The sequence below is a fragment of the Tiliqua scincoides genome, chromosome 7, assembly GCF_035046505.1.
Source record: "Tiliqua scincoides isolate rTilSci1 chromosome 7, rTilSci1.hap2, whole genome shotgun sequence".
Classification (NCBI taxonomy): Eukaryota; Metazoa; Chordata; class Lepidosauria; order Squamata; family Scincidae; genus Tiliqua; species Tiliqua scincoides.
Window position 1 is genome coordinate 48,157,001 of NC_089827.1, and position 121,896 is coordinate 48,278,896.

General features: G+C 42.6%; 2 protein-coding genes across 2 annotated transcripts; one reads left to right on the forward strand and one right to left on the reverse strand.

The window, feature by feature from the left end:
• The first annotated feature begins 35,616 nt into the window (after positions 1 to 35,616).
• TRIM24 (tripartite motif containing 24) lies at positions 35,617 to 97,309 on the forward strand. Its single transcript, XM_066633255.1, has 19 exons — positions 35,617 to 36,086; positions 58,172 to 58,290; positions 63,790 to 63,937; positions 73,604 to 73,736; positions 74,897 to 75,013; positions 76,973 to 77,087; positions 77,937 to 78,083; positions 81,972 to 82,089; positions 83,251 to 83,522; positions 83,902 to 84,072; positions 84,348 to 84,527; positions 86,710 to 86,845; positions 87,280 to 87,352; positions 88,597 to 88,765; positions 89,149 to 89,441; positions 90,929 to 91,064; positions 92,550 to 92,624; positions 94,212 to 94,361; positions 96,584 to 97,309. Exons 1-19 carry the CDS (start codon positions 35,708 to 35,710, stop codon positions 96,785 to 96,787), a joined length of 3,135 nt encoding a protein of 1,044 aa, XP_066489352.1. The 5' UTR covers positions 35,617 to 35,707; the 3' UTR covers positions 96,788 to 97,309.
• Positions 97,310 to 99,752: 2,443 nt separating this feature from the next.
• On the reverse strand, positions 99,753 to 120,152 carry SVOPL (SVOP like). Its single transcript, XM_066634454.1, has 13 exons — positions 120,066 to 120,152; positions 118,507 to 118,605; positions 116,213 to 116,284; positions 115,889 to 116,013; positions 114,911 to 114,974; positions 113,529 to 113,654; positions 112,051 to 112,179; positions 109,321 to 109,394; positions 106,839 to 107,059; positions 105,787 to 105,898; positions 103,416 to 103,497; positions 101,294 to 101,383; positions 99,753 to 99,950 (listed from the first exon to the last, which is right to left on the reverse strand). Exons 1-13 carry the CDS (start codon positions 120,078 to 120,080, stop codon positions 99,753 to 99,755), a joined length of 1,407 nt encoding a protein of 468 aa, XP_066490551.1. The 5' UTR covers positions 120,081 to 120,152.
• Positions 120,153 to 121,896: the final 1,744 nt, after the last annotated feature.

Sequence of the window (121,896 nt, forward strand, 5' to 3'; positions counted from 1 at the left end):
GTGGGGGCTTTTGTATTGGAATTGCGGAAGATATTACCGAGGAGATAGGGTGTGGTGTCCACAGTGCCCCTTGCTCTGAGTAAATGCAGGATTAAGGTGGTAGCTGGAGGTGTGCTGCACAGCTGCAACCACTAGAGCATAAGGAGATCCTCAGGTATATAGGGAGCACCTGAGGCAGAAAGGGTTGGGTGGGTTTTGAAGGAGTGCAGGTTGGAGAGGAGACTGACCGACATGTTTATGGAATTGGGAATCAGACTGGATTGTGACTGGACTTTGGCTTTGGACTTTGATTTGGATACCCTGATGGATTGGACTGACCTACCTGGAACCTGACTTTGGACAGTAACTTGGCTTATTGGCAACTCTGATTGATTGGACTGGTTTACAAGGCCCAGTGGATTGGGATTTGGCAAAACAGCTTTAGTACAGTACTTTGTCCCCATTATGGGTTTGATCCCAGTCATGGCCCCTCCCCATGTACTATCTTTCATTGAGGAAAAAAAAAACTTCCAGTGTCTTTCAAGTGGGTATACAAGAACATTTCTTGTTATAAGGAAAGGGATTTTTCTCTAATAGTTGCTCCACTAGATGTGGTGGTGATGTGGCAGTGAGAAGGAGATTTGCCTTCCAGCCCACCTGGCGTGCCTGTCCCACCTCCAATGTCACTGACAGTTCATTTGGGAATATAATGTTCCAGTAGAGCCCACGCACTTCTAACCAAACATGCTTATGCTCAGATTGTGTGGGCAATTCCCAGATTTTATCTGCAAACTGACCACATGACAATGCTCTGCCTGTGTGGATGTATGCATGTAGGCCTCATGCAAATGTTATATCCTTTTATGAATTGCTAGGGCATCAGAGCTATGCCAGGTGGGTGGGTGGGGGTGCAAGGTGTGCCTTTGATCTTCATCATGGGTCAGGAAGCACTTGGGGAAAGTATAGTATAGTCCAACCCAGAACTTTGACACAGCCAAGCTGAAGTCATTTTAGAAAGTGTCTGTATGCTTTTCTGAGACTAATTACAAAATGTTTCACAAGATAAGACAATAGTATGGTTGGTTGGCAACCTTCAGTCTCGAAAGACTATGGTATAAGCCTACAGCACCCGGTATTCCCAGGCAGTCTCCCATCCAACTACTAACCAGGCCTGACCCTGCTTAGCTTCCGAGATCAGACAAGATTGGGCATGTACAGGGTAACAGTTGCTGTTAAGACAATAGTATAATTATGGAAGAATGTCCATGGGTCCCTCCACTGCAGTATACTATTGTTGAGCTGCTACCTTGTCTTTATTCTCTACTCCAAAAATGTTTTTAAATGTACATTATTCATAGAACCTGATCTTTCTTGGCAATATCAGAATGCATTACCCAACCAGTTTTGCGTAAATTGATTACTCATCTGGCACTGATTCTGTTATTTGATTATCATGGAACATACTGAAATATTCACTCATCCCGTGTAATGTGCCAGGGGACATCTGTGTTATTTGAAGACATGCAGATGGCACAGTCATGTTGAGTTAGTCATCTAGTATGTACCACTTGAATTAATACAGAGTTTCTCAGACTGCGGGTTGGGAGGCACTTGGTGGGTCATGACCCAATTTCTGGTGTGTCCCGCAGAGCCTCTGGTGAAAACATGGGTGATGAAAAGATCAGATAACTGCCTCAAGCTCTGAGGCTATTCAAAAATCAGACAGCTGCTCACTGCCCTGCAAAGAGCTGAGCTCCTGTAGTTTGCAAGATAGCTGCTAATTGCCCTGCACAGCTGAGCTCCTGCAAATTGAAAGCTTGTGCAAATATGGAAGATAAATGTTTGAGCATCTTTTTTTCTGGTGTGTTTTTTTCCATGTCCATCAATGACAGGTAGTGGGGCAGGTGAAGGCTGAGTCACATAACTAAGCCCCTCAAGCCTTGAGGCTATTCATTAGTTACCCCATTATGAGAAATGGATGGGGGGGGGGGTTTGCAAAAAAAATAAAATAAAATATTACTTTTAAATAAATAAAAATATTATTTCTTTCTAGATCACCTTTTTTACAGTCTTGTAAAGCTAGGTGGTTTCTGATAGAGTGTCATTTTAAAGAGTGGGTCTAGGTGCTAACAAGTTTGAGAACCACTGGACTACAGTATCCATTTCAACCTTGCCATTTCTGTCAGTATTGCATTTTGTGGTCAAGGCCCAGTGGGCGCTCTAGAAGCTGTTGAATTTACAGCTATAAAAAGCGGCTTCCTGTTGTCTTTCAGCTTTCAGGTCACAGCCTCTAGGGAACACAAAATGCCACCACAGTTCAGCTGATATACCTAATAAGTTACTGCAAAAAGCTATAGAAATGTGAAATTCTAGAAGTTGTGATGAGATATTATGAATGAATAAACCCATGGCGCAAAGACAGAGATGCAACTCCTAAGGAAGTTACTATGTTCTTTCTGACATGCACCTATGTATAATTGCGTAGCTAGGTTAACTCAGAGAAAAAAACAGATAACACAGTTGAAATGTCAACTTACATCAGAAAGTCAACACAGCAATTGTGTAACTGTCAGGCCAAACTATGTGTTACCTGGGAGTCTGCTGTGTGTTTTGTTTTGACAGTGAAGGGCAGCATTGAAAGCTGTGATTGCAGAAAGAATGGGGGGGCATCTTTTGCATTCTGCTTAACCCTTTCCCATCCTGCCCTTTTCCCACTCAAAACCACCCCTCAGTTGATTTTCCCCCTACAAGGGAAAAGACATGAGGTTAAACAGTATGGGCAAGGAAATGTTGAGCAAACAAATGACTGTCTACTGTTTAGCATCCCTTTCCCTGTCATTCTTCAGCTGACACTGGCAGCCTTCTACAACTGCCAATGGACAATGGTCCATTCATTCATTCAATTTTTATCCCATCTTTCTCCCCAAAGGGAATACATGCATTGTTAGTACACATCTAGGAGTATTCAGGGTTATATATATTCTACTATACATAAACACTAAGTGTACAGTCACATTTGAATATCTTGCTTGGTTACGGCCAATCGCAACCACCTAATCATCAAGACAGTCTGGTAGTGCAATCCAAATGTGCTCTTCGGCTGGTGTAAGTCCCTTGCGCCAGTCCACGAGTGTCGCAAAAGTGCAGTAAAGCAGAAGGATGCATGCTGGCCTGCTCCTGCCAGATCCAGACCAGTGCTAAGTAAGTTTGCAACAGCCTGGGGAGATCAGCCCAAGGGTTTGGGAAGAGTGGGGAGGGCAGAATGGGGGTGTTTCAGGGTTGGGGAAAGTGGGCAGTGGGTGGGCCAATGGGAGGAAGGGACCCAGGAGGGGGGTGGGACCGGCCTTCAGTACTTAGGCTAGATCCTAACCACCCTCCGAGTGACCTGGTGTTACATCAGTTTGCTCAGATTTGTGCCAGCAATTTCACTGGTGCAGATCCAAGTAGCCCCATTGAGGTGGCTGGGGGATTACTCAGGCTAAGGGGACATAAATCCCCTTACTCCAAGTTGTGCTCCCTCCCACCTTCACACCTGGGCTGGATACAGTGCAGGCCGGCCAGCCTACCTATTCTAGCGCAGGTTTGGATCGGGCTGTGGATTGTGTTATCATCATCATCATCATCATCATCATCATCATCGTCATCATATTTTTCTAATGTAATTTAGTGTATAGTTGAATGAATCTGTTCAACTAGAAAATACTCTCTAAGAGTCAGGATTCAGCATCTCCATGCAGTTCTCCTATCTGAAGTGAAATGCGTCAGTTTGCCTTCTAGTGCAGTAAATATTACACTTACTACCCTGCAGATTACAAGATTGGTAATCTAGTTTCAGAGACTGTGAAATACATGCCTCTCTTAAGAACTGAGTAAGGTCACAGAATTGTGGTTTGTGGCCTGTGTGCACAAGAGAGACAATGGCAGGAAGTAAAGGTGCCATGGCTGAGTACCAGGAAATTCTCTCCAGTATACCTATCTTACAACGTGATTGGTTTCAGAACCTTATTCTTTCCTTCCTGTGTTCAAAGTTGCAACTGCTAATCCATCTCAGGGTTTGGTGTTAGCTTCCAGGAATTAACTGAGTGCTGAAATGTAAGGTATCATCCAGCACCAAGGCTCAAGCATGAACCCAGGAGGGGGGTGGGACGGGCCTTCAGTACTTAGGCTAGCTCTTAACCACCCTCCGAGCTGCCTGGTATTACATCAGGCTGCTCAGATTTGTGCCAGCAATTCACTGGTGCAGATCCAAGCAATTTCACTGGTGCAGATCCAAGCAGATCCGAGTAGCCCCATTGAAGTGGGGAAGGGAACGCTTTACTCAAGACTAAGGTCCCGGCCTGGGTTTGCAAGCACATTACTGTGGGGAAACGATGTACGTTTGCTGTCCAGGTGTTGTATGATCTTGTGAGATTTGTCAGAGCCAATGAGAAATAGCGTTAGTACAGAACAAGCAACTTCTCTCACAGAGCGAGAGCGAGAGCAAGAGTGAGAGAGAGATTACGAAACTCTCAGACTTGCCATTTCAGAGACTGTGAAATACATTCCTTCCTTTATGACACCACTATCAAGAATTACAAGCCTCATAGTTCTTTACTTCCTGCTGCCATTTCCTGTACTATGGCAGAAGGAACCAACAGAGTGTGGGAGCAAACAGGCAGCAGGAGGGAAGGACAAGTACCATAATAACCAGGAATATTGAAATTCCAGAGACAGTGAGAGACAGTCACTGATGGGATCAACTGGCCTCAGAACATATGTGATTCAGGGTACAAACCTAACCAAATTTTCAGCACCGAATTAAGGGCTGCTCCTCTCCATGGTGAAGGAAAAAACATTCCCTTTCATTGAGGAGGCCTCTGTGACTGCCACCCAACTGCAGGATGCAGCACATGTCCCATGGAAACAACTGTGCCAGTGCAGGAAGTTAGTTAGGATTTGGGACTCAATGAGTTAGCCTCTGATCTCTTTAGAGCAGTGGTTCTCAAAACTCTTTCGCACTGGGACCCACTTTTTAGAATGACTATCTGTCGGGACACACCAGAAGTGATATCATTATCCTGGCAGTTATGTCATGGCCGGAAGTGACATCATCAAGCAAGAAAGTTTTTATCACCCCCATATGACAAAATCAAACTAACAGCACAATCCTAACTTGCACTGGAACAGGCAGGCTGGCGGGCCTGGGCTGTATCCGGTGCAGATTTTGTGCTGGCTAAGGTTCAGCCCAAGGCAAGGGGAAAAAAATTCCCCTTACCCCAGAGAGAGTTGCTGCAGCCCCAAAGGGGCTACTTGACTCTGTGCCACCTGAATAGAAGGCGCAAATCCGAAAGACCCGAGGCAGGGCCAGGATCCAGCCCAGGCTGCTCAGGGATGGGGCAAGGATCCAGTATAAGTACCGGATCCTGGCCCCACCTTCTACTCCCTACCCACTCATGGGCCAACCCACCACCTGCCCTCTCTTGCCCTGAAATGCCTCCCCCCCACCCTTGCCATGCCCTCCCCAGAGAGGCTGAGCGTGACCAGCAAGAACTTTTCGGTCTCAGTCAGCGCGGAGGCTAGATCTGGCCTCCGCAGCCCGCATTCATCTCTGCACTGGCCCACCTGACTCACACAGAGGCACAAAAGTGCTTTAAAGCATGTTTGCCACACTCCTAGGCCAGTACAAGGGACTTGCGCCAGCCAGGCATGGGGTTTGGATTGCACCCTAAATTAATTAAGTTAGTAAATTAAAAGTTTCCAATTAAGTGTAAACATTTATTTAAAATCAAGAAGAACCCTTCTAATCCTCCCAAGCAGTGGCTAAACCTTTTTTTAAAAAAATGCCCCAAACATCCCAGAGGCTGCAATCCTATCCACTGGTGTCGCTAGGGGGGTGCGGGCCGCACCAGGTGACACCAATTTATTGTAAAAATAATGAAAGGTTACAATGGTCGAAATACTAGTGCTGCAGAAATATATCTATAGGATTTATGCTACCATTTAATATTTATTCGGGTATAAAGCAAGCTTCACAAAGAGTGGGTTCTCCTCTCTTTTGCCCATTTGAGTCTTTCTTTACTGCTAAAGAGACGTGATTGAATTAGCTGTATTAATGAGAATTCGCGGGTTGCACATATCATTCCATTAATCTAACTGGCATGTGAAATCAAACACAGGCTGGGCAAATAATGGGGCCTACTCTTCCTTTGCTGCATAATCAGTTCTCAGAGGATCTGCCTCCCAGTAAGGGAGAGAATGGATGGCTGAGAATGCAGAGGGGAATGAAAGAGTTTAAAGTGTCCTACATAAAGGGCTGAAGGGGGCATTCTTTGAAAATGAATGCAGGCTTCCACAAAAGATGAGACAAGAGGGGGTGCAGGGAGAGCTTAGGACTTCATGCAGAGATGTGTCATGCATACAGAGAAGGTTGCTAAGGTAATGCACAAGGCCACCTTCCAAAGGCGACCCAATGGTAGGTAATGGAATAGAGGCAGGCAGGCACAAAAGCATTTTGATGAGGGACATGGAATGTATTAAAGCCAAGAACTGACAGAGCAGAGGTGTGAAGATGTCTACTGAAATAGGGCAGTCTGGGGAAGACAATGACATCAACTTACTATTCTAAAAAAAATTATTGCTGCTGCTTTTTAAAAATGTGGATTTTATTCAGTAATTTGAAACCATCACACCCAAAACCACAAATCAAGCATCAACACACACACACACACACACACACCAATGTCTGCCCACTCCAAACTCCTCCCCACCCCCACACAAAGCTCTCCAATTATACAGTGCCCTCCTGCCCCAGACCATAGCACTCTAGGAAGGGCCTACAGATCTGATTAGACTGCTCTAGGTTATCATTTCTAAAACATAGGAGAAGGTTTGCCATTGAAAGGATCAAAAGCAAATCATCTGAAAATAATGAACAGATTTCACGCAACATGGAAAGCGACTAACAAAATCAAACCCCATTACAGTTAGACCCTGGTAGAGACAAATCTTTTGTGCAGATTAGAGAGATCATTAGCATAAAGGGGACAAAAGGCTTTGAGGTAGTAATAGATATAATAAAAAAAATGTCCAGTAGGTTTATTTGCAGGAGGCTTGGATAAATGAGATTTTGTTAATATACCAAAATAGAATTATTTTGCCCAAGTGAAGACAAAAACTGTCCCATTTTGTTTCATTTCTCCAGGGAATCCTTTAAAAAATGTATTTTTTAAAAAATCCTGATGTCTATAGAAACATTCATGTTGAAATGAGACATATGGAGACACTTGGAGACACATGAAGCTGCCACCATTCTGTGCCTCTTTGCCTCTGTTTCTTGTAATAGCTAGTTTGACAGCATCTGTGCCATGACATCCTATTGTCCATTGACCCACCCTGACAGCATCACTGGCTGCCATCATTAGGGAAGGGACAATCATTAGGGAAGGGACATCACATTAAGCATTAGGTTAAACTAGAAGAGGGAAGAGATGCAGAGCAGTGGCCACACAAGGGCCGCAATCCTATCCACACTTACCTGGGAGTAAGCCCCATTGACTTTAATGGGACTGAGTAGACATGTATAGAATTGGGCTGTATGAGTTCAGTTGCAACTTTGAACTCCACCCTCCTATGTTCAACTTCTTTGGGGAGGGGATGATCAGATTCCTGCTTGCTTTTAGAGAGATGGGGGGGCAGATGAATGCAGCTTGCACTCATGGTGGGTTGGAGGGAGGCAGTGGCAGCAGACTCAGGGTGAAGGGCATCCTGAATCCCCCACCCCCTTGCTCTCTACCATCCACCGCTGATGTGAACTGCATCAGCCCATGTTATGGCTGGGCCAGCCCTGAGCACGAGCACGCACCAGTCTTGACAACAGTTAGAGTGCATCATCATCGTGCTGCAACTTACAGTAGCTAGCACTTACATACATGTGCATGCACGCATACATGCGCACACATGTTCAGACCTTGCAGCTGGAAGCATGCATTTGTGGGCAGGGCAGGCAGCACTCTCTGGAGCCATAAACTCATTGATCTCTGTGGCAAGTGGGTGCTCACTCACTACATGGCAGCACCATTGAAGATGGTGGGGGAGGAAGAGACAAGCTATTGCACTGGGAAGCAGCAGAAGAGAGGCAGAAAGGTGGGGGAGATGGAGTGGAGAAGCTTCTGACAGGTAAGCAGGTTTGGGGAATAGCACCTCTGCAGAAGAGGCCAAATGGTGGTTCCACCTCCCTACATGTGCCACGGGCACGGACTGCCTCATCTAGCATCATGGTATGCTGAGCCCTGTTCCCCTCCCTTCCACTGTCTGACAATATCTCTGGTCTACTAGGCAGGTATCTACTCTTTGCACCACTGTAAGCTTGTGTCAGTCTCTGGCAGCCGGCTGCCTCTCCACTTATGATGGAAAGCATGAATCAATTAGCATGATGAATGAGTCAATGCACTAGTCGTAAATCACAAACATGGATTGTCAATTGAATTCCAGTTCATCAGAGCTGAGCCTTTGCAAGAAGCGATGGTGCAGATGGCGGGGCAATTCAGGCACTGAATATCCAGTCCAGCTAACACGCTTAGCATGAGGTTTCCAAAGTGTTCTTCAGCCACAAGAAACCTAAATACCATTCAAATATCACCTTTATTGGACTACAATAACCTGCTTTTTTTAAATAAATCAATGAAAAGCAAGCCACTTAATTTATAGCAACATTAGCTGAGTAATGAAAAACACATTTTTTAAGTTAAACAGGTTGTTTTGGTTGATTAGAATGGATTTTCTCATCTAAATAACAATGTAATGAGGCAGGCTTCTGTGTGCTTTCTGACACATATGGGGAACTCTTGCTCTTGCAGGGTACACTACTCAGTTCCACGGAGATATACATCCCCAAAGAATACGTGCACAGGATTTGCTGCCTTCAACGGGAAATAAATATCCTATCCGATTTTCCAGTGCCAGTGCTGCTGGGCCAATGGAGCATGCACTGCATCTTGTGGTGGGGCAGTAGTCACAGAGGACTCCTTAAGGTATGGGAACATTTGTTCCCTTACCATGGGGCTGCATTGTGGCTGCACTGGTGCTGGAAAATTTGATAGGATTGGGTCCTAAGGCTGTAATCCTATCCACACTTTCCTGGGAGTAAGCTCCACTGACTATAATGGGACTGATTTCTGAGTGGACATGCATAGGATTGGGCTCTAAGGCTGAAATTACATATTACAAGGAAAACAAGGAGTTTCTTATGCTGTGTTCATCTTGCAACTGTAATAGGGGGGAGGCAGGGGACCGTTTTCTGAGGATGGTCAGAATATATGGAAAGGATTGAGCATCCTTCTTTCCATTTGACAGTTCTACCCTACAAATACCCTGGCCCCTGAACGGCCTTGGAACAATATGAATTTGGAAACACATTTGCCAACATAATGTGTGCTTCTATCTAAAGGCAAACCTTGCTGACTGGAGAGCTTCATATGTACATTGGTGGACCTGCCACTGTAAGACTTTGCTAAATGGAGTGAAAATATATTACCATTTAGGGGGCCATCCTGTAATATAACTTGAACAGCATTCTTGTTGCAATGCAGTTCAAGATGCTTCCATTCCAGCAGCACAAACCTATACCGTTTACTCAGAAGTAAGTCCCACTTTGATTGATAGGGCTTCCTCTTAGGTATATATAGGATTGTCATTTTGTCTGGAATTGTCCTCCTTCATTTATTCACTTCATGGAGACACCAAACTGAATCCTAGTTTCATATCTTCTTCACAATATTTCAAACAAACATGGATTTGCTGGATTTGGATATTATAGCAAATCCCCATTTGTTCTCAATGCAGATTGGAAGTTTAAAATGCCCTTGTCTTGCACTCAAAGGGCAGGAAAACACATGAGCCTCAGGCTCATGAACTACATGTGGAACCATGATTCAACCAGGGTTCTATATCATATCTGAACACAGCCTCTGTGTGTCTCCCCTCTTGGTTCAAAGCCACTTCTTTTTTTCCTTCACACACATATCATATCATATCATATCATATCACCCACCAGGTGGGTGCATCACCTTCTGCAAACTCTACTGCTTCCCCCATTTCCAACATCCCAGAGGGCTCTTGGTATCAGGAAACCATCTCTTAACAATTAACACCTATTTTAGAGACATCCACTACCATTAAGGAACACTCTGTGGCCAAATCTCATACCTTAAGTAGGCATTGCTTTAAGGCAAACCCATAACAATACCATGGATATGAAAGTGGAGCATGTTTAACAAAAGGTAAGCAAAATATTTAGACCCAGGACTCTAAACCTGCAAAGGTAATAATGGACTTTAAAAGGGGGGGGGGAAGCTAGTACTTATAGAAGACATTTCATGTGACTGTTGGAGAGAAAGAGAAAAAAAAAACATTCAATTTGGTCAGCTTCCACAAGGGAAAAAAAAATTGGCAACCTGTCCATGTCCACAAAACTGCATTGGCTTTATTTTTTATTAGTCAATATGAAAACACCACAAAAGACTGCAGCTTTGTAATCTCAAAGATACATGAGGGACCATCTGCCATTATGACAGAATCATAAATCATTACACTGAAACCCTGACACATTTTCTCTGCAGCGAAAACATTTTGAAGATGAAACAATGGCCAAATCGCTAAGATGAGAGTATTATCTTTAGACAGAAGAGGCTCTCCAAATTTTATTCACCTGCTTCAAATGGCTCTATTTATATGATTTATATTTATATGATGCTAGAAGCCAATTAAAAACAGCATTTTTCATGGATGATCTAGTTTATGGCATAAAAACTGTGATATGGTCAGTTCAGCTATCAATACTGATCCTCAAGAGCAGTATCAGTGCACTTAGGATTCTTTTCAGTAGGGCTAGGATTAGCAGAAGGTCACATCTCCAGAGAACTAATACATTCACTGCATTTCACTTCAGCTCATTTTCTTCATTGGCCCAACATAATATTCACATATGGATCCCTGTCCTCGGATTGTGTGCACAAGAGTGATAGTTGGGAGGTATAACATAGTGCATCAGGCAAGGTGAGGGGAGAGCATATGCTTCAAGAAACCGCTGCAGCTGCGGCTCTGTACTCTGGCTTCTGTAGGAAGAGAGAAGCTGGAAGGACAATAGGATTGATAGAAATTGATTATCCATGTTTCCTTGCTAAGGGAATACTATTACAAAGTCTCTGAGGGAGAGAGGCTTAGGGCACAATCCTAACTGTGCCTTGGGCCAATGCAAGTCCCTTGCATCGGCCTGGGAGGCTTGCAAACATACCGTAAGGCACGTTTGCACTTCCTTATGAGGAAACCGCGTTGGCGCAAGGAGATGCACTGAATCCAGCCTCCGTGGTGGCTTCCCCGCTGAGTCTTGTGTCGGCCCAGCCGGGCTGACACAAGAGCTAAAAGTAGGCATGGGGGAGGAGGTGGGAGGGAGGTGTTCCTGGGTGGGGGGGGGTGGCCCTGGGGGCAGGTGGACAGAGAGAGGGAGGCAGAGCTGGGATCGGGCAGTTATGCCTGATCCCAACCCCCGTTCCCAGGGAGAACAGGTGGCTTCAAGCCGCTCCGCTCTCCTCGGACTTGCGCCACCTCCAGAGGTGGCACAAGTCTGAGGAGACTCATTGGGGCCAGCAGCCTTTACCCAGAGGTAAGGGGGAAAGTCTCCTCTTGCCTCTGGCTAAGCTGCTTCTGGCCACAATCCTGTGCTGGATACAGCACAAGCCTCCTGGCTTGCTTGTTCCAGCGCAGGATAGGATTGCACCCTTAGTCTCACAACTTACAATATCTCTGAGGGAGAATAACCTAGTCTTTAACATTACAAACTTTTTTTAAATTAACCTTTATTATAATAAAAGAAAAAGAAAGAAAAAAGGAAAACAGAAGAAAATGAAAAGAAAAGCAAACAACATTAACAAAGATAAAAAGTACAGATAAAGAAAACCGCTAAAAGTGTAGCATGAGCAAAGTTGAATATTCTAATTACTTACAGTTTTATATCTTAATTATCTAAATTTACCCCCTTATATATGTTTTATCTCCTTTTCAAATTGTTATTCTGGAATAATATTCTCTATCCCTTGAAATATAATCTTCAAATCCACAACTCCTTTACTAAACGTTACGATCTTTCAACACTTCCAGCAACATGGTGTCCTTCCAGATAAATGTGAGGTTTCCAAAAGAACGGTAGACCATCACTTGAAGGTGTTGAAGCTCCTCTTTCAGTTGTTAACCGCAAGCCATTGCAAACTGTTTCATAAGCAAACCCAAGCAGTGGTTTGAGAAAGAGGTGGAGAAATTGCTTCCTGTAACCTGCTACAGTTATGGTATTGTGTTAGAGTTTCAATCTGTTATTAGGTTTCTCCAGATGCCAACCACTGAATTCCAGAAACAATGTAGATGCCTACTGCTAATGAGTTAATGTAGCTAAGTGTGGGACAGATGTTCTTTGCATAAGGGTAAATACACCTGTTCAGAGATGGAGGTTATTTTGACTGACTTCTAGTCTTGACTTCACGGTGCTATGCTCATTCTTCATTTTGAGGAACTGAAACACTTCAGAAATGAAATGAGGAATTAAGGGAACCCTTTAGTTTCAGTTCCTCAGTTGGAGCACTTCCTCATCACAAAGACCCGGCCTAGCACCATAAAACCAAGATAATCACATTCCTGTTGTTCCCCAGATTTCTACCATAGTGGCAAAACTATATCTACCATACAGATTGTGTGTACGCTGCCTTCAGGAGTCCGGCATTGCATCAGTCATCCCTCTTCTCTAACTGGCTCATAGTCTGAAGGCACGTCTCATGCGAAAGGGATCCTGAAACCCCCTTTTTGTTGCTTGGTAATGTTGCCTGCTACCGTTAAGGTAGGCTCGATCAGGCCTCATAGTGATTCAGTTGCCCAGTGTGGTGCAGAGCCAATGACAAGCCCTGAGATGGAAAGCAAAAGCACAAGTTTATTGAGACCTTGTACGACTCCCCGGAGATAAAGTCACAAATCAGACAGGAGCCCCAACATCCGGGGCAGCAGACATTTATACTGTTTACGCAAAGCACCACTACACTCAAAAGCACAAAGTACCACCCCTTTACCTAGAGCAGCACTCTACACTCAGTACTTTTCTATCAGGCTGTCTGCATGAGTAGGTTCACGTAGGAGGCACGTGAACCTTCCTCCCAGCTGACTTATCAGTCAACAATTTTGTAACTTTTGAGTGGAATGTGTGGACATTGCAAGAAGTACCCTGTTGTTTTACTCTTTATCTTGCTTTTGAAGCCATGTGTGACTCACTTACCCGCAAGAGGAATTTAATTTTATTCCTTCTATTGAGGTCTAGCAACTCTTTGCGGCCTAATATAACACTCACAACAACCCTGTGAGGTAGAGATAGCTCCCAATCCTATCCAATTTTCCAGTGCTGGTGCAGTTGTGTCAGTGGGATGTGTGCTGCATCTTGTGGTGGAGGGACAGTCACTGGGGCCTCCTTAAGGTATGGGAACATGTGTTTCCTTACCAGGCTGCATTGTGACTACACCAAAGCTGGAAAGTTGGATAAGATTGGACCCACAGACAGTGTGAATGGCCCAAGGTCACCCAGGAACAGTAACATTACTGTGGCCATAGAACACTGGATTTGTCAGTGCTTGGTCCCCATCAAACACTGACACAGCAGGATTGCTTAAAAAAAATTTACTATAAACTTTAGAACAGTAAGTATTAATGTAGTCTCTACAGGAAGTTTGCTCCTCAGTGGGACTTTCCAGATGGTCTTCAGGGAATGTTTCTCATATACCTCAGCCCTTCCCAACCAACTGCTCAGCGGCTTTTCCTGGGAGCCACTGTCTTTCTCCTCCACATTCTTTTCCAACTGCCTCTTTTAACTGCTCTTTCCCATCATTCCAACTGCTGTTTGTAACGGAAATGTGCAAGATCCCTCGAGGAGATAGGGCATTATGTGGTGTCAACAGTGGCCCCTTGTTCTGACAGGTCTGGGAAGCATGGGGTTAAAACCTAGGCTTTTAGCAGTGGGTGTAAGGCACAGCTGCACCACTAGAGGCAACAAGGTCTTCAAGGATAAAAGCAGCACCTGGAGAAGCTGTGGGTATAGAAGGAAGGAACTTGGAGAGTCTAAGGCTAATTGCACTTTCCTGGGAACAAGTCCCACTGAATACACTAGGACTTATTTCTGAGCAGACCTGGTTAGGATTGTGCCTTGAGAGAGCAAGAGGAAGGAGCTTGGAGGAAAGTAGACTAATGGACTGGCTAACAGACTGACTAATGGACTGAACAGAGACTGCTGGAGACTAGTGTGTGGGTGCTATGCCTGAGAGCTGCTGAGGACCAAGGTGTTGCTACAGTGGCTGGAGAAGCTGCTAGTGGGAGAGGGAAGGAAGGAGGACCACTGCAGGTTGAGCAGGTGAGCCACTGGTGGTGGGGCAGTGCCCAGCAGTACTTTCTGCAGAATTAGGGCTATTTTGAGTGAAGAGGGGAACTAATTAGCTTAAAGTGGGCATAAGTTCTCTAGACTAAGTTTGGAAAGGGAATTTGGCAAAATACCATTCCAACTGCTTTTCCCCCAAGTGCCATTCCATCAAGTTCTCCTTTCCTAGAATGTCTCCTTTCATCCTTTTCTTGCTGTCACATATTGGTATGTGACATCAGTGCTGTCCCCCACCATCCCCTGGTGTCATAGTGGACAATGCAGAACAAACCCCATCTCTCTACTCCAGTGGTTCTCAGACTTCTAGCACTGGGGCTCACTTTTTAGAATCTGTCAGGACCCACCGGAAGTGATGTCATGACCAGAAGTGACATCAAAAAGGAACATTTTTAACAAACCTAGGCTGTAATCCTACCCATACTTACCCAGGAGTAAGTCCCATTGACTATCATTGTTAAAAGCATATACATAGTAGTGTGTTCAAAGTACAGGTCTGTAACATTTCCCCAAATGCAGTCACATACCATGTTGGCATCAAACCTAATATATTAAAAATAAAATATTGAAATGAATGAGGACCCACCTGAAATTGGCTCGTGACCCATGTAGTGGGTCCCAATCCACAGTTTGAGAAACACTGCTCTACTCCAAAATACACTCTCTTAACAGCACATAATGCTGCAACCAACTGAGGCCGCAATCCTAGCCACACTTACCTGAAAGTAAGCCCCACTGACTATAATATGACTTACTTCTAAGTAGTCATGCATAACATTGGAATCTGAGCCGGTTAAGTCAATGAGAGCTGCCTGTTCAGTGCTCTCAGTGCTGCCTTGAGCTCCATGAAGAAAGAAAAGGTAGACAACGAATGTAATAAGATGCCCGTTTTACACATAGTTGCATCATCCATTGTGTCTGTTGGTGCAGCTAAAACACCACCATAAAACTGGGCAATTTTCCCACCTGCAGCCTCACACCTGGAAAATAAACCATTATCTTTTTGTTAGTCTTGTCTATGTGAGGTGCATTCGCACTGGTACCTGATAATATTCTCTGTCTGCTTAGTTCAGAAGGTTCCTCAAAACAAACAAACATTTTGATGCCTTAGGATTTTATCTCATCCTGCTTCAAAGAGAACAAAATGTTAAAGTTTTTCTGTATCAAAGAGGTTCACTCCTCTTTCTGTGTAACCGAATGTGTGGGGAATGGAGTCTTCTGTGTACTCTGTAGCAATTTTTTCTGTACAAGTTGTTCCAGGTTCAGAAAAGGGTTAGGAAAAGTGTGTGTGCGGTGTTTTTTTCCCCCCCTTACTGCTCCTGGGCTTCAAGAGAGACTGATCAACTCCTGGGATATGCTATTGTGCTGTGTGTGGTCAAATGAGCTTGTTAAAAAGATCTTGAAGAAAAGAGGGTGATTGCGTAACTAAGGCTACAATCCTATACACACTTTCCTGGGAGTAAGCCTCATTGAACACAATGGGACTTATTTCTGAGTTGACACCCATAGGTTTGTGTGTTTACCCCTTGGTTTCCAGAATACAGTATATAGTAATAATAATGTAGAACTACTGTAATGCACTCTGCATGGCGCTACCCTCAAAAATGGTTCAGAAGCTGCAGCAATCACAGGATGCAGCTGCCAGGTTGGTTGCTGGGGCTCAGGGCACTGAGCCTGCCATGCCATTGCTCTGGTGGCTATACCGACTGCCCATTCCATTCCAAGTTCAATTCAAGGTGTCGGTGATCACTGATGACCTTTTAAAACCATATACAGCATAGGACCAAGATACTTCAAGGACTGCTTTCCCCCATATAATATAGATTATCCCCTATGATAATCAGATAGGGCCCCGCTTAGGGTACCGCTGCCATCTGAAGCCAAGGGATGGCAGCAAGTTGCAGGGCCTTTTCTGTTGTGGCACCCCATCTCTGGAAACAACTACCAGACATCTGAGGACAACCCCTCTTTATAAAGTTTCCTGCAGAGTTTAAAAACTTTATTTTGCTTGGCATTCAAGGAAGAAGGAAGAACCTCCTCTTTCCAAACCTCCTTTGTATCTCCTTTGGCTGCTTTTAAATAATGCTTTTATCTTGCTGTTTTTTAATTCCGCTCCAGTATTCTTAATTATTTTAGGGCACAATCCTAACCCCTTATGTCAGTGCTTTCCAGTGACATAAGAAAGCACTGAGGTACTGGGTACTGCGGTAAGGGAACAAACATTCCCTTACTGTGAGGAGGCCTCCATGAGTGACACCCAACTGCAGGATGCAGCACACGTCCCATTGGCACAGCTATGCCAGTGCTGGAAAGCACTGACATAAGGGGTTAAGATTGCGCCCTTAATGGTTTTATTCATGTTTTTGTCTGTTGTTATATTATGTTGTACACTGCGTTAAGCATTGAAAAAGCGATATATGAATCTTTCAAATAAATAAATAGTTCTGCTGATGGCTGTGATAATGTTGTCAGTAGTGCCTAAAGACTGGGAAGTTTGTTGCCCACTGAACCTTGATTATGTATTCAGGCTTTATAAAGGTAATGGTTACAGGTTTCCAAAGCAAGTATACATATGTCTGTTGATAGGTCTACTCAACCTCCATTTCTTGAGTTCTTATTCTATTCTTAGAGATTCATCTTGATCCTTCTGTTCCCATGTAACAGATCAATAAATACCACTGACTCTACCATATGTCACCACCAGCCTACTGATAGGCATTCCAGACTCTTCATTGCATCCTGCCTTTGGTTAGGATCCTGACCCAACATTCTTTGCATGTAGAATGAATATAAATGGGGGTGCGCTGATAAAAAGAGAACCTGTCTCAATCTCAACTACATTTCAGTTATAACTTTTATATGGAACATGGTACACAGCATTAAAAAAACCCTTTTTAAAGGGAACATTTCTGTGACTGAATGACAACTTTGGCTTCTGTACAGCTACTCCAATCTACACAACTACATCTCTAGCATCACTATATTGATAATGAAGTAGCAGCCCAATCTTATGTGTGTCTACTCAGAGCTTCTATTATAGTCAATGGGACTTACTCCCTGGGCAGTGCAGATAGGATTGCAGTCCTAATGTCTCTTCTTTCATTAAAATGAACATTAAAATGAGTTCCAATATACCCTCATTTCTAAGATTCTAGCTATCGTCCTTTCCTACACATTCTTTGGCAAGAGTGGCAGCTGACAAAGTGCTACTATTTTTCATCCAAATAATTGAACACTGACAAGAAGCAACTTGGCCCACTTGAGAAATGGTTAGACAATCAATAGGACCTGGAGTCACTTAAGCAGCTTAAGATCCATAAGGGGTTTAGAGTGCTTAAGACTTCAAAGCTCCTTAGAGCCACTTAGCTTACAAGTAGTTGGTTGCTAGAATGTCAAACATAGTTTGGGCATGAAGGATAACGTAGCCTGCAAACCAGCCAATGTAATCTTTTCAAAAACAATTAACAATCTATTCAGAACTAAGGTCCACTGTGTTCAATGAGATGTACTTCCAGGAAAGTGTGTATAGGATTGACCCTCTAAACATAGAAAACTCTGTCTCACCTAATCTTCATAAACACAACCCAAAAAATTAGAGAGGAGAAAATTGACTGAAAATTGACAATATAAAATTTTTTATATTGAATCAAGGAAATGGTTGGCTATTGTCAAGTCCTAACTTTAATTGTTTGTATCAGCAGTTCCCAGACTGTGGGTTGGGAACCACCAGTAGGTTGCAGTCCAGTTTTTGGTGGGTCATGACTAATGAGGCAGATTAGACTATGTGTTAAACAAGCTGCTGCTTGGGGGGTGGGGGAGAACTGCTGCCCAATCACCATTATAGCCTCACTGCTTGGCATTTATAAAATAGGCAGCAGCAGCCTTTATGACTAGTAGAACAGTCCTGATCTGATGAATGTGGAGCTCAGTAAAACATCCCAGATGGAAGTACTCTCTCCCCACCCCCAATATTAAAAAGGATAAAAACAGAGACTTGAGCAGCTGGTAAAGTGAAACACTCTTTTTTTTTTTTTTTTACTTGTAAAGTTAGTTGGATCCTGATAGAATGTAATTTTAGAAAGTGGGTCCTGTGCTAAACGTTTGGCAACCACAGGTTTATTCCATTTATTTGGAGAGTTCAGCACTATTCATGCAACATAGGCATAAGTCTAAGCCTAGTAGGGGTACGAAACTCTGGTCCTTGGGCCAGATCTAGGGTTTGGACTAACCCTTCTGCCCCGTGAGTGGAGCTTACTGTTCTGCTGCGTCATTGCATGACTTTCACTTTGGTCAGACACATTCTAGGCAGTCGCGTCTGCCCAGATGTCCTATTGTACAGACTTCTGGGATGCTGGGCAACAGATGTAACTTCCCAGAGTGTCCCTGACCCCCAATCTTAGTGAAGGTCATGTGGTGACACAGTGGAATGGTAAGTTCTGGTCTGAACACGGACCCGTTTTTTGTAATGCAGCGGTTGCTAGTTTGGCAACTGCTGGTCTAAGGAGACTCATAGGCAGAGGTGGGAGAAAATGATAACAAAATAAAAACACATAACACTGCTTTCTGCACTTCTCATTTTTGTAAAAATAAATAATCTGCAAAAAAAAATGCTTTTATTTGTTCTTTATTTATTGGTTTTTGCATGGGTAATGACTGTGGGTGCATCAACCAGCACTATACCACCTACATCACCAACCTAGTACACTTTCAAAGTAATTATATTTCACAATTGTAATGTGAATTTTGAGGGGGTGGGAACCAAGCCCGGGGGGGGGGGAAGCGGGAAAACTCCACTTTCTGCACTTCTAACTTTGGAAAACACCAAAATCTGTGAAAAAATAAAACCGTTTTCTCCCACCTTTACTCACAGGCCCTCAGGGGGCCTACCTGGAGGTAGGCACCCAAAGTTCCCTTATCTCAAGGAGACCTCCTGTTGGCCCACCTATAATAGCAAGCAACACATGCCTCCATCCTGCAACTGCAACGTGTCAACTGGTGGGGGATAGGATTGGGCAGTTAGTCTTTAAGGTGCAACAAGATTCTCTGTCGCTTTAGTTACAACATCTTAGCATGGCTGCCCCTCTGGAATGCAGTAATAACAGTCAAAATTGGCACAAGTTCTGCATCAGCAAAAGTATATCATGACTATTTCAAGTTAAAAATTAACATTCTTTTATCTTTATTTGTTCTGGTAACTGTTTCTTTATGTAACTTATGGCCTTGTACTAATCTTCTATTGGAATTAAAAGAATTTCCATCCTGCCTTCAGTATCTAAATCATAACTCCATGTCTTGTTCAAATAAAGAAAATCTTTGAAATGGAGAGTTGTACATTTTTGTGGTTTGGTTGGTAAAGCATTGGGGTTTTGGTTAATTTGAGATATAAGCGATCTATTCTTCTTAGGTGTCCGACCTTCAAACCAATGTTAGTTTTATATCTGTCTAATGCGTGTTATCTCTACCAAACATAGTTGTCTCAGGGCCCAATACTATCCAATTTTCCAGCACTGGTGCAGCCACAATGCAGCCCCAAGGTAAAGGAACAGATGTTCCCATACCTTAAGATGGGCTCTGTGATTGCTGGCCCACCACAAGATGCAGTGCATGCCCCATTGGTACAGCTGCACCAGTACTGAAAAATTGGATAGGATTGGGCCCTCAGTAGTGGTATGCATGATTTTGGCTGCATCCTCCGGGGCCTACCAGCACGTACCACAAGGTATATTGTATCAGATGTTAACAGTCTTAGGGAGATGCTACAGGTAGTCATACTATGCCTCAGGTCTGCCCCCAGATCCTGCCCCTGTGAACTGTTGTGACACCTGGCAAAATTTTACTGCAGTTTCCTGTATGCAATTAGACTAAACTTGCTGCCTATATACAGTAATGTGATATATATTCTTGATTGCCTCAGCCTCCTCTCTGGTTATCAGAGCTCTCTGTGTTTATGCCATCAATAAATCTCTCTCAGAGTGTTCTTTGGAGCAATTGGGTTTTTGTTTCTTTATTAAAATTTCTTCCATATTTTGCTGATAGAATATGAAGATAAACCAGGAGATAATATTCTTCTCCTATTTGAATAACTGACAGCCCAATCCTGAGCTGCCGGTGCACGGGGCCACAGTAGTGCCGAAAATGGCTGCCACCACATCTTGCCCACTCTGGGCAGCTGCCAGCAGCTCTTCAGGAGCAGAGGACTTTCATCTCCTTCCCCCAGGTAAAGCAAGTAGCCCCACAATGGGGCTACTCAATTCTATGGCAACCCAAAGGTCGGTGTAGAATTAAGAGCCTCCATGTTGGACAGCTGGCCCGACACCGAGGCTCTGGATCCATTGGAGTGATGATTCACTGGTCCCGCCTCCCTCCCGTTCACTCCTTGCATCGGAACGCCTTCTACGCACCCTCTCCCTGTCCTCTCTCTGCCTTTCCCCTCCCTGGAATGCCTCCTCCCCACCTCTCCCCATGCCTCCACCTACCTCTCTGCTGCTCAGCGGTCCATGTGACTGCCGAGTGGCAGAGCTCCAGCACTCGCCCAGTGCCCACCAGTGCTGGACTAGCATCTGTGGAGCACTGGTGCTAGGGCCCATAAACGTGCCTTGCAGCACATTTGCGACAGTGAGCACGTGTGGTGAGCTGGTGCACCGAGCTCAGGATTCGGCTCTGAGCCCTTATTTCTGACTTGTGAATCTCTATACAGCTGTGCTGGATCCAAGCTAGAGATTTGGTGTTTACCCCCTAGTTTTCAGTTCCTCACTTGGAAGTCTGTGCAATTCAGCCCAGCCATATCTCAATAAGCATATGGTGGCCTTATGTAGCAGAAAATAGAAAAACAAAAATAATGAATACAGATACACCGGCTCCAATCAGCTAGAATTAGTTGTGATTGTTGCACTGAAATCAATGGAATATTTGTTTATTTTCAATGTTTTCTTGAAAAGCATTGAAAAAGTAGTAGAAAATGAAGAAATCAAAGTGTTCTGGGATTTTAGAATACAAACTGACAAGCATCTGCCATGCAATACACCAGACATAATCATCACTGACAAGAAGGATAAGAAAATCTGGTCCCTGCAATACCTGGCGACAGTAGAAGAGAAGATAAAGAACTGGAGAAAATCACCAAGTAAAAGACCTGCAAATAGAAATTGAAAAACTGTGGCACAAGGAAGCAAGAGTAATACTAATTGTCATAGGGGCCATGGGCGCTTCCCAAAATACCTGGAAAAATACTTGAACACCATCACAATGAGCACAAGCACCATCAGTCAATTCCTTACTAGGAACGGCATTCATACTACTACGATATTTGTAACTCAGCATAAAAACAAAAAATAGCTGCCTATCCTAGGTCCTTGAGAAGGGCTTGAGAGGTGGATATAGACAAAATCCAGTCGAAAACATCATGACTGTGCAAAAATAAATATTAGTAATAATAATACATTTGTTGTGGATGGCTACCAAAAGATAGCAAGGCCTCCACAGTAGACCTGAAGAGGACCAACTGACATTTAGCTCCTCATCTTCTTTCTTGGCAGTACTTAATCTGGTCATTATTTAACCTTTATGTAAAATCTGGCATTTGCTTATTTTCCTCTTTTGTCTTAGAAACATCAAAGACCAGTTCAACATGGGGGGGGACGACCCTTAGGATTTCAAACACTAAAATAAATAAATGAATGATATGGATCTCCTGGTGAGAAATCACCTCATTGACAATCATTGTTTAATTCTGCCTTTGAATGAAAAAATGAGATGTAATGAAATTGGTTATGCATGTTCACTCATAATGTCATGGAGTCAAACAACTGTGGGTTTTCTTGGTGAAAAGAGGAGCATGGTTCTGTTCACCAAATCAGCATCTAAATATGATATGGGGTGTTACTTCTAAAAGGAGTGTCCAAAAGGAGAACAGTTGATAACACAGGCCTACAAAATTGAGGGTCAGAAAAGTTTTTCCCAAACTTTATGGTGGCTGATTCAAAAAAACGGCATCCGTTTTGCCCTATCACGTCTAGTTTTGGAGATGCAGCATAGCCTCATCAGTGAATGGTTCAAGCAGCTTCCTCATGAGGAAGCTGCTTGAACCATTCACTGATGAGGCTATGCCGTGTCTCCATAATTAGACGTGATAGGCCAAAACAGATGCCATTTTTGGAATCGGCACCCTAAATATATCCAGTATTAGTATAACGTTTAAGGAAGCAAAATGTGTGTTGGCCTGTGTAATTCCTGAGAAGGATGTTGAAACTAGACAAGGCTTAAACTTTAACTGCAGAGTTGTAGGAAGTTGTAGAAGTGTCCAGAGGAGATAAGTGGACACAAGGCTGTTGAGATAAGGGGAACATCCTGACCGCAGAAGGAATGTCATAATCAGGCTGTTTGTTCCAGAAGAGAGTCAGCCCTACCTCTCTTGGAGACCACTTCTCTCTGTTCACCTGACCAATGGTGGTCCTGGCAGTTAAGGGCCACCCCTCCCATTTGCCACCCCCTGATCAGGAAGTAATTGCAGTGACATCATCATCACCGCAATTACTTCTGCGCCACTGCCTCCTCCTTCCCCCTTTGAAAAAAGGGGGCAAGGAAGGAGGGGGCCCAGGTTCCTGGGTTCCAATGCTAAGTGGCATGAAAAGCTCCATCGGAGTTCATAGCGGTATGTGCCTCCTCCAAAATCTGGCTCCATGGCCGTTCTGAGGGCCGCCGTCTTCTCCTCCCCTTTCTTTAAAGGGAGTGCAGCCACTCTAGGTGCAGTTGCCTGCTGATCTAAGGGCCACCCTCCTCCCTTTTAAAGAAAGGAGAGGAGAAGAGAGCAGCCCTCAGAATGGCACGGAACTATGTCAACAGGGGCTGTGAGAGCACGGTTCTAGATCATTCCAGAAACCAGTGGTGGGGGGAGCAGGTTGCAGCACCATCCCCCAAGCCTACCCCAAACCTGGTACCTGGGACATTTGCCCCAATCGCCCCCTGGGTATACCACTGCACCTGACTACTCTTTCTCCATCCCAGATGAGACAAGGGCCAATGGCAAAGAGCAGAGGTGTCACTAGGGCTTGTATCATTCAGTGTGATAGATCATTGCATCACCCCCATGTTGGACCTCCAGACCATACAGAATAAATTACAATATGCACAGCCTAAATTCAGTAGCATCACTAGGGTTGATGTCACCCCTACTTTATTTATTTACAGGTCACTCAACAAATCAGTAACCAACAAAAAACCAGTGGCCAGCTTGATGACACTCACTCAACTGAATAAGATTTCTAGTGTGAGCCATGGAAATGAGACTTACTAACACCTTATTGGTTCCCTGCTGTGTCATCATAACGCCTCATTGTCTCTCAGAGCAATCAGTCTCATTGGTCAGTTTTGAGTTAAGGAAATCCTTTTTGTTACATAATGTAGTCACCATTTCCTTTTCTGGTTATTTAGCTTAACTTCAGATAGAATACAGATATTTCAGTGTAGTTTATTTCATTAGAGTCTGCATTAAATTACACATCAAATGATATATAACATTATTGTAGTATTAAAAAAAACAAACTAAGATTTTCCACAGTTTTGGCCAGTAGTTATGTCACACACACACCCCAAGGGTGTCATTGAGTGTGGTCCACAGACCCCAAGTGATGCCACTTGCAAAGGCGGAATGGGAGGTCCTGGATGCATTCCCCTGCATACTAGAGGATCATTCTGGACCTGCTCATGCAGGAACATCGGCGGGAGAGGTGGAACAGGGGCAAGGGAGGGCAAAACGATGGGGTGGGGTGGGGAAGGGTGGAATGGGGTGGTGACAGGGAGGGGGAAGGGCAGATTAGCTCCAGGAAGTGGATGAGCTTGGTGGCAGTGGCAGCCAAATCCTAGCCCTCTTCCCAGACCTGATCCCATAGCACAGGTCCACACAGACCTGCACCAGTGATTTTCTCTTACACAGGTCCAAGTAAACTCCTCCATACTGTAGAGCAGTGATTTCCAACCTTTTTCATCTCATGGCACATGAGCAAGGCAATAAAATTGTCAAGGCATACCATCAGATTTTTGACAATTGACAAGGCACATCATGCTGCAGGTGGGGAGCTCACTTCCCCCATTGGCACTACTAATTAATGACCTTCTCCCAAATTCCTGTGGCACATCTGTGGACCACTTGTGGCACACCAGTGTGCCATGGCACAGTGGTTGAAAATGGCTGCTGTAGAGACTTACTAACACCTTATTGGAGCAGTTCTCAAACTTTTAGCACTGGAACCCACTTTTTAGAATGACAATCTGTCCAGGGCCCATCATAAAGCAAATTAAAATAAATAATTATAAATAATTAGAGCAAAACAAATAATTAAATAAGGGGAAGCCAGCCCTGTTCCACCAAGTGAATTTTCTCTGTAGCCTAACACCCCTCCCCCAAAAAGAATCAGTAAGATTTTCACCCCTACCCAGTACCCAGTTCAATTTAAGTTCTTATATTTTAAGCATATCACTATCATAACCCACATGGCTTTACAAGTCTGAGAGCCCAATCCTATGCCTGTCTACTTAGAAGTAAGTCCCATTATAGTCAGTGGGGTTTACTCTTGGTAAATATGGATAGGGTTGCAGTGTGGATAGGATTGCAGCCTAAAACAGAAAAAAATTCACCTTACCCTGTCAAGCCTCTGTTTCATTCTTTTGGGGGGGGGGGGGCTGCCTTCTGGAGCATTTGCTGAGCTGCAGTTGCATCAAACCAGGACCAATCTGGTGGCCTCACATTTCCCTTTGCCTGACCTGCCCAGGACATTTGCTTACTCATGAGTAAACATGACCATATGGCTTATTCACTTTTCATAGAGCTCAATACATTCACTAGCTTGGAGGCAGGGACTTCCTTCTTGGGTGTTTTTTTGGGGCTACATTCATTGGATCAGGACCATTCCAGTGTTGTTGGATTCCTCTCAGCCTGCCCTTTCAGAAGGACTATGGCAGGTTTGCCTACTCACGAGTAAACACACAATACAGCTCGGTTTCAGTTTCCATTGGGCTCCATGCATTTTTTGTTTTCCGGGTTTTTGCCAATAACTTTTGACAGAAACGAGATGTTTTGCTCTGGTTTTTTGCAGTGCATTCTGCTGGAAATTCCACATCCAACGGTATATAACACGATTGGGTTACTCCTAACCACCGCAATTTTAGCGTGTCACCCCCCTAGTATGCGTCACCTCTCCTTGCATGTCACCCAGTGCAGCCCACACCACCCGCACCCCCTTAGTGACGCCACTGCCCTCCAAATAACTATCCTAAAAGACTTAAAACTTAGAGCAGAAAGAGAGAAGAGGGAGTGATGAAGAGAGAAAGAAGAGGTGTGATTGATTACTATGAGGGAAGGAGGTGAAAGGGAGAGTGGATAGAGATCATTTCAAGCAGAGACACGCTGGTGTGTAATGGTTATTGGGTGGCTTACTGGGGAAGTCAAGTGGTATCTTAGAAGAAATGGATCTAGAGCAGGGCTCTCCAGACCCTGTACTACAGGCCAGATTCAGTGCCCTGCCTTTTCCCTCCCCCACTGAACAGTAAGCTGATCTCCCCAAACTGAGCTCCAGCCTGCCGCTTCCAGGTTCTGTTGCCCAAGCAGCCACTGTACCTGGATTTCTGGGCAGGCACAGCAGGCTGGAGCTCAGTTTGGGGGAGATCAGTGGCTGGGAAGGACAGCTCCCCAGCAGAATGGTAAGCTCCATTCATGCCAAGGATGCCTTTTCCATTGTACAGAGATCTTCAAACTGGTGTTCTAGAGCAGGGGTCTCCAAACTTTTTGGCCAGAGGGCCACATCAAATATCTGGTGCAGTGTTCAGGGCAAGAAAAAAGTTCAAATATAAAATTTAAATAAATAAATTAAAGATGGAACTTAGATGAGTGAATAACTGAATGACTGGGCTCATTCATTCAACCTCTCTGGCCCTCAGAGCACACTCCAAAAGCAACCAGAGCATAGCTCTGTTTGTGTTCGGTAGAGTGGCCCAGAGGCTTTCAGGGGACAAGACGCTGGCTGTGGGCCGGATAGAGGCTCACTGCGGGCCACATTTGGCCCCCAAGCCAGGGTTTGGAGACCTTTGTTCAAGAGCAAGCAAAAGGAAGAGAGAAAGAAGGGTGCAAGGCAAAGAAATGGAGTTTGTGGCCAACGCGCAGGAACACATCAATGATTTGATGTATGCAGCAAGTTGGAGAGTGGACATGAACAGGATGAAGGCTGTGTATTAAAGGACTTTGCTGTTCACCCATCATAAGCCAGCTTGCTCTCTACCACAAGGACTCTTACTGATGTCCTAACATGCCTCTGAATGAATGGAAGTCACATAAAGACATAGGCAGTTTGATCAACACAGACAAAATTTGGATGCCCAAAAGCCTTGCCAGGTTGGTTATGGGACCCCTGTTCTAGAGGAGCTGGTGGCTGATTCTCCAGTTTCTGGTTTATATATATAGAAAAGTGGAAGAAAGAGGAAAGCACTAACGGTATTAATATACTGTTATATAATAACAACAGTATTAATATATGGCCTTTCAACAAAAAAGTTCACAAAGTAGTTTACAGATAAAATCAAGTAATTAAGTAATATTTAATAATAATTAATTAAATCTCTGAGTAAATGACCAGGAGTATGAGAGCGAGAGAGAGCGAGAGCGAGAGAGAGAGAGAGAGAGAGAGAGAGAGAGAGAAGAATTATCTCCGCTTAATTTCAGCCTTATAATTACCTTGGCCTTACAGCAAAGTGCTTCAGGAGCAGATCAGCTCAGTTCCAAGGAGAAAGAGGGAGAAATGGAGATGGGAAGGAAGAGGTAGGTTAAAGGAGATTCCATAGCTGGACAACTAGGGCTGGAATCCTATGAACACTTTTCCTGGAAGTAAATCCCATTGAACACAATGGGACTTGCTTTTGAGTGGACATGCGTTTTGTCCTGTCTTGGCGCTTTGAGGGAAAGAATGAACCTGGGAGAACCAGAGAGAAGAGAGCAGGAAGAAGAGAAGGATGGGGGTGGCAGGTGATTCCATAGCTAGGCAGCTAGGCTTAGTGCTACAGGGAAGAGGAAAAGGGAGTGGGGAGAACTGGGAAAGATGGAGTAAGAGATAAAGAAGGGAGGCAGGATGGGATGCAGAAACCAAGATTACTTTCCTGGCTCACAAGAAACACTGTCTTTGACCCAGATAGTGAGGTGCTGTAATGTGGCATGAAAGTGATGAGACAGAATTCCAGTTGTGGCTCTAGTGATTTCAGCTCTGAGGCAGCTCAGAGTGCTTTCAGCCTAAGACATCGGTTCCCAAAGTGTTTGTTGCATCACTGGGGCATTGCAAGGTGCTCAGCGGGGCATCATGGGACAGTGGCAGTGGCCTGGCAGTGAGACTGCTGCACAAGCCTCTAAACAGCAGCAGAAGCTTCAGTGCGGTGGGCGAGTTGCAGCATGCAAAAACCGTGTAATGGGAAAAACTCTCCCACCTGCCCTGACCCTCTTACCGCTATTTTAAGACTCATGTTTGGCCTCCAGACCTGGAAGTAAGTGGTGGTGACATCATTGCACAACGTGTTTTGTGTCATCACCACTTCCTTCTGCATTCTAAGGATGCTCAAGCAGTGGCAAGTTTGGGAACTCTGGCCTAAGCCATTTCTACCCAACAGGGACCAAATGTGTACTCCTGTGGGCTGGGCAGAAATGGGTTAACACAGACACAAGGCAGATGGAAGCTCAGGAGGGATTCAGAAGCAATCCAAGGATTCAGGAGAGATTTTGGCAGGGAAAGGTAGGGATTTATAGGACAACAAAGACTGAAAAGGCAAATTCTGGTAGGTCAAGGCATTTCTGCTGTAGGATAAGCATAATCTTTAGGCACCATAAGGAGCTTGTTTCTGTTTCTTTTGTCCACTAAAGGGGGAATTGCAACAAGTTTGCAACTAGTTTTTTCAGTTTGTAACTATTTCTTCAGGGTAGACCTGTTCAATTTCCTTGAGGTAACTGGATTCCATCTGAGTTTGTTCCTTGAACTGTTTGTTCCAGCACTAGAGATTTGAGTCAAGGGTCTGGGAGAGGGCTGAGGTCTATGGCATCACAAAAGGAGTTTGATTTCACCACCACTTTCTGCTAACAGGGAAACTAGGATGTTGAAGTGGTGTGTGTTCCATAGAAGATTCTGGAGAATTTGGGCCCATTATTCCTTTATTGGCCTTAACAGCCTTGTTATCTTCTATTGACAGGATGTTCCCAGGGTGATGCCATACCCTGCACATTTGAATAATACGGTCATGGAAGGTAGCCGCATACAAGTTGATCCTGTCCAGGGCAGGTTTTGAGCCAACAATCATGAATTTTTCTATGAACCTCAGATAAGTCCCTCTGATAAGACCCGGGGGGGGGGGGTAAACTTACGGGGATGTCTGACTATAGTTTTGTCTGATTTTACCCAAGACCAGATCCTGAAAAATAACCTACCACTAATTGTTACCTAAGAACTGTAGTCTCTAATTTATTAAAAACATAGTAAAAGATCATAAGATACATTTTTATTCTTTTTAAATTCTGGTCTTCACCACCTTTTTGTAAACACTTTTCAGAGTAAGTGCACTGTAAACAACATACCAGTAAAACAGTGGTTCCTGAGGCAAGGTGACCTTTGACCCTAGACTGTAAAGCCACTGGATAGCCCAGTAATACTATAGCATACACACAGTGGTAAAGAGTTGCTTGTTTTAAAAGCAATAAGGTTAGTCTGACTGATTTTGGGGCCTCAAAGGCTGTGTTGTACACTTTGGAATGTAGCTTAGATAACAGTATCAGGCTGGTGATGTACGCCTTGGTAGAAGCTAAACACGCCTGTGTCCACCAGGAAAGCTCTGTAACTATATTCTTATGCTTTTAGAGCAAAAGCACATATATGCAATATAGGGACCAAGTAACCTGTAACCCACATATAAGGGGATATAATAATCATATAATGTTCATACAAGAAGGCCATAGGAAACCAAAATACTTGATTTTAGAAAACTTTTAAAACCTCTTAATAAAAGAAGCCTCAGTTTTGCAGACAGTCTTACAGTGTAACTGTTATGGAATGCAGAAGAGATAAGGTAGGGCGCTTGAACAAGGCCACCCTAATGAAGGATGAGTAGGGGCCTGAAGTTCTGCCAAGCTGAAGTCTTCACACCTGCTCTTTTAATGATGTTAGTAAGAAGACATGTCGTTTAATTTTAATTGGACTGATTTATGTGAGTGTGATCCAACACTGGATATAGCACACCCTGCTGGTTGTTAAAAACTTTTGGGAATTGTGTAATTTTGGCTAAGTTTTAAGGTGAAACCCCACCTGTATGTAAATCAGAGACAAACAATGGTTTTGCCCACTTGTTACCCACCTATTTCCGATCTTGTATCTTATCTGTATCCTATTAGGAGTTAGCCCCATTTCTGATGTCAAATATCAGCCAATGGGAAGTCTAGATTTTCCAAAAAAGAGCCGAGAATTGTATAAGAGTCCTGGACACTATCAAATCGGGTCAATGCTTTGTGACATGAGTCCCATGGACCAATTGTATGCAATTCAAATAAAAACTTGTGAACCTTCACTCCTGAGTACTGAGTCTTTCTGAGTTGCTTCCTTCAGCCTTGCAACAGTTCCCAACCTGGTATTTATGTACTCCCAGGGACACTCAACAGGACCTTTAGGGGTACTTGAAAAAGAAAGGAATAATGGCAAAAAAGGCAGGTCATGCTCCAGAATGCCTTGCAAGGACCAACAAGGTAGGAAGGGAGGTAGCTAGTTGGCTGTGAAAGCCCCACCAATAGCTAGTTTTTGGTCATCAATTCGTGTATGAACCAGTGATTTTCAAACAGATGAAAAGAGAAGATATGTGATGAATACATGAAGTCTGGGTTTTCATAGAGAGGAGATGAGGGCTTGTATTATTACAAACTTTTTGCTAATATGAAGGGTACAATTTATGGAAATGGGCTGCCAAGGGATATGCAAGTGAAAAGGGTTGGGAACCACTGCAGGAGAACCATAAATCAAATCCACCTTTAAGGTATCTGGTGTGTTAAGCCAGAAGCTCTACATATAAAATATAACACATAACTGAGAGTGTGCAATTCAGTTCACAGCAGAGAGATGCAGCTGCCTATATTTGCAACCCTTTTTACTCAGAAGTAGACCCACTGCTTTCCATGGGAGTTATTCTTAAATAATGGTGCACTGAATTGTAACCTGGGATTTTGTTTCAAATGGAAAGGAGGATCCCATCCTGGTGTTGAAAAAAAAGACTTCTGCCAAATGCATTTGCAAAAAGGAACCAGGTTGCAGCAGCATTTGCAAAATGGAACAGAGGAGAATAAAAGGTTAACTTTGGCTGGAGTTTCCCAGGAAAGTTACTATAGAAACAAATGATCTCTGCATTGCTTCTAATGAGCTTGCTTTAGTAAGAAACTTTTCAGAGTTGAAAGGCTCTGCCCTCTGATTGACCAGGAGATAAGGCTAAGTGATAAGTTGAGCATGATTAATTGGCAAAAAGTTTAAATACTATAGGCCAGTATCTAAGGTAGGTTGATGATGGCACTGGATGTACTCTGGAACTGACTGCCACTTTGGGAGAAATTAGCATGCTGGCTTCCATTCAGGCTTGCTCATAATATTAAAGGGGAGAAACCTTGAAGAAAACAAGTAAAAAATAGTACTTTGAACCCAGCACACAGTTTTCACTTTGGCCAACATTAAAACATGGAATCCCACCAATTTGGGTGGTGATAGCCATTTGCAACATACTACAATGCACTCTACTTGAGACTGCCCTTGAAGATGGTTTGAAAGTCACCTTGAGTCCCCTTTTTTGTGGGAGAAAAATATTATAAAGAAAGAAAGAAAGTGTTGACTTCTGCAGAACGTGGCAGCCAGGGTGCTTATGGGCAGGATATTGCTGGTGTTCTGTGTTTAACGCCCAAGGTCCCATCACCATGAGAAGTTTGTTTGGTGAGGACATGGGTCAGGGCTTTCTCAGTGGCTCCTGGCTATGAAATTCTCTCGCCTAAGAAGCTCAGTTGATTCCAATACCGTCCATCTTTGGGTGGACAGTGAAGATGTTTCTGTTATGTTTTGTCTTTTATTTGATTCTGTGTTGGTCATTTGTTTTATCACTTTAAGCTGTTTTGTTGTTTCATTTCTTTTGTTGATCATGTAATTGTTGTTACTGTATATTATTCTTAAATTTTGTTGTGATCATTTCATATTGTTGGTTTTATTTTATAAGCTGCCTTAATGGTCCCTTGAATGGGACCAAAAGGCAAAACAAATTTTTTAAATAAAATAAATAGGACATGTTTAATGATAACTCAAATCTTACTCAGAAGATCCACTATGTTCAATGTGGCTTATTCTCACATAAGTGAGTCTAGAGTTGCACTCAGTCATTTGTACGAGTCTTAAGCCGCAATCCTAACCAACTTGCCAGCACTGACATAAGGGCAATGCAACTCTGAGGTAAGGGAACTGAATATTGCCTTACCTTGAGGCCTCTGTGACTACCCCCCAACTGCAGGATGCAGCACATGCCCCACTGGCATAGCTATGCCAGTGCTGGAAAGTTGGTTAGGATTGCGCCCTCAGGCTGCAATCCAATAGTTACCTGAGATTAAGCTCCATTGAACTCAAAGGAACTTACTTCTGAATAGACATGAATGGGATTGGGGTTTTAATACACTTCCACTTAACTTGGGTGGAAACTGGTCTTTCCCTAGCAATGATTGAATGGAATTAATTCTAAAACCTACAACACAATGGTAGGTAGCTCATTAAATTCAATGGGATGTACTGCAGTTGTTAAGCAAAAGCAACTCCATCTTCAATCCTCTGCCATATTGGGTTATGTAAGGCTGTTGTGTAAAGTCAACTGATTGCATAACTGAGGGCACAATCCTAACCCCTTATGTCAGTGCTTTCCAGCACTGGCATAGCAGTGCCAATGGGACGTGTGCTGCATCCTGCAGTTGGGTGTCACTCACGGAGGCCTCCTCAAAGTAAGGTAATGTTTGTTCCCTTACCTCAGAGCTGCACTGCCCTTATGTTGAGGCAAGGCCGAGGCCACAGTAGCTACAGAAACAAGAGTCATGGACTAAAAGAGAACCATGAGAGCCATGGGCTGCTAGGCTGCTTGACTTAGCAAAAGCCAAAAGGGCCTTGCAAAAGGGGCCTCGGATTGTGTTTATGAGAACCCGTGGACATTATATATCTGGACTTTGATAAGGTGTTCGACATGGTCCCTCACCAAAGGCTACTGAAAAAACTCCACAGTCAGGGAATTAGAGGGCAGGTACTCTCCTGGATTGAGACCTGGTTGAAGACCAGGAAACAGAGAGTGGGTGTCAATGGGCAATTTTCACAATGGAGAGAGGTGAAAAGCGGTGTGCCCCAAGGATCTGTGCTCTTCAACCTCTTCATAAATGACCTGGAGACAGGGGTGAACAGTGAGGTGGCTAAGTTTGCAGACGACACCAAACTTTTCCGAGTGGTGAAGACCAGAAGTGATTGTGAGGAGCTCCAGAAGGATCTCTTCAAACTGGCAGAATGGGCAGCAAAATGGCAGATGCGCTTCAATGTCAGTAAGTGTAAAGTCATGCACATTGGGGCAAAAAATCAAAACTTCACAAATAGGCTGATAGGTTTTGAGCTGTCTGTGACAGATCAGGAGAGAGATCTTGGGGTGGTGGTGGACAGGTCGATGAAAGTGTCAACCCAATGTGCGGCAGCAGTGAAGGACAATTCTATCATTAGGAAAGGTATTGAGAACAAAATGGCTAATATTATAATGCCGTTGTACAAATCTATGGTAAGGCCACACCTGGAGTATTGTGTCCAGTTCTGGTCACCGCATCTCAAAAAAGACATAGTGGAAATGGAAAAGGTGCAAAAGAGAGTGACTAAGATGATTACTGGGCTGGGGCACCTTCCTTATGAGGAAAGGCTACAGCGTTTGGGCCTCTTCAGTCTAGAAAAGAGACGCCTGAGGGGGGACATGATTGAGACATACAAAATTATGCATGGGAAGGATAAAGTGGATAGAGAGATGCTGTTTACACTCTCACATGACACCAGAACCAGTTGACATCCACTAAAATTGAGTGTTGGGAGAGTTAGGACAGACAAAAGAAAATATTTCTTTACTCAGCATGTGGTTGGTCTGTGGAACTCCTTGCCACAGGATTTGTGGTGATGGCATCTGGCCTGGATGCCTTTAAAAGGGGATTGGACAAGTTTCTGGAGGAAAAATCCATTATGGGTTACAAGCCATGATGTGTATGTGCAACCTGCTGATTTTAGAAATGGGCTATGTCAGAATGCCAGATGCAAGGGAGGGTACCAGGATGCAGGTCTCTTGTTATCTGGTGTGTTCCCTGGGGCATTTGGAGGGTCGCTGTGAGATACAGGAAGCTGGACTAGATGGGCCTATGGCCTGATCCAGTGGGGCTGTTCTTATGTTCTTATGCTTAGTGTTGAATGTTGTAACAGATAAGGGTACCAGGCCACACCTGGTACAGGGGTGCTGGGGTGAGCACTAAGATGGTATGGTGCGGGGGATGGTGCGGGGGTGAGCACTTCGATGGTATGGAATGTGCTTCCTTGATTTATCTTATGACTTCACTGCTCTGTAATGGCAACATGTTGTGTAATCCACCTATATACAGAAATTCAGAAACTTCATAACTTTCCATGCCTTGAGGGCAAAACCACACCTATGGGGCAAATTGTAACCAATCAAATGGACATAGCTCAAAGCAATATGCCCCTCAGGTATAAAGGAGCACACCTGGACATAAGGGCTTAGGGTTGCGCCCTTAGTTGGATAAAACCAGTCAGAACTGGTCTGAGGAAACAACAGGTCAGTATGAGCCAAGTGCAAGAGACATGTCCTAAATGGTTACATTTGTAATTTTTATTATTCTTTATTTTTCATTCTGCCCTTTCTCCAAGGAGCTCAGGGAAGAGTATGTGGTTCCTCCCCTCCTTTTGTCCTCACAACAAAAATATGAGATAAGTTCAAGAGATAATGATTGGCCCAAGGTAACCCAGAAGCAACCCAGACTGCTTCTGCCTGAAAAGCTATATATAAGCCCCTTGACTTGTGTAATTGACTTGTTCTCTTTATTTTGGAATAAAATTTGGTTATACTTCATTGATACTCCACCTGGCGCCTGTTCATTGGCCAAGCACACCAGGCTTGCTGCACAATAGGTGTTTAGCATAACTTGACTAACACCAGGGACAGGGTGACCAGATTCAATGGAGAACAGAGTGCCTGTACCTTTAACGTTGTATAGCAGTGGGAATTTGGGCAGGTGCAGCTCTTTAAACCCTTCCATGTTTGGGCACCTGCCCAAATTCCCACTGCTATACAACGTTAAAGGTACAGGCACTCTGTCCTCCATTGGATCTGGCCACCTTGACCAGAGAGCAATAACTGTAGATTGAGAAACCAAACCTATTTATGTCTACTCAGAAATAAGTCCCATTATAGTAAATAGGACTTACTCCCAGGAAAGTGTGCACACCTTCCTAAGAGTAAGCCCAATGGAACATAATGGGGCTTACATCTGAGTTGACCTGCCTAGGATTGGGCTGTAAACATGGTGCTGCTTTCAGCAAACAGGGCTGCAATCCTATCCACACTTTCCTGGGAGTAAGCCCCATTGACTGTAATGGCACTGACTTCTAAGTAGACATGCATAGGCTTGAGCTGTGAGGCTGCAATCCTATCCACACTTTCCTGGGAGTAAGCCCCATTGACTATAATGGGACTTACTTCTGAGTAGACATGCATAGGATTGAGCTCTAATCACCAGCACTGAAGCTCCTGGGAGGTTCTACAAGGGGAAGTCCTACTCCTATTAAAGAAAAGGGGCGGGGCAACTGGAGGGCGTGGCCCAAATGGGCCAAACAGGAGGAGGATGGAAGCCATGGGCGGGGCCACTCCGGTGCGTCACAGACGCGAGCCATACCGGTAGTGGGCGTGGCCGCGCTCGCTTGCGAAGGGTTCGGAAGTCGGGAGATCCGTGCCTGGTTGCTAGGCAACCGAGTACAGAGGCCACAAAGAGCAGGGCGAGGGGGCGGAGCTTCGCCTGGACGATGACGGCGGAGGGGCGGGGCTGTCGGTGGAGAGCGCGGGGGGCGGGGCCCTGGCAGCCGTTGGTCGCGCGGCGGTGTGAGTGAGCGAGTGCGCGCGCACAGGCGAGCACGAGCGCCCTCGGTCAAGAAGCTGGCGGCCGCCCTCGCAGCGGGGAGGGGCGCTCGGTGCTAAACAATGGCCGAGTCCCCCGTGGCTGCGGCGGTGGCGGGGCCCTGCCTAGCTGGCCCCGCGGCCATGGGGGGCGAGAACGAAGCGGAGAGCCGGCAGGGCCCCGCGGACGGGGAGGCGCCGCTGCTCAACCTGTTGGACACTTGCGGGGTGTGTGGGCAGCACATCCAGAGCCGGCGGCCCAAGCTGCTGCCCTGCCTGCACTCGCTGTGCCTGCGCTGCCTGCCGCCGCCGCACCGCTACCTCATGCTGCCGCCGCCCGCCGCCCCCTCGCCGGGCGGCCCCAAAGACCCCCCGCTGCCGCCGCCGCCGCCCCTGCTCCAGCCCTCCCCGGCCCCGTCCTCGCCCGTCTCCGCGCCGCCCTCGCCGCTGCACTGCAACCCGGGTAAGCCGGCGCCGCCCTCCGCCCAGAGCCCGAGCTGGTCTACTCGGAAGCTGCTCCCGTGACGGTCAATGGGGCTTGCTCCCGGGAAGGGTGGATAGGGTTGCAGCCCGAGCCCAATCCTGTGCATGACTAGTCAGAAGTAACTCCCATTAGAGTCAATGGCGCTTACTCACGTAAGTGTTGATAGGACTGCAGCCTCACAACCCGATCCTGTGCATGTCTACTCAGAAGTAACTCCCATTGTTGGCCATGAGGTTTACTCCCAGGAAAGGATGGGTAGGATAGCAGCCTAAGAGCCTGATCCTTTGCATGCCTACTCAGAAGTAAGTCCCATTATAGTCAGTGGGGCTTACTGCCAGGGAAGGGAGGATATGGTTACACCCTAATACCCCAATCCTGTGCATGGCTACTCAGATGTAACTCCCATTGTTGTCAATGGTGCTTACTCCTAGGAAACTGTGGATAGGATTGCAGCCCGAATCCTGCTTCCTACAGACAGAGAGTCTGCTGGCTGCAGCTCTCTTTGTCATGGAAGCACTTTCCCTGCATCTCCTATCATCAGGGCAGTGGAGGTTGGTGGGGAGGGGGGAGGACCTTGCTCTTCCCCCCTCCACTTTCAGGCATGCATTCTGGGGCTGAGCCCCTTGTCTCAAGTCACTCCATCATATCTTGGTTGAAATACACAGGCTTTGTGAACATAGGAACCTGTTCCCGAAAAGGGGGCAGGAGAGGCAGCAACTTAAGCTGCAGTCCTATCAACACAATGGGGAGTAAGCCCCATTGACCATAATGGGATTTGCTTCTGAGTAGGCATGCTTAGGATTGGGCTCTTGGGCTGCAACCCTATCCATATTTACCTGAGAGTAAGCCCTATTGACTATAATGGAACCACTTCTAAGTAGACATGCATAGGATTGCGCTATTACAGAGACCTGGATTTGAGATACAGCAGCAGGGAAGAGAGCTGAAGGTGAACAACATACAAGAGAACCGGGATGTACTAAATCAGCTACAGTTTGCTTGCCTCAAGTCTTGAGGGTATTTGAGGTCTTAGAGTATGATGATGATGGTGGTCCAGGCTGGAGGCCTTGCAGCACTGAAGTGTGTGCATGCTGCTTTTCACAGGAAACTTGTAGGACTTTAAATATAGGGTACTAGGTTCCATTTGAAAACCCCACCTTTATGAAGGGAAACTGTGATTGACTGAAACTTCCCTGTGCATCCTGTGTTGGTATAACTGAGACAGCAAGTCCTGCTAAAAGTTGAACTCTAAGTAATACTAAATTCTCTCCCACCAAAGATATGGAACTACTAGGATTATACATCTATGCTCTGCTGTAGTGGTGGGGTGTGTGTGTGGAGGAAAAGCCTCATCTGTTTAAATTTACTCATTTTCAGAAAGGATCCTGTGACTGGGACTTTCCTTGATGTGGGTTGGAGGGGCTCTTTAGTTGCTTTTAGAATGGTTTATTTTAGATGGCCAAGAGTAGAATGTCACTTTGGAATAAGTTCAGGTGCAGGTGTTTTGTGTTGCCTTTTGGTTGTGTATTTTGGTTGTGAATACTTCTAATGGAAATGAGAGATAGAAGTGTGTGAAGATTTGTTTTTTTAGAAAACAGAAGCTTTGAATGGTGGTCTTTTCTGTTTCTAGTGACAGGGAAGAGCTCGTAGTCTTTGAAAGTCTTGCATATAGCCAGGCAGCTTTTTCTACACCACACAACTTCAAAGAATAATGATAATGATGTTAAACCTCTTTATTTTCAAAATTGCATGTAGGATTCTACCACCTACACATTTTTGTTATTCTTTGGAGAAGCTAAAGTCATTCAACTTTTCATTTGCTTGTGACATTACAACCTCTTGTTGTGGGAGCAACTTTTTTCCATTATTCCATTTGCTAGTCTGCAAGGGCATCAGCAACACTTAATCTTCGATAGCTTTCTAACTATGAAACACAAGATTATCCTGGACTCTGTACCATCCTTTTAAAACTCACTGTGGTTTGGTGTTTTTTTTTTTTTTTTTGCTCAAGTGGAGAGAAGTTTGGCTGCACTGAATCATAATGTGATTTAGGACCAAATCTTATCCAGTTTTCCAGCACTGGTGGAGCCATGCCAACAAGGCATGTGCTGCATCCTGCAGTAGGGGGCTGTCATGGAGGCTTCTTCCAGGTAAGTGAATGTTTGTTTCCTTTCCTCAAGGCTGCTTTGCTGCTACACCAGCACTGGAAAGTTTGATAGGATTGGGCTCTTAATGCGCTGCAATACCTAGCTATAGGTTTTTCAGATAACTCATTCTTGTAACCTTTCACTCTTCTACAAACACTTTGACCCACCGCTGTTACAGTAGGGTCCCCCTATCCTGTTACAGCAGGGTCCCCCTATCTGTGGGGGCTCCATTCAAGGGGGCCCTGCAGATATGGAAACCACAGATACAAGGAATGCTATTCACATTCTGTAGCAGCCCCCTCCCCCTGCCCATTAGTTTTTGTATATTAGCTCTGGAAGCTCATCCTTGAATCTAGCAAAATTCTTACTAAACTGAAGAGCAGTCTGCAGGCTACCAGGTTTAATGCTACAGACAGGAGACTAACTGAAAGTTAACAGGAAGTGCTTCCTGTTAACATTCAGTCTGGCTCGTCCTAACATGCAGGCAGGGTGCCTGCATGTCACTCTTCAGTTTAGCAAGAGTTTTGCTTGGTTTAAGGAAGAAACACCAGTGCTCATACAGAAAAACTAAGGTAATGTAATGGGTGCAGGGGACCCCCAGATCCGTGGATATGGGGGCCCACCTATGCTATTGCATCAGTGTACATGAAACTTAATAAATTTCAGTAAGCTAAAACTGGCTCCCAGGTTGCTTACAGTTGAAATTAGATCAGTGGTCTCCAAGCCACAGGACCACTGTGTCCGAAAAATGCCTTCCTGGCGTGGCGCTTACCATTCCGTACCACAGCGGCTTAACTTTCCAGCTGATCACCCCATAAGCCTATGCTAGGCAGCTGCTTCCACTGCCCTTCACACCACCAGGCTATGCAACCAGATTTCTGGGCAGATGCAGCTACCTGGCATGAGTTTCCGATATGAACAGCTGGAAAGATAGTGGCTGCAGCGTGGAATGGTAAGTGCCACATGGGGAAGGCATTTTTCGGACACCAGATCCTGCTGGTGGTCCAGGGTTTGGCTCCTGCTGAATTAGATGATGGAGAGGTGTGTTTTACTGTCAAAAGAACATGTACGCAAATTCAGTTAGATCTGTATTTTTCAGTTGGAGGATTTTAGAGTGAAACTAGGTTGATGGTAAAATCAGTGTACATTTTTAGATAATGCAAGCCTGTGCTTGGAACTTTATAGCAGTGGGTATGAAAGGTTTGCATTATAATTGCTCTAGCTCAGGGTTGTCAAACTTGTTTCATACTGAGGGCCAAATAGCATTCATGATACCTACTAAGGGCCAGAAGTGATGTCATTAGGCAGGAACTGATGTCATTAAACAGGTCATCATAAAAAATAAGCACTTTTTTCTTACTTAGGAACTCATTAGCTGCAAACAACAGAAGAGAAAATACACAAATCTTGATCATATTTCAAGATATGAGAGACAAATTTTCATGTGGGCTGCCTTTCAGCAGTAACATCCCAGCACTGCTCAGCAGATCCTGAGGACTGGATAAAATGCTTCCATGGGCCACATCCAGCCTCGGGGCCTTAAGTTTGACACCCCTGCTCTAGCTTGTTTTGTTTTAAAGACTTGTCTCTAGTCTTTCTCCTGTTAAAACTCAAGGCGGCTGACAGAAATTAAAAACGTACTACAATGTAAACATAAAAAAGAAAAAACAGCAATAAAACAATCATTCAAGCATGGGGGGGAAGGAAGCAAGAGAACTTCAGGGGACAGGTAGACTTGGAGTGAAGTGGCCCTTTACTTTGCCTGCAAGCTATTATGGGCTTTCAAGGCCATAACCAGCATCCTTGAATCACACCCAGAAACAAATTACTAGTGCTATTATAGATTACATAATTAGAAATGTTGTAACATAATGGAGCTGCAAATTGGGGTTTCACCAGTTTGAATCTCACATGTGCCATAAACCCACTAGGTGTCCTTTAGACAAGCCACATTCTCTCTATCTGCCCACCTGCAATATGGGGATAGTAATGCTAACCTTAAAGGGATGTAATCCTTATGGCAACAAGATAATTGTTAATAAGATAATAGACTGTTAGCTTCAGTTTATTTCTGTTTACCTTTTAATACTTGACACATGTATAACAAATCAATATGTGGTGTTCTTGGCCTGATTTAGCTGCTGTCACAGAGATAGAAAAGTACAGGTCTAGCCTATTTATACACGGATTTTTTATACATGGATTTGACCCAACACGAATGTCCCCCTGCAAATGAGAGAGAATGTGCTGATCCCTGGAGAAGGGGGAAAAATGCATCCCTTTAAAATCAGCCATAAAAACTGAACAGTCCTTTAACAACAGCTTCCTTAATGAGGGGGGGGGGGCAGCAGGCTAACAGTCCATCAATCCTTCTCTCCCCCACCAAGTGAAAGAAAGGGATCATTTTGCATTGGTGAAGGGAGTGAAGTGCTGATGGATTGTCTTCTTAATGACTCTTACCTTAGAGTCAAAAGGTCAGCAAGGCTGTTTTTCAATCACTGGAGCAAAGAAACTTTGTTTTTTAAATTGATTTACTATAGTACTTTTAATCCACCTGTGAGTGCTTGGAACCCATGGGAATAATTAGTCTCAACCTATATAGTCAGTTGTCTTAAAATCTGTATAACTTTATAATATTATAACTTTATAATATAAATATCCATATAATGGATATCCATTTATATCCAGTATTGATCCATTAATATTCAATATTAGTTTTGTTTTCAAGGTTCTGACCTTCTCTCAGACTCTTTAAATCACTTCACCCTTTGTTTTGCTCCACTAAGTGGGTCAGTCCACATTGACACTGTCAGTATGTACTACCTTGAATAAAGACATGTATAATTCCCCAAGCAGTAGAGCTTGTTCTATTTCCTTTGGACTGACAATATTCACACAGCTGTTGTCAGCTTGCATGTTCATCACTTGTATGTGTGAATGAGCCATCACGTGTCACACATGCCTCTTTATAACATGGGCCACCTGTCCAAAGTAGTTTACCTTTAATTGAGCACTATCAGATTAAAAATAACAAGTCATAAGTACAATAATAACATCCAAATGACTTGAAAACAAGTGGCCTTGAAACACAGCACAGCAGCAACCACTTAACCAAACTCAGTTGGACCATTTTCAATCTGTGACACCCTCTCCTTCAAGAGTTGGGATGGGGGAGCAATCTCAAACTGTTCTAGAAGGCTGTTTCACTTTCTTGAGGCAATTGCAGTAAAAACTCTGCTCCCTGCTGCAAATTGTTCTTACTTCCCAAAGCAGGTCCTGATTTGCGCAGCTAAATAATAATACTAAAGGGTCCCATAAATGGAGAGGCAGTACCTGAGGTATCCATTCATATCACAATTACAATTTTTCAGTTGGACTTGAAGTTAGATCTGAAATTAGGCACTTGGATCTTTTGAAATAAAGTAAGCATATGCATGTGTGAACTGGTCCTTAAAACATGGCTACATCTGTAGACTTACCTGAACTGTGCAAGAAATCCTTACTTGCTGAGTAGTAGGAATTGGGACTCCTGTAGACAGGGCAACTTGGGCTGTGTTATGCAAAATAAATACATTGCAATGCGCAAGTAACCAAGATAGTTGTTTACTGATCAGTTTGTTATCTCAGGAGGGTAATATTAGCTTGAATTCCATCCAGCTTCTTGCATTCACACTAAGAGAACATGGGAGCAGGAATAGTAGAAACGCTCAAAGAGTTGTGATCCAGGGCACTATTCATGGAAAGCATATTGGGATTGTGAACAAAGTGATGGTGGGCAAGATACAATGAATGGAAATACCAGTGGGGAGTAGGAGGGTGTCTTTTTAAAAATCTAGATCCTCCTCTTTGAGGCCAGGCTAGATGGAAAGACATATAAACAAAATGACCAGAAAGCTCAAGTTTGTATATCTTTCATCAGTGTGTTGGAAATCTTGACTAAAAAGAAACAAGCCTCTGTGAGCCCTGCAGATGCTTTGCATATCTCCTGTAAGTGGGGAGAGTCCAGCAAAGAGCCTTCCTGGCCAGCCAGGCAGATGGGATTATCAAAGGTAGCAATCAGAAGAGCCTGGAAGCTTTTAAGAAGCATCTTGCAGGACCATCCCCCCTCATACCTTTCTTTTGTATATGTTTAATATGCCAATCTCCTCAACCATTCAGTCTTGATTGCTCTGTCCTGTGCTTTGATTGACTTTTTGTTAATAGGCTTCTAGGCTAGGCATTCTTGCTGCCAGAGCAGCTGTGCCTGTCTTGGCTACTTTCTCTTTGCCTATCAGCTTGTACCTGCCCTGATCTATCAGAATCCACCTTTTTTTATCCTCAGGAGCCGTATAATTTCCCTAGCTTTCTGAATCCAAATGCCTCTCCAATATCCAGTTTAAGCTTCTGCCTTCCCTTTTGCTGCAATTAAGGCATTAATTGCTCACAAATGTGCGTGCAAGCAGCGTGTTTCCAACCAGAAGTACCTCTTTTCTTTCAAATTTGTGTGAGACGTGATCCTGGTCACAACCAGGGCATGTTGCAAGAAGTTTCATTGAAATTTTATTCCACAGTTTCCCAGTTAAGGGGTGGGGGAAACAGTAATTTGACAATGGAATTGGTCCAAAGTCAAAAAAGTTACACACACAAATTCAAAATTATGGGATGCACTGCTCAAAACAATAAAGGGAACACTTAAACAACACATCCGAGATCTGAATGAACGAAATATGCCTATTAAATACTTTGTTCCTGACATAGTTGAATGTGCTGACAACAAAATCACACAACAATCATCAATGGAAATCACATTTATCAACCCATGGAGGTCTGGGTTTGGTGTCATACTCAAAATTGAAGTGGAAAAACACACTACAGGCTGATCCAACTTTGATGTAATGTCCATAAAGCAAGTCAAAATGAGGCTCAGTAGTGTGTGTGGCCTCCACGTGCCTGTATGACCTCCCTACAATGCCTGGGCATGCTCCTGATGAGGTGGCGGATAGTCTCCTGAGGGATCGCCTCCCAGACCTGGACTAAAGCATCCGCCAACTCCTGGACAGTCTGTGGTTCAACGTGGTGCTGGTGGATAGAGCGAGACATGATGTTCCAGATGTGCTCAGTTGGATTCAGGTCTGGGGAACGGGCGGGCCAGTCCATAGCATTAATGCCTTCATCTTGCAGGAACTGCTGACACACTCCAGCCACAATGAGGTCCAGCATTGTCCTGCATTAGAAGGAACCAGGGCCAACCGCGCCAGCATATGGTCTCACAAGGGGTCTGAGGATCTCATCTCGGTACCTAATGGCAGTCAGGCTACCTCTGGCGAGCACATGGAGGGCTGTGCGGCCCCCCAAAGAAATGCTACCCCACACCATTACTGACCCACTGCCAAACCAGTCATGCTGGAGGATGTTGCAGGCAGCAGAACGTTCTCCCTGCCGTCTCCAGACTCTGTCACGTCTGTCACATGTGCTCAGTGTGAACCTGCTTTCGTCTGTGAAGAGCACAGGGCGCCAGTGGCGAGGTTGCCAATCTTGGTGTTCTCTGGCAAATGCCAAACGTCCTGCACGATGTCGGGCTGTCAGCACAACCCCCACCTGTAGACGTCGGGCCCTCATACCACCCTCATGGAGTCTGTTTCTGACCGTTTGAGCAGACGCATGCACATTTGTGGCCTGCTGGAGGTCATTTTGCAGGGCTCTGGCAGTGCTCCTCCTGTTCCTCCTGGCACGAAGGCGGAGTTAGCGGTCCTGATGCTGGGTTGTTGCCCTCCTGTGGCCTCCTCCACGTCTCCTGCTGTACTGGCCTGTCTCCTGGTAGCGCCTCCATGCTCTGGACACTACACTGGCAAACCTTCTTGCCATAGCTCGCATTGATGTGCCATCCTGGATGAGCTGCACTACCTGAGCCACTTGTGTGGGTTGCAGACTCCGCCTCATGCTGCCACTAGAGTGACAGCACCGCCAGCATTCAAAGGTCACCCAAACATCAGCCAGAAAGCATAGGGACTGCGCTGTGGTCACCACCTGCAGAACCACTCCTTTATTGGGGCTGTCTTGTTACTTGCCTATGATTTCCACCTGTTGTCTACTCCATTTGTGCAACAGCATGTGAACTTGATTGTCAATCGGTGTGGCTTCCTAAGTGGACAGTTTGATTTCACAGAAGCGTGATTGACTTGTAGTGACATTGTGTTGTTTAAGTGTTCCCTTTATTGTTTTGAGCAGTATATTTTCACCAAACTAAAACTGGAAAATAGTGGTTTTCTTAAGAGTAGTACTGCAAGTTTTCTGAACACACTATCTGCACAACTTTGTGAAGGAGGTTTTGCTGCTGTTCAAGCTCCAAGTGCCAGTGATGTGTAGTTCAGATTGAGGAATCTCAAAGTTCCCTAATACAGTTGCAGCAGGTGGTGGAGACCACCTCTTGCTACTCTACTACATTTGGGGTTTATTGAATAGAAAGCTATGCTGCTGAGCCAAAGAGCTCAGTACATCTTGCAGTACATCTTGCATATAGAACAACTAAAGCGTAAAAAAAAACATTCCTTGGATCAAGAAATGTGACCTATTGTAGCTGGTGCTTCTTCCTCTTGTCAATGAAGGCTTGGATTCCACTTCCATATTTTAGGCACTGACAGTTAATTGGACATGAAGATTTCAGAGCTCCTTCAGAAGCCTTTCTTTGAAAGAATGCTACAAAGTGGCGCTGAAGTGTTTGGAGGAAAATATGTTATATGCTGCAGAATGACTTTTCAGTATTCCTGTCTCTGCTTAATTTTGTTAAATGTACAAAGGAAAATGGCAGTTGCTGGAGAAAATGACTGGTAGGCAATTCTGCATGTGAACTTGCAATGGCATGGAATACATACACTGATGGTGAAAAAAGCTTAGAAGATTATTAGGAAAGTTGTCAATAAGTCTATTTTCTATGCATGCATTTTTACACTGCAAAACCTCTCTGAGCACAACTTTTGAACATCTTGAAAAATCATATTGATGGTCTTCATGTACTGATGCTAGTAGAAAGCTAATTTTGCTTTTGAATTACAGGTCCAGCCTATTTCTACACGGATTTTTTATACACAGATTTGACTCAACAGGAATGGCCACTGCAAATGAGAAGGAATGTGCTGATCCCTGGAGAAGGGGAAAATGCATCCCTTTTAAAAAATGAACAGTCCTTTAACAATAGCCTCCTTAATGAGAGGCTGGCTGACAATCCATCAATCCTTCTCTCTCCAGCGGATCCCTCCCTTCCCCAAGCACATGAAAGAAAGATGATCATTTTGCATTGGTGAAGGGAGGGGCTGAGTGAAGTGCTGATGGATTGTCTTCCTAATGACTCTTATCTAAGAGTCAAAAGGTCAGCAAGGCTGTTTTGCAATCACTGGAGCAAAGAAACTTTGTTTTTCAAATTGATTTGCTATAGTGCATTTTTTTAATCTATGTGAGTGCTTGGAATGGAACCCACAAGAATAATTAGTCTCAACCTGTAGTTCTTCAGACATGTATTCCATTGACAATCACTTTTCTTGCCCTTCTCCACCCCTCCCCATGATATACATTGATGCGAAGCATCATCTTTGTGTTTCTGTCATTCTGCTCAATCTTTCCCTTCCCTGATGTCTTGCCAGACAGGCAGCCCAATCCTATTTTGCACTGGAACTGGCAGTCCTATTTTGTACTGGCAGGCTGTCTGTCTGCTACAACCTGGGAATCTACTTCTGGGTAACACAGCAGCAGCCCAAATGAGGATACTCAGATCTGCGCCACCTAAAGAGGTGGGGAGAGGACAGCTAAAGAGGAGGGGTGTTAGGATCCAGCTTAAGTGCCAGATCTTGGCTCTTCATTCCCCTGCCCTGGAACCCCTCCCCCTCCCCTCCCCAGACTCTCACACTGGTGGCCCGCCAGCAGTGCGAACTGACCATCCACTGGCACTGCTGGGACTGCATTCAGCCTCTGAAGGCCAGCACAAGTCCCTTGAGCCAGCCTCCCAATTCACCTGGTGGTGCAGGCGCTTTTGCAACACCAAGGGGCCAGTGCATGGGACATGTGCCATCCTAGGGTACACTTTGAATTGTATCCTTAGTAAGTGTAAAACTGGAAAAACTATTTGATCAGCTGAACTTTAAAGCATACAATTCTGCTGCATAGCTTTTAAAGGTTGCCCTTTTCCTTCTCCCCTTACCTGATCACCAAGTACCCACTTCTGTCCTCGCCTTTAAGTTTAGTTTCATATCCATCTAGCAACACATAAGACATCTGTTTCAGTGGTATGGCAAATTATGCAGAAGTGTATTAATTGGACAGCAAGATAGCATGCTCATGAAAACAGTGGGTTAAGTACTTTGAACATTTTAGAAATATTTTTATGTAGTGGCAGCAAAGAACCATGGTAGTTCAAGTCTGAGAAATCATTTATATAAAATTTTTAGGTAGCCTTTTGGAGGTTGTAATATTTTTTTGAGGAACTGGTACCTAACGTAATAAAGGAAAAAGGACTACTGCTTCTTGTGGTTAGGTTATTCCAGTGTTTGGAATATTTCTGTGGTCTTGTTTGTAGCAAAATAACAGCCTTTAACCTACTTTCTTAGCTGATCTTTATGGAGGAGGTAGTAGTAACTTAAGTTTGGAGCAAATTTTTAAAACAAGAGTCAAAGCTCTTACACACCTAACAAGCATATGGTGATCTGAGATTATCATCTAGATCTGTGCTTCTCAAACTGTGGGTCGGGACCCACTAGGTGGGTCGCGAGACCATTTCAGGTGGGCCCCCATTCATTTCAATATTTCATTTTTAATATATTAGACTCGATGCTACCATGATATGTGACTGCATGTGGGGAAATGTTATAGACCTGTACTTTTAACAAACTACTATGTATATTCTTTTAACGATAGTAAGGGAAACTTACTCCTGTGTAAGTGTGGGTAGGATTGCAGCCTAGGATAGTTTAAAATTTTCCTGCTTGATGATGTCACCTCCGGTCATGACATAACTTTCCGTGGGTCCTGACAGATTCTCATTCTGTCCTGGTGCTGAATATGTGAGAACCACTGATCTAGATTATCATAAAGTGGGTGTCAGTCAAATGCCCTGTCTTTTCCTGCTAATGTAAACAAGCCTAAGGTGATGACAAATTGATTGGCAACACTGCACTTAAAACTTTAAACTTTGACGCCCTTGTCTGTTTAATGAAAACTAAAGTAGCATGTTCAGGACTCTGTGTACCTATGTTTAAAACATTTCAATTATGTGCTCAGGAAGTGACCCAGCATGAAAAAGCATTGCATAAATTATTTTGTATAAATCTTACATAATTCTATTTTTATGAACTTGGGAAGGGGCTATTCAGAATCCTTCACAAGATATTGGAAATCTTAGATCACAAACCAGAAGTGAGTCGAGATCATTCTATTTTCATTTTCAGTGCCTCGGAGAGCCTTGCGGAGGTGTCCATGAGGTTCCCCACACTCTCAGGATGCTATTGCTTCATTGTGTGAGCAAAGAACAGCCCCTTGCCCTGCCCCCCCACAGCAGCGCACAACATTAACTTCCCCCTTCCCCCTCAAGAACTTACCTTGGGAATGTTACTCCTTAGGAGTTTGAGAACCCCTGTCTTATAGGATAGCTAATGTGTAGTTTAAATTTGCTTCCCTGTAGTTTTGACCCATTGGTTCTTATCCTACCTTTGGGAATAGAAGAGAATGAGTCTTTCCCACCTTCTGTGTGATAACCTTTAAGATATCTCTGAAGATTGTATCTCCCATTTGTATATTTAACTTTGACAAGAGAAGACCAAGTTCATTTAACCATTTCTCATAGGACTTTCTTTCCAGATCCCTCACCATCTTTGTTGCTCTCTTCTGAACCTATTCCAGCTTATCAATGTTTTGGTTCCCAAAATGGGATGCAGTGTCTCAGTTGAGGTCTGGGTAATACAGAATGGAGCAGAACTATTACGGCTCAGGAAGCAAATTCCAAGTACAGGCCTTTGAATATTTACTTAATGCATTGGGACTTACTCCCAAATAAGTGAGCATAGGATTGTAGCCCAAGACACTTGGACCCTTTTCACACATGCTGTTGCCAAACCTGGTCTCCCCCATCCTGTATTTGTGACTCTGACGTTTTTGAACCTGTGTTGAATTTCATCTGGTTGATATGGTGAAGGATCAAGCCTGTCAAAATAGTTTGAATTTTGATTTAGTTTTCCAAGGTGTAAGCTCTGTCCCTCCTCTTAAAAAAATCTTTGTGTAGATTTGATAAGCATCTACCCCAGTCATCTAGGACCCAAAGCACAGAACATCATGGCACCCTGCTTGATACCTGTCTCCAGGTTGTTGTGGAGCCATCTATTAGTATTCACTGGGAATGGTTGTCCAACCAGCTTTGAATAGTACAATCTAACCCACCTTTTAGCATTTTATCAACAAAAGTATTGTGGAAGACTTATCAAATACTATGAGATTTAGGAATATTGTGTTCATGGTGTACCTGTGCTTTATCAGACTACTCAGTGTGTCCATGATGGAGAAGAGCATAACTTACTTGTTGGCTCATGGAAAATCATTCCATTATTAGTCTCTAGTTCTTGGCACCTCTTGTTCTCTAGGTGTTCTCAAAGATTGCAGACGGTGGCTCCATGATGACATCTGCAAGCTCCTTTAATACCCTTAGGGCAGTGGTTTTCAAACTCTCCAGGAGAGTTTGAGCCACTGTAAGTTCTTGCAGGGGTGGGGGGGAGGCAGTGGGGGTGTTTGGAAGGCAGTGGTGTGATCCCCAGGATCGTGCTGCTCAGGGGGCTGCAGGAGCTTGGGAGCACTTACCCAAGCCTCCTGCAGTTTCCCCAGGGTGCAGGGAGCCCGGTGCGTACCTTTGTTAGAGCTCCCTGCAGTAGTGAATGTAAAAGCAGAGCGCTCGCACTCTTGAGCACGATCACTCCACTTTCACTGCTGCGGGGAGCCCTAACAAAGGTTTGCACCCGGCTCCCTGCACCCTGGGGAGGCTGCAGGAGGCTTGGGTAAGTGCTCCCAAGCCCCTGCAGCCCCCTGAGCCTCCTCCCTGCCTCCAGGCTACCCCCGCCCCTTAAAGGGGCAGAGGCCAGGGCTCACAGGCTGGAGCGCCATGACGCCCCAGTTTGAAAAGCCCTGCCTTTGGGTGTAGTTCATCTGGTCTTGGAAAATTGCCTTTAAAGTAACTAGATGTTCCCTTACTTTCTTCCTATTTATCTTGACCTAATGTTATGATACCTTTCCTTCTTTGTTGGTGCAACTTTTGCTTAGTTCGGCATCTTTATAGAAGAAAAGGTGGGCACTAAATAAAAATTGGACAGCCTTGCCCTGTCTCTTTGTATGTTGCCTCATCATCATTTTCTGCAACAGGCCTACCTCTTGTTTCAGATGTAGCTTTTAAAAAAATAACCCACCCGTTTTTGGTATCTTGATACCATCCTTGCAGGTGTGGGCTGTATGTATGGACAGTTCCTTCCACTACTTTTGCATGTTTTCCTTGCCTCTCAACTTTTCCACTGCTCTTTGTGTAGCTACACTGGTTTCCTTGGGTTTCCTTGGGTATTTCCCAACTTTTGTTCTCATAGCAACTGTTTGCATTTTGTGCCTTCAGTACTGTGGACCCTCAGTATCTGTGGGGATCTATTCCAGGACACCCTGTGGAAACAGAATTCAGCACATAATGAAATCTGCGGGGGATGCGGGCAAACTGGAAGTGCCTTCCTCTAGTGTCTAGGAGGCCTGCCAAAGTATGGGAATATTCAAATCTGCAGATACTGAACCCATGGATAAGGAGGGCCCACTGTATCTCACTTTTAAAAATATCACCACCTTGGATTTTTTCTTCGTTTAGATGGTCTTCCTAAGGGATACAACATAATTTTCTTCTGAGCCCATTAAAATCAGATTTCTTAATACCCAGAATATATACCCTACTCTTAGCTTTCCTTTCCATCAGTTTTGCTCATTCCAAAATGATGTAACTTTTGGTCAAAGTGTCTGCCATTTTCACTTCCTCAGCTAATTCTTCCCTACTGATAAGGATTAAGTCCGGATAGTCAACCCCCCTTTTTCCTTCTGCAAGATAGTTGTAAGTATTTTATTGAAGTGTGCCTCTTCCTTTGTCAATTTTTAAAAATATTTTCAATGGCCCAGGAGAATGGCATGGCCCCACAAACAAAAACCTATTGAGAAGTCCAGCACACTCACCAGGAAGTTGGTCTTACCTGTGAGGGAGATATTCTAGCTTCATTTATTGATTTGATTCTATGTGTCATTCAGGCAAGCATCTCCAAGAATCTTGCTTTACTATGTAATTTTACTAGATAGTTTAAAACATATTGGCACAATAAAGGTAATAAAATTTAGGGCGCAATCCTAACTCCTTATGTCAGTGCTTTCCAGCACTGCCATAGAGGCGCCAATGGAACATGTGCTGCATCCTGCAGTTGGGTGTCACTCACGGAAGCCTCCTCAAAGTAAGGGAATGTTTATTCTCTTACCTCAGAGGTACATTGCCCGTATGTCAGTGGAAAGCCCTGGAAAGCACTGACATAAGGGGTTAGGATTGCGCCCTTAGTAATATAGAAATAAAACTTAGAAGATATGCAGGCTTAAACAGGTTTATATTTTTGTTACAAAGAAAATAATGGATTTGTTGCTCTATTACAGGGGTACCCAAATCCAGGCCTGGGGGCCACTTGCGGCCCTCGGAGGCTCCCAATCAGGCCCTCGGGGAGCCCCAGTCTCCAATGAGCCTCTGGCCCTCCAGAGACTTTCTGGAGCCCGCACTGGCCCAATGCCACTGATCTCAGTATGAGGACAACTGTTCGACCTCTCATCTGAGCTGTGGGATGAGGGCTTCCTCTACTTCTTGCTGTTTCATGTCTATGATGCAACAGTGGAAAGGCTGGCTTTGCTTTGTGCAAGGCTTTATATAAGCCTTGAGCTATTCCAAGACCTTCATTCATTCCTATAAGTTCCCTCTCTAATATATTCATTTATGTAAATTTATTCAAATTTTAAATTTTAAATTAATTCTTTCCTGGCCCCTGACACAGTGTCAGAGAGATGATGTGGCCCTCCTGCCAAAATGTTTGGTCACCCCTGCTCTATTACATTCCTATATCCAGCATCAACACTACTGTTAAATGCCTGGCTATTCAGATTGAGTGTATCTTGTTTCTCTAACTAGCGATTGCCCCTTTCTCAAAATGTCCTCTTGGACAAAAACAGCCTCCACTTCCCCAGTGGTACTGTTTGAAGGGAATATAACCTGTTAATGCTTTGTAAGGTATATGAAAACTCAAAATTATCTTTTAAATCTTTACCCTTGAATTTCTTTGTTAAGCAAATAGCACTGTACATGACAAATATCTTGATTGTTTACAATTTGCATTTTTGAAAGTCATAGCTTCTGTGCTTTTTATCTGTTCTCAAATGTAGGTGTGCATATAGTGTGTCATGTTGGCAACCTTCAGTCTCGAAAGACTATGGTATTGCACTCTGAAAGGTGGTTCTGGAATAGCGTCTAGTGTGGCTGAAAAGGCTGATTCGGGAGTGACAGTCCCTTCTACACCGGGAGCAAGTGCAGTCTGTCCCTGGTCTGTCTCCCTGGCTATGGGCCTTCCTTCTTTGCCTCAGTCTGTTGGCCAAGTGTGTACAGGTCTCATTATTCCCTGCTGAGAACTCATGTGGATGACAAAAAATTCATTTAAAAAGCAAAGTCCCTTCCCTCTGGTGATTTAAAAACAACCTTGCTGACCTTTGTGATGTTAATACAGAGTAATTAAGCAGACAATCCTTCAATCAGTCTCTCTCCAGGCACTTAGAAAGGCAATCTGAGTGAGCCCCTCCCTTCACCTAGAGCAAAGAGTATCTTTCTTTCACATGTTCAGGGGGAAGGAAGGGGTTTCTTTGAGTGAGTGCTTGTTGAGAGAGAATGATTGATGGATTGTCAACTGGCTGCCCTCTCTCACATTAATGAGGCTATGGTTAAAGGATTGTTTTCCTTTAATTTAAAGGGCCCTTCAAATTGTCTTGTGGATAATTAGGTTATAACTGTAATCACTTGCGTGACTGTCTCTACAAAAGTAAAAAGCAGTTTTTTAAACTGTGATTTTAAAGGGATGCATGTTTCCCCTTCTCCAGGGATCAGCTCATTCCTTATTTGCATTGTCCATTGGTGTTGAGTCAAATTTGTGTGTAAAAAATCCATATATAACAAGGTTGGACCTGTGTTTCTGTACTTAATGAATAACTAATATGTAAGCTTCTGCCTATTTAGAAGCTAAGGCTTCTAAATTTGGCTTTTGGAAAAAATTAAAGGAATGAATAGAATATTGTAAAGCTAGGCTGCAGAGTAGGACAGAAGGCAAAAAGGAGGCAGTGAGCAGAAGCAAGGAGATCATCTGAAGCAGACAAACCAGAGGAAACCATAGGAAACCAGAGGTGCTTGAAGGAGCTATGACAGTACAGGTTGAGACTAATTATTCCCGCAGGTTCCGTCCCAAGCATTCACTTGGATGGTAAAAAACAGGATGATACCAAATCCATTTAAAAAACAGTTTCTTTGCTCTGGTGATTTAAAAACAGCCTTGATGACCTTTGTGATGTAAGATAATTAAGAAGACAATCCATCAATCAGTTGTCCTTCAAGAGCTTACAAAGGCGCTTCACTCAGCCCCTCCCTTCACCAATGCAAAATGATCACCTTTCTTTCACTGCTTAGGGGGAAGGGAGGCGTCTGCTGGAGAGAGAAGGATTGATGGATTGTCATCCAGCTGCCCTCTCTCTCATTAAGGAGGCTGTTGTTAAAGGACTGTTCAGTTTTTTAAACTGATTTTAAAGGGGTGCATTTTTCCCCTTCTCAAGGGATCAGCACATTTCTTCTCATTTGCAGGGACTATTCCTGTTAAGTCAAATCCGTGTATAAAAAATCCATGTATAAATAGGCTGGACCTGTAGTCTCTAAACTACAGCCTGGGGGCCAAATCCAACCTGCAGCAATATTTTTTATTGTTCATTTTGTTTTGCTAACATTTGACATTTTTATTCATTATATATAATTTCTCAGTTAAGCACGGCATTGTTTCTTTGAAATTGTCACATTTCTTTTTTTGTTCTGACATATATGCTGATCACAAAAAAGATCCAAGTAAAACTTATTTATTCATTCATTTATAAAACTGATTTTTTTGGCCCACAAAAATGAGTAAAATGCAATGCAATGTGGCCCTCATACTGATAAGTTTGGAGACCCCAGGCTATTAAATACTGCCAGAAGGCCCAAAGAAGGGCGTTCTAGGAATCAAATACCTTATTGCAGTGGTTCTCACACATTTCACACTGGGATCCACTTTTTAGAATGCAAATTTGTCAGGACCTAAAAATAAAATATTGAAATGAATGGGGACTGTTGCAGTACGTAGCCGACACCCCAGCTCCAGAGACTCAAGGTCAAGCAGATACTCCAGGTAAATAACGAGGCACAGACACGGCAGTGCTCCACCACCAGATGTCCTCTACTTGAAGATATATACAATATTTACAGTGCAAAGGCAGCTCAGCAATCTAACAGCAAAGGTAGCACTTTTCTCAATTCACAGATCACCAACTCCACCAACATAGCTTCTGCAGACACTCCACATAACATCTCCCACACAGCAGCTTGCACACACTGCAATATATATTGGCACTGGCCAATGAAAGGCGGGCTAGGATCTGGTGACTGCATGACTCATTGTCTGGTGACATGGTATTGCAGGGTATTGCATCATCCCTGCTGTGCCCTGTTGCATCAGCCAATCCCATGATGCACCTGGGCTACACTACATGTATGCAGGCCAAGACATCAGGGCCTAGCCTTGCTCTATCCAACCTGTAAATTGACTATAGGCCTGGGGCATATATCGTAACACCTGAAATTGGCTCGCGACCAACCTAGTGGGTCCCAACCCACATTTTGAGAAACACTGCCTTATTGGATCACTGTCCTATTGTGAAATAGATGTACGGTTTTTGCAGGGGATCCAGGCATCCTTTCCCCAGTTCCCCATCATGGAAAGTGCAGTATTTAGTCATTGGAGACAAAATACACTTATACCACCAACTGCTTCTTCCCTGTGGTTTGGCGAATGCCTGCTGGAATTATAGATGGGAAAAGTCTGGTTTACTGTAAATCAGGGGGCTCTAAACTTTTTGGCCAAAGGGCCGCATCAGATATCTGGCATAATGCCGAGGGCCAGAAAAAAAAATTAAATAAAAAACTAATTAATAAATAAATTAATTAATAAAAATACATTAGAAATGGAACTTAGATGAATGAATGGGCTCAAATGTCCAGGATTTCTCCAAGCACCAACACAGCCCAAGAAATAAAGCACACACTTAAAAGGACCCCCATTCCCCCACCCCACAAGCACAACTCTGGTTGTATTTGGCCAACTGGGTCAAACGTTCACTGTGGGCTGGATAGACTCTCGCTGCAGGCCACATCTGCGCCCCTGGGCTGGGGTTAGGAGACCCCTGCTGCAGACACTCAAATATAAATTGATCTCACAGGTATGTCGACGGCAGGTTTTGAGCCAAAATCATGGAATTCTGTATGACCCTCAGATGAGTGGCGGGGGGGTTGGTTGGTTGGTTGGTTTAAAACTTAGGGGGTGTGAAATTCTTTGAAAATGACTTGCCAGGAATGTTCTGGGGTAGCAGCAAAAAGGAAAAAAAAGGAACTATTTTACCTTCTTCTCCAAACAGGAAGGGAGATGAAGGTGCTTTTGGGAGTTGTAGGCTTTGTGAGGAGTACAGTGCTTCCCTTCCATATCAGGAGCCCTCATACAGATTACAATTCCTATGTGCCTTCACTGCTCTTTCTGTCTGGAGAAGAAGCTAAAATGGCTGCTTTTTTTTGGCTTGCTTTCTGTTGCTGCCTTAGAACAATTACTGGTAAGTAAAATTGATCCCTCTGCATCCTGCTTCTCAGCCCAGTCCCACCCCCACCTCACCAGGTAGCAACTCTCATAATCTATTCACTGTATTGACCTGTGTACAAGTAGACCCATGTTTTCAGGGTCTATTTTAAATTTTTTGACGTCTACACAGGAGGTCTATATACAGGAGTATATGCGTTGCAAGGCCAAACAGCCACTCAAATAAACAACTTGGTACACAGGGTGAAGGTTCACAGGCTTTATTAAATTGTATACAATTGGTCCACGGGACTCAGGTCTCAGAGGATGGACCCCATCTATACGGTGGTCTTCTGCTTTTATGCTTTTTATAGTCCTTTGTTTGAACATCCAGACTTCATTCGCTGAAGGTTTGACATCATAAATGGGGCACAATTTTTAATAGGGCACAGATAACATACTATTTACATACAAGATAAAATAGGTGGGCAACAAGTAAGCAAATCCATTGATTGGCTCTCATTTACATACAGGTGGGGTTTCATTCCAAAACTTTGCCAAAATTACACAATTTCCAAAACCAGTAGGGTTCACTATAACATCAATTTGTTCAACACTGACCTTTATTCATATTTATTAATCTAATTATGAACTTCTTTGAGAAAGTAAGTTTCATACCATCTTTATTAAAGAGAGCATACAAACACTTAAATATGAGTGTGAAGACCCTAATTTGGTAGTACTCTTTAACCCATGTATTGATTGTTATTCAAATAACAAATATATTTTCTATTCTTATTCCTTAAACTCCTTTTAATCAAATGGTTTTGCTGAACTACCTATCTGCATCTTCTCTTCTGGTTTTAGCATATTTTCTAAGGGTTCTTTACAAACCTGTGTGAACCAATCTTTTAAACTTCTTCTAACACTTTAACTATACTTCTATGACTTATTTTAAGAATTAAAATAAGGTTTTTGTGACTTTTCTACATTCTAATATTGTACTCTGCACTTGGCAATTTCTTTCTCTGTTAACTTTCAATACACATTCCATGAACCCACTACTTTGCAACATTTCTGCATTAGCTTTCTCTCTCCTATCTCTGCTCCCTTTTCTCCTTCTCTGCACCTGCTTATCAAACTCTTTTGGCATTCATACAAAAGGCTCCTTCTTGGGACGGTCGGTCTTGTTTATCTAACTAGTTACTTTCTTCATGCAAGTGTCAGCTCAAAACATCCTTGACTATTTTAAGATAAAGATGTCTACAGTATTCATCTAGACTTTTGAACAAGTATCTTCCCACACCTGGTATGAAAACCTATACATGCCTGTTACCCGTTCTTTGTTGCCTGACTCTCTCGTAATGCATCACTTCTGTGAGGCTAGCAACTCCCCTCTCCATACTATCTCTGTGAAGCCTACTTATAATGTTTAAAAATAACTTGCCTTGCTTGATTTTTAGCTGGAAATGCCCTCTAGAATCAAGCAGTTAAAATTTACTTATATTTTGTGTACTCTTATGCTACAGCAGTGTGGCTTTAAACTATTAAGCATCTGTTTCTAAAAATACTATAATATTAAACTACTTCTTAATTCTCTGTTTATACTTTTATTGGGCTATCTAGGTTTAGGGTTAAAGGCCACCTTGTCTCATATGCACCAAGCAGAGACTGTCCAAACTTCTTTAGCATTTCATAGGAGGATACAAACAAGCAGCGAGGAGGAACCTGTAAGCCTAGGTTGCAAAGCCCAGAGAAAATGGAGCATTAACACCCTCTGAAGCCTATAAATTAAACCAACACTCTTGATGGAAAGAATCTCAAAACTATTTATTTTTACAAGGCTACAAATTTACTAACTGTAAATAACAAGTTTACTGTTGTGAAGCAATGACACTAAAACTGAAACAGTTGCCAGAGATTACAATATGTGTTGGGTTAATGCAAAGTTTTGTAGCATTATATTTATCTGCTTCACCTTCATCAGGGTGGTCTAACTTCAGACAGCTAGGGAGGGTGGGTACATGGGCTAACTCAGCAGGGCTACCTCGGATCTCAAGTGCTCAAAATGTTATACTGTTGGAAGGATTTAATTGCATACATTACACAGTGAATTTTGCACCTGTTGACTAATCATTAGCAATTATGTCTGCCTCAGCTCTTTGTCTTGTATTATAATCATCTGTGTGTGTATAATTTTAAATGTGACATTTACTCCCTTAGAGGAGGTGTGGGAGACACACATTTGCTAGCCTTGGGGCCCTGAGCAAAAAGATGGCTGATCTCTACGCAGAAGCAGTGAGACAATCATCTTGCATATAAAGAAATTTGCAGTGTTTTTTGGAGGTCTATAAGCTAATCATTCAACTTGATTTATTTATTGGCTTTGAATATGTGTAGCATACAATGTCATTAGCCAAACTAATCTAATCACTGAATACTGGGAAATTTGGCCTTTTTTCTGGTTGCCCACCATTATGCATTCTTTGCTGTAGCTGTGCTAGCATTTTTTACCATTCACTTTTGTCATTCACTACTAACTTTCATACTTGTAAATATATCATTATTGAGGCTGAAAAGTTTGTGGTGCTGACCTTATTAATGCAATGCATTTAACTCTTGTATGTATTAGTTGAATGGTTGTAACACTGTTAATTAAGTCTGGAATTGATATGTTTATTGATAACCTATTTTTGTATTGTTCTGTATTGCTTTTCCAAATTAATTCATATGGGGGGAAAATAGGGTACAAATGCTGTCATGAAATGAGGTGTTCCATAACTGCAGAATCTTCTAGTACCTAACTGAAAATAGGGGTCTTGACTTGGGAATTGCTGTCTATAAAGCAAAATTTCATTTAGACTCGGCCTTGGAAGGATGTGTGACTGAGAATAGATGTATGAGAAGAATATATTGCTTGGTAATAGCAAATGAGTTTTCCTGCCAACCTTAGGGTGATGCATTACTATCTTTGAATTGTTCATTTATTCATCTCATTCTTTTTTCTCAACAGTTGGTGTTATTCGTTGCCCAATTTGTAGCCAGGAATGTGCTGAAAGACACATTATAGACAACATTTTTGTGAAGGATACTACTGAAGTTCCCAGTAGTACAGTGGAGAAGTCAAATCAGGTACGCTGGTCTCCTTGGGTGTGTTCTGGATTCCCTAAACTGTTAACTGTATATTGACCAACCTGTGCTGAAGGTAGAAGATGTTCAGTGGCTGTTATCTAGTAAGCAAAAGCATTATGGAAAGAGTTCTGTCGTACTCTGAAATTGCTAAACATTCAAGGGAAATGTAATTACAAAATGGGGTTGTGAAAATTGCAATATGGGAGTATGTATTGATTAGAACAGCGTTTCTTAGTGTTTCTCCTGCTATATCCTTTTGCATGGTCCACCTATTGGAAATACCACCAGAAGTAACTGGTAATGATATCATACAAACACTGGTAAGAGGCTCAGGGCCAACTAGAGGGCTTTCTTGAGTGCATGCTAGAGCCCTGTCTGCTCAGCCTCCTACTGCTTGTCACACTGCATTGCTGGTCTTGCTTCCAGGTGGTGGGGATCTGGGGGTCCCACACATACCACTGGAACCACCTCAAGTACCACCAGTAGTATGAGTACTCGTTAAGAAACACTAGATTAGAACATACTTATAAATGTTGACTGAATTGCTTTTACAGTTTCACTAAGTAAGGACTTCAGTGGCATATATTCCATATGAAAAACAAAAGGTGGGTTGCTCACTGGCCTGTAATTTGCCAGAAAAACCTGAAGTGCAAGAATAGTCATTCTGCCTCTCTGAACCCTAGATGTGGAAGAGTGCTTAAGTTTTGAGAGACAAACAAATATCAATCAATCAATCAATCAATCAGACAGCCTTCTGTTTTAGTTGTTAATGGCTAGGATAGGAGGAGAATAGACAGATTAATCTCCCTACTGCATCTGCTAAAACCAAGAGTTTTGTCCAAGGGACACTCCCTGACTTATGTAAGCTTTGCTTGTGTACTTTTGATTTTATGTGAGTTTGAGCTGCTCATTTGCAATTCCAGTGCACTGTCTGTAACTAGAAAATTCCTCCATTTCAGACATCAGGAACTATTGGGAGGGGCAAGAGGAGCCTCCTGTGCTTACTGTTCTATTAACAAAGATCAGCTCATTCCCAGTATGCGCCACATGTCCTCTATTATTTAAAGAGTCTGTGTGGAGGAAGATGTGAGATTTCTGCGTTCTGGAGCACAGTAGTCTCCTCGCTTCCTTCTGCACCCAGCTCTTTAAACAAAAGAGGAAATGTGGAGCATGCTGGGAGTGATCCCAGCTTTATTTACAGAGTGATGAACACAGGTGGCTCATCTTGCATAAAAACTGACTTATGAGGAGTGCCTGCATGTATATTTGACTCTATCGTTTAATGATTTAAAAGTTTCTGGAAGTGTTAGGAAAGAAATCTACTATGCAATTTTGAAAATGATGTTTAAAACATTTTATATAGCACTTCAAGTGTTCATAGTGTTTTGTACCATGGTGGCTCTATTGCAATAGGCTTTACGTAAGTTTTGCAATACAATAAGCATTAAAAAAGCAAAAAATCACCTATCCTAAACAGTGCCAGCACCGGATTGCTGGGCATCCTGGGACATGCCCAGAATGCAAGTGGCCGTACTCCTGATATGTAGGACTTGAGGGTTCAGGGGTCAACTTGCTGGGCCTTCTGCTGGACATGGATCTTCTACTGGTGCCCAACCTAGCCAACACATGACACCCACCCCAGTGCTAAACTAATGTAAAAGGTGAATAGAATTGTTCAGAACAATAAAGTTGAGAAGAATGAGAAGTAAGGATTTAGAAGTTATCTAAAGCTCTTTGAAGTGCCACTGCTTTGTACATTTGAAAGTCGGCAAGGTTGGACTCTTACAACAGTGGTTCTTAAATTGTGAGTCTGGGACCCATTAGTTGGTAGTGACACAATTTTTAGTGGTTTGTGAAACTGACAGGGCAGATTAGGCTATGTGTATCAAGGGTTTATAAAGCTACTACTTGGGGGAAGGGGAGTACTGCTGCCCAATCACCATTATAATCACACTCCTTGGCATTTATAAATCAGGCAGCAGTCTCTAGGGCCTCTAAAAAGTTTGAGAACCACTGCTCTAGAATAATTCTCTCTTTTGTGCAAAGTTTATTTATTTATTACAGATACAGGTAAGGAAAATGGGTTAAACTTAGGGCTGGGACTACATAGGTTATACATGAGGATATTGGCCATAGATTACAACATGTCTTAATCCAAAAAAGAAATCAACAACGACTGAAAAGAAAGTCATTGATACAAAAATTATCCTATTGTCATTATACTAATTAATGATTTAACTAAACAATCACTATTGTTTAACTAAAATTATTTATCTAGTCATAAAAAGGCTTCAAATTTTGCACATACAATATTCTTGCTGCTATACTGATATGTACAATAAAATGTTTCTTATATTGATCTTCAATTTCTGATATCACATTTAAGAGGAATATTTCCGGTTTGAATGGTACTGTTGTTGGCATCCTTCAGTCTCGAAAGACTATGGTGTCACGCTCTGAATGGTGGTTCTGGAACAGAGTGTCCTCTCCAGAGCGCGAAGCCTGGGTAAAATAGGTATGGAGGATAGGCTGTTACCCATGCAGCAAATCCCCCCTCTCCACGTCGCTGAAATGGTCCAATGGAAAGGCAGAGGCCAATATGGTTGGTTCCAGTGGCGTCGCAGGAGTTGCCAGAACGTGACTGTGTTCAGCCATGAACTGCCTCAGGGACTCCGGCTCTGGATTTTGCCTCGAGGTTGACTCCTGAAGCCTTTTCCATAACTGGATGTAGCCACAAGGCAGTGGAGGTTTGGGATCAGAGTTTTCCTTCTCTCAGATGAGCTGCCTTCCCAGGCTAACGAGTCCCATCTACCCGTGAATCTACTTGTGAATGGTACTACACAATTCAATATCTCTTGTAACAATATATATCATTTTCCAATATTTCTTTACTTTCCACATATCCACCACATATAATAAAGAACCCTCATTATCTGGAAACAAAAAAGGTTTCTCTGATATCACCTCTTTACAACTTTGGCTGGCAAGGTGAATTTGAATCTGTGACCCTTCCAGTTGCTAAATTTCTACTTGTGAGCAACTTAGAAGCGGGCTAAGTTGCTGGTTCTAAGCAACTTGGAGTAACTGTGTAAGCAAACTGGTGTGTTTTAACTCTTATTTCCTATCTCTCTTTTAATATATACCTTCATACATGACTGTTTGGAGATATTAGTTGTAAAACTTTATGCCTAATAAAGGTTTGTTGTATGTATAATAAAGAATTCCCTCAATCTCTTTGCATATCTAACAATTATTTGATGACCCAGGGTACATTTTTGCTACTTCCTCTGGAATTAAATATCATCTATAAAACAATTTATATAAATTCTCTTTAGAACATACCGCTTTAATTATCTTAATACCACTTTAATTATCTTAATATTTGTGTTCCAACTTTGTTTTCATTTACATCTGCTTTGATTTGACATAATTAATGGAATACTCCTAACTTCTGAGGAGAATTCAATCCATTAATATCTACAAAAAAATTTCCACTTGTTATTCAGCCATTGTCACTTCCTGTCTTAGTATTTTCTTTGTTCTCTGTCTTGTTGATATTTTCCTTCTTGCTCCTCCCACTGCTCCTTCCACTCCTCCTTCTTCCTCTTAACTCTCTATTTCTTGATCCCTCTCTTTCCTTCTTCCGTTTTCTCCATTTTATTCTTTTTGAATTTAATCAAACAATTCTTCTTCTTGAAAGGACGCACACTCTTTCTCTGAGAGTTCCCTCTTTTTTCTTCCTGAAAATTCTGAGTTCTAATAACAAATGCTGCTTTTTCCATCTCATGTCTCATTACAAAAATCCCAATTCTTTAGTTTCATCTGACATTTGATCCATTCTTTTTTCCATCCTCTCCATACTTGTCTGTTTGTCAGGGAGGAGTTTATTTGCCTCATTTGTTCAGATAGTTTTCCAACCTCTTGCTTCAGTTCATTTCTGAATTCTCACAACATATCCATTAATGAGATCTGGCTTTCGCTAACATCCTTTAAATTTTTTGATGTCATTCTTATCAGTATCAAATCAAGCCGATATAACCCTGGCTATAAAAAAGAAAAACAAAATGGTCCAACAATTAAAGAATCAACCAAGTCTCATTATCTTGCTTCACCTTCTTGTAAGGCTAATTCCCAAATTTTATATCTAAAAGGAATAAGTCAATAATCCACTTCAAGTCAATATCAGTGTCCAAACATTCCCACAGTTAAAGAATCATCCAGTTCTTATTATCTTGCATCCCTTCTTGTCAAAGAAAATCTTTAAGTTTTTATATCCAAGAGAGATGGGTCAGTAATCCAATTCAAGTTAATAACACTGTCAAATTAAGTTAGTATACCTTTAATTGTTCAGGCCTGAGTCAAGCCTTTTGCTGCAAAAACTAATGTTCCATCCTTTAAAGATTAATGGTTAATTTCCCTTCCATGCATACCATTCCAACAGGGTGATCCTTTATCTTCCCTCATTTACTTTTCTTCCAATCATCCTTGTTACAAAAAAGAGAAAAAACTGCTCCAGCAGGGGCTTCTTTAAATCCACATTCGCTCTTTTTCCCCTCTGGGTGGCTGCAAGCCAATGTAAATAATCTTAAAAGTTGTCTTTCCCTCCTTCCAACCTCTTGATTGCAGTTCTTTTTATAGCCTCTTAATGAACTGATTACTCACAGTTAAAGGCTTTGTTTACTTTCATGTTTTATCTAGGCCGTGGGGTGGGGGTGGGGCGTCCTCAACTTTCCGAATCGTCTCCGAAGATGGCGTCCGGGATACAATGTGATTCAGCACAGAGCAATCGGGGAAATCTAGAATACTTCTTTGGACAAAAAATTGAAACTCCTTACTATAGCCCCTTCTCCCCATCTAATTTGGGAGGACGGTGCAATGTAGGGCTATCTTCTGCTGCTCTCAAGAAGCAGGTGGTCTTGAGCACATGCTTGGTGAGCAGGATAGTGAAATGTAGTGGAACCTCCATCTCCTGAAACTTAGCTGGATTCACTATGTATACATTTTGTATTTCCCCCCCCCCCCGTTTTTCTTGATTATACTCCAAGTCATTAACCATTTTGAGTATGGTTTTTTTAATGCATAAATTTAAGAAAAAACAGTCCACAGTTGCTAACAATTTCATTCAGTTAATTTTCTTGCTTCCTAGGCTAAGAAATAGAGCTATAGAAGGTAAAACTGTAGTTGGGGAGTTCCTTCAAGGATTTTTAAATCAAAAGCCATGGATACTGTGTGAGCCTATGTAGTAGGTACCATGCATGTTGCAAAGTGTTTGATTTGCTTCTCACTTATTTAATGCTCTGTATTGGCACAGAGAGCGTCAGTTTCAAAGAGAAGCTTGCAACATAAGCATGTGTGGATGAAAAATGTGACCGTTTGTCATGTACACTTCCGTTGTTCCTCACCACCACCAACTTCCATTTCCTCCTGCCACAATCCTGTTAAAAACCTGTGAAACTACTGATTTATTTCCATAGATATCTCTTTTCCTCTTCTTGCCAGGTTTGTACAAGCTGTGAAGATAATGCAGAAGCCAATGGGTTTTGTGTAGAGTGTGTGGAATGGTTATGCAAGACTTGTATCCGAGCTCATCAGAGAGTGAAATTCACAAAGGATCATACAGTCAGACAGAAAGAGGAAGTATCTCCAGGTAATTGTTCCTCAATTTCTTTGTTCCAATTAGTTAGCAGATTCTTGTCACATGATTAATGTGTTTTGGGCCTGCCAAGCACTTTTGCTTGAGGATCTAAGGATATATTTCAGATTGCTGAGCTATTAGGCCAAACACTGCTTTGAGCCTTGAGAGGCAGAAAGTTCCTTTTTGTTTCCTGTATCTCTGCTTTTTAGCTGCTTCTAAATGGAAGGCTGCATGCAAGCCGTATTTCCATCCAAGTACAGAATGTAGAATTAAGCACAGAATTCAGCTTCTTGAGAAATTTTAGTTTTTGGGGTGAGGTGGGGCTAGAAAAAGATCATCTAACCTCATGCTTGTGAAGCTTGTGAAAACATGTGTAATGTTTGATTGAAACACAAGAGGCTTCTGAATAAGATTTCCAGTTGTCAGGGAATGGTGTTTTGAATGGCTCGCATAGCAGTTTGCTCATTATCAAGACAACCAGAAGCAGAATCAACCATGCAATTCTTCATAATTTGCATTGTGAATACACATTCAGAAACTGACTTTTCGTGACTGTTTCTTCTAGTACAAAGTAATACAATACTGTTTGTCTTATTGTTTGGCTAGAATGTTTATGTACCACTTATTAACAAAAAAGTTCATAAGTGTGTACAGGTGTGATCTTGGCATCCAGGAATCGTGCATCTACAGATTTAATTCCCCGCGGGCACTGGGGTCACAATTTAAATGCCTTTAAAATGAAAGAAATCATGCCAAAACTGCATTTCTTACTCTTGCATGGTCAAGTGTGCTGTCTGCAAGTCTCTCAGGGCTAAAAATAGCTCAAAAGACGCACTTTCAGGACTCCTAGCATCGGTATATTCTGCGTTTACCCACTAGAGGTGCTGAACATAATGGATTGGAATTCTTCCATTGCATTGCATTATGTTCAGCACCTTTAGTGGCTGAATGTGGGATATACCCAGTATATTCAAGGTCCCCCAGCATCAGAACATAGGAATAGAACCCCTATGGAAACAGGTTGGATGGTATGTAGCAAAGGAATGTGAAAATGGTTCCCAAATGGGCCCACTATCTAAAAAGGGAGACTGTAAGGACAGCAGAGAGAGGGGAGGAAAGTGAACTCGTGTTTGGGGCTAATTTTAAACCCTTTTGTCAGCAGTTTGTCTTCCTTCCCTGGCATCACTCATTCCACCTGGATACTATCAGTCTGCCAATCTCGGAGCTACCTCTCCCTTTGTCCTTGGCACAGCCTTCAACTTGACAAGCCATAGTGTAACGCTTAATCATCCCATGTCTCTGGCTGTTCTAACTCTGCTGATTGTCATGACACACTTGATTATTTATGGTACAGTTGATGATCCTGGGATCCTTAAAAGTCTCTTTCTTGCTTGAGCCTAAGGCCAATTCCTAGTACGAATTCTTGCTCGCATTTGAAAAGCTTTGATTATCTTCTGCGAAAGCATATCCCCAGCCATGTTGTTTTGTGTTCATGTTCTCTCTCACTCATGCACAACCCCTTATATCTTTGAAAACTGCAGTAAGTCCTTGCAGGGGAAGGGAGGGATGCAGCAGGGGCAGGGGGAAAGCAGCGACGTGATCCCCGGAATCATGTCACTCAGGGGGGCTGCAGGGACTGGGATATACTCACCAGTCCCTGCAACAGTCTTCCTGGGGTGCGGGGAGCCCTGCACAAGGGTCTGCTGGGCTCCCCAGGCTTCTAAAAGTGAAAGTGGAGCAATCTTGCTCCACTTCCGGTTTTGCGTAAGTGAAGCATGATCATTCCACTTTCACTTTGGAAGACATGGAGAGCCCTGCAGATGCTCGCGCAGGGCTCCCTGCACTCCAGGAAGGCTACTGCAGGGACTGGTGAGTATATCCCAGTCCCTGCAGCACTCCTGAGCGACGCAATCCTGAGGATTGCGTTGCTGCCTTCCCCCCTGCCTCCGCCCCTTAATGAGGCAGAGGCCAGGGTCCTCAGGCTGGGGCATCGTTATACCCCAGTTTGAATACCACTACCTTATATTTATCTACTATTTGTTCAAAAATGAAATGTCAAAAAATGACTTGGGACAGTGAGTGATTTAAAGGTACTTATTCTAGACCAGTCAACATTTCAAAAGCTTTAGAAAATGAGTTACTGTTATTGCAACAGTATACATGTCTACTCAGAAGTCATATTGAGTTCAGTGGAACTTACTCCTGGGTAAGTGTGTATGGGACTGCTGCCTTGGTGTGTTAAGAGCTAACAGCGATACCGAATATAGTAAAATATGTGTGGATGTTGCCATCAAATATTTTTAAGCTCATTTTCCAAAGTTAAAAGCCATGTGGGTAATTCTACTTTCACGAAAAGAGTTACAGCTAAGAAAACAATGAACTGATTGCCATCTTATGCGCCACATTAAAGGCAAGGATCACAACACATGGCATTGGAATGCCATCTTTTTGCTATAAGGACTTTTTATACACCTAGAAACTATGGCAAAAAAATTACTTCAGACTGCAGTATAATTTTAAATATGCTACATGGCTAGTCCATAAATATTGCATATTTGTGAGCCAGCTCTTTTCCTACAGCTGGATTCATGGCATGTCTGTTGGAAGAGCGATAGCACGTGAGCAGAACCATCCAGTATATAATTAGAAAGGATATAAATGTTGGCATTCGCCAGCCATGGGTTAACTTGATAAAAGGCTTGTGGAGTGTTCTCTCCTAGTTTTACTTGACCTCTCTATAGCTGCTTTTCCCTACCTTGTTGGCCTGTATAATAATGGCAGTAAAGTTCTGTGTTCCTTTCCTTGTCACAGTAAAGTTTTTAATAAAATAGCTTTGTGTGTGGGACTGATTGTTAGCATTGCTGAGGGAATCCGTACCCACATCAAATTGATGCTCATAGAATTTTGACCCAAAATACTAGAGACAGCTGTACTCCTTAGGCAGGTATTAGGAGCATGGCACATGCTATAATGTATGCAGGTACTGATTTACCATTCCAGAACCATGACATTATAGTTTTGTGAATTTTCACACTCTGCGGGATGCCACAAACACCAGTACGAGCTTGTGCCAAAATTGATTCAGTAATGAGTTCTAGACTGACCAGGATATTTAACCTTATAATGCCAAAGCATGCTATCTTCTTTGATGTTGGGCTGAATTTGAAAGACAGCGCAGGCAAAGGAAAGTAGTATTCCAGTAACAGGAAAATAGTTCTGATATGTTTATCAGGGAATTACCATAAGTTCATGAGTAATGTATGGCAAAGGTACAAAGATAATGTGCTGGCGTATTGTGTGCTTCACTAATATAATTCCAAGAAAAGTACTTTCTATTCTGAGGTTTAGAATAAACTAGGAACAAGATATTTCTCCTTTTAATTTATTCAGATGCCGAAAAGGAAAACGTAATTGCAAAAGCTATAGCGAAATCATGTCAAGAAGACCTGTCTTCAACTGAGTCTGATAGTATTGATGAAGAACATGCTAGCTTCAGCATTCACGAAAGCTACATATCCCAAAAAAGTTCAGGTTGCCCTCAGGATCTGGCAGGATCCTCTGGATATCCTTACACATGCAAACATACATACAGTATGGCCTTGACAAGGAACATGTTCAGGTTGTTTGATAATCTGTTTCTGCATTTGTTAATTATGGATATGAATGCCTTAAATCAGGGGTGCTCAAACTTTCAACTTTAGGGATGCTGGACCTTTAACAAGTGTATAGAAGAGAGAATTGCAGCAGGTGTAGCTTGTCATCTGTGGGATGACAAGTTGCACCTGCTGCAATTCTCTTCTATACACTTGTTAAAGGTCCAGCATCCCTAAAGTTGAAAGTTTGAGCACCCCTGCCTTAAATGAATTGTGAGAGGAGAATAATGATATGACCCAGAAGATATGCAGCATTTTTCAGGGCATTGTATATCAGTATCTAGTTTTTGTATTGTTTGAAAAGAGTTAGTACACCAAGTAACATCTTGGATGTGATCTTGTTCTACATCCGTTAACACAATTCGAGACCCTTGTAGGGTTATTCCATGTAATCGCGCCATTGGTATTAATAAAGTAGAAAGAATTGACACATTGTAGAAAATGGAATGATCTACTTGTTGCTTTATTTAAAAAATGTCTTTGAATCAACACTAGTCGGAAAGAATACATTACATTGCTGCACCCAGATATTGTTTGGCAAGGAGGCCCACTTTCTCTTAATGCACACTGAGATAAAGGCAACAAGAGGGTGTTAAGATCAAGAGCATTCTAGCAGTTCACCTACCTAAGGCCCAAATCATCACAACCACATATCAGCATTAGTGTAGATGAGGAAGCCATGAAGAAATGAAACATGCAACTTACATGACCTTGGTAATCTCATGAATCCAAGATGAGTATTCATAAGTTCCACCTTGGCAAGCATTTAATGAAGCAACCTGGGCCGCTTCGTAACCTACAAATTCATCAGGTATGTTACTCATTCTTCAAGTACCAGCAGATGTGATAACTACAGTTAACCATCATTTTATGAACATTTCACAACATCAAGGACAGAAATTCACCATCATTATAGCCGATTATAGCCAGTATTCAGCAAGATGCAAAGCTGTATGGACTAATACAAAGTTGAAGAAAGTCATCTTTGTTCTTGGAGGACTTTGTGTTTGATTTATCTCAAAGAAATTATCCAGTGTATGGAAAACATTGACTTAGGTGAGCTGTAAACAGAGTCCAGTGTGTATGCCTCCGACAGTACCCAACACGTGATGAAAGGCTTCAGTGGCCCACAGGGAAGTAATGGCTGACCAATCATCATGAACTCTTACGTGGCAGTATAGAAAAACTGCCTTAAAATGTAGCGAATGCTTTGTGTTGTAGAGGTCAAGACAAAGGAGATGACTTTGCAATATGGTAGAAAGCCCGATACGGGTTTAAAGTGGAGGGAAAAGGTTTAGAGATATCATAAAGCGCTACTCAACATGATGTGAACGACTTGAATGAGAATGGAAGAGATCTTGATGGATTTTATATGGGCTGTAAGGGGTGGTAACTAGATACTGCACCTGGAAGTGTTCCCAACTTGCTACCGTGGCTCACAGTTTAGTCAAACAAACATGTCTGCCTAACTGATATGAAAGGATGACAATCTGAAGTTCGTTGTGAGTTTATGTTGTGGTGAAACCAAGTAAAAAAAAAATCAGATTTATGCAGTCCAAGTGGATGAACAAGTTCCTCAAGACACATATTGACACCATGCAAAATGACTAAACAGGGAACAAGTTCTATTTGATGTAATCTTGAGTAATTTCGAATTTCACAGAATGTGAAAAGTCTATTGGACCTAAAAGATTCTTCCTGTGAAGCTGCATTCAAATGATCTAGTTGTCTCCTGTCATGGCAGACACAAACAAAATTTACTGACAGCTGTTTGGGGGTACTGACAAAATTTACTGACAGCTGTTTCAGTAAGTTGCCAAACCTGACAAAGGAATGAAATACTGGTCTCCTTGACAACAAAAGATATGGCACCAGGTGGTGTGACCAAGGATTTGCTGAGGGATGATGAACAAGGAATACAAATTGCAGCCCATAATTTGAATTGATTATTTAGTACAGCTGTCCCATTTAATGATTCCCTGAAGAAAAATTGAAAACCTTTTGCATCTGTCAGAGAAGGTACCAAAAGAAGTCAACTTGGCTAGGGGGGAGTAGCAGCTAGTGGCTAGCACATATGCACCCCTTTCTTTCCATTTTTACAGGGCCAGCAGCTGAATGAAGAAGAAACTACTAGTTCTGTCTGCTGCCATTGATGCAGACAGAGGGGGACCATGCTGGGGGAGCCCCTCCCAGGAGATACAGAATCCTGGATGTTCTTGTTTAAAATCAATCTTAAGATCTTATTTAGCATCTGAGAGCAATTAGGTGTGACAACCCACTGCATTACCTATGACCACGGACTTGGCAGACAGAGCTAAAAGATAACTACTTTATTAAAAATCTGGAAGGCAAGGAATTAAGCAAAATGGGTGGGGGAGAGTGGGAGAATGGGTAGGAAAAAAGTACAAGCAGACTTATAGAAAATGCTGAACTTGTCTGGACGGACACAAAGAAACTTGGCCAAACTAGGTACAGTAATGCCCAGCAAATGGAGCTAGGAGGCTATCCAAAAGCACACAGAACCATCAGTATCTAGTAAAATGGTGACATTTGCAGCCTGGCTTGAAGTGAAAGAGCAAACAAAACAAAATTAATTCCCTGACACATAGCTAGGATTACAGTCCCTATCATTTCTTAGGTTTTCTCAGGAATTCTGGTCCTGTACTTACTGCGGTTGTGTCTTCTGCGATATCATGGCAAACTTTCAGAAACATACCAAGTATCCCTGTTGCTGGTACAAGTAACCTGGATCTGATGTCATAAAGTTACATGATTGGAGAAGTGGAACTCACCTGGCCACTCCATCCCCCCCACCCCCCCATCTAGACAGAAAGATTTGGCTGCCCAACTGATGGTTGTCAATCTCAGTAGGAAGCTTGTCTTACTCCAGACAGGCAAAAGGGTCCAAATTCACAGAAGCATGTGGTGTTTCAAACAAAGGAAAAAGACTGCTGCAATAGGATGCCCCAGGTTTTAGATTGCTGAGCCATCACAGAGCTTCTGGGGGGACAGGGTTAGAAGTGTACACAAATGAGGACAAACACGTTTTTAAAAAGGGCTTCATCATAGCTTCCTTGTACACATCAGATGTTACCACATAGCAGAAAATGATGGAAAGACTGATGGCATGCTCATACAGAGGCTACTTAACTCTTCAGGTGCTGACCACAAAACACAGATGCCCGAGAGATCTACCATTGTTGCTTACAAAGGTGGGAGGATACCATACCAAAGGCAGACCATATCCACATTCTTACTACTGTGTTTCCCCAAAAATAAGACACTGTCTTATATTTTTTTTGGCTCAAAAAAAACCACTAGGTCTTATTTTTGAGGTATATCTTATTTTTTTTTAATGTACAACAATCCACAGTCATTCATGTACAAAAATATACCTTACAAAAATATCCCCTCAGCACCCAGGAGGATGCCTGCCTGCCTACTCAGAAGTCAGTCTCTTTTTAGTTAATGGAACTTACTCCCTGGAAGGTGTGGAGAGGGTGTCCCCTATGCGCCCAGGAGGATCCCTGCCTGCCTATCTACTCAGAAGTCAGTCCCTTTATAGTTAATGGGACTTACTCCCTGGAAAGTGTGGAGAGCCTCAGAGCCCGGTAGGCAGGGTTGCCTCGCTTGCTGCTTCCCACCTCATCTCCTCTGCGTCCTCTGCCCAAGGCAGCACAGCAGGTGCTTTCTAGGTGGTGTGCGCGGGAGTGCAGCGTTTGTTGTCCACCCAACCCCCCAGCTGAGGACCCCTTCCACCCCTCTTGTCCTGGCCCTGATCACAACTAGGTTTTTTTTTTGGGGGGGGGGGGGAGGTAAGTCTTATATTTCAGCAATTCTCAAAAAACACACTAGGTCTTATTTTTGGGGAAACACGGTACTTGGAGTAAACAATTCCACATAAGGTTCCATATTCTGATCTGAAAAATATGTGTACATCATTGAACATGCACTAACTAAAAATACAGGGAAGCCTCATGAGTGTCAGACATTTGGTATGTATGCTGATGTGTTCTCCCAGTCTGTGACATAGCACTTTAGGAAACATGCAACCAGAGTGGATGTCATCTTTGATTGGTACATTGGACTCTGATCCAGGAAAATGGGTCTGAAGAAGTCAATGCAACAATTCATTGGATGGCTAGATTTGCATCTATCACACGAATGGAATCTGTTCATTGATGAAAACAAAGCTGAGCTAGACCACTTTATCTCCAATGTCCTTATGACAAGCAGGAAGGAGCTGCAACAGCAATATGAGTTGGTGGGTGGTGGTGGTGGCTTATCAAACCCAATGAAAGACTATCAACTACAAACTTCAAACCACAAAGAGGCTGTTGTCACTTCTACAGAGACAGGCTTTGTGCATCTGCTGTTGCACTTCCTGACTATAAAAGCAACTGAAGTACAGATGGTTTTTGGAAAAACCAGAAAACAAAGGTGCTGCTCATCAAATGCCTTTGCCAAAACTAGAAACAAACAACTTGCTAAACTTTCTGGCTATGATATAGTCTTGTTCTTCACTGTACTGGAAGGAAAGAGGAAGCTCTTCCCTGTTTCCAGATTTTGAAAAAAGTAGTCTAGCAGCAGTTTAGCAGTTATAAGAACACAAAATAAAATACGAGGGTCGCCCAGAAAGTAATGCACCACATTTTTTTTCTCAGCCTACAGTAATGGTACGAATGCGAAACTTTAGATATACATTATTTGAATTTTCAGGAGTGTGCACACAAATTTTTGGTTTCTTCAGACAGATAGCGTAGCTGCAGCAGTGTTTCAAAATGGTGTCTGTAAGTGATGTATGCTACAAGCAGCATGTAGTCATTGAATTTCTCACTGCGGAGAAAGAAACTGTTGGGAACATTCACAAACGTTTGTGTACAGTTTATGGAGAATCTGCAGTCGACAGAAGTATGGTTAGTCGCTGGGCACAGAGGGTGAGACCATTAGAAGGTAGTTCGGCAGAGCTCCAAGATTTGCAGCGTTCGGGGCGGCCATCCACGGCTGTCACACCTGACAAGACGCAGCTTGCTGATATGCTCATTCGCGAGGACCGACACATAATGACTAGGCAGTTGGCGCTGAAGCTGTCAATCAGCAAAGGAAGTGTGGATGCAATCATCCATGCTCTTGATTACTCAAAAGTGTGTGCACGATGGGTTCCACGCTGTCTTACGGTGGACCACAAATCTCTCAGAAAAAACATTTCTTCTGAGTTGCTGAAACGTTTTGAAGATGAGGGGGAAGCGTTCTTGTCCAGGATTGTGACAGGTGATGAAACCTGGGTTCACCATTTTGAGCCCGAAACAAAACGACAGTCGATGGAATGGCGTCATCCTCAATCTCCATAGAAGAAAAAATTCAAAGCAACTGCTTCCGCCGGTAAGGTCATGATCACTGTGTTTTGGGACTGTGAGGGCGTCATACTCATTGATGTGATGCCAAGAGGCAGCAACATTAATTCTGAAGCTTACGTGAAGACATTAACCAAACTCAAGAAGCGCTTCCAGCGACTTCGGCGCCATAACAACCCAGGTGAATGTTTGATTCAACATGATAACGCTCGGCCTCACACAAGTTTGAGGACTTCGGAACACATCACTAAACAGGGTTGGACTGTGTTACCCCATCCACCCTACAGCCCTGACCTAGCTCCCTCAGACTTCCACTTGTTTGGGCCATTAAAGGATGCCATTCGCGGAAGACATTTTGAGGATGACGAAGAGGTGATTCGCACAGTGCAGAAATGGCTTCGTGACCAGAACAAGGAGTGGTACCGACAGGGCATACATGCCCTTGTGTCTCGCAGGAGGAAGGCCATAGAACTGGACGGAGATTACGTGGAAAAATAGGGAGTGTAGAAGAAACATCATTCTTTCTTGTGTGTAAGTTTCATTGTGTTTAATAAGTAATGGTGCATTACTTTCTGGGCGACCCTCGTAGAATAGAAAGCAAATGTGTAAGCATAGCAATTAATTTCAGTTCTAATCCCAATTGGTAAAAGTTGGTTTTTCTTCTTTCTTAGAGGCTGTTGGTGTAACTAGTCAGCGACCTGTGTTCTGCCCTTATCACAAAAAAGAGCAGCTGAAACTCTATTGTGAGACTTGTGACAAGTTGACATGTCGGGATTGCCAGTTGCTGGAACACAAAGAACACAGGTACTGGAACACAAAGAACACAGGTACACAGGTACTTTATGTACGCAGGTACATAAGATGCATACATTTAACTAATAAGCAGTTAGACTTTTCATGCAAAACCTCCAATAACTAAATGGATATTAAGCTAGTCATTTTTCTCAAACACATTTGTGGAACAGTGAAGAAATCCAGATTTTACAACTTCAGGTTGTGAACCAACTGTGACAGGCTTGTAGAACCCTCAGCCTTATTCATGTCTTCATGATCCCTTTGGCTGGATCCCAAAGGATCTCCTCTATGGAGAACTCGTGCAAGGAAAGCGCCCTACAGGTAGACCACAGCTGCGATACAAGGACATCTGCAAGAGGGATCTGAAGGCCTTAGGAGTGGACCTCAACAAGTGGGAAACCCTGGCCTCTGAGCGGCCCACTTGGAGGCAGGCTGTGCAGCATGGCCTTTCCCAGTTTGAAGAGATACTTGGCCAGCAGTCTGAGGCAAAGAGGCAAAGAAGGAAGGCCCATAGCCAGGGAGACAGACCAGGGACAGACTGCACTTGCTCCCAGTGTGGAAGGGATTGTCACTCCCGAATTGGCCTTTTCAGCCACACTAGACGCTGTTCCAGAACCACCATTCAGAGTGCAATACCATAGTCTTTCGAGACTGAAGGTTGCCTACTACAATTCATGTCTTCAGCGATACCATTTGATTCTAGGGTGTGTATTTCCCCATATAAAACCCTGAAAAGTTTTACTCAACCATAAGTTTGGTTACTTTGGTTACCATCTTGATCCGGAGACCTTTATGTAGAAAATAAGAGTGGAATAAATTTCACTTGTTCCTTATACAAATTAGACAGATCCATGTACAATTGAAATAGTCTGTTTCTTTATGATAACATTATTTTAAATCTACTGGGCATGATTGCCTGCCAGTCAGTAAGCAAGACTGCAAATTTTTTATGCAGAGATGGGATGTTGATTTCGGAACAAACACCAAAATCTCACCCTTTTCACACCATGGCCTAGCAAAATCTTTTCAGCTGTGAAACTGACCAGCTTTGGCAACATAGAAATACACAAAGGAAGACTGCTTCAGAAAGGCTTTTTAGTAAAGCAAGGTGTAGGATACTTCTACTAAGCTTGTCCCCCCCCCCCCCATTCCTCTCTGTTTTACTGCAGGTACCAGTTTATTGACGAAGCCTTTCAGAATCAAAAGGTGATAATTGACACACTTGTTACGAAGCTGATGGAGAAAAGCAAATATATAAAATACACAGGAGAGCAGATTCAAAATAGGTACATGTCTTGTTTCACAGTAGTAAAACAATGTCTTTATAACAGATTAAGTTTAATCACTATATTTTTCCCATGTTTAGGGTGTCAGATATAGTAAGGAAGAGAACTGGTCTGGTTTGACTTTGTATTCAGTTGCCTTTTTGCTTTCTCTTGTCAGCAAAACAGGTTAAAATGTTTACCTGTATTTCATAGTGAAATTAAAAATGAGGAGCAATGCTTTAGATAAGATGGCGTCAACAGATATGGTTAATAATGAGTTTCCTGGAATAATAATCTTGTTTTGAGGCTTATGGTGCTGGAATAGCTAAAGGTGAAAGAAGTAAATTCTAGATATGATTGAGGAACATCACAGATGAAATGGAAATATTACTTTAGGTCATGAGTTGTTAATAAACAGAAAGAATGATCTATTGTCAAAAATGTTGTAGAGGCATCTTTTTCAAATTATATTTTTAGTCATGAGAAAACTAGTATTGAAAGACTGTGAGCCCAAACTTAGGTCACAAACAGCAGACAGGAGTACTGAATTTGTGCAACTTCAAGCAGGTGTAGAAAAATTCTGATACTAAAACTAAGCTCCTTAGACTTATTTTTTTTGTTTTTGTTAGGATTCTCGTACTATATGTTGTTTATCTTTTATAAGGAAAGTAAAAATAATTGAAACTTTGGCTCCTCGAGTTCTTGATATAAGTTAAATGACCAGCAATGCCTCTGCTAAACCCTAGCGAGCTAGCGTACTTTCCTCATAGGGGGTCTTGCACTTCTGATGTTCTGATCATCTGTAGATTGGGAGTATATAAACTTGTCTATAGGAAGCATCCACAACAGGCGTTTTTTAGAAGGTGAGATTCCAACCTTTCTCCCGCCCTTTTCAGAATAGGTTTCATTATCTAGGTAATTGTAATGTATAGTTTAAATATGCCTACATAAATATGCCTACATATAGTTTAAATATGCCTACAGGAAGTCAGGTTGAACAGGATCACCATAAAAAGCTTTTAAGACTGGTCACATAGTGTGAAATGAATGTAGTATATTTGCATAATATTTAAAATATTGTTTTTATTAAAGGATAAAAATTAGAAGTCCTTGCCATAAAACACATCATCTAAAGCATAGAGAGAAGGAATGGGAGATGGAGCAGGAGTAGGTGAATAATAGTATGCCTAAATTTTGAACAATAAAAAACACTTTGTGTTTCAAAATGTTACTTCTTTCAAAAAAAAAAAAAAAAAACAACCTGAAAGTTTAATTATATTTCAAAATTTGGTATAAGGAAAGAAAGTTATGGTCTGTGTTTTTTCTTTAAAAAAGAAAAAATAATAATAATAATAATAAATAATAATAATAACAGGTATTTATATACCGCCTTTCTTGGTCTTTATTCAAGACTTTATTCAAGGCGGTTTACATAGGCAGGCTTTATTTAAATCCCTTATTAAATAGGGATTTTTACAATTTGAAAGAAGGTTCTTTCTTTCAAGAACCACTACATTCAAGGTGTTTCGTTCCGATCTGGCTTCACATTCTGGCCTCCATCCTCCCATGCTCAGAGCAGATGGAAATAGCTCGGCTTCAGCTTGTCAGCTGCTTCAAGGTCGCATGGTGCCGGTGGCCTCGAACAGGCGACCTTGTGGATGTTATCTTCAGGCAGACGGAGGCTCTACCCTGTAGACCAGACCTCCTGCCCAGAATAGACCTCCTGAAAATGACAAATGAGTACAGAGATGGAGAAGGAGAGATTTCAGATGTAAAAACAAAAGGCTGATGGGCGGGTGCTTTTATTCGTGTGGCTTTCTGCCCACTTTATTAATAAAACGGTTTTTAATTTAAAAAATAAGCCACTGATTTCAGTGGGAGTTAGTAATAAAATTTTAATGGATTGTCATACTGCCTTTGGAAAATGTTCTGCCAGTTTCTCATGTTTACTGTCTTCAGTGGCACTTTTTCATTTTGCAGGATCCATGAAGTGAATCGGAATCAGAAGCTGGTGGAGCAGGACATTAAAGTTGCTATTTTCACATTGATGGTAGAAATAAACAAAAAGGGAAAGGCTCTACTGCATCAACTTGAGGTAAATTTCTGTGTATTGAGGAGCAATAGTAAGACCCCGCTGTAATGCTTTGCATGCAAGGTTCATAGTATTGCTGAATAGCATATGTATTTGAAGTAGATGTAAAAAAATTTGGCACAAGGTATTGTTTTTAATAGCAATAAGTGTTTACAAAAGAACAGTTGTGAGATCTTTTGAAAGATGTTAAAACGTAGATGCAAATATCTTGAAATGGTTGGTTTTAATAATTGTAAAAATGTTTTTGGCAGTATGTAAACTTAAATCTTTCATGCTACATGGGCGGCATCCACCTTGAATGAATTACATTGTCTGTTACTTTATGAGTGTTGAATACTAATTGTGGGTCCTAGTCTCAGTTTAACGTGCCAGAATGCATTCTTTTAGACTAGGCATCTGATAGGGCATTTGAAATCTACAGTTTGTTTGAAACTGTTGACATTTGAGTAGTGCAGCCTGGGGCACTGCCTGCTGCCACCTCTGCTAGAGCTCACTGGAAAAAGAAAGCCCCTTATCATGTATGTTGTATCATTTATTGTATAATTGAGGCTACACAAGTTGGTCATTTTCCGTTTTATTGTAAAATGGAAAGATGAGTAGTCTTTGAGTTGAAGGGCACCCAAGTACTATTAATATATAGAAAGCAGGAGGTTGGAATACTTATGAGATATAAATGACTTTTTTGTGTTGATCGTATACACATTGGATGACTTGAGTTGGGACTCTTGGTACTTTTTGAGAATACACTATTCCTCTATATATACATTCCCTGCCAAGTGAGACACAGCTGCTTGCTCTGCTGCAGGATTTATCAAAATAACACATGACTTAGGTTCTTTTTCCCCCTTGCAGTGTTTAGCAAAGGAACACCGGATGAAGCTCCTACAGCAACAACAGGAAGTGGCAGGTCTTTCTAAGCAACTGAAACATGTCATGAACTTTTCTAAATGGGCTGTCTCCAGTGGTAGCAGCATAGCATTGTTGTACAGCAAGCGCCTGGTAAGACTGGAGAGCTACTACCCTTTTGTCTAGGACAGGCATGGCTTGGTGAATTAACACTGGCAGTAATATAAGAAAACTGTGCTCTTAGCAAGTTGCAGGAAGGTACATGATTAGAGCAAGGGCTGCCAAAAATTCAGTTCTGAATTGTCTGTTGTTGCTGATAGTTTTGTTGTGGGAGAATGATAAAAGTGCTTCCAAAAAACCTATGGGCTTAGAATCTATCCTGCTTAAGAAGAATTAAAACTATTTCAAACACTGGCAGAATCTGGCTTTTAATAGAATTATCTGATCGTTGGCAGCCTTGCCCAACTTCCTGCTGACTTGTGAGATTTGCTAGGCACTTCCTTGAATTTTAAGCCCACGTTCGGCAACATGGACAGGAAATTTAATAATAAAATCACAGATTTTCAGGTTGCAGGATATGTTTGTATTATATTAGAGTGTTCCCCACTGAGCTGGATTTGCGGCTACGAACGGCAAGGGAATCTACAGGCTAGTTCATGTGATCAACAAAACCATAGTTGGTTGCATTTGTGAATTTCTGCTTCTTCCCCACTCCATCTCCCCTTGCCTCCTGAGCTCCAGCAGAAAGCTTTGTAGACAGTGTGATTGATAAACCAACCCACTCCAGTTCATCTGAAGCCAGAACTGCTGTTTAATTGGTTTACAAACCATGATGGAAGCAGGGTATAAAACCAAGATTCAACTCTCTTAAAAACTACAATTAAACAACAAGCCACAATTCCCCTGGAATGTGAATGGCGGTAATAAGGGGCAGAAGTGCACATACTTGAATGGGTTAGAAATTAGTTCATGACTGAACAAATTATGATTTGTTTAGCTGTCTAACAAGCCCTATATCAAAGAAACTCATTAAAACATTTCATATTTCTAAGCTGTTGATGCACTGTTTTATAGCTAGAGCTATGTTAATATTTAAGTTGGAAAGAATTTATATTTTATTGAATTGATTTTTTCATCCCCCCCTTTCTCCCCAAATGGCACCCAAGGCGGCTAACAACCAGTTACCGGGAATAGTGCTACGTCTTACATTTAATATAACAATTGTCATTTAAAAAGGATACACTGCTTCTGTAATGGGAATTCCCAAAACCTTGTTACTAGGGAAACTGTACAAAATGTGTTCTGTTTTTGTTGAGTAAAACAAAAATTAAGATACCCTTAGGGTGATCATACTTCCCAGTTGCCTGGGACAGTCCTAGATTTCCACCTACTGTTCCAGTGTCCCCCCCTCCCCCCGTTTTCATTTGTCCTGGAAGACAAGCCACTGTGACAAGCTTGGCTGTCACAGAGATGCTGCTGCAGCATGGTTCAGAGCTGCCTTGGTGGGCTGAAATGTCTGAGCAATGCAGACAGAGCAGGTGAATGCATACAAGAGGCTGATGTCAGAAAACACACTCTCTGTCGTAGCTTTCGAGGCAGAAGGACATGTGTTGACCTGAGGCCATGCTCGCTTTCGCTCCTTTTGTCTTTTGTCTCCTCCCCTCTGGCTTTTTGTCCCACTGGCAAGTGCTTGTCCCACTGGCAAGTATTAAGTACTTGTTTTCCATTTCTCAAGAAAGTTGATGATGAACATGTAACCTGCACAAAATGTTTGACCTTTTCCATCCACTGTGGGGGCCATAGCGATATCATTGACTACATGAAAAGTAGAAGACCCAAATCTGCTAAAAAAGCGTTAGCATCAGCTTCAAATGTTAGTAGTTCAAGAACACTGTGCCTGAAGACAACAATTTAACATGTGCCGCTGCAGAAGGTGCATTTGCTTATTGCTCTGTGAAGCATGTTTCATTTAGATGAAATGACTTTTTTTCTAAATTAATTTCTCTGATTTTCAATTTCAAATTTTCTTATGCATTTGAAACGATAGCTGTGGTCTCCATTAGCAAAGAAGAACTTTACAAACAGCTAAATGATGCCAGTTTTACATCCTTGTCCTCAGATGCGTCAAATAGAAAGTTAATTTCAATAATGGTTCAATTTCTTTCATCCGTTTCATGGAGCCAAAGTAAAACTTTTGGAAGTTCATTATTTTAAAGTTGAAACATCGGACATTATTGTGAATGCTATTGCATATTCAGTTAAAGTTCAACACTGAAGATAAATTATTTGTCTTTGCAATGATAATACGAATATCAGTGTTGGTGTGGCATAGCATCATGGTAAAACCAATGTTCTTACTAAATTAAGAGCACAATCCTAACCAGGTCTACTCAGAAGTAAGTCCTATTTTGTTCAGTGGGGCTTACTCTCAGGAAAGTGTGGTTAGGATTGCAGACTAAGAAACCTGTGGAGCAGAAATGTCCTTGGAACTGCACACACGATTCATAACTGTGTCCAAATAAGTTGTGATATTCTACCAATTGAAATAAAAGCCATAATTGTCAAACTTTACACATTTTTTAATATACACAGAGTAACTGAACTATAAAATTTTTGTGATGAAGCTGATGTTGAATACAAAAAATTTCAGTATGGCATTATGCACTTTCTCTCTTTACTCTCCATCATTCTGACTTTAGAAATGTTTGAGCCTTTGTAAGATTACTTTGTAAACAAATATGTGTCCTTTACTAAAAAATTTTTTAATGTCCTCTGAATTTTGGTTGCATTTGGTTCAAAATCAGCTGGACATCTGTAATCAAATGAATGGAGCACCAGAACACTTCAGCTGTTGAAGCTTGTAGCAAATTGAAGTTACTGAAAACAAAGCTTGCAAACAGGGGGCATTGAAATTTATCCTTATGAAAGGAACAGAGAGACTGAACAAATTAAATGATGACAACTGAGTGTACAAGATTAATTTTGAAATTTTGTAATTGTGCTTTGGAGAACCAGGATGGTGAAATGGTTCTGGTGTTGGACTTAGGCCTGCAAGATCCAGGTTCAAATCCCCATTTGATCATGAGGTTTCCTGGGTGACCGTGGGCCAGTCACTGTCACTCAGTCTAACCTAACTCACTGGGGTTTACTGCTGTGAGGATCCGATAGGAGGAGGAAAGGAACCATGTACGTTATCCTGAGCTCTTTGAAGGCAGGACCATATAAAAATGTAGAAAATAAGTAAAATATCTCGACTTATGGAAGGAATCTTTTGGTGAAACTCCTATTTTCAAATGGATAAATTTATGTTCTTTCTCAGAATGGAATGAAATTGAGATAGCCTACAATTTTGTAGCATCTAAAATTGGCAAAGCATTAAAAAGAATCAGAGGCAAAATATTTGAATTTGTCTTGTAAAAATTTTTATCAAAGAAAGGTACTCTGAATGGAGGCAAAAGACATGCCTGTGAACACAATTGGGCTGAAATATTTACACATTTCAGTATGAAAAAAGTTGCAATTGAGAATATCCTATTAGCATACTTTTCTCTGAACTTATCAGGTACTTCACCTGTAGAGAGTCTTTTCTCAGTTAAAAATATTGTGGTCTGTAGAGAAGAGTCAATTGAAGATGTCAACTATTTCAAATTTATTAACTATAAAATGCAATCTTGAAGAAGATTGCTGGCAATTTTATGAAAAAAAATTAAAAATAAGACCATATGGAAAGAACTATTTTCTTCAGAAAAATATCAGTTACATGTATTAGAGACAGATACGACTAAGAAACATAAAATACATATGTACAAATGTTCTGCTTATGTTATTTTTTAATGTTATATAAAACATTAAATTATAATTAAATTATAATTAAATTATAATGAAAATTATATAATTTAGTGTCCCCTTTCATTCTTAAAAGTGTTCAAGTTTGGATGATGGTCACTCTGCTCTTAAGGAAAAGCTAGCCTTTAGTTTTTCCCAGATGATAGCATATGCAGAAATATCTTTTTAAATCTAATATTCTTGATTTTGTTTTAGATTACATATCGGTTACGATATCTCCTTAGAGCAAGGTGTGATGCCTTACCAGTGCCTAACACCACCATTCAATTTCACTGTGATCCTAGCTTCTGGGCCCAAAATATTTTCAACTTAGGTATGAAGAAATTTCTATTTACAGTTTTATTAGCGGTGGAAACTGTTAATTTTACCGTTCACGATCTGAGAACTATTGCAATAGTTATTTTGAGATGTTTGTTTTAAAGTGCCCTGAGTTTTGTAGCCTTGGTAGCTTCTTTAGAGTAATGATTCATACTTTCATCTTGCACTCCATTATCCTTTCAGTCTCTAACTTGAGAATTGTTTATAGCAGAAGTATTACCTAAGATGATTTTCTACACTTCCACTTCTATATAGGAAGTTGTTTGTCTATACCAGGGGTGTCCAAAGTTTTTGGCAGGAGGGCCACATCAGCTCTCTGACACTGTTGGGGGCTAGGGGGAAAAAAGAATTAATTTACATGTAAAATTTGAATAAATTTACATAAGTTTACATAAATGAATATATTAAAGATGAACTTATATGAATGAATGAAGGTCTTGCAATAGCTCAATGCCTATAAAAGGCCTTGCACAAAGCAAGGCTGGCCTTTCCTTTGCTGCCGCTGCTGCATCACAAATGTGAAAAAGCAAGCAGTGGAGGAAGCTCTCATCCCACAGCTCACATGAGAGGTCAAACAGTCACCCTCATGCTGAGAGAAGTTACGTTGGGCCAGTGTGTGCTTCAACAAATCTGCAGAGGGCCAGAGGCTCATTGGAGACTGGGGCTTTCTGAGGGCCGCATTGAGAGGCCTCGAGGGCCGCAAGTGGCCCCCGGGCCGGGGTTTGGGCACCCCTGGTCTATACTGTGCTCATGTCTGCTTCTCTGCCTGTGCTTGTGATGGGAAACCCCACTTACCTGCATGTTTGTCATACTTGACTGTACATGCAGTTTCCTTCATGGAAGTAACACCATGTAGGAAATGTTTCACAGTGGTGGCCATGAATTTACTGAAATATCTTTTTATGAGGGTGTCTGGTAGATACTATATGTCAGTTTGTAAATATCTGATCAGCTTCTGTTGGTCTCAACAAGTGAATAAAAGAGTATTCAAATCACTTAGTTCTAGTGTAACAGAAGAATTTTTAGACGAGATGTGTGGCAGTGACCGTGATGCCAGAAAGGGTGATTTGTCAGAGAACATTGCCAAATAGGGCAAAGAAATATAAATAGTAAACACTTTAACTTGTAAATAATGGAAGTAATTATTTTTATCCAGGTTCTCTGGTAATTGAAGATAATGAGATCCCACCGCACATGCCTAAGAGCCCTGTGATGGAACCAAATGTACAGCCACAATGTGGCTTGCCTTCAAATCAACTGTCCAAGTTCCCAACACAGATCAGTTTAGCACAACTACGACTCCAGCATATGCAGCAGCAAGTCCTCGCTCAGAGGCAGCAGGCTCAGCGGAGGGCAGGTCCTGTGGGGCTCCCAAATCCTAGAATTGCAGGGCCCATGCACCAGACTCCACCTCCACCACCACCTCAGGTAAATTAGGGCAAGTCCAGAGGAGAAACCACCTGGCCACCTGTACTTTGTTCACAAAGAAAGCAGGGCAGCATGTAAAGACGTTCTGGGAATTAACACTACTTTGCCTTTTATAGCATTATAGTGACACCATATTATATAACTGTCAGTTTTTCATATCTCTGTAGGCTCTCTTTAGACTTTGTGTGGAGACCTCATGTCATACTGTGCATAATTGTCTATGCTTAAGTAGTTCATGGAACTGTTAGTTATCAGGCAACTTTGCTTTACATTGACAGTGACTCACACGATGCTGTAAATGATTATCACTCTTGAGTGATTTGTGAAAATCTGTAAAAGATCTGGATAGCTAACTGAAAAGATTATTCTGTCTTTCTAGCAACCACCACCACGTTTGGTTAACTTACAGAATCACAACCTCAAATCCAATGGACCCATTCCATTGATGGCTCAGCCAATTAGGTTTCCTCAAAGCCAGAATTTACCGCATCCAAACATAAGGCCCAACCCACTGCAAATGGCATTCTTGGCACAGCAGGCTATTAAGCAGGTAATTCTTTATACTATTTGCAAACCCACTCAAACCTACTGAGGTACAAGGACCTCATTTCTGAAAGCAGCCCGCAACACGTTGACTGTTCCCAGTTGTGCTAAAGTCATCTTAAATTGACAGAGCCTTGTTACGCCAAATTTAGCATTGCAAATACTATTGCAAAAATGTGATTATTCCTATGCCTCTCTCCTCACAACTTGCTGTAGTTCTAATGGAAAACCGTTGTATATGAAAATTATTTCCATCTTAACATGTTTGTCTTTCTGTTGTAGTGGCAGATCAACAGTGGACAGGTTTCTGCTGCTCCCTCAAATGCCAACAGTACAACATCAGCTCCCTCCAGCCCCACCTTTAATAGTGCTGTTGGATTTGATGGGAAGACATTTGCTCCACCGATGATTGATCTGACTTCATCAACGGGTGGTCCCTATATGCTTCCTTCTCTTCCTGATGTAAGATTGGACATTATGCTATGTTTGTCTTTCTTAAAGCTGTATTAGTTTGATGAGAACATGTTGTGTTGGCTGGAACCTGAAACATGCCTGTCCAAAATGCAGTAGAGCAGCATTTCACAACATTTATCCTTGGCCATACTATTTCACATGGTCCACCTATTGGAAGTACCACCAGACGTAACCGACGATGTCATCACCAGTTATTTCTGGATTGGGAGGCCAGATGCAACACTACAAACATTAGTAAGGCTCATAGCAGATGAGAGGGTTTTTTCTAGTGCACAAGAAGTGCATGCTGGAGCTCTGCCCAACGAGCCTCCTGCTGCTGCTTGTTGTGTTGCATTGCTGGTCGTGCTGCCAGGCAACAGGAGTCTTTGGCCTGCGTGTACTACTAGTCACCACCTGAAGTACCACCAGTAGTAAGAGTACCACTGGTTGAGAAGCTCTGCAGTAGGGCATTATTTAACTAGTTTGGGAAATTCTAACAGTTCCTTATGTGAAAGCTTTGAGCTTACTTTGTAGCCCTGGTTATGACCAGTGTGTCCTTATTTTCAATTGAAAAAGAGACTAGAGCTAAATGCATGTCTTCTTTAACATGATTGCTGTCTATCCCTGCAATGTGTGTTGACTCTGTTACACATACTCTCACTGCTCTGTTTGGTGATGTTTTTGGAGGTACAGTGGAGGATGTGCATGGGGAAGTGGATCCAAGAAGCCACCCCACGGCTAACAAGTTGCTATGTCACCACTCCCCTTGCCTCCTGCAATTCTTGTATTGTGTTACTTCTTCAGCTTACATTGGAAAAGAGGCTTGCAGAGGCACTCTTTGTTGATGCCATACAATCAGTTCTTATTTGGGGTTGTTTCCTCAATGGTGTATGAACCCTTTCTCTAGGAAACCCATGAGTTTCCTATACATGTTGTCTCTCACCAGAGCTTAAAGCTAGCTATAGCCAGCATATCTAATGTTCAGCAAGATAGTCTGTAGATTGAACAATTGAAAAACTGTAATGATTGTCATTGGTTGCAACACTGAATAAGTGCTTTGTATAGCAGCAGAAGATGAAACCTATTTACTATATGTACCATAGTTCCTTCTAAAACTGTGTTGGATAATTCCATGCCTGTCAGTGTGACTATATAATTGGTCTCCCCCAAGATAAGGTGGGGATTTTCGTGTGATCTAGAGGAAAGTACTTTTTCTGCAATTAGAACACTGTCCAACAAAAACATTGGTCTGGTGCTTTGGAAGTTAGATCTATTCTTGGGTATATTTGGGGCTTTGTTTCCAAAAATGGCATTGCTTTGGCCATATCAGCTCTAGTTATACATTTGTAACAAAACAATAGACTATTATATTTCTGCACGTCAGCATATAAGGTGGCTGTGTGGTTTCTCCAAAGCTAGAACTGATAGGGCAAAACTGATGCCATTTTGGAATCAGCACCCCAAATATATCCAAGAATAGGCCTAACTTTTAAGGCACCAAAGTGTATGTTTGGGCGGTGAATTAATCTCTTCTCCAGGATTCTTTCAATTTCGAAATAGGCAGAACTCTTGCAGGTTTATGGCATCATGTAGTGGGGGGAAGAGTTTGGAATCAGACCAGGAGAGGTGCGCATGGTGGAACATACCTCCTGAACCCAAATACCTCTCATCTAAAGTTTAAACTGTTAGGGACTCTTCCCCTCTTACACCTTAAAGCATCTAGAGAGGGGCAGGAATTATTAGGGCTGAAGGAAGTACTTTTCCTACAATCCTAACTAACAGTTCCCAAAGGATGTCCCATTAAGTTGTGAAGGAGTCAGAATCCCAAATAGTGGAACGGCTCTTGGAGAGGGGTATGCATTTCCTTGCCCCAATTCTGCCCTCTTTCTTTAGCACCTACTAGTCAGAATAAGGGTTTGCATGCATGCATCTCTTGAACTTCCAATTCTGTTACCCTCTTAAAAAAATTTTTTTTGAGTATCTGGTATCTCCCAGATATGCACATGAACACATGTCTGAGTACTCTACTGGTCAGCACAGGGCCACTCACTATTAAAGAGAATTATAGTTTACTTATAAGTATACTGCTGTCAGGAGTATGCATTTATGTTTTAATTGTGGTCTCAGAAAGGTGATATAAGTGAGGACATGATTCTGTTCTAACTACATTACCTTCTCTCATCCTTTTTAGATTGACTGTTCAGGAAGTATTTCGCTAGACAGCATTGGAAGGAGAGATAGCATTGTGGAGCAGAGCCAAGCCAAACCACCTTCACGCAAAACTGTCCAGTCCCCAAATTCATCAGTGCCCTCTCCTGGCCTTCCAGGTAAGGTTGTTATTTATACATCTTTTAATGTTTTGCTCTCTGCTGCACAAAAACAAACAAATCTCTGCCACTGTTTCTCCGTGTAATACAGTAAGACACAAAGGGGATGGGGATTGAGAAGGAGAAGGTATAAGTAAAATTTTATAAAGAACACTGTTACTAGAGCTGTATGAACCCTTGCTGATGGCAAAATGTAATAACTTCTGTATGGAGAGGAAAGCTGCAGAGAAAGAGGTAGGTTTTAAGAAATTGTATGAGAACATAGCAGTGGAGGTAAGAAGAAACTGAATGTAATTGAGCAAAGGAAGTGGAGATCTGGTTTCCTTAACAAGTGAAACAGAATTAAATGCAGTTCATCCCAGTTTATAGTTGATTTAAAATATAAATTAAGATGCGTGGTAAAACTGATTTCTCTTTTTTAATTGATTGCTCAGGGTCAGTTACTGTTTCTGGAGTACATCCCCCAATTCGTTCACCTAGTGCCTCCAGTGTTGGAAGCAGAGGAAGGTAAGCAGTCTGTGTGGGAAAGGGCAGGAAGCCTTGAGTGAAACTTTTTTATATGTATTATCGAACTAGGCAAAGATCAAACAGGACTTCTTGCTTTTAGGGGGATAAATACCTTCCGGTAATAACTGTCAGAAGCTTGAAATTTCTTAATTTTGTGTCTCATTTATTTCATCTGTCAATAGTTTAATTATCAGTGAAATGAATCTTCACATGAATTACATAGTATTTTTCTTTCTTCTCTTGGAACTGTGTTTCTCAGTGAGCCCAGCATCTTGCCAACTGCATCAAAACACTTCCACCCCAAGAAGTTTCGTTCAGTATGCTACAGGAAAATAAAGCTAGTATGTTTGGGTGCCATTGTGGCAGAAAAGCAGGACAGAAATTGGGTGGTTAAATAAATTTTACCTAGAAAGGGATATGGGACTGTGAAGTGGCCAGATTCAGCTTCTGCTAAGATATTTGTTAGGCAAGGTGCCTGAGAATGATAGTTGGAAGTGATTATAGTCAGTGGGACTTACTCCCAGGTAGGAATGGCGAGAAGTGCAACCTTACTAAATTGTGATTTCAGAATTGAAGAATTCACTTTTGAATATGATTATCACTAGTTGTTGAAATATGTATTTGGTTAAGCGAGAAATGTATGAATGGGGAGAAACACCAGCAAAATTCTCAAGAGTGCAGGCATATAAATAGAAGATTAGGAATATATTGGTTAGAAAGTGTGGCCCTATAAATGCCAATAAATTAGGACTTACAGTTCAGCTGGGATTCTTTCACACTGATTGAAAAAGCTGAAAGCACAATTCTCTAAGCAAAGTGTTATTGACGTGTTAAGAGAGATGACAGTTTCTTGACTCAAAAGTATCTTTAGTTTTTAGCTGCTTGCATGGACTTCACCTTATGTACTGCCCTCCTACCTCCAATTTCTGATGCTTTGGCAAAAGACCTTGCAGCTAGAATTAGGCACTTGTATGTCTGGTGCCTAAAGTGGGTAATTCTTAATTCGTATTGTAAAAAGAAATAAGTAATATTACTCTAAAATCTGTGTTTAATCAGCTTTTGTTGTTGTCATGGCTGAAGCACAAGGTTTTGGGTAACAGAAGGTAGAAAAATTATAAAGCATAAGTCTGAGGCTCACTAATGTCAGAGTTGTTGTGTCCAACTTTGCATGACCCAGAGGATGTTACAACAGTCTCATTTTGATTTTGATTGTTCCTGTTTCTCACGGTTTCCTCCTTTTACAGCTCTGGCTCCTCTAGCAGACCATCAGGTGCTGATTCAACCCAAAGAGTTCCTGTGGTCATGTTGGAACCCATCAGAATTAAACAAGAGTCTGGAGTGCAAAGTGAGAATTACGATTTCCCAGTTGTAATAGTAAAGCAAGAAACAAATGAAGAATCCCGGAATCAAAATGTAATCATAATTATAAAAATATTCATAATACTGGAGAGTAACTTTAATTTTTAGGGATTTAGATAAATAGCTAAGATATTGCTAAGGACTTGTTTTATGATAGATTTCAAAGGAAAAATCATAGAAGGTATGATACTTCTCACAATCTCTAGAAATTCAGGTAGCACATATCCATTTGCCCTTGGACACTCTCAAAGTCTAAATGTTCAAGTTTTTTTTAAATTTTGGAGACTATTTCTAAAGTCATAGTCATAATGTTCATCGAGCTGTAGCAATTGATTCCCTAACTATATTTGATTCCCTGATGATAAAAGAAGCATGTTTGTATAGCACATCTACTACATCTTGACCAGACTAAGCATTCTTTGTTCTACTTTCTACAGAATAGTTTTCCAAGAACCTTGCTTACCTCAATGCTGTTGAATAGCAACCGTAATCACTCCTCTGAAGAAACCACCTTGAGAACTGAAGCACCAGACAGTACAGGTGACCAGCCATCCAACTGCAAGGCAGCATGGATCGGAACTGCTCATGTTGGAGACAGCAGGAAGGATGATGACCCCAATGAGGATTGGTGCGCAGTATGTCAGAACGGAGGAGAGCTTTTGTGTTGTGACAAGTGCCCTAAAGTGTTCCACCTTTCTTGTCACGTCCCAATCCTCAGGAATTTTCCAAGGTAAATATCATGAGACTCTATAGAGCGAATTAAGAGGTTACTGAAAGATAATATACTTCAGGTTGGAAAATTACACAGAGAAAACTTGTATAAAAGTCTTCCAACCTTTCAGAAAAAGAAAATCTCAATGTAGAAAACTTTCAGCTGCAAATCCTAAAATCTAAACTTGCCAAATCATCAAGGTCTCATTTTAACATTCCTTATTATTAAGATCAACTCCAGAAGCTGTGCTAAAGGGTTCAAGCCCAGGTGAAATTCAGTCTGGATATTCAAAACAAGACTGTATTTGTGGCACCATAATTTTGCAATGTGCCTCCAAGGAATGCCTGAGTTATGATTGATAAAGGTGTTCCTATTCCACCAGGCCTTTCTAGAGTGTGCCTGATGCAGCTCTTGTTGATATTTTACAGGAGTTTGTTTGCTATGCTATTTTACTGCTACATTTGTGTTCTTACTCTTCTATGTAAATTGTGGTGGAGCTTAATTTAAATAATAATAATACGTTTTTATCCCACCTTTCCCTCACATTAACAATTGTACAAGGCAGCTAACATCAATCATAAAAACAGTAGATATAATAACATAGATTAAAACATTGCACAATTGAAAACCCACAGCATTAAAAAAAACAACAACAACCCACAGGCAGCAGCATTAATACAATACAGGAAAGAATAGGCTCAAAAGCATAAAAATATTTCCCTTATGTGTTACTTGACAGGCTATTTATGTTTTTAAAAAATGTTCAAATAGAGGATACTCTGTATGACATGCACCATTTTACTGCAACATTACTATAGGGTCTCAGAATATTTTAATCATATAAATTATTTGCAGAGAGAAAATCCATCTGTGAGGTGCATTTTGGTTTTACATAGAGGCTGTGCTCTGCTTCCCAACTCTGTAGTTGATCAGTGCCTTACTGATAGGGTTCCATTCTTTTTTGTTGACTAAATGGGAACAAACCCCAATTCAACCGCCCTTTGTTACTATTCCAAGTGCTGCTTGGATGAAGAATTTCCAAAAATGTTGGGAAGACATATCACTACCAGTTCACTTCAATCCATTCTTGGTCTCTTGGTATCTTCTAAAATTTATTCTAGAACAACGATCTCTAAACTGCGGACTGCTGAGTGCCAAAAAACCCTTCCCCATGCAAGTGGGGCTTACTGTTTTGCTGGGCAGCCTCACATTTGTGCCTCCAATCTCCCCCAAACTTTGTGCCAGGCAGTTGCACCTGCCCAGAAATCCAAGCACAGAAGCGACTGCCCAACACGAAGTTTGGGGGAGATTGGAGTCACAAATATGAGGCAGCCTGGCAGAACAGTAAACTCCGTTTGCACAGGGGGGAGAGGGTTTGCATAGGTGCCGGATCATGCGCTGGGGTTTGACACTCGCTGTTCTGTTCTGGTACATAAAGCATTTGCCTCAGAGTATTCAGAATTCTTAAGAACATGGATTGATGTCTGTGTGTCCTCTGCTCTTAGTGGAGAGTGGATTTGCACATTCTGCCGTGATTTGTCCAAACCCGAACTAGAATATGATTGTGATGGCCCAAGTCATGTTTTTGAAGAAAAAAGAAAACTGGAAGGCAGTATGGGATTGGAGCCTATTGATCAGAGGGTAAGACTAGTCAACTAATTGTATGACATTTCGTTTTATGAATATTTCTTGAAAAGCACATCTTGCCAACAAAAATATGTCACCAGTTTCCTAATAAAGAGTATACACCAAAGGCAACTAGCATCTATTCACTTGCCTTACCATGTAGCAGCTTCTTTGTATTTTTGATAGTATGTCAATAGATATGTGTTAAAACATAATGACAGAACTTAGTCATACCAGACTATTTTTTGCAGTATATGTGTCACTATTTTATAGACAGTGAGGTGTCATCAAATAAGATAATTGACATTGTCTCTTGTGTTTTAAGCTGCACTTGGCATCAGAGTTGTACGTTCCCCTAGCTCAGGAGTGCCCAAACCCCAGCCCGGGGGCCACTTGCAGCCTTTGGGGGCTCTCAATCAGACCCTCATGGAGCCCCAATTTCCAATGAGCCTCTGGCCCTCCAGAAACTTGTTGGAGCCTGTGCTGGCCCAATGCAACTGCTGTCAGTAAGAGGACGACTGTTCAACTTCTCACCTGAGCTGTGGGACAAGGGCTCTCTCCACTACTTGCTGTTTCACGTCTGTGATGCAGCAGTGGCAAGGAAGGAAAGGCTGGCCTTGATTTGTGCAAGGCCTTTTATAGGCCTTGAGCTACTGTAAGACCTTCATTCATTCATATAAGTTCCATCTCTAATATATTCATTTATGTAAATCTATTCAACTTTTCAATTGTAAATTAATTCTTTTTTTCCCCAGCCCCCAACACAGTGTCAGAGAGATGATGTGGCCCTCCTGCCAAAATGTTTGGGCACCCCTGCCCTAGCTTAACAGTTTTCCTTTGGTTCCTTTACTTGGAAAAGTGTTTAGAAAGGTCCAACCTATTTATACACAGATTTTTTATACACTGATTTGACTCAACATGAATGGCCACTGCAAATGAGAAGGAACATGCTGATCCCTGGAGAAGGAGAAAAATGTATCCCTTTAAAATCAGTTTAAAAAACTGAAAAGTCCTTTAACAATAGCCTCCTTAATGAGAGAGAGAGAGGGCAGTGGCTGACAATCCATCAATCCTTCTTCTCTCTAGTGGAACCCTCCCTTCCTTCTGAGCATGTGAAAGAAAGGTGATGATCACTTTGCATTGGTGAAGGGAGGAGCTGAGTGAAGCACCTTTCTAAGCACTTGGAGGATGACTGATGGATTGTCTTCTTAATGACTCTTATCTTACATCTTTGTTTTTTAAATTGAATTGCTATAGTGATTTTTTTGCCATCCATGTGAGTGCTTGGAAAGGTACCCACACGAATAATGAGGCTCAACCTGTACTACTTGATGTATTGGCAGGAAAGAGAATTCATTGGAGGAAAGAACTCCATTGGTGCCAAGAAAACTCACAGTGTACAAGTGTCATAGTACAAGAGATTATTTAGAGAGGCTTCGATGCTGAGTAATGAGCTCCATGTTTTGAGTAATTGTGATAACTTTCTTTTCAATTGTACAGAAGTGTGAAAGATTACTACTGTACCTTTATTGCCACGAAATGAGCCTTGCTTTCCAAGATCCAGTCCCTCCCACGGTATGGTTGTTATGTTGTTTGCTACTACTATTACCTAAGAGTTATGTTGACATCCATCATTCACCAAATAAGCTCTTTTCCGTTCTTCAGTGCAGCAGATGATTTCAGTATATCAGAGCAGCATGGACAGCAAATAACATTGTTTGAATCTCATATTTTAGTATAGTTGTCCTTAACTGGCTATGGTTTTTTTAAAAGCCATCTATCAATGCAGTATTTTGATTTCTGGTCTCACTATGTCTTTTTACTTGTTATGCCTGTTATTAGTGTAAATTCTACCAGGAATGGTTTGGGTGCACTCTGCTGTCTTGAGCTGCTATTTACAAGGAGTATAATGGAAGAGAAAACTGTATTCCCCCCAAAAGGAGTTCTGACAGTCTCTGTGATGCACCTGTTCCCAACTGCATTCATATCCAATGGCTAGAGCAGTTCCTACAGTTAGTTTTACTACATCTGAAGAGAGTCCTGTTGTCTATCACTATCTAATGAAGTTTCAGCTAGTAGCCCAGGGTATCTTCCCTGAATAGGGAAGAACTGGAACTATAGTGTTCTGCCCTGCATTCCTCCCTTAACTGTGCACTCAGTTTCACATGAGTCTTATATTTAGCTGGGAGAAAGTAACTATTCCTTTCACCCCAGTACAATGTCTTTTCAAATGTAGCCTGAGTTATGTCTTAAGCAGAGATCAGGAAAGGTAGAGAAGCCAGTTCCTATATCAGTGGTTCCTAAATTCTCTGGGAGTTTGGGGAGCAGCTGTAAGTCTTTGCGGGGGAAGGGGGAATGCAGCACCACAATACCCAGGATCACACCACTGCCAGGGGTGACAGGGGCTTCATTTTACTTACCAGTATCTGCAGTAGTGTTCCAGGGGTGCAGGGAGCCTCTCAAAAGCCTCTGCAGGGCTCCCCAAGCCTTGGAAAATCTAAAAATAAAGATCACAACCCAGTTCTGGTTTTTGATCGTGAAACTGGAAGTGGGTTGCAGTCTTTATTTTTAGATGTTCCGAGGGTTGGGGAGCCCTGCAGGAGACTTCCACTGGAGGCTATTGTTGATGCTGGTAAGTAAAACGAAACCCCTATCGCCCATGGCAGTAGCACAATCATGAGGATTACGTTGCTGCATTCCCTTTAAAAGGGTAAAGACAGAGGTTCTCAGGCTGGGGTATCACAATGCCCCAGTTTCAGAGCCTTTTCCTTATATGGTTCATTGCTTCCAAGGGCAAGCTGAAGAGATGGACTATTTAGGACCCACCTAAGTTTTTAGTGAGGTAGGTTAGAGTGCAGTGGCTATGAGAGAGTCCCATATAGTCTGTTACTGTCAGTTAAGTTACCTAGATGTTGATGACACAGTTCCATAAAATGATTTATTTTCATTAATATATCTGAACATGCCTTTTAGAAAGATTGCAGCCAACCGTACTTAAAATACCTGCCTTCTGTATTTTCACTAATAAAATGGGAAGAAATATCTAAGCATTATCAGGAGGTGGTTGCTTCTTATTTGCAGTTCAGGCTCTGTCTTTCAGAGGCTAAGAAGGGAAAAGCACATTGGAAATATTGCTTAGACCATGGATCTACTTCCTTCTAGGTGCCTGACTACTACAAAATAATTAAGAAGCCAATGGACTTGTCAACAATCAAGAATAGATTGCAAGTGCATCACCCTTTATACACTAAGCCAGAAGATGTTGTAAATGACTTCAGACTGATTTTCCAAAACTGTGCTGAATTTAATGAGGTTTGAAAACAGTTCAATGTGTTTATGAATGTATGTTTCTGAGCTATTCTGCTCAGGGAATCTGACCTTGGGATACTGTAAGAGCACATGAGGGGTGAGACAGGCACAGTGCCTAGTAGTTATCAACTGCCAGCCACTCTTCTAGCTTCACTCGTTTGTCTGGGTAAACTAGAACTGAACTACTTCTACCACAGCCACCACCCAGCATGTTCAGACAGGAAGAGAATGCCCCCAAAAGCCAGCAGTCCTTTTAAAATCAAACAGTAATGGAATGAGGGCAGTCAAAGATGTGGCAACCCACTTTCTCCTGAGTTACTTGAGATGAGGCAGGCAAGACAGTAAAAATACAAGAATAATCATTGAAAGACTGCAAAATAACCAGGAGATGGAGAGAAAGATGGAAAGATAAAACAAGGGGAATGATATATTCTGTGACAGTGGTCCTCTAACTTTTAGCACCAGGACCCACTTTTTAGAATGACAATCTGTCTAGGACCCACTGGGAGTGATGTCATGGCCAGAAGTAACATCAAACAGGAGGTTCTTTCCTGAGAATGCAGCAAGCATTGAAATTGCCCATGGCGAGCACTGAAATTGTGCCATTTTTCCTAGATAGGCAGGCTGTCAATAATTAAGTTAAAATGAACAATTATAAATAAAGTAAACCAAATAATTAAATACGGGGAGATGAGATGGGGAAGCCATTCCTGTTCCACCAAGTGAATTCTGCAAAAACCTCACTTCCTCCTCCCCAAAAAACATTTTCAGCCCTACCCAGTGCCCAATTCCATTTAATTTCTTATATTTAAGCCAGTTCAATGTGCTTTGGAACAAAATCAATTTTAAATCCAACATGTTTTTTGTTTGGGCTGGATTGAGATTCAAAACTTCCCTTTTAACCATTAAAACCCCAGAATGATGAGGAAAGGAATTCAGGCGCCACTGTGGGAAGGGGAGGTTCAAAACTCTAAGGTTCTATGGTGTTCTAAGGATCTAAGCTGTTGCAGGTTCGAAGGTGTTCTAAGGTGTTCCAAGTTGCTCTGAGGTTCTGATCCTGCTTTCCAATAAAGCAGTAGTTCTCAAAACTTTTAGCATTGGAACTCACTTTTTAAAATTACCGTACCATCAGGACCCATCCAGCTTTATAAGACTAAAAAAAAAAAAAGAAGTCTTGCCAGCTTCTGACTGAATTAAGGTGGGGGAGTGCTGCCTTCTGGAGTACTTGTTGAGCTCCATGTTCATCGGATTGGGACCATTGTGGTAGCCTTGCACTCCCCTTTGCCTGACCTTCCACAGAAGCCAAGGCGTGTTTGTTTACTCATGAGTAAATGTGACCATTTTGCTTTCCATAGGGCTCAATACATTCGTCAGCATGGAGGGAGGGACTTTCTTCTCAGATTTTTGGGGGGGCTGTGTTCATTGGATCCGGAACATTCTGGTGGTGTTGGATTCCTTCCAGCTTACCCTTCACAGTGGACCAAGACATGTTTGTCTACTCATGAGTAAACATGCAGGGTGCCTCAGTTTCACTTTACATAGGGCTCAATGCATTTTACTCGTCTGCTATCAGTTTGTCAGTTGCAGCTTCGTGACCTACCAACGATCAGGTTGCGACCCACCATTTAAGAAACCCTGCTCTATGGTGCTGTGCTTGAGGTGTCTTCCACCACTAGATATGAACAAGAGCTCTCTGTTAGCAGAGAAACTAGAACTTTTTGTGGACTGAAATACCAGGGGTGCAAATATATATTTGTGCATATTAATTTCATTCTGTAAATGGTCCTGTCAATTGTATCAGTTTCCTAATGCATGATAGTTTGCTAACAGAAATCTTGACTGGGTGTGTGGTGGTGTTTTTAAAGAGAGAGAGAAATATTTTCCAGCTAAAATTTCTAGTGATATTTGGGAGGATGGAATCGTGTCTCAAGATGTTCTAGAGCCCAATCCTAGCCAACTTTACATCGCCAATGTAGCCATGCCAGTGGGGTGTGTGCTGCATCCTGTGTGTGTGTGGGGGGGGGGGTCACAGAGGCCTCCTCAAGGTAAGAGAATGTCCCCTAAGTCAGGACTGCATTGTGGCTGTGTTGGCACCGGAATGTTGGATAGGATTGGACCCTTACAGAACAGTCCAATTGACTATTGCAATTTCAAATTATTGTGAATATTTCAGACTTGTAAATCTAAAATTGATGATGCACTGCTGTGTTTTATTTCCCTAACAGCCTGATTCAGAAGTGGCTGATGCTGGCATGAAACTGGAAGTCTACTTTGAGGAACTTCTGACGAACCTTTACCCTAACAAAAAATTCCCTGTCCAGCCCTATTGTCATGCTGCTAGTCCAGGCTTAACAGACGACTCAGATGATGACTTTGTACAGCCCCGGAGAAAGCGCCTCAAGGGGGAAGAGCGCCAGTTTTTTAAATGAACTGGATGTATATGTACAGCTAAGGATTTTTAAAATGAAAATATTTATCGATTTCTGGAGGAAATTTTGTGACCATATTGACTCCTGCCAATGTGGACATTTTAATGGAATTCATTCCCTCCCTCCGCCTTAGTATAAATCTACCAGTGACCGAGTCACGTAGGAGACTTTAGAAAATTTCTACAAATTTTACCCACCTTTTGGAAGCTGAAGATAGACCACCACTTTAGAGTGACAACTGCTCAGATCTTTTATTTAAAAAGGATGTGTAAGACCTGTGGTTGGGAATGGATTTAACAGGTGGCTTTTGCTGTGGGCAGAAAATGATCTTGCCAGGAATCAACTTACCAAAGGCATGTGATTGATCATGACATCGGTTCTTTGTCTTGTACATAACCATTAGTCATTGGTGGGGAGAAAAGCACGTGGCTTGATATTGTCCTAAAAAACCGACTGGTACAATGGAGTTGTAGTTGTCCGTGCTTGTGCTTTGAGATGTAAGAAGTGGGGAGAATGAAGTAAAGGACCTTGGAAAAAGGATATTTGAGTGTCTTCTTGTGGCTCTATGAAGAGAAACTTTATACTTTGGGTTGTCAATTTCTGCTGGCCAGCTATGGAAATGTTAGGGTAGATATTTTAAATCTTGTCTTTCTGATGCTGCACTTGCTCAGAGAGATTTTAAAAAACCACACCCTCCCTGTGCGGCTGCTCTTAAAACAATATTTAATATTTTCATTTTTGTTGGTTTTAGATGTCTTTCTTTAGAAAGAAACTTTGAGTTGCTTAGCATGGTGTGGTACTTTTCTAAATGATACTGTAGCTGCAAAAATAAGCTTTTTCAGTTTCCTCATAACTTTCATACAGGACAAATCCAGCGTGGATATACAGTAATCTGAGTTTGGTGTCCCCAACCCTACTGAAATCAGTATGACTGAAGCACACACTTAAGCCTGTCTGTTTATATTGATTCCACCTTTGCCTTCCAATGTAGTGTGAAGACAGGGGAGGGGTTTTCTCTTTCCTTTCATCTAGGCTTTTGTCAAACTCCTTTCCCAAAAAAATCTAGTTCTTACAACTCCCATCCAGCAACAGTGATTCAGGAATTTTTTCACTGGCCAGAGAGTCCCTCCAGTTGCACCCAGGTGAGGAATTTTGCTGCATCCTGGTCTCTACCATTACAACTACCCACATATATCTCATCAATTTGTCCCATATAAGTGGATGCCTGCAATTAACTTCTCTGGAGAAAAGGAAACCTACGTTCCTGACCCCATTGGTGTTCCAGCCTCTGCTGCCAGGGAGCCTGTGTGACTGAGTACAAAATGTGCTCTCCCCACTACCTGCAGCCTGGATGTCATCTGAAGAGGAGGAAAAAGAAGGACCAAAGCATGCAAGTCATTACTTGCCTTGTATCATGGATTGTGCAGTGCTGACATACAAGGAGTCCCATCTTTTAAAGCTTATCTCAAGCTGAAGAGATGGACTCCCTATACTTCAGCATTGCACAAGAGCTTCACTTTTATGTCTTATGTCTGATCTCAATAGGATTTCTCAACAAGTCCTCATGTTTACATAAAGGACATAAATGGCAAAATGAAATTTGATGCTAGTTATACATTTTCCTTAAGCCTGGTTTAAAGAAAACTGTTGGCACATTGATCAAATAACTAAACTCTGCATAGTGAGTTTGTTTTATTTGTGCATGGTACAATTTTCCATTTGCTTACAGGAATGGAACTAGATTAGAAGTTTATTAAAATGTAGTCAAGAAACTAGATTAGAAGTTTATTAAAACGTAGTCAAGATGCATGAGTAAGGCAGATTTTGGAAAGACACGGGAGGAACGAGCATAAGACTTGATCTTCAGAAATGGATTCAGTGAAACTGATGATATTTGGATGGAATCCCTTGCATTTTTCTTCTTTCAAGTAGGCATGTCCTCATTTTCTTTGCTAAAATGGATTTTATTTAAAAAAAAATATCAGAATTATGGATGTGTCTCCAGTATCAGTGTTTCATAGATAATTCTTAAGTGGTCCCAATTTTGCCAACAGATTTTACTACTATTTACCTATTGTTTTAGATTAATGCTGCACGGTGGCTGTTTAAGGGCACAATCCTAACCCCTTATGTCAGTACTTTCCAGCAGTGGCATAGCGGTGCCAATAGGATGTGTGTTGTATCCTGTAGTTGGGTGGCACTCATAGAGGCCTCCTCAAAGTAAGGGAATGTTTGTTCCCTTACCTCAGAGCTGCACTCCTCTTAAGTCAGTGCTAGAAAGCACTGACATAAGGGGTTAGGATTGTGCCCTAAATTGCTTCCTCAGACAGCACTCCCACTGCAGCAACCTGTTTGACTACTGGAGCTTGTCATGCAGATTAGAAACTTTCCTTACACCATTCAACCCCCTTGAGACTTGTAATACAACCCTCCACCCATCCCCAGATCTGCATGAAAATTTGTATGTGGTGTACATGAACAAGGTTTACATGAACACCTTTGTTATACCTTGTTACAGTGGCAGCAGGAATTCATGATGATTGAATATGGAAATAATGATTTTTATGAACTCTGTATGTCTTGGAAAGTGTTTAAATGGTAAAGGCTGGAGCTCATTGGGTTTCTCGGCGATAGCACTTCAAAATCCCACTCATCCTAATCACTGTGTGAGACTTATGGGGATGTGCTTAAGCAGCCAAAGATTCAGCCAACCAGTCCAGAATAGGTCCTGGATGAGCATTATGCTGTGCATGTGCAAACAGATGCACGTCTGCATCAACTATGCTTGCAGAAGACTTTTTGTTTTTTTGCGCATGGGTTCCCCTACTGGAGTGGAACAGTGATATTTATATAGACTAAGACACTTGGCTGATAGTACATAAACAGGAGAGATTACTTGAACAATTTTGAGTATTTAAAGTTGTCATCTGATGCAAAGGTGATTCCTCTGAGACTCTTCCATTTTTCATAGCAGAGTACTAGGATGAAAGACCAGCAAAGCTGGGTGCCTGTTTCCTCTTTTCAGATCAGGAACTTGTTTCTGACTAACCTGAAGTGGTCTTCCTTTAGTCTCGATGGGTAGGGTGAAAGCCGAGATAGCACACACAACACAAACGGAAGCAAAAAGGCAAAGCGCTCCCAGGACCGAAGCACTCATGAGCACCTACAAAGAGACAGTCAATTAGCTCAATGTTTCAAGGCAGTTTTGACAAGCATCAAAATCTTCTCAACCATTAATTTCAATAGAGTTGGGCATCCTTAAACTGACTTAAAGAAGTTTAATCATACTTCTAGAACTAGCTGTCATGCTGTTGTTGAATTGATTTGCCTCTTCACCAGATGTCTGACAGATTATTCAGCAAAATAAAAAAATTAGGCACCTTTCCATTCTACTTGTTATAGGAGCTGAACATTCTCAAGATGTTTTTCCTAGAATTCAATGTTCATCTAGACCAGGGGTCTCCAAACTTTTTGGCCAGAGGGCCACAACAAATATCTGGCATGGTGTGGAGGGCCAGAAAAAAAAATTACGTAAATATAAAATTTAAATAAATAAATTACAGATAGAACTTAGATGAGTGAATAAATGAATGAATGAATGGGCTCATTCATTCAACCTCTCTGGCCCTCAGAACACCCTCCAGACACAATCAGAGTACAGTTCTGGTCATGTTCGGTTGAGTGGGCCAGAGGCTTTCAGGGGACAAGAGGTTGGCCATGGGCCGGATCAAGGCTTGCTGTGGGCTGCATCTGGCCCCCAGGCTGGGGTTGGAGACCCCGATCTAGACCTGTAACTTAAAACTCACTGAACACAATACGGTAAGTTAATCACTTCTATTGGTTTCAGTGGGAGAGTTAACATGCACCGTTACCTTCCACTGCAATAAACAGGACCTAGGATAGCTTTATTTTGACTATTACTGCATTTTCCACTAGCTCAACCAGAGGTGAAATTATATACCTGCTTAGAAGTTTGATGCAGAAGACTATGATCTACAATCTTCATACACATTTATTTGACAGTAAGTCTTATTGAATACAGCAGGACTGATGTCTGAGTAAACATATAGGACTGCACTGTAAGACCCCAAATCATTACCATATTTCTAATATTATTGTGTCCCCTGAGCTTGGACATACACCAATTCTATAGGTTTCTTATTGAAGTATGGTACATATTTGTTATCCATGCCTTTCATTCTTAAATCTTAATCATTCTTGTCTCCCCTCTCTGAATCTTGCCCTTTATTAGTACTACAACCCAAACTGGATTCAGTATTTACAAAAAGATCTAGGCGTGTTTAATATTGTACTATTCTGGCTTGGGGGCTTCACAATAAGCAGACTGGTTTACCGAAGTCCTCATTTCAACTTCATCCTCCTTTAAAAAAATTAATACTGTAGTAAGCCTGAATTTACAGAAATACAGGGCTGAAACTACTACTCAGAATGCTTTCCTGGAGTTCTTACAGGCACAGTGAATTTATCAAAATAAAAATATCTTACTTGGGCTATAAAAGGTGCTACCATAGCACCAATGCGACACAGAGAGCCACTGGTCCCTAGGCCTACAGCTCTCATTGTAGTAGGATAAACCTATAAAGCAATAATATATAATTCAGTAGCAGCAGAGTATACAAGTGAAGTTGGAGGGGGCAAAGCATCAGCTGCTTTGTGGGCAGGGATAGATCTCCACTGCCCTCCCCATCAGAATACAAATAGCATATCATGCCCAAAACATTCTATCAACAGCCCTGTAAAAGATCCTGCATGAACATTTGGGTGTTTGTTAAAGTAATAAAGCACACCCCCATCCAGGTTAAGCATTTTAGATCCAGTGATTGAAATAAAAGGTTAATTCTGTGCTTAACTCTGAAAAGTGTTCCACAGCCCCACAAATACTGGAGCCAGCGCTCCTTCCCTATCCACCTGCCAACAGATTTGGCTGGTTATTGTCTGCGGCAGCTGCTAGGCTGCACACAATGGCATGTCACACTTTGCAACAGCCGTAAAGGATTGTACACTACCATAACACTAGATCCAGCAGCATAAGGCCCTATTAGGATTGGGCCATAAGCCCTGAGGCAGCAGAACACTAGTTTTGAAACATCAAACATTCCATTTTTAGTATTTTGTTATGATGATACCTCAACTATTTTTTTGAACATTGAACCAAACAGGGCTGAACCTTCCATGAGACAGAGTGAAGCAGCCGATGGAAGTGGTGGACTGGAAGGGACACTCCGCACACACACCCCACATCTGCCCACCTTTTAAACCTGCCCTAATTACACTTTTGCCTGGAGGTGGTGGCTGCTGCCAGACCACTTTCTCTCACCCTATCTTAGCCAACAGAGGACAAGCAAACAACTAGGCAGCTGCTATTTCTAGGCTGGGTGCTTGCCTTGCAATTTTTCCTGGCCAGGTTGACCTGGCTATTAGCAAACAAGCAAGTGACTCAGTGGCAGCAGCTTCCACTGTCTCCCAGCTGGGTTTGGCCCTTGTGCGCTCTCTCGCTTATACAGGCCTGATGCGGCTGATATTTCAATGCCTTCTCTTGAAACACATGTAGTTGTGGTGCTGGTGAGTGACATGCTATCCTCTACCTTAGAACGCGAACAGCTTAGAACACCTTAGAACCTTAAAACAGCTCAGAACTCAAGAACACCTTTGAACCTGGAACACCTTAGAACACAGAATGCCTTAGAGCTCCAGAGCCATAGAACCTTAGAACCCTAGAGCTCAGAATATCTTAGAACACCTTAGAACCTCAGAACAGCTTAGAGCCTTAGAACACCTTAGAACAACTTAGAGCAATGGTTCTCACACATTTAGCATCGGGACCCACTTCTTAGAAAAAGAATCTGTTGGGACCCACCGGAAGTGATGTCATGACCAGAAGTGACATCATCGAGCAGGAAAATTTTTAACAATCCTAGGCTGCAATCCTACCTACGCTTACCCAGGAGTAAGTCCTATTTACTATCATTGTTAAAAGCATATACATGTTAAAAGTAGAGGTCTGTGACTTTTCCCCAAATGCTATGGTAGCATCAAGTATAATATATTAAAAATCAAATTTGAAATGGGGACCCACCTGAAATTGGCTCGCGACCCACCTAGTGGCTCCTGACCCACAGTTTGAGAAACACTGCCTTAGAGCACTAGAACCTTAGAACAGTTTTAGAACTTTAGAACTCAAAACTCTAAGGTTCTATGGTGTTCTAAGGATCTAAGCTGTTGCAGGTTCGAAGGTGTTCTAAGGTGTTCCAAGTTGCTCTGAGGTTCTGATCCTGATGTTCTAAGGTCCTGAGGTTCTGATGTGTTCTAGGTTCTAAGCTGTTTAAAGGTCCTATGGTTCTAAGCTGTTCTAAGAGCCTTAGAATGGCATAGAACCCCAGAACCTTAAAACAGCTTAGAGCATTGGAACAAACATAATTTGTTAAGGGTAAATGATAAATGTCATCCAAGTCTAGGAGCTGGGCTACACTTATTGCTAGTTCCACTTTCCTGTTCGTTCTATCTACCCAGCTAAAGCTTCATTTCATGTTTATAAAGGAAAGGCATGAACGTGTCTGCAACATGCTCATTATAGATCTGCATTTCACTTGTTTTTAAAAGGTCTTACCTCTGCTGTGTAAATGTAAATTGTATTGAAATTAGCAGAGACTAAGGCACGAAGCATAAAGAGAAAACCAACGAGGCCAGTCCTAAGGAAATAAAGAAGAAATATGGGGAAAAAAACTGATACCATCCCACTTCTTCCCATTCCAAACTGCTGTATAGATATAGAAGCCTCACAGTGCTTTGTTATTGTCATTGGCAGAAGATGCTATGATGGTCACTAGCTTGGACCTTTAAAAGGGGATTGGATAATGTCATGGAGGACTGGCCTGACAATGGCTACTAGTCATAATGGCTCTGCATTCCTCCCAGATTCAGCAGCAGGAAGTCTTTGAAAACCAGCTGCAGCAGAGCAATGGAAGAAGAGATGCATGCCTTTCCCCCCTGCTCATGGACTTCCCAGAAGAAGCTGGTGGCAGCTGTTGGAAACAGGATGCTGGGCTCAGTGGGCCCTTGGCTTGATCCAACAGTGCTTTTCTTATGAAGTTTTAACTGCAATCACATCACTGAATTCTATCAAGCAGAACTGGGACTTACAAGCTCAAGCTTGTAAGCTCAAGCTCAAGCTTCAAAAAGCCTAAATGAATGAGGGGAAAAAATCCTGTTCTAAAAGTAACACATAGAACAGTGCAGGAGCTGCTGTGCAATGGTGCCCTGAGGAGAAGCAGGCCCACTGCTGTGAGGAACCCTCCCATTGGAAAGAAGAGCTGCTGTGGTGCACTTGGCACCTAGCTGAGAGCTGGCAGGGTAGCAGAAGGAAACGGCACAGACCAATGCATCAGTAAAAGGTGATATGAAAAGCTGTCACAAAATTTCCAACATGAGCTCACAGAGCACAGCTTGTCCTTTCCTGGCACAGGAAGTTTATGTTCAATGCAGAGTCTGTCGAGGCACAATCATGATTGTTTGCAAACATGTAAATTCAAGCTGCACAAGAATTGCACAAGAGGGGAGCTTGTCAGTTTTGCACACTCACACCTTTGATGCTCTTTTTTCTTTAATTAGTAAGAACAAAGAGGTTGTTTGCAAGGTGATGTAACAGGTAGAATAATCAAACAGGATTAAGAATTTCACTTCAGAAAGCACACTTTGTTTAGATTGGCACCCTCCAACATCTGCATGAGCTTCCTTCACTGCAACATGATACAAGTTGGGATAAATGGGTTCGAAGTTCATGTTGCTTGTCTGCCTCCTCCTTTTATATAAATGGGGCTGCCATGTTGGATCAGTGTCTGTCCGTCCCCCCTTCATCTAGCTTAGCCCAGTCCACTGTCTCTGGGGGCTACTCCACTCATTATGGATTCCCTACTCAGAAGATAAGGAATCATGAAAAACTTATGTCACAACATGTGCCTGGGTCATGATTTTTCAGCATGTTTACACCAGAGAAAAAACAACACACAGGTTTATTAAGTATAACCTGCACTTGCCTTTGATGTTGGGAATCTGCAATATATGTTTGGAGGGCAAAACTAAGTCCTGTTTCAGACTATCCAGCAACCCAGAGCTTGTTGGAGTGTGGACAAGCCCATGCATTCACTCTACCCTTCAAGGCCTCCTGTTTCTTTCCACAACTTCCTACAAAATCAACACTAGGAAATGGTGGCTTGAAAAATCCCTCACAAATCATGTTTTTATCCTGTTTTGATATCCTGGTGCATTAAGAACTAGGAAAACATCCGTCACTGAGTGACGTCACTGAGTGAAACCATAGGAAACTGTGGTTTGGCAAAAGGTTTTGCATCGAGCTGGGTGCCCAAGGGCAAAAGGGCAGGTGTAGACTTGTCAGCGCAATCCAAGAAATTCCGGTTTGTTGCATAGTATGAACCAGGTTCAGAACGAAGGTGGAGGTCACTTAATGGGAGAAGGTAAGTGGGCAGGAAAGAGAGGACTACTGGAGCCCTTCTTCACCTGTTCCTACCAATTCTCCTCTGCAAAATAGGAGAAGAGTCCTTCCCCCAAGGTCATTCTACCCCAGCCCTGCTGACTTCCGGTTTCAGAGCCCAACTGGGGGAAAGATTGGTTAATAATGGCTATGAGAGCGAAAGGAACGTGTAAAGGAGAATTGGCAAGAGGAGAAAGGTGAGCAGCCTGCTTTTGCCCACCAGATGTCCAGTGCAGGTGTCACACTGGAAACCAGGAGTCTTCCTCTTGCCTTATGGTTCTACCCTTATTCACAACTGTGATCACAACTTACAGTAATTTTACCCATTTTGTTGCAGGCAAGCATGTAACCTGCCCCATCAGCTACTGCTTTGCCTAACCACCAGTTCCAGTCAACTGGGCTTTCCTAAAGCCCTAGTCCAGTGTGTAAAAGGTGCCAGGTGAAAGCAGGACTATTTTCGTCTTACTATGATCTTGGCTGAAACAATTACCTTGAGGTGCAAATATTGAGGAGCAGGAAGAAGACTGCGGTACATCCCATTGTTATTGTCAAGCTGAGTCGCCTTCCCAGAAAATTGATGCCCAGAATGTTTAAAGGATTTACTGGAAGAAAGAAAGTGCAGGAGGTGGGAAGAGAAACACAGCATCAGACTGCAAAATTGTATTGCCCAACTATGTTGATATACCAGCTTTACCTGGCTATAAGTACCTGCAGACTCAGGAAAGAAGCTGTCAACAGAGAGTCGCTTTATTCCTTCCCTATGATTACTTGGATGACTAGGAGAAAGAGCCATGAACTGTTCAGACGTGTGTGCAGCATCACCCCGCTGGTGGTACTGACAGGGCTGGGCAGGGAGGGCCTCAAATGTTTCTGGAATGCACACCATGAGGGGAAACAGTGACAGAATGGCAGCAACTGTCATTTGCTCCAAATGTCCAAATCATGGGGGACATGATTGAGACATACAAAATTATGCAGGGATGGACAGAGTGGATAGGGAGATGCTCTTTACACTCTCACATAATACCAGAACCAGGGGACATCCACTAAAATTGAGTGTTGGGCGGGTTAGGACAGACAAAAGAAAATATTTCTTTACTCAGCGTGTGGTCGGTCTGTGGAACTCCTTGCCACAGGATGTGGTGCTGGCGTCTAGCCTAGACGCCTTTAAAAGGGGATTGGACAAGTTTCTGGAGGAAAAATCCATTACGGGGTAAAAGCCATGATGTGTATGCGCAACCTCCTGCTTTTAGAAATGGGTTTTGTCAGAATGCCAGATGCAAGGGAGGGCACCAGGATGAGGTCTCTTGTTATCTGGTGTGCTCCCTGGGGCATTTGGTGGGCCGCTGTGAGATACAGGAAGCTGGACTAGATGGGCCTATGGCCTGAGCCAGTGGGGCTGTTCTTATGTGGCTTGGCCACGTGTTACTATAGGCCAGTGTTTCTCAACATTTGTCCTCTGCTGCACCGCTTCACATGGTCCCCTGCCCTTCGGAGATTTAGTCACATCCCACAATAAACAGGTATAGAAAGAAAGGTTACATGCAATCTCTCCAATTGTGCTGATGATCATGATCTGGTAATCCGAAGGACCAAACAAGTGGCAGAGGCAAGGGCTTCGCATCTCTTCAGAATAATTGGCAACATTCTCCTTTCCTGTTGCATGTCCTCCTCCTCCTCCTCGTGTTCCACAAACCAGATCCTTCTCCAATAATTCGGCACTGGCCAGGATGATGCCATAATATGCAAAAGATATCCCAAGCCTATGAAGAAAAGAGAGAAAACAACAGCAACCAGCACTGGAAATGAAGCAATTATTGGGGTGTCCCAATAATTGCAATCCTGGGGTGCAACCCTGAGCTGCCCAGGGTGTGCGGATACAGTAGCGCCAAGAACAGCTCCTGCCGCATCCTGCATGCCTCAGCCTGCCGCAGGCAGTGCCTTGGAAGAAGGGGACTTTTGTCCCCTTCTCCCAGGTAAGGGAAGCAGCTCCGCAATGGGGCTGGTCGGTGGTAAGCTAAAGGCATTCATGGAGGGCACCAAGCCCCACACAAACACCTTGGATTTGATGGAGCCTCTCGCCTCCCCACCGCCTTACGGCACGTTTGCTACAGTGTGCTCCGGCAGAAAGCCAGAGCGCCGAGCTCAGGATTGGGCTCTTAGGCTGCAATCCTATCCACACTTTCCTGGGAGTAAATTTCATTGAACACAGTGGAACTTTCTTCTGAGTAGACATGCATACGATTGGGCTGTTAGATCCCTAAATAACAGTTCATATTAAAGTAAATAAGGGCATCATAATAACATTCCACCCAAAAAACAGCTTGGGTAACTTCTTTTTAAATACTTCTGATCAAACAGCTCACTGCCTGCAAGTGATATTGAGCTAGAGAGAAAAGGCTACTGCAGCTCGTGCCTCATTATTCACTGAGGTTCTGTTCCGGAACCCCCTGTGGATAAAAAAAATCAGTGGATACTAAATCAGTGGAAAAATAGCATTTTTCCTCTTCCGGGTTTCTTGCTCTTCCATTGTTACTCCAGAATGCATTGGTATAAACACTATACCACATTGAGCCACTTGATGGGGGTGAATAATGGAATCTGATAGATTCCATTATTCACCCCATCTAGTGAATTAATAACAAATAATTTCATAGATTCTGTTATTCACCCCATTTAGTAGCTGAATGTAATATAGTGTCTACACCAGTGCATTCTGGGGCAACAACAGAGGAGCAAGAAACCCGGAAGTGGGTCTTTAAAGCTATCTTTGACCCTGAGAAGCTTACAACCAGTGCAGTCAACAATGTGAAAGAAGGAAATTGGATTTTGTTGCTTCCTCCCCCCATTATAAGGCATTTAAAGGTGGATCGCAGTATCTGTGGTGAGTCAAATCAGTGGATACCAAGGTCCCACCTGTTTAAAATTGTCCACTGGAATATTTCTAAACAATTACAGAGAAGTCCTAATTCTATTAAACGGGCCTGTGAAATGTCAACGTCAATGCAGTCATTGAAGGTGTGCCGGGGAGAGGGAGTGGGGTGGGCGGAGGGTGGGACCAGTGGAGCTCAGCTCCAGAGCTGCTGCAGAATTGAGTAGCCCCATTGCAGGGCTACTTCCCTTACTCAGGGGAAGAGGACAAATGTCCAGGCGGCTGCCCAGTTGTGCTTAGGATGCCACTGTAGCCATTTTCGTTGCTGCAGCAGCCCTGCACTCTGGGCAGCTCAGGATTGGGCTGCCCTTAAATTAGTAGAAGATGCTGTCTACATGTGTGATTGTGTACATGTAAGGGGGTGGAGGGTTTAATTGTCTCCCCAAAAGTAAGGAGTTTCCTTTTCAACTGAGAGGAATAGAAAAGTTAAACTTGAATACTGAGAATCAGTAGGACAGCACATGAGAGTGCTGGAGAAAAATCAGCTCTTTATATCCCATCTTGCATGTAGTTTGCTGTGTACCCATTGATGTACTGCAGCTACAAATATTATATATAAATGATGCTGCATTTTGCCATACGATTAAATAAAAGCTACAAATATGCAGTGAGCAGAATGTAAAAAAGGAGACAATGTGTCCTTAAGCAGTTTTGAATTACTCCAGTCCATTGCAAATCACTGATGATGCAGCGTTTGCATTATAATGCTGAACAATGAGGTTGTTAGAAAGAATCTGGATGTATACAAGGGATATTTATGTAGCTTCATCATCTGCTCAATTCATATTTATTCACACATATTTTCCAAAGTTAGTAAAGAGAGCAAAAGATTTTAAAAAGCATTTCAGAAGGTGTAGTTCTGATTGTCTTCCTGTGATACAGTTAGGAACTTATAAGTTCTTTGACGGGGGGAGGGGGGGAACACTTGTGAATTCAATTACCACAAGCAATTTTCTCCCCTTAATTAATTTAAGGGGCTTAATTTGCAATTAATAGCCTTGCTCTTTAAGATACACCTGGACCCACTCCCGGGATGTGTGCCATTGCTTCTTCTAAACCATCAACTGAAAGAAACCCTTCAAATATATTTACCAAATAAGCCATACTTGCAATGATGTTCGTAAGAATTTGGGATCCACGAGGTCTTTGAATCTACCCCTTTTTTCCTGAAAATAATTTAAAGTTCTGTTAGAAATAAATTAAGAATGTGTGGCTGAAAACCTAAATATTGTATTTCAATAGTCCCACGCTTGGAAGCACTCACATCATCTGGCAAAGGGGAAAAGTTCACAGAGGATGGATTTAATATCAATGGCTATCAGCATGGTAGCAAATGGAGCCTCCATGTATGAAGACAGCATACCTCTGCATACCAGACACTGAGGATTAAAAACATGTGGACCTGCCCTATACTGTCAGAGCTCTGGTCTAACTGCCTCGGTATTATCTACACTGACTGACAGGAGGATCTGGAGTTGTCGGGGCTTGAAACTAAGACCTGTTGCATACAGGCCCCCCATAACCGTGGATCCTGTATACATGGATTCAGTTATCCATGGATTGGGTCCGGGCCTCCAAGTGCGTGCGCTCCCATGTGCACCCCTTTTGGAGGCGAGGGGAATCTGAGCTCAGCAGAGGCAGAGGACACCCATCCCCAGCCTCTAAAGGGTTCAGACTGAGCTGTGTACATCAAATAACGCCCAGTTTCACAAAGAAAGTGACGTTTTTAATGGCTTATAAGGGTCCTTGGACCAAGGGGATGGGCTTTTGCCTGTATCCGTGGTTTCTGGTATCTGCAGAGGGGTTTGGAACAGAACCCCCCCCCCCCCCGCATATAAGGGGGCACACCTGTACAAAGCAAATGTTCTATAATGGGCAGTTAAGTGTGGTGAGGTCCAGGCTTGGGGAGACTAGGCTCATATTCACTCTCCCCCCTCCCTTAAGCTCAGTACTTCCTTGAAAAACACACACACTCTCACTCCCCCCCCATCTGAAATAAATTTTTAAAAAACCCCTCACCTTCCTTCATTTGAAGCTAGGGAGACCTCAGCAACACATGCCCTGAAGCAACTGAAAAATTGCTTCCCCTGGTGCTTTAGAGACAGCCAGTCCTTTGCACAGGCTCCCTGCTTTTTTCATGGCTTTTGTTGTACAGAATGGAGGCAACTCCTCCTGCTGCCTCCCCAGTGCTTGCTAATGCAGGCATCCTGCTTTTTTAAAAAAACTGGAAGCCAGTCGCCCTGCTGTTTTTAAATTGGAAGCCAGCCACAATGACAGTATAACCTCTGAGGCAAATCTTCCTATTGCCTCCCCAGAGATTGCTGACACAGGCACCCTGCTGTTTTGTTTTTTTTTACATTGGAAGCCAGCCATGATGGCAGAGAATTGGCTAATGGCTGCTTTCCTGTGTACTGTAGTGTCTGCGCTCGTGCATGCTGTTTAACTTACTGACTCTGTTTGAAAAGGAAGGAGCAGAGCAGAAAGGTAAGGGACTTTTCTTTTTACTTGTTGGGTCTGGTGAGGCTCTGCCTCCCCTGACTTAATGTCACTGTCGCTGAGCTACAGACCTACCCCTGAACAGGGGACAGACATCCCCTTCATGTCTTGCCCACTCGCCTTTGTAACAAGCAATCCAGTAGCAAACAGAATGCTAGACAAGATGTATTTCAGTCTGACCAGCCAGGCAATAATTCTCATCATACGTTGTGACAATTTGTGACAAAGAAGCAAGGGAGCATTGGCTGAGATGCGATGTGACATTCATGTATTTGGTGCATGTGTAATGACTTTCCAGCGTATGTATTTTATTGAAAATCTTGGAAGAAACATGGAGCTGCTTCCCTTCCCTCTCTCTCCCCCTGCACCCCACACTTTCGTCTACCGCAGGGGTGCCCAAACCCTGGCCCTGGGGCCACTTGCAGCCCTCGAGGCCTCTCAATGCGGCCCTCAGGGAGCCCCTAGTCTCCAATGAGCCTCTGGCCCTCCAGAGATTTGTTGGAGCCCACACTGGCCCAATGCAACTGCTCTCAGTGTGAGGGCAACTGTTTGACCTCTCGCATGAGCTGTGGGATGAGGGCTCCCTCCACTGCTTGCTATTTCATGTCTGTGATGCAGTAGCAGCAGCAAAGGAAAGGTTGGCCTTGCTTTGTGCAAGGCCTTTTATAGGCCTTGAGCTATTGCAAGGCCTTCATTAATTCATATAAGTTCATCTTTAATATATTCATTTATGTAAATTTATTCAAATTTTAAATGTAAATTAATTCTTCCCCCCACACACACACACAGTGTCAGAGAGACAATGTGGCCCTCCTGCCAAAAACTTTGGACACCCCTGGTCTACTGTCTAGTTGAACAGAGCAGGTTCAGTGCTGTGTGATGAGGACAGGGCAGTACACAACACCATCCTGTCTCTGCTTAGCTAGGAAACAGAAGGAAGAAAGGAGAACAAAAAGACAAGAAGTACTAATAGCTCCTTGTTTTTCCGAAGGCCTTAATCCCATTGACTTCAGTGGGTGAACTTAAGCCATTTCTGCCCAACATTGCATATATACACAACAGGGACCAAATGTGTACACCTGTGGGCCAGGCAAAAATGAGTTAAATTCCTTGGGTTGAAATCAGTTTCAGCCCTACAAACATCCTATGTTTGTTTTAGATATAGAGACCAACTGTGGTGAGATTGCCTCTTTTTGCATCTTTTTCTTGGCAAGGTGATACTCCGGAGTGTCTTAGCTGCTATGCTGCCAACAGCCAAGCGTCTCGGTCCTGAATCTCACGGTTTTGTTCCAGAGTCATCAATCACCTCAGTGATACAAATCTTACATCAACAGGTTCCACCAGCTTTCCTTCAGGCATAACCGAACGATTCATCTTCGCAATCCACTGCAGTGTCGCAAGAGCGGCTTTGTCATTTCCACTAGACACATTATAGCGAGCCGACTCCGGGATAAACTGCAAATGCACATGCGTTAGAATGGGATCTCACAGTCTAATAAAGACTGAACTCTAATTTGGACATCCTTTAAGGCTAGATAGAAGTCATACCAATGTATCAGCAAAGACACATAGCAGGACAGTATGCGCAACACTTACCTCAGCATACCTCATGATTTGTTCTTGGGCACAAGCGCATATGGGCAAACATAATGTGTGAACCAAGCAATTGCAACTATAGTCAGAAGTCATTCCCATGGTTTAACATTAACATGAGGAAAGCTGTGGGTATTTCTATCTCCCCTTCCCTCTTCCTCCGTGGTTCACTCTTCCTCCGTGGTTCACTGTAACGACTGTTAGTTCACAAACCAAGATCTAACCGTGGTTTCAGATCCTGGTTTGTTAGTGGACTACACTGATTCGAAGAAATCACAGTTCCTTGAACTCAGACATAGCAGGAAACTGTGATTTATTCTAAACCAAACTTCTGATTTCATCCCCTTGTGCACAAAGGGAAACTTCTGATTTCATCCCCTTGTGCACAAAGGAAAGGGGAGGGAGAAGGGAGCTTATGAGAAGGGCTCTCCTTGTGGCATAATGCTAAACCATTGTTTAGATAGATCATTCTGTTGTGACTACCACTCAGCAGTAGTTTACCTTACTGTGATGCACCACTTTGAATAATCACACACTTACAAACAAACAAACAAACAAGACAGCATCTCAGAACCCCTGCTCTAGAATTCTATAGCTGCACTACATGGTCAGGTTATCCTGTCTTGTCTATCCTTGTGCCCAATTTATCTTTCCAGCAATTATTTCACTTTTCTTTTTACTGAACTTATCTTAGTGGTGCTTATTAGCCACACTATCCTCTAAAAGGTCTGCATCTCCTGCCAGCCTGCAATGTCTGGCAGATGCTCTTTCCACTCCTTCACCCATGTCATTCATATAAATACTGTTCAACATCGGACCTACAATAACCGCCTTGTAGATCTGTCTTCATTCCCATTCCCAAACACGATATGGGAGTATGTGGAGAGATCAAATCATGGATTTCCCACGTCACTTATAGTCAGACCCCAAATTGTACCATTAAAATCTATGGCTCTTATCCAGTTGTTTCCCTGTGATTATCTCAGGTTGCAATTCTAACCTCACTTTCCTGGGAGTAAGTTCCATTGAACACAATAGGACTTACTTCTGAGTAGACCTGCTTAGGCTTGTGTCCTCATTGGTTGTCATTATTTTGGACGATTAGTTCCTATGGAACTCAGTCATGATCACCTTGAGTTGAACTGAAGTCTCCTTCTCCCCCAACACACCCAGCATACCTGTACTATTAATTTGGTTGTAGTTTTTCTAACCTTAAATGCTAGGATGAGAAAAATGCCAGGAATAGAAGCAATTCTTATCAGCCACCGCCATCCAATCGTTGGGTTAACCACTGATGCCAGTCCAATAATCAGTAAGGAACCTGCCAACCAAAACACCTGCCCAAAGCAAAGTTAGAGGTTAAATCAGAAGTTGACGGAGGTTCTCAATTCCTTATTTGTTTTAGCAACAGTTCCTCTCCACAGTCACATCAGCATTCCTGCCACTCTCCAGACTGCTATTGCAGCATTAAATATTATTAAGAGAGGTTTAGCCATACACACCAGCTTCCAGCTTGCAGGCTGTCAATACATATTTTGTTCAAGTAAGCAATGCATTCATCAGCTCATCTCTGCCAGGTTGAATGTCACCTGTCAGTCATTTGCAGAACCTAACCTACAGAGCATCCAATTATTGGAGGATGCATTTTTTTAGTGCATAGAGGCAGACACATTTAATGCCACACAGAGTAACAGCATAGACAGAGATGAATATATTTCATGGACTGGCATATGCTCTCGTTTAATTACACAGGCCAACACACGTTTTGCTTCCTTAAACGTTACTCCACTTCCTGGGTATATTTGGGGTGCTGATTCCAAAAATGGCATCCGTTTTGCCCTGATGTCTAGTTTTGGAGACTCGACATAGCCTCTTTAGTGAATGGTTCAAGCAGCTTCCTCATGAGGAAGACTACACCATGGCTTCCTCATGAGGAAGCTGCTTGAACCATTCACTGATGAGGCTATACTATATCTCCAAAACTAGACATGATAGGGCAAAACAGATGCCATTTTTGGAATCGGCACCCCAAATTCATATCAAACCACCATAAAGTTCAGGAAAAACTTTTCTGACCCTCAATTTTGTAGGCCTGTGTTGTAGAACATATTAAAGTCCTTTTAGATTTGTATTTCGCTGCTAAACAAATATCCCACCTCGTCCACTTTGCACAATGAACATAAAGCTTCAATAAAACAAGAACACGTACAGTCAAAATTGCACTTCCTTGGGCTTAAGAACGTCAAGGGGGATTTGAAACTTCCTTCCCCCATTAAACAGCAGATCCCTGTGCCATATCACAGCCTGCTTTGGAGAGGGAATTAATTCTGTGACTCTTTGGATTCCAGTCTTGGCATTTAAAATCAGGCTTATCACCGCTGTACCTTAATTCATCCTTTACCTCATTTGTGTTTTCCAAACCGGAATTGACCTCATATGACACACTGGGAAATGTATCAGCAGTCACTTAAACCGTGCAACTGTGAGCAGGCCCATCCACAGATAACAGCAGTCTAGAAGCAACATCCCCTATCTCAGAAGTGTTGGCATTTTATGTTGTTTTTTTTTTTCAGCAACCATATTTTGAGCTTACCTGTGATAACGGCAACATATAACCCCGATATTTTGTCGGCAAAAATTCTGTTTTTATTATAAGCCTGCAAAACAGGACAAAGCAAGATAGTTAAGGAGAGACAACTCACAGCACGATGCTAACTTGCACTGGAACAGGAAGGCCAGTAGGCCTGTGCTGTATCCAACGTGAATTTAGGGCTGGCTGTGGCTTGGCCCAAGGCAAGGGTAAGTAATTCCTCTTACCCTTGAGAGCCACAGAGGTGGCGCAGATCTGAGCAGCCTGGGACTGTCCCAGGTAGCCTGGGGATGGGGATAGGGGTGCTCCATGCCTGCCTGCCCAGGGGCCTGCAGGCTGCCTGCCCTCCCCCACCCCAAAACACCTCCTCCCCCCCTCCTCATGCCCCCCCTGACCCTGGTACTGGCCGAGCTTGGCTGGTGTGGACTCACCTGTCTCTGTTGGCACAGAGACTAGATTTGGCCTCCATGGGCCTCCAGCCGGCCTAGCTGACATCCAAAGAGGTGCAAACATGCTTTACGGCACATTTGCAACCCTCCCCGGCTGGCACAAGGGACTTTGCGCCAGCTGAGCGCCCAGTTTGAATTGTGCTCTCAGCATGTCATATTTCAACTCAGCGGGTGATGTATGCGCCAGTGTAGTTTAGTGGAGACTGTGTGGGACAGAGAGACCCAGGTTCAATTCCACTTGGCCACAAAGCTCACTGAGTGACTTTGAGCTAATTAGTCTTTCACAACTTAATACAATTGATGGGGTTGTAATGCAGCTAAACGGGGGGGGGGGGGAAGACTGATGGCCACTACTACCACAACTAACCACAGTTCCAGAAAACAGTTCTAGAAAATAGCCGCAGATCAGCCACAGTTCCAGAAAATTCCCAAAGCTGCGGTTAGGAGCTACATACAGATATCTGTCTTGCTCACATGTCATTCTCGATCTGTTAATGCTTCTGCCAACATGCTGTCAGCAATGGAACATTACCCTTGAGCATGGCCCGATACGCCACATCCCACCATGGTCCGGAGGAAGACAAACCAGATGTATGAAGGGGAAAATGATGTCAGCAGAGAGAAATATGCTCCCCAGATGAAAGAGATAAATAAAATCTGGAAGGGCAGATTTGAAAAGAAAGATATATTAAACTGCTGAGATCTAGATCAGTTAATTTTAAAAAAATTCTACATGTTGGGTTTATGCTAAAGCCATAGAGCAGGTTCAGTTTAAAACAAAACAAAACATGGCAACTCAGTTTAAACAGAGCTTAAAACAGAGACCCACCAAAATGTCCTAAGTAACATCACCCACCTTCCAGCGGCCATATCTATCGGCTAGAGGTCCAAAGATTACACTGGAGATCATATAGCCAAAAAACACCATCTGAAAGAAAAATATTGATATAAGTTGACATGGGCATTTATGCACTGGACACTATATAAAGTACAGCTGTACAATCAATTACAGGATGAGTAATCCAGAGATGAGAAATGATAAAGCAAACTCATGGTTTGCTCTAGGATGACGAGAAGCAAGAAGTTTGACTAATGGGCATTTTATGCACTGGATGTTATATAATCAATATACGTGTTTTTAGCTTTTATTTTGTCATGGCCTACATTATTTTTCTTGGATGTCCAACATTTTGGGGTGCCTGGTCCTCTTTTGCAGTTTTGACATCTGGTCTCCCTGTACTGGTTTCATGCTAGTAACACCCAGAAAACAAGTACCCGTCTCATTTGCTACACCTGACATGGGAGCCAGCAACCAGGTCAACTCTCCCAAACTGTCAACCATCAGACCCCACCCTTTAATAGTTGCACAGATGAAAAAATGTTAGTAGACGCTGATTTTCCTCTTTCTACATACTTAATACGTTAAATCCTAAGTGTCCTTCCATACAAATGAAATCTCTCTCCTGTTGTGCCAACTTCATTCAACCTGACTAGAAACTCAGGACATCTGAAAAAAGAATGTCCTGGGGATAAGTATTCCCTAGAGCTGACTGAGGGCCCAATCCTAGTCAACTTTTGAATGCCGGCGCAGTTGAAATGCAGCCTTGAGGAAAGGGAACAAACATTCCCTAACTTGGAGGAGACCTCCATGATTGCCACCAACCACCACCACAATAGGATGCAGCACATGCCCCATTGACATGCTGCACTGGCACTGGAAAATTGGATAGAATTTGGCCCTGACACACTTGACCACAGAGTATGTGTCTCCTTATCAAGTCTTCCACAATAAAATAAAATATTGTCACTACCTCCCTCCCACACACAAATTCTCTCAGAAGTGTTAATATTGAACCCAGAACTGAAATGCATACACAGAGTTCTCAAGTACCCCCGTTACACGGGGCATCTCATACTTTGTAACACTTTCCTCCCTCAGTGGCTTTGCTAATCCCCATTTGATCAAAATACTGTTGCATATTCCCCACCTCCTAACCTATGAACAGTTCCAGATGGCTTGGTTTCCTTTGGAGGGGAGAGTGGTGGAGACTTATAGGGTTGTAGCCAAAGAAATTTAGTCCTGACCAAGCTCCACTGAAATCAAGTTCATGGTCAAGTTTACAATAAAGTTCCATTAATTTTAATTGGCCTTAGTCAACTGACGGTCTTTCGCTACACAAAAGCAGCCTTATAATAATGGCTGCTTTATAAATAAATAAATAAATAAAGGTGGGGACCTTTAAAGGTGGTGTTCAGGTGGAGACAAACACCATGTGCTCTTCTCACTAGGCAGCAGATCTGCTATATCACATTTGATTTTCAGAGAAAGACATTCTCACACTTCACAATGCCTTCAGTCAACTCTCAGTGCTCTCCCCCCCAATTGAGTCTATTTCCAAATTGAAACTGCAAGCTCACACCTTACATTGACCCTTACCCTTGACTAAGGAAAGGTAATGCCCTCAAAGCTCTTGAGGGCTACAACTCAAGAGAGATCTCAAGATATCTCCCAACCATTAGCTTTCATTGTGCTGGGTCATTAATGAGTGAGGTTGCAATCCTATGCACATTTACCTGGAAGTAAGTCCTATTGACTGTAATGGGACTTACCTCTGAGTAGACATGCATAGGATTGAGCTATGAGTTGCTGAACATCAGGTGATAACAATGTTACTTTGACTGCTGGATACACAGACTCTCAATGTTGAAGCTGCCCATTGCAGATTCTAGGGTTCAGAATTCCTGTTCTCAGGAGTACATGAAGTGGTTCTTAACATGCAAAAGAAACCTATTGGAGGTCAGAGTTCACCCTGGATGTGGTGAGTTATGGATCTTGCCACATGACTATTCAAATGAAATAGTTACCACACAAAATCGATGTATCAACATTAGCTCCAAAAAGTAGCCATTCACAACGTAATGTGAGAATCAGGCCAGAAAGCAGCTTTTGAGGACTACCAAAAGACACAGGTACAAACGAAGAGCATAAGCTATACAAAACACAATAATTCCTAGCTGAACAGACAAAAGCAATTTGCTGCTATTTCACAAATAGACAAACCATTGACATTGCAATGAGTGGCCCTTCCACCCCTTCCCCCAGCAGTATCAACCTAGAAAAAGGTGACACCGGTGGTATAAACTACTCACAGTTGTCACTAAAGCCACTTGCCAATTTGCAAGTTGCCATTCACAGCGGATGACAGGCCCCACCACGGCTATCAGCATAATCTCCATGGCTTCTGCCACCTTCAGAAATAAACACATATGTTAATGAAGGTCCACCCTCTGCCATTTTACAGGCAGAAACAGGCACATGCTCACACTGTGCCAACAGACGTATCAAGGGACATTACCTAATCCTATTGCACATGGCTAAAGGCTCTATTCTGCCTTCTATGTGCTGCATCCAATTTTCTGCCATCACCTGTCTTCTGCTACTTCATGTATCAATTGTTTTTCATTTGTGATGAAGCTCAGGGTGCATGATATTCTGAGAGGAGACTCGTCCATTCAGGTGCTGACCAGGGCTAGATCTACTTAGCTTCTGTACATGATTGCAAAGTATGCCCTCAGGCCACATCCTGAGGGCACCCAATAATTCCAACTAGTGGAGAATGAGAATAATTATCCCATGATTCAGAGGGAATTGCATTCCTCCTCCTCATGTGTTCTCTTAAATTCTGGTACCTCTTAAATTCTGATTCTAACTGGCCATTGGTCACAGGGCCAGACAAGGACATGTTGGTATCCAATGTAAAAAAACACAAATGATAAAAATATACTGATAAATGAATGACTGTCATCCTTTAATGCGAGCTGTACACTTCCACATGAGGTAGCCATCTGATTGGCTGAACTTGTTCAAGTAATTCATATCTTCTCAAAGATAAGAGGCACAAATCTGTCTTCCAAAACCTTAAGTCAGTGTTTCTCAAACTGTGGGTCAGGACCCACTAGGTGGGTTGCAAGCCAATTTCAGTTGGATCTGCATTCATTTGAATATTTTATTTTTAATATATTAGACTTGATGCCAACATGGTATGTGACTGCATTTGGGGAGATCTGTATTTTAACAGGATACAATGTCCATGCTTTTAACCATGATAGTAAATGGGACTTACTCCTTAGTAAGTATGGGTAGAATTGCAGCTAGGATTGTCAACAATTTTTCTGCTTGTTAATGTCACTTCTGGTTATGACATCACTTCTGGTGGGTCCTGACCGATTCTCAATCTAAAAAGTGGGTCCCAGTGCTAAAAGTTTGAGAACCACTGCCTTATAAAATGGTTGTCAACATTAGATGTAGATCAGTGGTTCCCAAACTGTGGGTTGGAACCCACTGGTGGGCCACAACCTGATTTTTGGTGGGTCCCCAAAGGGTGATGGAAAGATTAGATAACTAATTTTTGAGGCTGTTCAAAAATCAAGTACTATAACTACTAATTGCCCTGCAAAGAGCTTAGCTCTTGCAGTTTGCAACCATGTGTAAATATAGGGAGATGTTTGAGGGTCTTTTTTCTGGTTATTACTTATTTTAAAACATTACAAAAATATTATTTCTTTCTAGATCTCCTCTTTTAAAAGTCTGGCAAACCTAGGTGGGTCCCAACAGAGTATCATTTTTTAAAAGTGGGTCCCGGTGCTAAAAAGTTTGGGAACCACTGACATAGATGATCATTTATTATTCTACATTGATAAAAACCTACGCCAGTACTGCCCATGATCAGGAAGAGCGCAATGTGAAATCTTCCAAAGCCAATGGTTTCCACTGCTTCTTCCACAGTAAATGTCTTCTGCTCTAATACATGGAGAAAGACAGACAGGATTAGCAATATGGCCACCAGCTCTCTAATAAGAGAATGACTGATTGTTGCGATCAAAGTAATGTGTAAACAAACAGGAAAGCTTTTGGGAACTTCCAAGAGTGTGAGATGTTCCGCCAACTGAACTGTAACTAGATCTGCTGTTTTGCTGCCAGTGTTTTTGCAGCTTAGGGGAAACTACAAGCAAGATAAGTCTGGGAGAAGGAAAGACAAAAAATTAATCTGAAAGAAAAAAAACTATCACCTAATTTCTCCTCATACAAGTGAATATCAAGATCACTAACCTTAACATCAACCCAGAACATAATTTGAAACTATTCAAAAACCAGATAATGGGATCTTGAATTAAAAGAAATTGTTATTGTTTATCATCATCATCATCATCATCATCATCTACCTTCTGTACCAAAGCACTCCTAAATGGCTCATCACGTGAAAACCAGTTACACCTTAAAAATGTGTTTAGAAGCAGTAGGAAAACCTCTGTACAGTCAGGAGCAAAAACTTTAAAAAAAAATTAATGTAAAAATTCCCTGTACAGTGACTCAAAGTATCCCAATTGCTCTCTGGGACAAATAGCCTTTGCCTGCTGCCAGAAAGCTAGCAGCAAAAGGGTGGGAATGCACCTTCTTGGGAGGGAATCCCATGTTTTCGGTGCTATCGTAGAAAAAGCTGAATTCCAGGGAACCTTCTGCAGACCTCAATGGTCAGGGGACCTTAAGCAGGGCTTCCAAAGATCTTCAAGAATAGGTAGGTTCATTGGGGAGAAGGCGGCCATGCAGGCATTTCAAGATAGTGACAATTGTTTAATTGTGCAACATTTCATTTCAACTTTAGAATGAAGTACAATGACTCAGGGTGCAATCCTAACCCCTTTCCAGCACTGTCATAAGGGCAATACAGCTCTGAGATAAAGGAACAAACATTCCTTTACTTTGAGGAGGCCTCTGTGAGTGACACCCAACTGCAGGATGCAACACACGTCCCATTGGCACCACTATGCCAGTGCTGGAAATCACTGACATAAGGGGTTAGGATTGCGCCCTCAGTGCATCAGGTAAGGGAGAGGTAGACCACAAGCATTCCATAGCCAAGCCAGGGAATCTAGGAAGAGTTGGCTGATGGGTTGGATTAATTCATCAGAACTTGTGGGTAGGGCTAGTTAAGCAAGAACTTCAGTGCAGTTATGGAAATGGACGAGAAGCTCAACCCCAGAGACAAATGCACCTTTTTTGGCCTCCTCTCTCTGGGTCCCCATTTCCTCAAGATTGATAGCGTTGGTTCCTTCTTTCTCCTTGTCGGCCATCTCCGGGTTGTACTAGTTGCTTACTGAGCTTGAGTCTTGGTTTGACTTTAAACCTAGAAGAAAGGAGGCAACAGTAAGCCGAAACACCACCAACTCTGTCATGATTTTTCGTGCTTTCATTTTGTGTAGGGTGCTATTGAGGGAAGACAGGAAGGTTAACAAGATTATTTCTGGATGATTAGCTAAAACATGAGTACATTTTAGACACTAATCCAGGATAAGATGAATGCCAGTATTGTGCTGACGGGCTCCTCCCCTGGTGGATGTGTATTCATTTCAACATGAGTATAGAGGCACAACAACTATCCAGACTATGTACTGCTCTTGCCTCATGATCAGGAGCTTTGAACTGGAAAGAACAGGAGTGAATCCTATGAAGGGATCCACCACAATGATACATGCAGCGCT

Bases quoted from the DNA above. Each gene is read 5' to 3' on its own strand.
- TRIM24 (XM_066633255.1), top strand. From the start codon at position 35,708: ATGGCCGAGTCCCCCGTGGCTGCGGCGGTGGCGGGGCCCTGCCTAGCT. The intron at 83,523-83,901 runs GTAAATTAGGGC...CTGTCTTTCTAG, and splicing joins CACCTCCACCACCACCTCAG to CAACCACCACCACGTTTGGT. The intron at 84,073-84,347 runs GTAATTCTTTAT...TTTCTGTTGTAG, and splicing joins CACAGCAGGCTATTAAGCAG to TGGCAGATCAACAGTGGACA.
- SVOPL (XM_066634454.1), bottom strand. The intron at 109,395-112,050 runs GTAAGATTTGTA...AATTATTTTCAG, and splicing joins AGCTGGTGGAACCTGTTGAT to GAAAAAAGGGGTAGATTCAA. The intron at 101,384-103,415 runs GTAAGACCTTTT...ATTGCTTTATAG, and splicing joins TTTACATTTACACAGCAGAG to GTTTATCCTACTACAATGAG.